This window comes from Salarias fasciatus, chromosome 9 (genome assembly GCF_902148845.1).
Source record: "Salarias fasciatus chromosome 9, fSalaFa1.1, whole genome shotgun sequence".
Lineage (NCBI taxonomy): Eukaryota > Metazoa > Chordata > Actinopteri > Blenniiformes > Blenniidae > Salarias > Salarias fasciatus.
In genome coordinates, this window is record NC_043753.1 from 10,242,743 (window position 1) to 10,357,771 (window position 115,029).

Sequence of the window (115,029 nt, forward strand, 5' to 3'; positions counted from 1 at the left end):
GTTCTTTTAAATTTGTGCTCTTTTTTGTGTCTTTCTATTTTAGTTTTTTTTTCTTTTTAATGGTAGCCTCAGTTAAAAAAAACAAAGAACAGACTCACTGATTTCCCAAAAAGATCAAACAAATAGGACAATATATTTGTAGAACATATATGGGGAGAAAAAAATCTGATTTTTTCCAATCGTACCTGAATACATCATTTGCTTTACCAACTTTGTAAATAGAACTGTTTTATTTATGGATGTAAAAACTTTAATCGGCATTATTTTTGTCAGAGCTTTGTGAAACCTGTAAGTCCAAACAAGATGTGAGACATCACAATAGAGGGTTTTTTTTTTTCTTATTGTATTAAACCAATTTTTGGTTAAATCTGGTCACAATGAATCCAGCTCCTCACATTCACTCCTTATGGAAACAACAGAAATCCTTCTTTCACCTGCAGTTTCACTGGAGACTACAAAAATAGAGGAAGATCTACATTAATAAATCATGTCGATGGAAGTGCTTTTTTAATCAAAATGTTTGCCGGGAAGATTTAAACTAAATGTGAATGTAAATAATGTTCTCAGATGTACATATGTGAAATAAAGACACTGTAATTTCAGTGCTCGGTTTCTGATTACTTCACGTAATGTGTGTGTTTTTATTATATTACAGTTTTTCTCCATTGGTTTGGCTCATTTCTTGAAACCTAAATTACATTTTCAAAACAACATGGACAAATCTCCAAACTACCCTGTAACTGCTCACAACAGAACGGCATTTCTCAATCACGTAATCACATTGGAAACGTCTTAGTACATGTCTCAATGTCTCAGAAAATCTTTGCAAATGATTAAACACAGTAAGGATAGATTTAGCACAATTCCCAAGTGAATAGGTCATGTTGATCTAAATTGATTGATTGATTCTCAGTCTGATGGTTCATGTCGGCATGATTTCATTGTATCAGTCACCACCTGCAAAATCATCTGTTCAGCTGTCAAAATTAGTCAAAAACACACACAACACTATGAATACCAGACACGGATGTGTTTGCATGAAGGTGAGGAGGACAGTCAGGAGGGTGAGGAGGGAGACCAGTGAAGAAGTGAGCTGTGAAACTCCAGCTTCATTTACATTACATTTTGGCTACATACAATTTTCCTTTTTGTTTTTTTGTTTTTCCTTTGTTTTTATTTTACAGTATATCGAACTCCGATGGATGGAAGTTGATTTGTGTGTGAATAAAAATTATAACAGTTTCCTTGGAGGTATGAGAGCAATGTGTGAATCAGAACTTGAAGGTTCTTCTTTCTGTAAAATGCTTTTTGTTTTCATTTTCTTATACACGATATTTTCTGTTAGCTAAAAAACCCAAAGAAGAAAATAAAAACTATCACAGTCACCATTATGAATGAAGGACTGGGCCCAGGTAGAAAGGTAGATGAGGAATATTTCAGTGGTCCTTTGCCCTTAATGACAAAACACCTAAACATTTTGACTGTCAGTGCTCACAAAATGTCAAAAGGACAAAGCATTTGGAGGACAATGACCATTTGTTTGAGAAAGAAATTTAGTTTTTCCACCTGAGTGAACTGTTTTGGAAGAGATCTGATCTTTCACAGGTGAACCATGGTGTTTTGCTTAACCATCCAGGTTGTTTTTGACAAGAGAACTGAGAACATCTGGTCTGTTTTGAGAAATGAGCCAAAATTGTTGGGAAGGATCTTTACATTTTGGAGGCTCTGACTATTTATATGTTAAAGAGATGTAGCTTTGAAACATGTGTGAACAGTTTTGGGAGAGAGATGAGCTTTTGCAAGTGAACTATGGTGTTGAGCTGAACTGTAAGACCATTTTGCCAAATGATCTTCGAGTTTTGAAAATGTAATTTCTGTTTCAAGAAACGAGCCAAACCAAATGAGAAAAACTGTAATGTTCGAAATCTGTTATTTCGGAGAGGTTTGTGGATATAAATGTAAAGATCTTTAAAGTATCATTAAAATCTGTAAAAATATAAAGCTTTTTGAAACAGAATTAAACTCATAATTTCTTTAAAAGGACTGGATAGTGTTTTGACCATGTGCTCTGCCCCCTGCTGGTGAGTTGATGACACTGCAGCCTGGAATCCAACAGCGCCCTCTAGTGGAAGCAAAAGCAGGTAAACAGAAGAACCACAGGAGCCGTCATAAAGTTTTTGATTTTGTTTGTTTTTGTGGAAATATGTTACAGTTATATTACAGGTATTTAAATGCCCAGAAGGAGAACAGAAACGAGTTCGGAGACACCAGAAAACTAAGAACACTAAGAAGAGTGACAGCAACTCAAAACCTGGAGACAGAAGAAAGAGTGTAGAGCCGGGCTGACACGAGGCCCGCATCAGGAGACGTCCAATAAATACTGCAACGAAAAGTTGAAAATAGAAAAAGAAAGACAGACAGAAAAACACGAGGGAAAGAGGTGTGCTCTCCTTTTTCTGAGTCCTTTGTTGTAATTAGCAGCATGTGTAGCCTCCAGAAACCCAACCTGTGGAAAACAGCGTGTGGAGTCTGCCATCAACCAGAGATTTCTACACCAGAGCCGTCGGACCACGTGGACAACAAACCAAAACTCTCTGTGACAAGTATTTAAAGTGCACTAATTAAAAGTGTACTATGAAGGATGTGTGTAATACCACTTCTTTACACTTGGTGGCAGCAGTGAGTCAAAGTTCCTCAGAATTTCAACAATTTAACCTTTTTTATACATTTGTTTTGACTCTCAGGAATCATTTTCTGGCTTTTTATGAAGGTATTTCGGTTATTTTAGACATTTGTTAAGTCATTTCAAATCTTTGTGCTCATTCCACATCTTTTTTTTTTTTTTGGTATTTTAAGATGTTTTTTTTTTTAAGTCTTTTCGCTGTCCTTTGCTGGTAATCTTGCAGATTTTGTCTTTGTGTCTGTATTGAGAATTTTTCCTGTACTTTCAGTCTTACATATTTTTATTGTAGAAAGGTTTCTTTATATTTGTAAGTTTGTAGATGTAGCAATGGGTAATATACTTATTGGTTCAGTACAAAAAAGTAACCAGTTACTTAGTATCAAAACAGTTGACCCAGTGGGTGCAAGCGGTTTACCTGACCCCTCCTACCATGTGGAACCGGCTCCCTGTTCTGCTCTTTTCTCTCATTTCAATGCAATTTCATCCTTTTACTACGTGTCACTGATGATTGCTCCTCCTGTAGCCTATGTACTCTCTGTTTATACATGAAATGTATAAAGATACAAGAACCTGTCTGTCCTGTCTCCTTCTCTTTCTGTCCCCTCACCCCAACCGGAATAGCAGAAAGCCGCCACCTCTGAGCCTGGTTCTGCAAAGGTTTCTTCCTGTTTAAAGGGAGTTTTTCCTTTCCACAGTCGCTTATGCTTGCTCTTGTGGATCTGTTGGGTTTGCTCTGTAGAAGTGTCTAGAAACGACTATGTTGTAATTGGCACTTCATGAATAAAGCTGAATTGAATTGAATTGAATAGTAGAGAAAGGTGAAGTTTTATTTCTGTATCTGGTCATTTTTTAGTAGTCCTGTGTGTATTATGTTGTGTGTTTTCAATGGGAATGGCATGTTTTACAGACATATTATTTCCCTTTATGGTCATTTTGTTTCACATCACTGATTCTGGAGTTATTCAGTCATTTTGCATAATTTATTGTAAAATTACAAGATTTTGTTTATTAGTTTTCTTACATTTTTACAAATCAACATTTTCTGTTTTAATATATTTTCTGAAATCATGTAAAGCGCTTTTTAGTTTGTATGTTAGTTTGACATTTTATGCTTAATTTTAATTTTTTAATGTTTCTTTGACTAATTTTTGGGTGTTTGCTTTTGGTTTTCCATGGTTTCAGTATCTTTCTTTTAATCATCATTTTGTGTATATCTATGCTAGATTTCTGCTTTTATTTTTAGTCATTTTGTGTTAATAAGGTAGATATAAGATGTCAGTCATTTTTGACTAATTATTGTAATTACCATCATCTTTGTAGTTATTCTATACCTCTGATCATTTTCATCGATCTGTTGGTTTTCCCCTCAAAATCCCGATTGTGGTCATGTTAAAGTATTGACATTATATTGTCTGTGTGGATGATATTTGTAACATTTTTACTTGCGTCTTGCATTGTTTTTGTGGGTTTTTTTTTTGTACTTTTACAGTGACCAACTGTCATTGCATGAGCAGCAATACATTTATTAAATCTGAGGCAATTACGCATTTCAGTATCTTTGCATTTTAATATTTTGCATCTTGTTGGACAATTTCGGAAACTTATTAGCTTTCATTTTGCACATTTTCTGGTAGTTTTTGTGGTTATTTTACTTTTAAATAGTATGTTGCTCTTCTGCTGTGTTATGACCATTCGTGTCATTCGGTTGTGACTCACTGCACCACCTTGTGGCAGAGTGTGGTATGACAGGTCAGGCTCAGGCTAACTGTGGTGGATTCTTCTGCAGCGTTGCTTAATTTTAATCCACCATACAGTATATTAATCCCCTTTAGGAGGAATTTCTTTCCCGACTCGACCCATCCGTATGCAGCCACACTGTGTGGCGATCGAGGGGAGCTAGTGGGGGCCGAGGGTCTTGTTCAAGGACCCTCGTTTTTTTTTTTTTTAAGAGGAGATCCAAACACACGGGAAGAACATGCTAACCAATGCTCAACCATGTGATATGCTTACACCGTTTTGATTTAAAACATCCCACTGTGTACCGTTACAGTAACATGAGAAGGCGGCTCAGAGTAAGAACATCAAACAGGAGGGTGTGGCTGGTGGTCCTAAGATTCACATCCTGGTTGAAAAGTGGTGAGATTCGCTTTATTTTTATAGTGAGTCGGGGGCCACAAGCGACCCTCGGCCACAGTCTGAAGATTTGACCATTTTAACCCGTTCCTTTATAAATATATTACAAATTATTACTTAGAAAAACACTGAAATGAAAGAACTTTGTACGCAGCTGTCACAAACTGAACTCACTCCAGACGAACACAGTAATTTGATAGATTTTCTCATGTGTATGTAGCTGTGGTCGAGGCGCTCGGTCCACACCTTCCTGTCTTTCTGTCACCGGTGTGAAAATTCTCTGGTTGAAAGCAGGTTTTCTCCCTTTCTCACCGGCTTCCATTGGTTTTAATGTAACTTATAAAATATATGATAAAACGTCTTCTTAAATGGAAACTGATAAGTCCATGTACAAAAAGGTCTTTTTATTTTTTATATAAATTACACCAGTCTCTGATGATGATGATGATGATGATGTCTTCGTCTCCACGCCTGCTGTTAAGTGTCTCCAAACCAAACCCCTCGCGCTCGTACTCACATGCACACGCGCACGCATACGCTCAACAACGCCGGCCGTCGCTACACAACATGCTCTACACGTTACCCCATAGTAGAGAGGAAATTAAAAAACAAAACATCTCTACCCCGACTGAAATGAAACCTCTGCACGTACAGTAACGCTACATCTCCTCGTTCTTCTTCTTCTTCTTCTCTGTATGCTGGAGCACGGTGCAGTTCCTGGCGCTCTCGCCGCTCACTGTAGCTGCCTTGTTCCGGCTCCGCCGCTGCAGATCCCTGCTGGCTCGGCCCGGCGGACCACGCCCAGTGGGCGGAGCTGAGGGGGCGGGGCTTTGGTGGGGGAATGTGCGTGACGACTCACCAGGAGGAGGAGGAAGAGGAGGAGGGGTTTGTGGGAGACCTCAACAGTCAAACCGCATCTCCAGCGAGTCGTCGAAGCCCCTATTGTCATGCCCCGCCCCCGACAGGAAGGTGGCCGTGACGGGGGCGCCCGTCGCCGTGGTGACGTTGAGGAGGGTGTTGCCGGGCGAGCTGGTGGCCGGCGTGCGGAGGGCCGCCGCGGCGATACTAGTGAGGTTGATGCCCAGGGTGAGCCGCGTCTGCTCCAGAGCTTTCTCCGGCACGGCGAAGGCCTCCAGCTTCTTCTCGCCGTTGGCCATGTAGGAGTTCTGGCAGCCGCGGCAGATACAGTCCAGACAAGCCTGAGCGGGGGAGGGGCGGCAAGACAAACCATCAGAAGGTCTGACGTGAAGCGGACGAATGTCAACCACATTTTAACCCCCTTCATTAAATATCGCAGTAAAACAGCTGAGGTGTTATTATCACACTCGCCAGCAGAGGGAGCTCTGACAGCACTTCACCACTGTTCGGAAGTAACGAAAACTGAAAGTTTCTGATAACAACAGACCTAAACTAGAATCACAAAACCAAGAGGGAGACTTACAGACTGGAAAAAAAAAAAGAAAACTCTTCAATCGACATCACTGAAAAATTTAATTAATAACTGACACGTTTATACTCACAATTTTAAGCATAAAAAAAATAGGGAAAAAAAAATATATAGATATAGATTTTTTTTCTTTCTCTTGTAAAATAAATAGAAAAAAAGACTTGTTCCAATAGCTTCAGATTCATTTTCATTATCTAGGAACAGATCTCAATTATAATATGGTTTCATGGTTCCAATTCTTCTGATTAAAAAGTAGGACAGTGTTTTCAACTCGCTGAACATAAAAGCTAAAACTGGAAAAAATAAGTGTACGTTTAAATCTGTGTAAGGGTCACTGTTTTGAATAAATTATACAAAAATGTAGTTTTTCCATTACATTACACTTCAAAATAATTAGTAGATATGTGGATCTCCATAAATAAGAACATGATTGAGGAGTTAATGTCGCCAATTCTTTTTTTTTTTTTTTTAATTATGAGACTGACATTTAATAGACTTTATTGAATATCATATTGCAGGATATTCTTGTTATTCTTCAAGCTTTTCATGTCACTAGATTCAAGTTCAAGCTTTAAATGCCTGACAGAATCAAAATATGGAATAAATAAGCTGTTTCCCTTTATTTTAACACCATTTATTTTATCGGTGCAGTAAACACTGAGCACTATAGTAATAATTATAACATTAAATAGTATTAAGAAAAAAACTGAATGCACTGAAAAGCTCAGAATATTTAGCAGTCATTACACTAAAATAAAAAAATGACTTTGTAAGAAACTTTTGATCAGGGCAGCCAATAAAAAAACATGCAGAGTCAGCTTTTCTTCAGACATAAAACGCCCAGATGATATTTAAAAAAAAAAAAAAAAAAAAGTTTGGGTATGAAACAGCTTTAAAGTCCTGCGGTTTTGGGTCCTTTAACAGATTTGAGGATGAAACTGATCTTTATCAGATTGAAGAGGTTGTATTATCAGCTACACCATTTTTGGACCACGTTGTTTATTAATTTCCTATCTTTGAATATTGCATCACTGTAGTTGGCACACTTTTGGATTTGGGACACAAATTTTGTTGCTTTATGTTTTCAACATGTCTCAGTGTCGTTAAAACCAACATTGAATGAAATATCCACATCAAATAAACGCCTTTTGTTTCTGGTTTGTTTGCTTTGAAGGCTTTACATTTGTCTAAGAGGTATACGAGTTCCGAGGACTGAGAGCTCCTGACTTTGTCAACATAACATCTACTGCACACACTCTATAATCATGCCATAAATCAAACTAACGAGAGCGTAAATGAAAGGTAAGTGTGTGTGTGTGTGTGTCTGACCTTCCGGTTGGAGTAGCAGGGGCAGCGCTGCCCCCTGCAGGTCAGCACCGACGGGTTCTGCGTGGCCCGGCCACACTTGCAGCCCTTCTTCTCCACGGGCTTCTTGTACAGTTTGGAGGAGTTGGGCCGGTGGCCGTGCGGGTGTGCGGAGACTCGGTCCCGGCCCTGGGCGCCGGGCTTGGGGGCCTTGGTGTACGCCCTCTTGGCGGCCCCGTGCTGCTCCAGAGTCTTTTTCAGTGCCTTGTTGGAGATGATGACTGTCTTGCCCACCTTGGGGGGGCCGCCGTTAGGCACCGGGGCGAGGTGGGGGTGGGGGATGGGGAGGGGCACGGGCACGGGGAACTTGGGCTCCGGCTTGGCGGTGGCACAGGGGGCGGGTATGTGGGGGGAGCTGTTGGCACCGGCGGGGGGCCCTCGCAGGAAGCTGGAGATGGGGAGGGGCTGCACCTTCTCGCTGTCGCTTTCCGAGCGGGAGCGTTTCCGGTGGAACCGCAGCGGGACGCGGGGGACGACCGTGGGGGCCTGCGGCGAGGGCTGGGGCGGGGGCTGCAGCGAGGGCTGGGGGGGCGGCTGAAGGGGGCGGGGGCTGTTCTCCGGGGGCAGGGAGGGGATGAGGCGGGAGGAGTCGGGCCCCGACGGGCAGTGCGGCCCGTTGAGGTCCGGCTGGGGAACGGAGGGGTGGCAGTCCGGCTGGGGGGTGGGCTCGGGCGTCGGGTCTGGGACGGCGTCGGTCTCCAGAGTCCTTAGCACCTCCTCCACGCTTAACAACAAAGGCCCCGTATTGTGTTTCAGCTCGTCGCCAAACGAGGTGATGTCACAAAGTCCCGCCTCCTCCGCGGCCGTCACGCTCACGCACACGGGCACGGCCTCGGAGAAGCCCTCCTGCTTCCGGGCCGCTCCGTCCGTCTCCATGGCGATGGGCTGCAACGCGTCCGAGCCGACCAGGCCGTTGCAGTCGTGCAGTCCGTTGACGCTCACGGGGCTCGGCTCCTCCCCCGCGAGCTCCCGGGTGGGCGGGGCCTCGTCGGGCTGGCTCACCTCGGAGGTGGACGCCGCCTGCGACGGGGCCAGCGAGTCCGAGACGTCCTCCGCCTCCGCCTCGCCCTCCGCCTCCGGCTCGCTCTCCGCCAGCGTGAGACCCTCGTTGAGGATGGCCTGGAGGTCCGGCGAGTCGGTGGCGGCGCTGGCTATGTGGGGGGCGAGCGGCGACTGCGTGATGTAGAGACACAGCTTCTTGTAACAGTTGACGAGCAGCGACAGCTGCTTGTTCTCCTCGAAGCAGGAGTAGTCCTTGCACCAACTACAGGACGGCTTCAGCTGCATCCTCTGGCCTTTACAGCCTCGACAGACGTAGTGCTGACATGAGGAGTTGGTGGGAGCGATGGGGTCCTGCAGCAGGTTACCTGGACGCAGGACGAGACAACAGCAGGACGTCACCAACGGCAACAAGCCCGGCTGTCGGGCTGACGTCACACACATCACAGGAACACGGAGCAGAGCAGCCCCCACTGGTGATTAATGAACAGACGCTCACAGGATCCAGGAAAAGAAACTCAGCTTGTCAGAGATTAGATTAAAAAAAAAAAAAAACACACACACAGGGAAAGTAAACATTGATCCAGCGTGAAGCACCAAGTTATGGTGCAATTTACACACTACTGCTTCTTCCTAAGCCGACATGTAAACCTGAGCGGTGCTTGGCAACCCGCCACATTCAGTGACAGTCGCTCTTTGAGAGGAGCTTCCTTAGCAACGCCGGGCGCTACCGAGCGCAGCTGCAGAAAAAAAAAAAAAAAAAAAAGAGAGAGGAGGAGGATGAAGGTCCATTCATAAGAAACAACCACTGCTACTCACTGTGCGCCGTCTATCCAGTCCTCCCCCGTGACTGGAGAACGTCTATATTTAACACCACGTACGGACAGATTTCATCGATTATTTATGGAGATGGGAGTTATCTTTCAGGACGATAAATCAAACTCGCCCAATCAATCATAAATAATCCATAATGCCTTCCATGTATGGAGAATCCGCAAAAAGCAGAGCAGCCTTTTCGGACCACAGCATGTGATGTGAACATATATCTTACTGTTATTTCTCTGTCCTTGTATATATTTAAGGTCGTGTTACTTCAGCGGAAACAATCTGAGGATCCGGGGAATTCCTTTTCCCAATGTGATTCAGATTTTTTTTTTTATTTCAATTTTAACAATGTGTTTCATTGTTTGGTGGACCACATAGGAGCTTTCGGAGGGCCAGTTTTGGCCCACGGGCCTTATGTTTGACAACCCTGATCTATATACAAAGACTTGACCAGATATTTTCATTTAAAAGCACTTATCTCAGTACAATATTTTTTTTTGCCTTTAAATATTTACATCCATAATCAATATTATCTCAATGTGAAAAACACCAGGAGGTTATGAGCTGATCCACACAATTTCAATGCATGCGCCTTTTAAATTTTGTAGTTTATTGCATTTGTTTAATTATTAGTCATGTGAGTGGCTACTAGTTAATCATTTCATCTGGAGAAATTTTAAAAGAAAACTGTCACACATTTTAAAACTATCAAATCTCAAAATATCTGAATGTTTTATAAAAACAGACATTCATCCATTTCAAAAAGAGCCAACAAACATCACGATTTAAAACTGTAATAATGCTTGAAAATTTTCAGTTAAGATTATTATGAACCTTAAAAATAATGGACAAAACAAACAACAAAAAAATACATTTGGGCCAAATACCTTAAGTAATTGACTTCAACAGATTTCATCCTGAGGTTTTATTTGTATCTTTTTAGTGTCGATGAGCAAAAGAGTGAGAAACACCAGATCAGGTGCTTCACTCAGTGTGTGGGGAGTGTGTGTGTCTCTTCTGGTGAATTACAGTGTGTGTACAGCACACAGAGGGGGGTGTGTCAGGAGGGGAGTAGTTCTGAGCCGAGCTGCGTTCACTGCGCTTCGGAAATTGGAGTCTCGCGTATTTTTAAGCGCAGATGAAACTGGAAAAGGAAAATACTGCCGTACTCATAGAACATAAAACTACTCGACAAAACATTTTTTGGATTAAAAAATAAACACCTGAAGATTAAAACCTCAAGGAGCCAGCTATCAAAATCTGAATATGTTGCGATTCAATCAATCCTTCATGACTAAATACATTCTAATTCCGATTATATCTTTAATTTTTATCTGGATGTTTTTATTTCCTTCCTCCACATGTAACACTTTGAGATTGTTTTCCAAGATGTAAAGTGCTTTATAAATGAAATGTTTTTGTTATTGTTTTCACACCAATAGTTTTGACAAAAAGACATTTCAGGCTACTTTTTTGTTTTCCAACCGCTTGAAGTCTGACAAATCGTCAAACTAATAAAATGTCTTTTTATCTCCAACCTGAGCAGACAACATGAGTAATGTACTGACATATCCTCCGTGTTTTGATTATTATTCATGAAATCACAAGGCGGCCTTGAGTGTTACAAGGTCTAAGAAATACATTAAAGTACTTAGAGCTGCAGTAATGAATCACTCAACAGAAAAAGAATCAACTTGTTGAAAAGTCAACGCATAATTTTAAATAAAAAGGGTTGATTTAAAATCATCATGCGTTTTAACATTTTGTGATCAGGATAAATTATTAGATACATTCTAAGATCTCGGCCTATGGGAATCACCAGTGAACATTTTTAAATTATTTCCCACACTTTGAGTTGTTTATAAGCTGTGTTTCAACATGCGTGACAACATAGTAGTTATCAAATTAAACTTCATCTCTAAAGTTTCTAAATGACTGGAATCATTTTGTCTCCCTTAAAAATAAAACTATTAGAAAACAGCTGACAGCTGCACACCCAATATATTTTCCACGACAATTTTAAAAAAATGACATCAAACAGAGGCGTAAGAGTACCGCTGGGTACGATTGGGATATTTCCCACAGTACCTGAAGGCAGCATTATTTAAAGGCTCGCTCCCGCTGCGAGCACAGCTGACAACCAGGCACGTTACCGAGACCTTCCCCTGAAACACGCTGCTTCCAAACAGACTCCACATCACGCCAAATTAAAATAACAACAAAAAAAAAAAAACAAAAAACAAAAAAAAAAAAAAACAAGCGCACGTACCGCAGACCAGGCAGGACAGGGACTGGCGGAAGAACGGCAGCAGCTTGCAGAGCTCCGCCAGGGCCCGGGGGTCTCGGGGGTCGCACTGCAGCACCGAACGGCTCGCGGACACGTAGAGAGAGGTGGCATTCACCGGGTTCATCTCAGCTGCCTGGCCCGGGGCTCCGGGCCGGTCCGGTCCGTTAGAAGGTGTACTGACACGTCAGGGAAAGAGAGTCACACGGGAACACAAACAAGCCGATCCGTGAGCTGGAGACGCCGCTTTGAACAGGGGAGTCCGGCGGCTTTAAGGAGGGCATAGAGAGGGATGCATACGGCTTCAGTTCCTCGTCGCTAAATCCCACATGTGAAGCAGTCTGTGCACGGAGGGATCCACGTTACACATCCCCGAGTCACATCCAATCCATCCTCCGGTGTGCGGTCCCGGCTGGGGGAGCGGCGGCGGCGGTCAGGGCGCATTCAATGTCCGCTCATCTGCGCCGGTTCGGCTCGTTTACACACCGTGAGCGAGTTCCGATGAGACAAAGCATCCTGCGGGGATCCTCTCCTCCTCCGGCGGCCTCCAGTGAGAGCGAAGTGCAGCGGGGCTAGCTCGCAAGAGCAGCGGCGGCAGCTGCTAAATTCAAATTCAAACCGGGGCTCTGGTGACAAAGTGCTCCTCTACGCGACGGCTTTCCACGGAGATCCATAGTCCACAAGCATGCTCGTCCCGGGGTCCTCACGTCCGTGCGTGGCTGGCAGCGCACAGTGCGTTAAGCATCCCGCACCGGGGCATCCGCGGCTCGCGTTTCTGGCGGCTGTGCAGCCCCAGCAGGCTCGTTATGGCTGTGTTATTGTTCGCAGAGATTCATGGCGGCTCGAAAACAAAACAGGCCGCCCCGGCTTCAAACGCCGCTCCGAGGCGAGAGGAGCCGACAGCCGCACGGGGACGCGAAAGCGCGCCGGCGGAAGCGAGGCAGAGGCGGTCCGAACGAAAATTATTTCGACGCCGCGACGCTTTTGTCGGCGTGAGGAAAAATTAGCCAGCGGAAGCCCCGGGCTCTGGTGACAGTGCTAGCCGCCAGAGCTGCACCGACAAGCCGGCTACAAAAGCAGGCCGCGTCCCTCTTCCCGGGATTAGCGGGGCTCTGTCGTGATCGCTGTTCGCCTCGGAGGGAAAAAGGCAGGAAACGGAGGGTTTAGTGAAAATGGTGTCCTCCCGCTGGTTCGGGTAGACCCCCGGCGCGTCTGCGAGGAGCGAAAGTGAATTATTTCCCTATTTGTGTACGTTGCTATCGTTAGCCTCCGAGCATTCCTCCAACCTGCCGTCGCTTTTTCACACACAAACAAGGGGGCGCTCTCACCGAGGTCTCGCGAGAACTCGTGCGACGCGGTTAATTCAAAATTACGTGGACTGTGGAGAACTGACACGAGACTTCTCCTGAAAGGAGGAGGACGCACGTGCTTTGCTCGGACAAAGACAGTGCAGCAAGACACCTGTGTGTGGATCACGAAGTGCTTTCACTTCGAATCAAGTTCTGATTATTCAATTTTTTTTACTTTAACCTTCTTTTCACAATATACTGGTTTCTAATACACAAGAATGAATATTAAAAGTAATCATTTCTATCTTGTTGATTGATAGATGATGACTGTTAATTGATCCTGCAATTTGAAAAATTAAGGCGATTTTCTTTTTTGTTTGTTTTGTTAATAATAAAGTACATATTATTAATGTATGGAGCAACAGTGTTATTTAATAATAATAATAATATATAATAATAAATAAAACAAACACCAGCAGAATATAAGAGAAGAGAGAGGATTAGTGGAAATTAGATTAAAGAATTATAATAATATAAACATTATGAAAAACAGAAAGTCTCAATATTTACAATCATATGAACACATAAAGAAAAAAGGAAGGATACAAGAGCGCAATACATACAAATAAAGGAAAGAACAAGAGAGAAAATATATAAAATTACATCCTTAACACAGTATTCACAGTGATATGCAAATAAGTTCAACTAATTTTCAGGCATGCCGTCAGACAGCAGTATAATATATATCATTTTTGCTTCATGTGGTGTTTATACAACTATGTTCAAAATGAAAAAAAAAACTCACTGAAAGTGAATAATTTAAAACTGTTATATACTCAGGTGTCATTCAAATAAACGCGACATTCTGGTCATGCACAGTGACCACTGCTATAATTTTCATCCAGATTTTTCCTCATGTCCAACCGGTCTGAAGAGTTCTGCAATCTCCTGTTGCAGAGTGTGATTCTTCTGGATAAGACACGAACGCACGCACAGTATTGGAGTTATGTCATACAAGAAAGAATCTCAAAGTACCTACTGGGTATCGGCTACCAGGGGCACTGTCTGTGACGTCGTAGTTTTCTGTGAGTGTAAAGATCATGTTCATCTGTGAACAGAAAGTGTTGAGATGCATACACAGCATTTCTGCTGTCACTCTGAAGGAGGAAGAATCCTGATGAAGCTCCATGAAAGAAACTGGATGGGTGTTTTCATTAATAATAATCTGCAAATAAAAATGACTTGCTGGACTATCTCCTTGTGTTTTCTTTGTTTACTGTAATAAGCATGACAAAAGGCATTGTCACTGCTAACTAAAACTTAAGTATAAAAGTAATAATTGTTTGTCATTTGTGATGCGTCTCAGGAGTACACATGCATACCACACATGTGAGTAATTCCTCTTTTTAGATTTAAAAGTGTCTCATGCCACTCTGACTGTTCTTCTCAGGCTAAAAATACTGAGTCTGTGATGGTTATTCTTAGTGTGTCTCCAAGCAGGGCTGTGAGTCGGGGTGATTCCCCGCTTTGTGTCTCACACGTGGTGCTAAGAAAGGGTGGAGTTGATCCACATCCTGCTGAATGAAGTTATCACTTGTCTTAATCAGAATATTATAGAATTAGGACATATTTATATATCTATTTTTAATCTTCAGGTAGCATCAAAATTACACTTACTAAGTTGTGATCAGAAGACAAATCAAACATATTTTGCATAAAAATAAAGTGAGTCTGGTTCCAATGTTTCAAGTGAAAAAGCATCATATTTGCATTTTTGTTTCAGAAAAGGTTTGCGTTTATTTGCGTAAGCTCACACTTCCTGACTTCTTTAGGACTGGCTGCATCTTTGAAATCCCCGTCCTGATAATAATATGAATGTAATGCTGTTTCTCTGTCTTCTCTGTAAATACACATTGTTTTCAAGAAGTACCTCATTAACAAAGCTGATCTACATGAGCATTCACTGCTGACAGCTCAGCAGGTGTGTCTCAGAAAGACCACAGTAACACAGCTTTTTGACTATTCAGACACGACACACCGAGTGAGACAGTTAACAATAACTACAAAGTTATTTTTAGTTCTCCTTTCTAGTGAAACCTAGGACAACACAGCTTTTAGCGACTTTAAACATTTTTCAAGAACAAAGTGACAACATGATGTATGGTTGCCACTCTGAAAGTGCACTTCAATTCTCCCTCATTTCCTAAAAAAAAAAAAAAAAATGTCAATTTTTCATAATTTACAAAGAAACTGTAAATTTACAATGAACACCTCGGCACAGCTGCTTGGAAGTTTCGCTTCAAATTTTTTCTTTCTACTTGTGAAATGTTCTTCGTGAGCTGTTGTCATACTCATGCAGAGTTGTGTCGTTCTGTGGAACGTAAATTGAGCTTGAACCTGTCTCTCGGTTCGACATCTCTATTCAAATGTGACGTAAAGAACCAGTTCAGTTTGCATGTGAGCAACAATGTGAGATAGTATTCACTGGAGATGATGAAGCCCGTCTGTCAAAACATCCCTGAACATATATGGACATGATCACCTTCTGACAGAGTGTGTGAGTCTTCTGCATGATTCTTTCCATTCTGGAAACACTGCATGACAAGAAGAAGAAGAGTTCCTCTTTTTTTTTTTTTTTTCATGTGACACTACAGGATAAAAAGCTCGACCCTCTGCGGTTCATTCAGAATTTCAGCCTCGCTGCTTGTGACTGAACACTGAAGCCGTTCGCAGGTGAAACACCAGAAGAAGAAGATGAGGACAACGCTCTCGGTCTCACGCTGGGTGTTCCTGCTCAGCCTGGCTGTTGTGATGCTGCTCTCGGTGTCAGAAGGTAAATCTCAACTCACGACTGTACGCTGTCTTTTCTATTGAAATTTAATCAAAATTCCAAAAGCAACGTCCAGTATTTGCTTGTATAGAGACTGAAAATTGAGAATAATGTGTTACACAACAGAAAAATGCAATTTAATATTATGTAAAAAGTGATATTTTGGCATTTGTAAACAAAAATCTCTTCATAAAATGTCAAATGAAGGTCAAGACAATTTATTTCCTCAAGATCCAAATTTACATGAAGATGTTGCACCACAAGGTGGTGTATTGAGTAATCTCACAAGTAACTGAAATCACAGCAGAGAGATTTTTCAACTAAAACTGTACAATAGTTTACTGTCACCATTCACTTTGTGTTGGAATATTGACACTAAATGGTCAAATCTGCACTGTAAACTAGAGAAACCGTCTCATTTTGTGCTGTATAATGATATATTTGCTTTCCTCTCTCTCCCTGTGTGTGTGTGTGTGTGTGATGGTCTGGCGACGCAGCAGAGTCGTACGTCCCGTACGTAGGTTTACCCTGCTGTCGCGGCGGCAGCGCGAGGAAAGTGGTGCGAATCAAAGAATGCTACGAACAGCAGCCGCGCAGTGGCTGCAACCACCACGCCTTCCTGTGAGTACACGCTACAACTCTGTCTTTCTCTAAACTCTGGTTGATTTTTCTTATATGGTCCACTTTAATTGTAATATATTTTTTGAAACGTATAATATGATATACCACTACTTTTATATTGCCAGTCTATGATCAGAAATACACAGATAAATAATAAATAATAAAACATAATAAATAACCACTGAAGTACGTTTATGCTTCTTTTGCAGTTGTAATTAAATTAATTCACTGAAATAGTTGAGAAATTCTTCATAATTTCTGTAAACGCAAAATAAAAACAGGGTTTATGTTTGTGTGGCCATATTTTTCCAAAAAAGTGGCCTCATGTCGCATCCTTATGATACTGACAGCCGAAGTTCACTCCTGTGACACACAGCAAATTAGCCCCAGTAATATTTAAATGTAAAGAAGCAGAGAATATACAAATCACTTTATACGGCAAACATTAGGATACATGGAAATAAAGAATTTCACGTTTTGTTAAAGAACATTTAACAGCTTAACTTTTTTACAGTTCTGACTTTGCATTTTGTCAAGAAAACTATATCCCAATAATAAGACAGAAAAACTGCTGGGAATCGTAAAAGGGATCAAATGGATGTTGTGTGTATTTACTAAGACACAAGAAAAAGCTGAAAGAGACCATTTATAGTTAATTTTTCCACAAAGGTTCTCCTAAAAATGGAAAATGGGCATTTTTAAAGATGTTTAAAAAAAAAAAACATGTCCAGACAGGACATGAAAAGAGGACATGTCCAGCAAAAGAGGATGTTTGGTTATTCTGCTTGGTGCTGACGAGTCACGCTGCGCAGCCATCTTGACAACAAAACTGTGGATCATTGAAGCTGCCCCTGGTTTGACCTCTGTTTACCAGCCTATGAAACTGAAAAACAAAATGCCCGTTAGCAGAGTGAAAGCAGAACCAAAGGGTTGAAACCAAAGATGAAAGTAATGGTCCTACAATTGATAGCCATTCGAAGTTCTTGCTCAAGGACACTTCGACATATGAACAGATGCGATTGTGAGATGACCGGTTGACCAACTGATGGGCAGCTTAAAACACCTGCTCTATACAACAGAAAGCAATAACAGTGTTCCTGCATCCTTCAAATAGATGCTGAGTGTTTAGTGAAAAGTGTGTTGTGCTTCCAGGGTCACCAGCAGGCGGGGTAAACAGTGGTGCATCGATCCCTCTGCCCAGTGGCTCAAAGACAAAATTGCAAAGGTAAGGCTTTAAAATGTCAGGCAAAGCAGGTTTATGGGAATTTACTCTCAACCATCGAGGTGCTTGCAAATGTTCCAAACAGATTACAGATCCAGATCACTAACAGACCTTCAATTATCAACTGAACTCGGGTATAATTTCACAAATCGTCTACAAATTTGTGTTTAATACCATAAAATCTAGCTAAGATACAGAATATTCTTACTGTTTACTTCCGCTTCAACATCTTTGTGTCTATATTTATCTGGCTCCACCGGTCACACACTGCATGACACATTTACAGCTGACCACAACACAACACACAACATGTGATTTAACATGTGAAGCTCTGATGGACTTTATTAAATATTGAGATTATCCATTTATAACCGCCTTCACTGAAAAAACATTCATTCAGATGATCACATTAATTATCACAGGTGAGCATTATGCTTTGAGTACCGCTTCCTTTGAACATTTGAAGAATTAACATGGTAAAAAGAATAAAAGCAATGGAAAATAACTGAGTCACAGCAGCAGCACTGTTGGTCACTCAGAAACACGTGTTTTTTTTTATTTATTTAAAGCGCTGCATAAATACAAATTATCTCAGGAAATGATGGAGAAAAAGCTGAGCTTTTATCACTGTGGTGACGGAAAGTAAATAAATAAGCACTTTAAGGCTGTGTGAAGAAAATTAATTTTCCAATATCCTGTAACTGTGTGTTTCCTGTTCTGATTTTAAAATGTCTTCTCTCTGTCTTCACAGGGAGACCTGGACTGTCGCCCTGATTTGTCTTTAACAAATCACATCCTCACAGAGGACGGCAGCGTACACAGCCACTGAACAGCTTCCTGCAACACTTCTAATTTATTCTTTTTACAAAAAATACATATATTTAAAATGGGAGATATTTTTTTACTTTTTTTTCTTAGATTATTTTTGTGGCATTAATTTAATTTATTAATTTTTTTTTAACTGCTGATGGAGGAGTTGTCCTTTCTGGACCTGAATTTGAAAATAAATAAAGTTTATTGGATTCAATATTGGATGGAGTCTTATGTATGAATGAATGGACCTGATGAAAGGATGGATGGATGGATGGATGGATGGATGGATGGATGGATATGGATGATGGATGGATGGAGGGAGAGATGGATGGATAGAGGGATGAATATGGATGATGGACGATAGATGGATGGCACTGGATGGATGGATGGATGAGCGAGGAATGGATGGAAGGATAAGGGATGGATGGATGGATGGTGGGATGGATAGATAAGGGATGGATGGATGGATGGATGATGAGGGACTGAGGGATGGGTGAGAGATGGCGATGGATGGATGATGGATGGATAGATGAAGGAATGATGGATGGATGAATTATGGATGGATGGAGGGATGATGGATGATGAGGGATAGAGGGATGGAAGAGGGATGGTGATAGATGGATGGATAGATGGAGGGATGATGATGGATGAATAGATGAGGGAGGGATGGAGGGATGATGGATGAAAAGATGAGGGAGGGATTGAGGAATGATGGAGTGATGGATAGATGAGGGATGGATGGATGGATGAGGGATCTCACTCACTCAAACTTCATATAGCACTTTAAAAACAACTACTGCTGCCACAAAGTGCTGTACAAAGTACAAAGTTCAAGAATAAAACACAGAAAGAACAAAGAAAACAAAAACAAACAACAACAAAACAAAAAAAGACATTTGAAAAAACATCAGAAAAGCAAGGGCAGAGTCTCATGGATGGATGGATGGATGGATGAATGGACGGATGGTCACAAACGCAGAGTTCCAGTTCAGACCAGTAGGTGTGTAGATGCTATTCGGAGGTCGGTGCTAATTACAGAGGGAACCGTTGCTCTTACGACACAGAGAGACCCTGCTGAGTAATACAGCAGCAGAAGCTGACCTTACCTCCTGATCATGTTGTCATGTACACACACAAACACACACACACACACACACACATCCTCCTGATGACAGCGCTGAGCGACTCAGAGGAAGACGATGCCACTGGAAGCTATATATTGTCAGTGTGCTGCGTATCACAAGGCTCTTTCAGGGCTCTTCCTGCTTGTAAACTTGTAAACTTTACCCTTGAAGCTGAAAGTAAAACATCTGATTTTCTCTCGCTGACTTCTGGTCATCTTGCCACTCCAGATTACAACCGTCTGAATCCAGGCTCAACACAATGTTTAATTGTACTGTGTTTTTTGTTTTAATGGGATGGCAAAACCTGATTTACAAAAGCAAACTCCAAAATGATGTGCAAACACTCAATAACAGATGCAAAATATTTCTGACCCGTCGAGCCCGAGGTGACCGAGCCTTTTATGTGGCTCCACTGTTTGTGGAAAAATGTTTTGTATTGAATTATCTTCTTGGAATTTGAGTGAGCTGTGACTAATGGTTCTTGGGGCTGACTGTTGCTTCATAACTACAGAGATCCTAAAGCGAGATATAGATTAGATTACACTCTGAATGGTTAACGGTAATCTCGCTGCTTCCCCTTTCATGGTGACACCGCGGAGCGCTGACACTCACCTCCGTGGCTCAGTCACCGCTACACATCTCGAGACGTTGTGATCGTCTCACGCAGCTTCCAAGATGAGGATGAATCTCGCTGCCAGTCGCTGGATCTTCCTCCTGACTCTGGTTTTTGTGGTGTATTTATCTGCATCAGAAGGTACAGCTCATTTAATCTACTTAGAGCGTTTTCGTGTGCCCAGCAGTGAAAGGGGGAATAATCCCAGCGTCTGCATGTTGTCCAGCCTGTCACCAGGTATCTTCCTGCTGCAGACAGGATCAGCTCCAGAGACCTCGGAGGAGCTCCATCACCATCGACAGCTGCTTCGAACAGAAGGAACAATGTGGCTGCAGAGTGAAGGCCTATCTGTGAGTGCAGCGTGCGTCAAAAAAACACATTAAAATAAGCGTTGTTTGGTTCGCAGGTATTTGACTTCAACCTCACTGATGAACTTGATGAGAAAGCGCCTCTTTGTTTGATTGAATTGTTTTTTTCCCCCTCGATCTAGGGTCAAAACAAATGAGTATGGCGTGATCTGCATCGCTCCGACTCTGAGGTGGCTCCAAAATCTCCTGAAAGAGGTGAAAAGCAGCTCATTCACACAGTTTGGAGAGCAGTTAGGGTGGGGCCGCTTGAGCTCGCTTGTTCTGTGTGTGTGTGTGTGGGTGTGCATGTCTTCCGACTGTTCAAAAATATATTATCACCTAAAGTATTATGATCAATTGGTAGGAGAACAGCAGCAAAGTGAGAGAAATAACACACCAAACAGTCGTGTGTTTCCGTTTGTCTTCGGTCACCCAGCTCCATCACAGTTCAGAGGGGAAAACCGCCGGCACGGTTTATTTGAGTCAGGGTTTCAGACCGTAACGACCTTTTCCCTCCTTGCAGGGGGAAATCAAGTGTCCACCTTTGACCATCTCGAAGAAGTTCAGACTGCGGCTCCTGGTTTAAGACAAAGCTGAATAAAAGAAGAGAATTCTGCTGATAAACCGCTTTTTTATGCTCTGCACTGTATTTGTTCCTCTGCATTGCTTGGTTCCACATCAAAGACTTATTAAACTGAAATGCAGCAGTGGTTCCCAACCTCGGGCCTGGGACCCCCGTAAAACCCAGAATAAACCATACATACAGTGGGCTTGATTTCAAAACATCTTGCATTAAGCATGTTAGATTGTGAAATTGTGTGAATTTCGGAGGTAATTTATTAAAAAAAACACAGCAGGGATCAAAATAGAAATAAAGCTGGACATTATCTGCATAAAATTGAATATTAATTCCTTTATGACTCAGATGCTTGGATTTCTTTTGAGTTTATGGATGGAAAACTGTCTACGATGTGTCCTTCGCTGTTTGCTCATTCAAATAGACTGCACTTCTGATTTTTGCTTTTCTGGCGTTGCAATAAATAAGAAAAGTTGTGAAACTGCAAACTGCCTTTGAGAGTTTTTCTGCTTCTTTGCGAGGAGACACGAAATGTTACAGAGCGTTAGGACGGGAGGCGTACACAGATATTCCTCATATATATCATGTTGCACAGATATAATCAGGAGCTGCGGCAGTGCCGAGTACGACTCCCCCGGAATACAAAGGGAGATCTGTGAGGAGGCAGATCAGCTTCCAGCTCTTCCAGGCTGTTGAGAGTGAGTGTGGCTTCAGTCTGGGACTCTGGGAAGTGTTTATAACCTTTGTTAGGGATGATCCTGCTACACTTTGAAAAGTTTAGTAAACAGGTGGAAATATAATACTTCTAATGCTAAAAACAAAGGATTGTCAAGAATTGATTTTTACTTTCAAGACTTTTTCAAATGCAAAACTAAATCCGTCTGGCCACTATAGGAGCCACGTTGTGCTGTCTTATCTGGGCCGAAGATGTGGAGATCCTGCGGTACGACCTCTGACCTGACAGGCAGTAATCCACCACAGTGAGATCCCGCCTGCCAAACACAAGGAGCTTTTAACTTCATAACCTCAATGACTGCATCAAACACAAAAGACAAAACACAGAAAATTTAAGATTTTTTTTTTTTTTTTAATAAATGTGCAACTACCCTGTAGAACACAGGGATCAAACTCTATTTAAAATGGAACTGAATTGAATTTCATCCGTTTGTTTGTAGAATAAGTGCGCCTCTCTCCATCGCCCCCTAAAACAGAGAACAGCACATTTTCACCGCAGTTACAGACCGTAGTTTTGCTGTAGATAAGTAACAATAAAAATGGAGAACTGGTGCTCTTCACTCATTAGATTTCTGCGGCTATTTCACAATAAAAGTTCTCTGCATCTAGTCCAGCATGTCTTGACAAGTTAGAGATCAGAGAAGGGGGTGGACTGCATTTCGGGGCTTTCAGGAATTTCAAAGATTGGACATTTCTGTTTATTTTACAGTATAAAACATGTAACGTAATATCCTCAGTCATAAACAGCTCCAAACTATAGACTCTTATTTTACAAACAGGCTGCAGGTTTTATTTTCTACACACGATGGAGCCAAAGCCATGATCAACCCTAGACTCTCTGCTGCTTTGTTTCCCTCCTGCTGTGAACCGGCGGTTTCGTTCTGCGGTGAGTTTCACTGTTTCTGAAACCTGAAGCACTACCGATTTTCTTTCCAAACTTAAAAGAGAACAAAGCTTTAGTAATACACCAAACTTTGATTTATAAACCTTGCAGAACTAAATTGTCTCTGAACTCTGAACAAAGCACCACGACTGTCGTGAAACACTCCTATATTGATAAGTTCAATAAATTGAACTTACAGTCATGTGATGATACATATTGGACGACACAGTAAATCAATAGCTCTCTGGCACTCGGATTCACTTTTAAGTAGCCATGATTTAAACTTTCACACATTTCCACACGTTGCTTCACACATCTGAGGTGTATTTTGCAAGAGTTGATTATGTGAGCTGAAAATATGAGCTTGAATTAAACCAAATGCAAATCTCAGAACACCAAATAAAACAGTCTTGAGGAATTTCCCTCCATCTATTTATAACGATTAATGTAAAATATCACTATTCTTACACACAACCAATGTAAATATGTAACAGTGATTCAGCTGGGGATGTTTATGCCTTGAAAGGTCTGAAAGCCAGTGGGAGCTGAACACAGTTTAATTTCTGGCCTTCTAGGTGTGTGTGAGTATCTGTGTTGGCAACAAAACTTACAAAACTGATGCGATTTTACACTTTTAGATTTATTTGTGGGACTGAGTGCACTGTATTACATATGGTGGCATCTATTTGTGAGTTTGTGAGACTGCAAACGAATTACTACACTTTTGTTCCCATTTTCACATGTAGGAGAACGGCCACAAAACACACACACACACACACAAGCACAGAAAGAAAAGCAGAAATGCTCAGATTTGATGGATTTCAATTAAAATCCAACACTTTGTCCTGAAAGTGTAAAATGTAGCATCGCAGACTGCAAGCAAAAAAAAAGTTTCACTTCCTTCTGACAAACTGTAAATTGTACTGATGTAGATGCAAAACTCAGTCTCATGGAGTGATGAGACTTCAGACTGGAAGCCAAAAAAAGTTTCTATACTGAATCCATGAAAAAGCTTTGATCTTTGAGGTCCATGTGTAACATTCTGGAGGATTCTCGGTATTTGCCTGTTTTAAACATGTTAGTAAGTAAGTAAAATTTATATACGAGTATATAGCAACCACAAAGTGCTTTACAGTGGACACAAACCACAAAAACATTGTGAAATCCAACAAGTTAAAGTTAAACGTTCAATGTTTTCCTGTATATAAATGTCTTAAGTTGATTTTTAAAAGAATCAACAGACTCTGTGCAACATAGACAGGATGGAAGGGAATTATAAAGCTGTGGAGCTGCTGTCTGAAAAGCCTCATTCCCTCCTGTTTCAAATGGAGAGTTGGGGCCAAGAGGAGCTTTTGACCTGTTGACCTCAAATTACAGGACAAAGACTGAGGTTTTAGCCCGCGACCCACTTCTGTGGCCTTCTTTCAAAAGGTAAAAGTTATTGTAAAACAGAAAGATTTTGAGCTGCGGACTGAGGACCCACTGCAATTATAACAAGCTCTAACGAGAAAAACAAGAGAAACTTGAGATTCATAGACGACTAAACACAAAACGGTGAATCGATGAAAACAACCCACAGATTTGCCATGATGTTCACCATCAGAGCCAAAAAGAGGCATTGAAACCCACGTCATTTCTGTCGAATGATGGGTAATGGATTAAACTACCGCCTGAAATCAGAATGAAATGAGTACTGAGAAGCAGCTGCTGAGGTTTCATTCTGGGTATTTACTTTTGTCATATCAACTTGGTAAGAAAAAAAAAAGCACGAGACAAGCAGCGGCAAATGTGAGAAGACTGCAGTAAACCTCAGCTCAACCAAAACACATTTCACACATTTCTCAAAACCCAACGTTTAGGGGCGTTGTCAGCAAACGACAGAAATACAGCCTCGCATAGAACTTGAAATATTTGTATTTCTACTAGTTTTATCCTGAAATTTCCTTTGCTCACTGACTTGGCAAAAGTATAGGAAGAGAACTCTACCACATGACGTTTGCTTTTTCTATTAAAATTGAGGATTTAAAGAAAGGATGGACCCTTCTTGGATGAAGAAAATGAGACACTACAGTTCAAAGTAAGAACCTAAGGTCAAGCTCCAGGTTATTTTACACGTGGCTTTGGATAGATTTGATTGAAAATAATGAAGAATTGTGTCAGGTATAGATAAAAATGAAGAGAATCCAATGAAACCATCCTTTGGAATCTGGTCTGACACAGTCTGATTTTGGAGCATGATAAACATGATGTGAAACTGCCAGTTCATCACAGAAGCGCCGTCACGCTGCAGAAACCATCCGTCCCGACCACATCCAGATTCCTCAGTTTCACCTCCAGACAGTATTTCCTCAGTTATGCTGGTTATAGACATGCAGTTCATGACTTTTTAAGAGACTCCCCCCGCCATTATTTCAACACATCCTGTGAATATACGTATGTATCATGAACATGACAGAGCCTGTCAGAGACGAAGCTCATTGTCCTGAAATGAATTACTAAGACACCGGAATGCCGATCTCAACATTATTATCTGTGACACAGTGGCATGATTCGCCGTGGCACATGACCCCGTCATTCTTCTGAAACATTCCTTCCTGACAGTATTACTTCTCCTTTTCACCACCTACAGCGGATACTGAGCAGGGGGAAGGAAGTCTTTGAGCTTTTTAAAGGAAATACAGGCCTTTCTTCTGAGTGGAAACTCTGAGATCACAGGATTTGCTCCACGTTATGATACTTATAGTTCCTCAAATATTCAGATTATGAATACATTATGGCAAATGGATGATCGCAAGGTAAAATGGGAAATAGAGAAAAATGTGATACAGCTACAGAAGTAAAAAAGGTGAAGACATTGTCATGAGGGGTGAAAGTCACTATTTCCAGAAGAAGTACTCTCAGTTCATCCTTATATCAATCACCCAGTGTAGGAGTTTCCTTGGAAATCCAGAAATTGAGAATAGTCTTCCTTGCAATGTATAAAAGTATTGCAATGAATTTAGTATTGTGAGTATTATTTGTATTCGAGTCGAGTATTGTGAGCATTATTTGTATTGACTGGTTTAACTGCGAGAAGATACTGCAAACAATTCCAAATCATATCCAACCACGGAAACGTCATCATTTACTTGACCCCCAAAACGTTTGCATCTGGACAAATTTCCAAAGCATCTGTACAGATGTGCCTACTTGTTGATCACATTTATGACATCTGGATCCCTCCATATGGGGGCCTGCAGTGAAAAGTATTTTTTAAGCTTCAAGAAAGCTTGCGTCTTATTCCATATGTTTAATGTTTTAGCGTGTCATAGCACCAGTAGGCATGGCCTCTGTCTTCAGTAAATTATCTTAAAACCTGATATGTGACCAAATTGTTGTAAACATTCAAGTAGATATGTAATGGTGGGATCTATGTCAGTTAAATATAGTGGGACATCGTCTGCATACAGAGAAATGTTGTGTACTGTGCCTTTAACATTGAATCCCCTCATCAATGGAGTAGATCTAATGAGCTCCGCCAGAGGCCAGAGACCAGTGCAAACAGAACGGGGCTCAATGGGCAACCTTGACGTGCACCGAGCTCCAGTGGAAAAGGATCCGGGCAATAAGAGCAGTTATCACCGCCGCTTTGGGAGAACGATATAACAACTTCACCCAATCAATAAATTCTGTGCTGGAAAGGCCTTTCAGCCCGATCAAATGCTTTGAATAAATCCAGAGATACCACTAGGCACTCTACCTCATTGTCACTGGCCAGCTGTTAAATGTCCAGAAGTCTTCCAACATTGTTAGAGGAACTCCTTCCTTTAATAAAGTCTGTTTGGTCAGGTTTTACCATAAGAGGCATTATTGGTTGAAGTCTCAAAGTCAAAGGTTTTGCCAGAATCTTTGCATCTACATTAACGAGTGACACAGGCCTGTCAGGAGCTGTGTCTTCAGGGTCCTAGTTTTACCTCAGGATCAGACTAATACTGGCAGGTGACATTGTCTCTGGTAGATGGTGGGCAGTGTCAATGCTATAGTTGAATTTTCTAGCTAAACAGGGAGACAGATTGTCCCTGAAAACCTTGAAGCATTCCACCAGCATCCCATCTGGCCCGGGGATTTTCCACTGTGCATTAGAGTTATTGCCTCAAATGCTGCTTTTTATTCAGTGTTGGTAATGGAATTTTTGAAAAGAATTTACTGAGTACATCTTTGGTGCTGTTACTGTTCGGTTTGTATAAAGACTTGTACAATGACGCAAAGACTGAGCTCATGTTTTTCCTGTTGGAGTGTCTCGTCTCTCCTGTGTCTCTGATCGCTGCTATTTTTTTTATAACCGCAACAGCAGTAATGTTTTCTTGAACTGTGACACATTTGAAATGGTGAATCCCCTAACATAGGCCTTTGCAGATTCCCAATGAACTTCAGGACTTGTTTCACTATTGTCGCTCTTATCAAAGAATAGTTTTATCTGTGCCTCCATCTTCTCTTTAAATTCTTTACCATTAAGCCAGTATGATGGAAACCGCCACCTCTGTCTGCCGAATATGGTTTCACTCAAAACCAGCTCTAAATACACTGGAGTATTTTCACTGATGTGGATAGAGCCAACATTACACAAGGTTACTTGTCCTATGATTTGTGGTGGCATAAAAAAAAAAAAAAATCAGTTCGCAAATACAAATCATGAGAATTGTGAGAATAAAATGTGAGATTTAACATTTTAGCCTAACACAAAATCTCTTAGGGTTACTGGTGAATATGTCTTCAATGTTGTCTAACATTTTAAATAATGAAGCATCTGTATTTGCATCTGGCCATAAATATTTACTATATCTAAATAACTCACATGTGTTAAGTACAAATCATTTTTAATGTATTTTAATGCCAATCTTTGTCTCCTGGTTGCTTTTAAGTGACATCTTTAGTTTTTTCTCATAATTGAGATTTGTGTGTTTTGTTGCCCGTCTCCTGTCTTTAGAGTCACAATTCCCCTGAGGGCGGCTGTGCAGCATCTCTCTGCCCTGCTCAGCATTTCTCTTCAGATAAAATCGGTTTTCCAAAAGATCCAATGAGCAAATTTATCTGAATCACCTCAGAGTTAGGGATCATTTTATGCCTGTCCGGATTATTTTAATGTCAGCTTTAACCAGAAGTCATGAGAGGTCTGCCAAACAGGAAGTCATTTCACAACACAGAAGCCTCTTGAAGAGAATCCCTTTACGTTACTTTCGAATTTGACCCGTTTCCTGTTTGAAGTTCGTCATCAGACGATCAAGCATTTATTATAACATCTGCCATTTCACATGAAACCACATGCCATCCAGTTTTTAAAGTTACTGATAAGAAGACATCAATTCTGAGTCTGGCACGTCCGTGAGAATCATGGCGAATCACATTCACACAGATGTTTCTGTAAATCCACTCACCACATCCCCGCGGTGAAGCCCTGCTCAACGTGACACACACATGACACACTGTTCTTTAGAGGAATATATGCTTTTTTTCATTAATCCTCAGAAGCAGCAACTCAATCAGTCTTACAAGAAAATTGCAATTCCTGATGTCGTGTTACACTGTATGACATTACAGTAGATTTCATGATGTTCATTATGGTAAATTCCCTTTTCCTCCACAAAATACTACATTTTGTACACAGCAATATATAACTCATCAACAATATGTTTTCTTCTTTTCACTCCTCTTCGAGCAAAAATTCAAAATTGAATACAGGACCTGCATGTTTTTTATTTTCAGTAGCTCATGTATGTATATTAAACGATCTACTTAGAGGCTGTTCCACTTCAGTTTTAACTTATGTGTTCTCAGATCAATAAATGATCAAATTAATGAGAAATAAGTTCTTTCATGCCGCATGCAAAATATGCATAAATGTGAAATAGCAGATGTTTGTCTCCAGAAACAAGTATTGTGTACACACACACACCCACACACACACACCCACACACACAGTCTGTTCCCTCGAAGTGTTACTAAGGATTAAACACACAACAATTGATGTCAGAGTCAGTCCTCATATGTACTGAATAGATCTGTTATCTTGACCCAGGTCGACTGTTTCTGAGTGGCTGATTTCAGGTTTCTCTTATCAGACCGTGGTCACTTCTTATCAATACATGACTCTGTGGTTGAAATGAAGTCACATCAAAGCTGCACATTCCCCTCAGGCTGCTCATGGCGAACAAGCCACAGATAATATTCTAAGATAAGGTTAAAATAACAGCAGTCATGATTGATCCTGATGAGGACGTTATTTTAAAATATATCGTGAAAAAAGGCAAAACACGATCTTCTATTTGTGTCTCGCTTGAGCAATACATAGTTTTTCTAAGGAAGACACGCTTTCACAAATGAACATTTTCCTTCCAAAACATCTTTTTTTAGAGAGGGGAATTCAAAGAAAAAAAAAAAAATCGAGAAAGTCCATTCAGTTTTTGAAGCCGAGTAAAAAATGTCTGGTATGTTGCAACTCAGAGTGAGGCCTCAGCTTTAAGGAAGGAAGCCTGATTTATTTTTGATCTTCAGTCTCAGTTCATCAATTTACCAAATCACAACTTACAGTCCATTCACTGTTCAGAGCTGCGGTTTCTCAAAATGACATTTTCTGTTGTTATAGAACTCTTGAATAAAGCTCTGTGTAGAAGAGCAGTCATGAAATCTACACTTCATTTTTATTTCAAAGTCTCCTGCCCGCTTTACTGAAATCCTGCTTGATCACGTGATAAATAGCATACTCACACAAATAGACCACCAAACAGGTTGTATTGAAATGAGGATTTAGGAGATTTTAGGCTGTTAATACAAGAACGATCTGCTGGGAAACATATCTCAAACTCCCAAACTCTTCACCCTCTTGTTTCCTATTCAACATTCTTGTTCTTCGAAGGAAGCTGGAGTCAGTCTAAACAGGCCGAGTCACCAATCGGCCTCAAACACACTCAGCTGTGGAAGGAACCCAGAGAACCTGGAGGAAACACGAGCACACACAGGCAGAACATGCAACAAAACAAGAAGAACTCAACCCTGGGAAACTCTCACTCTGAGGTGTAGGCGCTAACCACCGCACCGCCGCGTGTCCTGTTATGTTATATATAACCAAACTGCAACGTGCCAACAATATATCATTTTACTTTGTTTCTCTCAATAGTGCTTCTTTAAACTGTCCTTTATTACACATCAAAAGTGAGTTTTTACAACTCAGGCTAAATTTTCATAATAGAATAAAACATTCTGTTATATGCATAGGGGAAATCTCAAAATGAAATATAAAAAATATATAGGCAGTCTGTCTGGCACTATGTGCATATGGATAAATATGACAGCTACAGGTCGTAATGAATGCATGAATGACAGTTTACAGCTTTTAACAGCAGGATCAGTCAAAGTAACAGAAAATAGGTGAACCGCCTTTCGAAGACACTTCATATTGTCCCAGAAAAGTGACACACTGAAGCGGGGGCCAGTGACTGTGGGAAGCCGCTGTACTGTCAACTTCCCCCAGAGAAGCAGGTCTGGTGTCGACATGTCTCTGCAAGTCCGCGTCTTGCTTCTGCTTTTGCTGTCGTGCTCTGCTTTCCCATCGTCTCTTTTTCCTTTCAAAGCACAGTTCGTCCACAGTCGATCATCTGAACTTGAATCTGATGTATAAGAACTTTACAAACCCCAACCCTGCAAACGTGTTCATTCTCTTCACCCTATTCTGCAGACAACCGCGATGCAACACTTCCCACCTGAAGACCGATGCGCTTCTCAGAAAGCCGCGTGCAGCCAGACCACACATCTTCCACACAGACGGCGAGAAAACACTCTACAGTAGCTTCACAGTAATACCTGGAACTGCAGAGAAATGCAGCTGCAAATTAATCACCAGCTGGCTCACAGTCTGAGCAGGCCCAGCTGTGAACCCTTTCAAATCCCGCTCGGCGCTATCGGGACGGCCGGACACATCTGTGTCGGCTGCGGCAGACGGGGAAATTTTTCCCAGACGCCTCACTTTTAGTTTCATTTTTACTTCTGCCAAACAGCCGCAGGAATCTTTAGTTTTGTTGTTGGATCTTATGAGAAGACCTGTTTTGCTTTTGCACTGATGCAATCCCGAGCAATGTCCTGACGCGACTCTTTCCACTTTGGCTTCGTGAGAGACGTTTCCTCCTTCTGTCACCATCTTTTGTCTCAAGTTTCAGTAAATGCAGATGACTGCATTGTTTATGTGGCTCAAGAGAAGCTTTAAAACCAAGTATTTCCTAGTAATTAGAAAAAGTTTTTGATTTACTCTTCTAATTAATGAAATTATGGGAACTAGTAACTTGTAAAAGTGGCTTGTGAGGTTGCTTTGTTTTCCCCTGTGAGTGTGTTCGGTCTTTGTTATTATAGTGTCACAGTGACACACGAGCCGAAATGTAAAATTTAGTCTCATGAGGTTTCTTTTGGAGGTGCTATGTGCAGTAATTTGGCCTCTGTGTTTAACTGACTGCATGAAGTGTAGAGATTAGCCAGCGATCAGCACAGACTCAAGTGACTGAAAGTGAACTGAACAAGAGTATTGGATGGATTTGTAAAAACAAATTTTGAGGAAATTTCACTGTGTTTTGCACCAGAAGGTTTCATTAAAATTGGCTTTATGCTGAGGTTGTTGTCATTTTCTAAAGTGATGATTTCCATTATGTGTACTCTGCACTACAGAAAAAGAAATATTCGATAGCGAGAGCTCGAACAAGCAATTCAATTCAACTAGACGTAATTTTTAGTTCTTCAATATTCATTGATTGTTCTTTTTCAAAAGTACCACTTCACGTTGGGACTTACACACTCACTGTTCCACATACACAACATATACACACAGCGGAAGAGCCAAGCTGCTTAAGTGACACACTCTTCTCTCTCCAGAAAATCTCTGGGCTTCCTCCAAATAAAAATAACAGCAAAATCAGCTCAGTGTCACACTGTAGACTCTTGATATTTTATAAATAAAAATCAATTTGAATAAATTCCAATCTCTCATCATGAGATTATTATCATATGATTCATCCCTGGACCACGTCTTTCTCACTTTGAACGTCTGTTATCAGATTACTGTAAAGCAGAGTGTGATGTTTCCACTCTTGAACGCTGCTATTTTAATAAACCTTGGCGGGTTCAAATTAACTTGCAGAAGTACGGAGTTTTAAAGCAACGTGCTATAAATTGTTCTTTAAATTCCATTAATAGAAGTATCGGGTCCTTCGAAGTGTATTTACGCACCAAAGTACGTCGGCTATTTATGTGTTCATATGAAAGCTTAAAACTTTTATAACGAATTCAAATGACAGAAATATAACTTTCCAGTTTTTCTGATCTGTTGATTTATATTGTTTTAGGTTGTCTGACCTCAATGGATGTTATTTCTCTTCAGGCATTTTACTTATTCTCACAAGTTTTGATGTTTCTGCTCATCGTCTACTCATGACTGAGAGAAGCGTCTATCTTTTGCAACAAGGCCCTGACCTCTGACCCCCGAAGGGAGTCCCGCTGCCCACTCCACGCAGAGTTAGGAACAAGTCGTGACTGAAGTTTCCAAACGAAGTGGCCGTAACGCCGTTGATGAAAGTGCTTCCTGTCGGTTAAGTCTTCGGTCATTCTGCAGAATTTCCCTCTGACTCAGCGTTTCCTTCGCTAACGTGACGAGAGGGGCGGAGAAACTAACCGAGGGAGATGACTAACCAGAGGTACCACTTCTGCTTTTTGCAGGCGCTTAAGTATCCGATGTGTCTGCATGCTCTGACACTTCACACTCTCTACGCTGAGACGACAGGAGGAAACACAACACACCAGCAGAGATTAAGCTCCTCGCATCCACCAGGTCTCACATCCAACAGTGACTTTCGAGATGGCAAACTGTGGAAGCCTCCTGAAGACCGCGCTGGTCGCCATCGCCCTGGTGGTCGTCGCTGCCTCCGGATCAACAGGTGGGATTTAAATTTCACATCAAAAGCGGTGAAACTGCCAAAAGATGCTTCATCTTCTAACTGTTTCCATTTCTGTTCCTGTTCAGTGGAGAAAGTGGCGCCTTGTTGCACGGCGGTCGACCAAAATGAGATAACCGAGCCGATCGTGAATGTTTGGATCCAGAAGGCGAAAGCTCCCTGTGTCGCCGCCGTCATGTAAGTACGAGCACCACGATACTTCAACCCTGTTTTAAAAGTGTAAACCTGACAACACTTGCAGATATTTCCTGATCTATTGCGAAAAATGCCTTTAAATCGGATATAGTCCTAACTAAAGAGATTTTGAAGCGTAATGTTGGATTTTTTTTCCTTTTTCTTTACAAAAGTGATCACTACTACAGCTTTCTGAATACTGTGGTCTACAATTGGTGCAAATATATTCTAATTAGATCACTTAGATATAAAAATGCAAAATAAAAATACAATAATCAGGCAAACTTGGGCTGAGAGTAACAAGTGTTTTTCTAAATGTGAGGGATGTAACTCACGATGTACCTAAGTATCTAAGAAGTTTGAAGCAAAAAAATTCTCATCATTTCCACAAGCAGCATCTAGAAGTGCTTTTCCACATGTTCCTCAAAAATGTCACTTTGGGGGAAATTAGAAAATTTAAAAACAAACAAAATCTGGTTGAATTCCTTGACCTCCTCAAATGAAAGCCTGTCAAACTTCACAGCCGCTCAAGTTTAATAAGAATGCTCTATTTGTATTTTCTGCAGCTTTCAGACTGAGAAGGACCTCCTCTGCAAGTACGTCAGAGCGGCATGGGTTCCCAAAAAGATTCGGGAGTTCAGGTGAGTTTAACGTCACTCTTCGTTCACTCCCATGCTCCACTCCATCTGTACTCCGGTGCCCGAGAATCTGCGCCTTACTTAATGTCTTCTGTCATTTCTCACCCACAGGGAGGCGAAAGCCCAGTCCAAGCAAAACACCACCCCCTCCCTCCTCTCCTTCATCGTATCCACCACCACCTCCTCCCCTTCATCCACCACCTCCTCCCCTTCATCCTCCTCCTCCTCCTCCCCTTCATCATCATCCTCCTCCCCTTCATCCTCCTCCCCTTCATCCTCCTCTGCCTCCCCTTCATCTACCACCATCCCCTTTTCTTCATCCTCCTCCTCCTCCACCATCTCCCCCTTCCCCTCTTCATCCTTCTCTTCCTCTTCTTCCTCCTTTTCCTCCTCCCCGTCTTCATCCTCCAGCCCTCCTCCCTCCTCCTCCTCCTCCACCTCCGAGGCTGGAGAGAGCTTCTCAGAGAGCAGCAATGTTTCGGCCGAGACCACCGCCTCCTCCGAATGAGAGCATAGACAAAGTTCAGCCAGCTGCATTTGAAAGATTCCTTTAGCTTGAATATTTAGTTTTCTTTATTCCATTGAAAGCCACTTATTTATTAGCAGGATCTTATTGACCTGTGTTGACAAAGAAAGAGAAAATATTTATTATCAAGTCTATTTATCGATGTGTACACATCACCAAAGAGTGCAATGTTTCACTTGAGAGTTCATACTGGTAAATACTGTGAGGGAATATTTTGAGTCTTGTATTTATTTTTATAATATTTCTTTATAGAGTGAATTTGTGCAACTTGTGAAGAATTAAGTCTGAAATAAATTGGATCTAAACATGCCATTTTGTCTGTTTTGTTAATATTTGAAGACCGACTCTGCAAAGCCTCCATATCATATCATTTTTCAGTTTTGAGCAGCTAACTGATTAAAACGAGCCTCCTTGAATGCATCACGCTACTGACGCTGGAAACCATGAAAAGGCTTCGCCCAGTTAAAGATTCACTCTTCAACAGTTAACTTCTGTTGATATGTGGTTGTCTTCACTGTCACAAATATGAGAAATACTGATCAACCATCAGATCAAGCTCATTTCATACCTTTTATTTACATGACATTGTTTCACAGTAAATACTAATACTTCATTTTTTTTGGAGTGATTTCCACTGTAGATGGTTCTTGAGTGTAATCCTTGTATTCCCATCCTGCCTTCACCTTTATCCATAACTCCTGGACTATTAACGATTTCTATGAAATTCCAAAGCTTCCAGAAAGCAGTGAAATATAGTTTTATCAACACATCAATGTATATTCCTCCACCGAAACAAGATTCATCAGCATGTCCGGCTTTCATAACACCAGCTTCTCAGTGTCAAGAAAAACACATGAGTACTGAGGAACTGCCAGGTACTGAAGGATGGAGTTATCTTCTTAAAAAGCACTTCTTTTTTTTACAATTTTAAAAACATGAAATGAAAGTAACTCCAGGTCACAAAAAGAGTTGAAACTGCCGAAATACCTGGACACGTTCAGCAGTGGTCTACAAAAACCTTCAGGCTGCGAGTTGAGTCCCTGCTGCGTGAAGCAATATAAAACAAGAAGATAAATGTCTTTCAGAACTCCACAGATCCTTTCAGAGTCTCGGTAAAAACAGAAGCGTGCGGTCCGGTCAGAGCACGGTGGTCTCGGTCTGCAGGATGGACTGGGCTCTGCAGTTCCTGGGGAGCTGAGAGTTCTCCGCGCCGTTCCGGCTCATGGACATGGCGTGCGGCCTGTAGTCCCGTCCCACGTAACGCTTCAGCGACAAACGCCTCCACATCCTCCTCAGCTCACTCTGAACCTTTTGTCATTGAACGGGACACAAAGCGGAGTTAGGCGTTTAGAAAGAAGAGTCAAACCGGCGCCGGACGAGAAGACTCACCTCGCTGTTGAGGAAACAGTAGAGGATCGCCACGATGAAACCCTGAAAGACACAGGAACACAGCTGTTGACTTTATTTTTCTGGTTTAGCTTTAGAGAAAATGGTTAAACAAACAACACTGATCCCTGGTTTTTATCAGGCTGAGGTTTTTAGCTGTATATTTGACTGCTATGGTAGAGTTACCATGGTAACGCTGCATCTTAAAATACAGTATACATTGGCATGATGCTTCTGCTAATAAGGAACACCTTCAGTCTCTAAATGAAGCTGAGACATCTCTGATTTTTTAATAAAATGTGTAAATAAATATTTTTATCTGTCTGTGCGTGTTCTTACCTGTCCAGGTAGGCGGCATCTCAAAACTACTGAATCAGGTCAACTGAATCCTGGCAAAAGTCTTCATTATTATTCAAAGCAGCTTCACACTTTAGAAACTGCTTTATCTTTACTTCAAAATCAAAAGACGTTTTGCAAATTTGTTGGGTGAAAAGTTGTTAAACGTTTCATAAAGGTTGCCGACCTCTGCTGGAGGTAAAAGTGAGCAAGATCTGATTTACAAGTAACATACCGCAACCAACCACTAGAGGTCAGCAGCAGTCTGACATCTGGCTCTAGTAGGTGGAACAAGGCTCCATTACTCAATATACACCACTCACAAACAGTCAGGACAGCAGGTGGGGATGGGAGACAGACAGGGTGCAGGACGAGACGCAGACAGCAGGTGGCGCTGAAGACACAAACAGGGGAGACAGGGGGGGGGGATTCCTGACAGAGCGCTCTGCTTGGCGGGAAACATTCCTGCTTAATGTGAACAGCCTTCAGCTCAGGTCCTCTGGTCCCTCATCCAGTGTGAAAAGCTCCCTGATCCGAGCAACAATATGACGATCCTAATCGAAGCAGGAAATATCGATCCATTCACGAATGAGGCGCCTGTTGTCAATGTTTCCGTTCAACTCTTGGTTAGAGAACAGGAAGTTGTACTGAGACGTTTAACAGTTGGACATCCAAAAGTTTAGAGAGGGTCACGTTAAGTTCAAATGAGATGTGGTGTATTTATGGCAGAGTAAATGAGGAAGAGGAAGATGTGGCGACCAGAGTCATCTCTGGTGCTTCACTGTAAGATTTACATCTGGCAACATGAGTAAAACTACAAAACGTGTTGCATATCTTAAAAGATCAACATGAAGAAGTGTGTAACCGTTTATAAGAAGTCCAGCATTTGTTTGTAAAGTCTAGTTAAAACTGGATGAAAGCGTGGGCTCCCCTGAAAGTCACACCTGGAAGGATCCGAGGCCGAGGTCGAAGAAGATCTTGATCTTCTTCACGTTTTTATCAGCCGACTCCATCAGGTAGAAGAACACCACGTAGTTCACCCCAAAGAGAGGGATCAGCAGGAGCGTGGACTTCGCCAGGCGCCTGGACCACACACACCGCGTCATTACAGACACACAACATGCGAAAATGTTTGACGTTAATAATTACAAGACGTCTTATTGTGTTGACTATTCCATCTGCTAGATGCTGATAGCTGGTCGGCGTTGGCGGCTGCACCACGGCATCCAATGGCATAACCGCTCAATTCAAAAAGATCAAAATCAATTAAAAGATTCTTATTGTCTGCAGAATGAGGACAGACCAAAATAGACAGTATCTTATTTCATACTGCTGCGTTTAAATGAAACAATCCTCTATTACCTTCCTCACTTTGCATGACATAATCTTTATAAGCTTTTAAAACAGCAAATACAAATTTACAATCTAATTAAGCAGACCGAGACGCAGCGATTAGATCTTCCGTGCGCCGGCCCGAGTTAAAAACACATCCAGCAGTGATTCCTTAATGTAGTCAGGACATAAGATCCGTCTGCAGGCGTGTATTACGACGACGTGTTAAATGTGCAAAAATCGAATCAACAGCAGCCAGCAGGCTAAAACATGATCCCTCATTTCCTCGGCGTACCTGTACTGCGATTGGTCGTTCCCTCCGACGTCAGTGCAGCGCAGCTTCTGGATCAGGATACGAATGATGCTGATGAACAGGACGAAGTTGATCTGGAAAAAGTGAAAAGTGTTTGTTAATGAAAAGTCTTCATCAGAGAAGAAACACGGCAATAAAACAGCTATTAAACAAGATGAAAAAAATACAAAAATAGGACAAATGAATCGACAAAATAAATGTAGGCGTATCTAATAAATGGAAAAAGGCCAAAAGAAGTCAGGCTGAGATGGTTTGAACGTGAGCCGAGGAGACATAACAGATATATTGGAGAAAGGATGTTGAAGACGGAGCGGCCAGGCAGCAGAGGAAGAGGAAGAACTCGGAGAAGATTAATGGAAGCAGAGGAGGAGGAAGATGGAATCAGCCAAAAGAAGAAACGTGCAGTAACCAACTGGCTGACGGCAGAATTCAGTTTAATTCCCTCCAGATGTTATAATTTCACACATTATGCACATTTAACTAAAAAAAAAAAAAAAAAAAAAAAGTGAGAAAAGTTGCCAACAGTCTCCTAAATCCTGCATAGCAACAAGCAAACAGGGAATAAACATGTCGCTGCAGCGGACCGAACACAGCTCCAAGGAAAGTTCACGATAGCAGAAGAGTCTGATTAATAACCTGCTGGCCAACATGTTTTGAAATGCACTTTATCTGAGGCTTATCTTGTCTCGCAGATGTTTCTCAATGACTGAATCACTATTAGGCTCTTTATCAGATGGTAGAAATAGAGGAGATCGGAGTGAGAGGAAGTCATGATAAACAGCTAAAGAGCAGCGATAACACAACATAAGAAAAAAGTTCTGTTATAAATAAAACAACAGCAGTCAGGCATCTGAACTTCTTTACTATGTCGGGGTAATACTTTAGCCATGCCTACTTTAAGTCCTTTTACTTTTATTGCCGTCATTAAAAGTCTGTACTTTCCCATCGTCAACATTCTTTAAACTTTTTCCTTTCTGGTTTTAACTTCTCTGAGGACGATTCGGTTACAGTGAACTTCCTGTTTCAAAAACAAAACGCTTTTAAATGGCGTGCTTGAATGATTACGTTTTGGAAAACCCAAACTAGAACTGCTCGGCCAGCAAAGACCAATAACAATGACCAGTAAACGGACGTTTGTATGGTCGGACGATGAAGTTGGATTACCGTTACAGGTGCGCAGCAGCAGCGTTTCAGAAAAGCTCTATTTTCCCATGTTTCCACGGAGATGGACAAACGCAAAAAACTTGCTTTTTTAACGTCTCCAAGTCGTGTAAGCAGACCAAAGCCAGAAATACAACGAAAGTTTTCAGCTTCAACAATGTTGTTGTGTAAACGGGGCCTCAGTATTGAAAACTACTTTTTGATTGATGTCTTCTGGTGTCCTGATTTATTTCAAGTCTAAATTGAACAAACTGTCCCTCTGGAGGTTGTGTTATACACTTTATACTTCGATGAACTTTCCTAGAACTTTTTTTTTTTTTTTTTTGCATACCTTCGTGTGCGGCGGCTATTTTTCTCTCTTGAATAAAGGAAAGTGTCCTCTCAGCTCGTTCCATTAGCTTTGTGACGCTAATTGTCCTGAGTTTACGGTTTAAACTCTTGAAAACCCGTCGAGTCGAGACCGTCTGACATTACTGTTTATTTCACACGTATAAAAATGTCCGTCATCCACGCCGTTTATCAGAGTCTGACGTCTATGCTTCTGAGAACATAAAGCATTTGCTAAACTACACTTTCTGTGGATTTTAATGTGATCTCATTTCATGAAATGAAGTCACGATGAGTAACAGTCTGTTATTTTTGCTTCAGCCTCCTCCTGAAATAGTTCTGGAGCCTCCCTGCGAGGAGACCTGCCTCCCACTGGTCTGTAATCCTCCGCTGTGAAAGACGAGGCTGGACTAAAACTCACGATGATGGCGGCCATGATGGGCCAGTTGATGAGTCGGTCGGGGACGGGGTTGTCGTTCACCTCCCAACACCTGGACGGGAGGAAAAACGAATGACTGTGTGAACGAGTGAATTGCTGCAAGCTTTGTTCAGAAAAAAAAAAATTGACTGACAGGTGGAGGACTCACCCGGTGTCCTCCATGTGGACCCGACAAATGATCCACGCCACCATGAACACAAACGGGATTCCTGCGAGTCAACGAGAGCGAGAGAGAGAGAAAGAGAGAGAGAGAGAGAGCGAGCGAGGGAGGGGGAGCTGTGTTTAGACTCTCAATCTACCAGATCCTGGAGATCCTCACAAGGTGCCACGCAGGAAACATGAGCCCCGCATCTACATTAACCAGCTGCGGCCGCACGGTGATGCATGGGGGGGGGGGGCTGGTGAGGCGCTGATGGATGGCGGGAGGAGGGGGGGTTGCGTGGCAGCGGGATGAGACAGAGGGAAACACAGAGGCCGGGGCGCTGTTTACTGGACGCCCTCTCCCTGAAGACGGCCGTCCACTTCACCAGCGTGACGCACGGCCCGTCGCCGAGTCTGAGTGTTGGGAGGAGCTGAAGTGCCGCTGAGCAGCGGGGGCTAAACCCGCAACCACTCAGTTTGAAGTGTATTTACTTCCTGAGATGTTTTCAAAAGAGGAAAACCTCTTTTTCATCATTTCTCTCAGAGTTTTATGAACACACATTAACAAGAATTCAAATAAAATGCACGTTTTCACTGACAGCAGAAAGAAACCGGAGAAACCTCCGTCGCCTTACCCCAGCCGATGAGCATGTAGACGGGCAGGCGGACGGCGTAGGTGCGGATGACGAGCAGGAGAAAGTGCAGGTAGAGGCCTTCCACCAGCAGCCAGAAGAAGTTGGCCATGATGAAGTAGTGGAAGAAAACCAGGCTGGCCTTGCAGCCCACCTGCAACCGAAACAGCCAACGCTTTGATCGCGTGTCTGACTTGAACGTCACGGCATCCTCAATCTGACATGTGTGCAGAATAACACACATTTCATGAACACGGTATTTAACATACAGTATTTGGCATGCGTGATCGAGACGGTGTAAAACACTCACACGATTCACTACATCTGAAAGCCCTCCGATATACTGTATGTCTGTTTTTAATGTGTTGAAAAACGAGCTGCAATCGTCCAGGAGTCACCGGGATTATTTAAGGTATGAAAAGCATGCAAGTTAAGTCCTGTCAGATCCGGGAGTGAATCTGTGTGGATGTTGTGAAATGTTGTGTAATAAGCAGATAATGACAAACGAGCACCGAGACGTCTTCTACTATAACTGAACTAATGAAGGCAGAGGTACCAGAACTCAGACTGCAGCTGGACCTCTGGGACAGCGCACCCGCCTCAAATACCTCACATGTTTAAATTCTTACTGAGGAGCCAGAGGGCTTCTGCCAGATTATTTTCACTCATGGCAACAAACATAAAACATCCAGCTGGAGTCATTAAGAGGAAGAAGAAAAAAAAAAAAAACCCTCTGTAGTCACAAACAGAGGGACGAGTCCTGCTGCAGAAGGTGGAGGCTCCTCAGAGACGGAGGAAACAGTGTGAAGCTACTCATTATATGAATATCCAGGGTGCCGTTTGCTGAGGGGGATGTTCTATATACCACTTTCTGCTTAATTACATGAAACGCAAAGAGACGTAACATCTATCTGCTTCATAATAGTAGTGAACGCTGCATCATCAGCAGACCAGATGAAACATGTTAGATAAATATTTTATGATCTCTCTAAGACAAGTCACTTTGGACTCACTCTCGCACCACTTTAGTCTCAAATGGTGGATTCTGGTTGGATGCTGGATGTCCAAGAGTCGATGCAGCTGTAACTGTCTGTCAGCGATTAAAAAATGGATGAGGAGTAACTTCCTGAAGCTAAATGAGGACAAAACTGAATTATCACTTGTCCAAAAGCCTAAAGGCAGAGAACAGACCAGAGATGAGAATTATTAAGATTAAATCAGAGGTCACAAGGTCTGCAGATACAGTAGATTCAGATCTAAACTTTGTTGACATCAACAAGGTGAAAGAATCCCTTTTTTGGTGCAAAAAATCAACTGACAAGATTTAATCCATTGATATTTTTGCACCTTTTAAGTTTTTGTTACATCTGTTGCACGCTGTGAGACGGGATATAAATAGCTACGTTGCTGTAAGACGCTGTGTTTATCTGCTGAATACATGACATTAAACATCCTGACTCTTGTGATGTTTGGTGAGTTCATGGCAGGTGATGAGTGTATCGAGTGTGTTGAGTCAGCACTGAGAAAATCTTCTCAGTACAACTTGGGAGTTTTTGTGTGGGATTTGCATGTTCTCCCTGTGCAAGTGTGTGTATAATCTTTTTTTTTTTACTCCCACTTCAGAAAGCGCCGCTTCAGGAACCTTTGGAAGTTTATGCTACAAAAATTACAAGTCTGGTTCTTGAGGGATTTTCTAGCTATAAATCATTTTTTTTTACATGAAAAGTTTGACTTTCTTATGTCATTTTGAGTGAAGTGGATTTCTACACAGATCCCCAGTGGATCCATCATCAGTGTGTGACCACCGGCGGGTGTGTGTGTGTGTGTGTGTGGGTCACCAGTGACGGCTGCGTGCTGCAGTCGGCGGCCTCGTCGTCGGGGAACAGCAGGGCGTCTTTGATCAGCACGGCGGCGGCGCGCAGCATGAACGAGGCAAACAAGTTGAGATGGATGTAGTTCCTCGTGCAGTGGAGCTTCCTGTGCACACGGACACGGCGACACGCGGGGGCGTGTGTTTACAGGAGGTGTCAGGGCGCGAATCCACTGAGGGATGAGGTATCTAAACACAGCGGCGGCGGCGGCGGCCCGGCCAGCAGCTGGAGCGCGTCCAGGCCGAGCCTCACACACTTCTCTGTAACAAAGCGTTATCACCCCGAGCACCCCAGTGTTTTCACAACTTATAAATAGAACCGAAGACAGAGTTCATGTGTCCAGTTCATGTCCAAATTAATTAATTTGTAGTTAATTGTCCAAATGACTCGCTGCTTCTTACTGGCACTCAATGAAAAGAAACTTCAACAATACATCTGCATCGCGCGTGTGTGTGTGTGTGTGTTTACCTGAACAAACAGAGGATGACGGTGCTGGTGAGCAGAGTGACCAGGGACAGGCTGTGGCCCAGAGTGGCCAGGAACTGCACCACCTTGTAGAAGACCAGCTGGAGACAGGCGGAGAATTATTCATTGTTTATGGAATCGAGAACAATCGGAGCGTTCGTCAAAGTCCGTGATCAAATGAGGTGAAGCACAGCTGCTGCTGCCCTCCTTGAATTATATTCCATAACTGCAGGCTGGGGAAAAAAAACAACATCTCACCGGTCGACGAAAACGCCTTTTAATGGGGATCTTTATGCTTGATTCAATCACCACTGATTGAGTTTGTTGATGCTGCACAAATGCACACATATGCTAATTTATTACAATATCCTGCCACTTCATAATTCCATATTGTCTTGTCACATGAATATTTATTGTTTACACCTTCAAGCCAGCAAAGATGGCGAGGATCCGAGCCAATGAGGAGCCAATCAGAAGCAGCAACTCGTTTCATTAGACAAAAGGTCTGTGTTCCAGGATTCTTGAGTGTTGATGAGGGTTTATTCTATGTACAAAACCACTGAACAGGAGACACGCTTGTTCACTTTCAACTGTAGCGACGTACGAGATCATGCAGACATGCAAAACTCCTTCCTGCTCCATCGACACATGGAGGGTAGCGCTGTGCTGCTGCACCGAGACGTCAGCTGCAGGCCTTTAACCAAGCTGTGAAGCAACGATTCAAATTATCACATTTGTTTGTTTCACAAAATGCGCAAATTATTGAGAACAGATGACTTCAGAGGCAACGATTCACCAACTACTTTACTGGTCTCAAAAACTCTCAAAACAAGGAAAGGTGGTTTGGTATGTATCCAAAAGGAGTAACGATCTAGTCAAACATATGTCTATAATGAAGCTGAACCATTTGAAAACCCCACACAAAGTTCAGAACATGAATAATCATAGAAACGTAGATTCTGGAGCCAGTTCCAGTTAACTCCGGTTGAATTCCTGTTAGGCCTCGGACAGACCATAAAGCTAAACTGAAGTTCGGTCTATAAGAGATCATAAAAACAAAACATAGAAATCTATAAAAGATGATAAAACAATAAAACATTCAAATCAAGAGCAAAGTCTCACGCTGGGTCAAAAGCAGAGGAGCAGCCGGGTTTTAAAGAAGGGCCTTAAGGCAGCCTGTAGCGTGCAGAGCGGAGTTTGTTAGCAGAAAAAAAAAGGATTTGACGCCCTCTGACCTTCCTCTTAGACCTCAAAGCAATGTGATCAGCAATGTAAAGCACTTCAGGGAACGCTAAAAGCAGTTTAAAAGCACTCTTAGCTAATTTGATTTGGCATTTTACATAAAGCGTCAGGAGGGCCGAGCCAACAGAGGCGGGTTCACAGCAGGCGAAGACGCCAAACAACATGACTTTTGTATTCTTTCTATTAAATTTTCAAAGTTTCAAACCATTCAGGCTTTAAAGTCATTGGAATATAAGTGTTGGAGAAGCAGAGGAGGATTCAGAGGAGAGCACAAACAAGGTCACTTTTAGATTTATCAGTAACTCCAGGATATCGTGTTCATCCAGAAATGACTGCAACAGATCATTTACAGCTCTCTCAAAGATTTTATTTCTCCAAGTATGTCCAAAACTGGTCAATAGCTAGTCTCAAATAAGTGACGCCAACTCTAAAATGTGCCAAAAACCAGTCTAAAACTGGTCTTAAATATGACCAAGACCAGCTTAAAGTGTCAAAATCTCTTTTGCCTGTTTATAACTAACGTAAAATATCCCGAAAAAGCAGACCTCAACCTGCCTAAAACATAAAACGGTTCTAATGAGGATGACATGTGACTAAAGACCTTCAACTAGTTCAAACACCGAGCCCAGAAAACACTTCATATCCAGTCCACAACTGCTCTAAAATGGGCTCAAAACTAGTCTAAACCAGTTTACCAAACGGTCGAAGATGATGATGAGTTTAAAAAGTAGAATAAACTGAATTAGTTTGAATGTTATTTCTGTGTGAAGGTTTTCATGTTCATCCTGTGTTTTACTCCAGATGCTCAACACAAAAGATTCCTTCCCTTCCACAAAGCGACCCTGCATCGCTCCGCGTAACGGGACAATAAATAGAGACAGCAGCGTTCTCCAGCGGTTTGTTCCCACAGCGGCGACGATTCTGTGGCCAGATGATGAAGAACAGTCGCCTGCTTCTCTTCTGCAGCGCCGAGAGATTCTTTCACCAGAAGATCGCCGGGTCAAGGTTAGAATGAGGGTCTGGCCCATCTCAAAACTCTGTGTGTGTGTGTGTGTGTGTGCGTGTGTGTGAGAGAGAACATCTGGATTTTGTCTGATTGTGTGTTTGTATGTGTGTGTGCTAAAAATGAGTGGATGTGTTTGTCTCTGTGTGTATATAATGTATAACTGACACTGTGTGTGTGTGTGTGTGCGCGCGTGTGTGTGCGTGCGTGCGTAAGTTTGTGGAAATTTGCGTGCTTCTGTTGGTGTATGTACTGTATGTAAATGTGCGAGTTTTTTTCTGCATGTTATTGTCTTTGTGTGTGTGTGTGTGTGTGTGTGTTTTCCCTTTGTGTGCCTGCTGTCCATCGCTCTCCGGTCATTTATAAACAACATTCCCCACCTCTGACTCTCCATCTGGTCATTAACATACACACACACACACACACACACACACACACACACACACACACACACACACACACACACACACACACACACACACACACACACACACACACACACACACACACGTGTGCGTTTGAACAGACACGTGAACACACATCACACTCCCAATCAGACACACAGACACATGCATGAATGCACCCACATACTGTAAGGAGCCACACACTCTTATATTTGAATCAGAGCCTTTCTCACGTTACAGACACACACACACACACACACACACACCGACGTGAAACTGGCGGAACATCTGTTCACGCAGCTGCTGCTCTTGATTAACAGACGCATGTATTTTACTTAAAGATCTCCATTTTTGGAGGCTTTTCATCACGTCTGCCTGCTAATGTTTCTTTAATCACACTTCTGAAAGTCAGTTTGGACTTTTATTTATTTATAATTCCAGACTTTGTTTTGCTGGATTGGAACCAGCAGTTGTCTCAAGGTTTTAACTGAATCAGTTTTTCAAAAAAGACGTTTCACCAAACTTTCTGCTGGAACGTGCAGCCTTGGAAATAACGGTTGCTGAACCTGGGGAACGGCGCCCGCGTCCGGCGAGGCTGCTGGGCCTAAAGTTCAGCTCTGAGGAAGCGAGCGACGGCGTGTTTGGACGTAAAGAGAGAGAGAGAGAGAGCAGGCTGTCAGCTTCCAGCCAGACGCCGTGAGAGTCGGGCCCAGGAATGAGACGCCGATGCCAGGATTCGTCTTTGTGGGGGAATATTTACAACTGGTGGACGACGTCCCGCAATACCTCATAAAAGTTGGCCATGCCACTTGAACTTCAGATGGAAAATACTGAAAAATAGTTAAATGAAATAACTAATCTCCCTCCGACTAACTGAGCTGAATGGACGAATCGATCATTAGAGCCGCGCAGTGTTTAGACTCAGCTGATGCATCAGAGCAACGCTACACTAACACAGCTGGAGCTGCGATTAATTTGCAGTCGATATCAAATTACGGACGTTTTTTTCATCTTTTCAGCAGCCTGTGCTGCGGCGGGACGCGGCGCCTTCCTGCCGCCACGGCTGCAGGTTCTCACGGACACACAGCTGGGCGGTGATCCTCCGCAGAGCCCCTCAGGTGTGGGATTCCGACAGGGTGACACTCGGCGGAGCTTCGCGCTCGTTTCCTGTTGAAGAGAGACGGGAGGCTTTTTCCGTCTGGAAAACATTCTGCGGAGACCCGACGTCAGCCGCTGGCGCTCGACCCCCGTCGTCCGTCCGCAGACAGTTTTTTTAGACGGGATTCAAACCCGGTTCGTCACATTCAGGGTCAAGGCTTAAACCAATATTAATCCATTATTACAGCTTTGACTTAGATAAATAAGTCCAATAAAAAAGTACAGCTCTTTTGAAAAATGTCCCCAGTGACTGATATTATTAGGCTGTTGACGCTTTTCGCCATTGTGTTTGACACACAGCAGACCAGCGGTTCTCAACCTCTGGGCCAGGCGCCTCCCTTCACAGGAGGTCACTCGGTCATAAATCAACGGTCGGCAGCGCAGATGGACCAAACGTCACAAGACTCTTGTAAAAATTCTTGATAAATGTTGTTTTCGTTCATGTAATTCATTAATTTCAATGCATGCTGGATGATTTTGACCTTTGAACACTGATTCCAAAGATGAAAAGTGAGAAGTCTGAGGTACATTCATATGTTTCTCTTCAAAAAAACAAAACAAAACAAAACTATAACTCAAAGATGTCACAATAAGAGAAAAAAGGTCACCATTTCTGTTCGACATCTGGTAATGTTGAAAAAGAAACACCTCAAAACACTGTTTTGAGCAAAACCCTGATTATATCCCTTATAAAATATGAGTTTGTGGAAAAGGCAGCAGGTGTCTGGGTTGCAACCATGAAAGATTTGCTGCATCATTTCTGGCAGTGTTTAAGAAATTCCGGTGCACAGTTTATATGATAACAGAGATGATATTGTGAAAGAGACCGATTGTGGATTTTTGTCCCTGAATACGTGAGTCAAAGTAGATCATGTTTGGAAATGCTACCATGCTTCAAACTGCCATCTTGTGCATCAAAAATGTAATTTTAGACAAAAAAAGTGCAAAAAGTAGCTAAAATGCAGACTTGAATCCCCATAACAACTCTGGAGACAAAGACTCGGAAATATTCATTTGTCCTTCAGCCATTTTTCTGACAACACTATTGAGCAAAACGGAAATTTCTCTGTTTTTCATCGTCATCGAGTCTTGATATATCAGCAGTAATCTCTCAGTCTCTGTTTCAGCTCCGCTTCAGCCAAACGCCCGATGCAGAGCAGCCACATCCTCCGAGTTATCGTTGCTCTGATCACCCAAAACTAAAGCACAAAGCCATCGTCGAAACAGATTTTGCAAAAGCTGCAGGAGCATCGTGAAAGTGAGATTAAAACACCCACACGTCTCAGTCTGACTACAACAAATACTTCTACAGAAACTGTGTAAAAATGCTCTAAGGGTCAAATGGTTGTGTACAAAATGAAAGAAAAACAGTCCAGAGACAAGAAAAAACAAGATCCTGTAAACAAGGAGATGCAGGAATGTGAGAGGGAAGACAAAAAGAGGATAAAAAAATAAAAAAGATGCATATTTTAGAGGCAGGGGGAAAAAAAGAGTTTCAGAGCGGTTTTCCCTTTTCGTCTTGTTAAAGGAATACTCCGAAGATTTTGGACCCACGCCCTTTCCCGATCACTGACAAATTGAGATAAGCTCATAAATACCTTTTTTGTGTCTGTGTGTCCAGTGGCTTGATCCCAGCTGTTAGCATCGTAGTTAGCTTAGCTCAACTGCTGGAGGTGAGTCTATTGTTTTGACTGCTGTGCGCCGGTATATCCTTCCGCGGAGCACTGGACACGCGCAGGTCTGTGTGTATCAAAACGTTATTTTAAAGCTAGGGTTGGAGATTTGAATGAGATACATTTTTTTAAATACTGGTTAAAATGATCTTTATGACCCGATGGGAAGCAATTCATAGCGTGTTTTTAAAGTAGTTTGGAAAATATCCGCTATCTACAGCAGGAGTAAAGCGGGACAAACAGCAACCAATAGTCTTGAGGGGACACCTTTTTTTTTAAACCAATCAAATCCCTTCACCGTTCGACCTGCCCCCTGCGCGTACATGTACGCGTGCACTGACCCTGAATGTTTGGGGATTCACTCACCGTTCAGTGCGCCATACCTTGGCGTTGTGCAAATAAAAAAAAACGAAGAAACGAAGCGCTGAGGACAGGTTACGCCAGGAACGCACTGGACGCGGGAGTGCCGCGCGCACCGCATGCGCCGCGAACGTCTCTGCGTCTCCGCTCCCAACGGGAGCTCCTCCAATGGGGTGGGAGCTGGGTGGAGCTAGCTAGGCGGAGCCTTGGGGAGATGCTAGATGCTAACGCTAGTTTCCCAAGATCGCCAACCCTAGCTTTGATGGATTGAAAAGAAAACACGCCTTTTAAAATGTTTTATAACCATTCGGACTTACTTCACGTGCTAATACGCTGTCCCCTGGAAGGAGTATTTTGTCCACTTTCGTCAGTCCGGCTCTGACTCCTATTCACCTCCAGCAATTGAGCTAAGCTAACTACGATGCTAACAGCTGGGATCCAGCCACTGGATGCACAGACACAAAAAAGGTATTTATGAGCTTATCTTACTTTGTCAATGATAGGGAAAGGGCGCAGGTCCAAAATTTTCGGAGAATTAGTTTATGGTCCCTTAAAATGCAATGCAAGCTAATTCAGGAGCGTGAAATAATTCAGCATGAGCCGATAAAGGGAACAGACAGGTGAAGATCCAAGTGTTGACCCAAGTCATAAACAGTTACAGTGTTTGGAAACCTATCTTATGTCACATAAGATGGAAAAAAATCATTAAAATACTCATACATTTCTCAGAACCACAACCTAATGAAGGCGCTTCCCCGGCCACTAGGAGGCAGTGTTACAACCTACCAGCAGAAATTTCTTCCAGAAAAGAATTCTGCAAACCTGCTGGTGACAATTGCAAAAACATAGCTATAAATGAACAACACTGCTGTGAATACAAAACATAACGAGATCCTTCTGCATCCCTGTAAAGTTCTCCGATTTCACTCCAGTATTTCATATTTACAGGACGAAGGATGAGTGTGTGGCACAGTTTACCAGGCAGCATGTCCACAATAATGTTTCCGGATATCCCCCTAACCCTGGATGTTAGTCGCTCATTTAGAGCTCGCTGCCAAACAAAGGATCCAGGAATGCAGCCGCCATCAGAAGCAATAACGGGGAAGACTCCGGGAGGCCTGGAGGCGGCTCAGAGCTTCAAACATGTGCAGGAGGCGCAGGGAGCAGCGGAGTCGACCACCTGCAACATTCACCGGGTCAAACGCTCAAACCCACAGCTGGAGCAGGAGATCCGGGAAGTTTTACCTTCTTCTAGTGAAGAGTTACGAGACCGTAAACTGAACTCCTCCGGTTTAAGCCCGTGTCTCGCCAGCGCAGACAAACTGAATACTCCTCCTGAACGCTCATTTCAGGAAGTGTTTGTTACAGTCTGACCTGAAATAATCACTGAAGGCAGTTTACTTCACTAGACACTCATCTGAGGTTTCTCTTTCGCACGCGGTCAATCGTCAATCGCCTCGTCTGCTGAAATCTGCTGAACATGAAGCTTTTCGTCCTGCACTGCACGCAGGAAGGAAACCGTTGTGATAATAAAACCGCAGTACAGAAGATTTATAAAGTGAAATGACTTCAAATTACAGGAATCTAAAGGGTCACGCAGAGTTGACTAAACTAAAAAAAATAACTTTTCAAGTGAAGTTTGTCTTCACTTAAATAAGATGATGACAAAAACGATTTGGTGAATTTTAATGAAATGTTATGATTCACAGACGTATCTCACTCACACACACACACACACCTCTGAGGGCTCGTCGGTGTCGTAGGACGAGCAGACCACGGTGATGTCGGGGTAAACGCTGGACCAGCCTTTCTCTGTACAGTTCCGGTTCAGGTTACCTGGAACACACAAAGGAGGAAACACCTCAGCCCAGGTCACAGGTCAAACTCCTCCTGACTTCTATGTGAGGGTATGTTTGTTTGTTTTGTTTTAGCAGTTAGCATATATTTATTGAGTCATTGCAGGTTTATCCCAGGAGACGAACAGCTGTGGATGGTTCACAGCTGTTCTACAGATATGAGGAGTGGAAGTTATGATCAGAGTACCTGCGCTCTTTCAACTGTACAGTATCTTGTATATATAGAGATATAAAGTGTTCGTAGATCTTTTATCAAGTTTAAAGAGCAATAAGAGTTAGGTGGCTTTAAAAAACATCCTTCCTGGTTTCCTTCTTGCTGGTTTTAATGAGTTTGGACATCTTTGGATCCTGTTTGTGCTACTGTTTTCCTTCAGTTATTTTATTCTGATTCAACCTTTATTTTACCAGGTAAGTTAATTGAAAACTGATTCTCATTTATAATATCAACCTACAGTTTAGTTGTGAAGCTTTCGTGTACTTTTCAAATGCAATTTATCATACATTTGTTGATTTTATATTTGTACATTTGCAACTTCTGTACTCTGGATCAGCCTCACTGGTTAGATTTCCCTGTAGATTTTAGATATATAATCATGATTCTTACCTCCAATTTTAGATTTTTGTCTTGGTCTTATCAGAACTTCTTTCTCTGACCACGTTTTCTTTTTAACTCAAATACAAGCGGTTTAGTTTTGATCTTGTAAACTGATCTACATCCGCCTTTTTATTCCTTCCTGACAGTTTTGTCAGGGGCGGACAAACTCTTACAGAAATCCAGTCAGAAATAAATCCAATGTTGAGTTTTTTCAAGCAACAAATGATTGTGTGTCGTTGTCAGTTTCATTTCTTATAAATAGCAACGAAACAAAGGAGCAGAGAGGAGGGCAGACATGAAAGCAGGAGTGAAAGTGAGAGCGATGGAAGGAGGAAGCAGCAGCAGGACGGACGAAGCGAGGACGCCAAGAAGGAGATGTTTGGGAAGTCAGCTGTGGAACGAGCAGCCGGGAGGAAGGAAGGCGGCCGGCTGACGTCAGACAGAAGAGGCGCTTTAATCTGGGCTGATGAAATTACATCCTCCAGATAGAAAGCACATAAAAATAAAACCATCCCATCCCGCCGTCCCTGACAGGATTCAGAGTAATAACGCTGAGGCCGGGCTGCGGATCGCTTTGTAGTCATCTAGTTCACGTGTCGTGAGAAGAGGGTGAGGAGGTGATGGAGGTGAAGCTTCAGGAGGAAGAGGAGCGGAGCGTCTGAGGGGCGGAGCTCACCCTTCTTGCCAAACAGGAGCAGGAAGGAGGAGGGGCAGGGGAGGGTCAGCACCTCGCCGACCACCGCACTGCGCCAGCACGAAACATTGTCCCACTCCCCGAGGCATCCTGAGGACACACACACACACACACACACACACACACACACACACACACACACACACACACACACACACACACACACACACACACACACACACACACACACACACACACACACACACACACACACACACACACACACACACACACACACACACACACACACACACACACACACACAGCAGAACAGAACTTCCTGTTTCACCGACGCACTGATCTTGTGATGGTTTAACACTCGAACATCATAAATCAGGCAAACATGAAAGGCTCTGGCGGCTCCTTCACCTGTCTGTTATGATTCTATCCCAAACATGACCCAGAAAATCACACTTCACATCATAAAAGAGCCGTAAAGAGCAAATTTTACAAGATAAAATGCGTTAAAAGGAGGAAAATCAACAAATGAGTGAATCTCAAATATCTAAAGTTGGGCAGTTCTGATTTATTCACGAATCATGAACTAAATATATTTAACAATTTGCTGATTTTCTGGCCTGTTAATCAAAATGCAAAATAACTGGCTGTGTGTGTGAGTGTGTGCTGTTTGCACAGTACATGCACATGTGCTTGACAGTAAATGTGTAGATATATACACACACCTGCATAACTTCACAGGAGAGTACTTGTGTATAATCATTTCCAAGTTGCTGTCACACGAGTAAAGGAAAAGTGTGCGTTAGTGTGTGTGTGTGTGTGTGTGTGTACCTGCAGCCGGGCCAGCCTGGGTGTGCTGCTGCAGCTCTCTCTGACACTCTCTGTGGGCTCTCTGCATCTCCCAGTGCAGCTGGCAGTGAGAAAACCCTCCATGGACCTGTCGGCACGGCGCGTATCGGCGTTACTATCTCCCGGCAGCGACGGGAGAACAATCCCTCCTGCTGCGGTCAAAAGTTCACCTCGCAGGTTGCCGCACACGCCGGCGTTTGATAAACGTGCCTCAGCTCCTCTGGACTAAAGTTCAGGTTTCTACAGTTGGCTCTTTGAGGAATGTTCCCTGGAAGGGAAACTCAGACCTCCAGAGTGTCTTCTGTGAGCGCTGTTGGTAGTAAATAAATACAAGTAATGTGTGTGTGTTTACGTCCAGATAAGCCTCGGTGTTTCAGACCCGTCAGCGTGTTTCTACCTCACACCAAACCCTCAGCTTTATCTGCTGCTCTCTGAAACCTCACGACGGTTCCCTGCCAGGAATGGGAGACGCCGATCAAAGCGCCCGTCCAGTCAGAGGAGAGGAAGACGAAAACACTTCACGCACGGCACGCGCACAAACGGAAGGGTCGACACGACACGCAGCCGAGGAGCGCCGTCTGCACAGACCTGCTTCCGCTTCCGATTAATCATAAATCTACAGTCTCTCTATAATGATACACCTGCTGAGGGACGTTCCAGACATCCTCAGTGTGCTGTATAGAAAATGAGTGAGAATGGAAAAATTCAGAAAGTGTTATCATCTAAAGCTTCCATGGAAAAATAAAAATTCATTCTTTGAAAATATTCATTAACTTGCTTTTATTTTTAATCGTTCAGTATTTGAATATTAATAATTTTTACCTTTTCCCTTTATATTTCTTTTCAATGTTTCCAATTTGTTTATACTTTATTTTGAATGTATCTTCTATTGTCACATATTTTTCAGTAAAGCTTTACAGTCTATAAAGTTATTTCTCTCATTTTCTATCATAATATTTCATTGTGGACTCTATTTTTTGGTGTTTGTATTTTCTATGTGTTGAATAATGACCAGAAACAAACCAATCATTCATCATCAGAACTGTAATTGTCTAAAAATATGACACTGGAGTTGCACCTCTGCAGCAGGCTTCTCTTGAGGAAACCCTTGAAATGCACCCGAGCTTGTTAAAAAGCTTTTATCTGCAGTGTTCTCAAACCAGAAACAATTGAATTAGTCGTCATGTTTCTGCACAAATTTATAGAAAAAGCAGAAATCATCGACTGTTTAAGTACTGTGCGCACACATGCACACACGTGCGCGCTCGTGTAGTTTCACGTCTGATGCACAGCAGAAATGTTTTTCTTTCCATGGTTGTGAAAGTCAAACGTGGTGAAAGTAATCTTTCACATGAGCAATGTGGTGACGACACCAGCCTGGCATCTGAACTCTGGAGTGGGTTTTTTGTTTTTTCACACAACAAACACCTTTAAATATGTCTCAGTCTTATAAGAAATTTACTTTTTATTGTCGAGAACACCCGATTGGAGAATCACATTTACCATATATGCCACATAATAAACGAGCATCTTTCACAGCTGAATAACTTTTTTTATTTTCAGTAACTAAATCAGACATGAACAACGGCGACCCTCATAGAGCATCCGGTGTTATTAAGTGGATCCTGCAGAACAATTTTTTAGACAATGAACACATTATTAAGAAGAAGTTTTGCTTGGACATCGACTGTAATGACTCTGTTCACCAATAAAGGCTGCTCTCAGAAAAAACACGAGACCTGCAGAAGCTCGCCAGAACGCTACAGCCGCCTTTTATTACACGAACGACACGACGCAAGAACAAAATCTCAACAAAACAGTTCTTAGATGTGAAGATCACGCTGACTCCAGACTGAGTCCAGTCTTTCTGCGCACTGAACGCATTCCAGCACAAACTGGTCCTCTTCGAGCGCTTCCACGACTTCCCACTGAACACTGTGTTAGTTGCTGATCCTCTCAACAGTTACAATTTCACTAGACTCCTGTTTCTCCTCCTGGCAGCCTGTTTCCATTAGAGCATCTTCCTCCCACCAGCTGATGGAACTTCAGCTGTCAGTAACTGTTTAAGTAACTCCAGTAGTTATTAAAGAAGAAGAACGTTGAGAGAGTTTCATATAACTGGTTGTAAAACAGCATGACATTTTCATTGAAGATGTAAAAACTCATTTTACTACCTGTATTATCTCTCTTTAATGTTTGCTCTTGTGTAAAGCTGTTTAATTCATTTTTGTTGTACTCCAAAAAGGGATTTCACCACTGAATAAATCTTAAATGAGTCATGTTTTCAGTACTTGAGAGGATGTTTCGACCACTGAACTCCATCTAAAAAGGAGGATTTTGGGTAAAATATCCACAGGAGTGCTTTGAGGATGCAGTCACATCACACCCACACACCATGGCAGGACTTCAAGAACCAGGAGTTTATATATAGATCCGGGAAATGTGTAAATTTAGAGCTGAACTTAAAACATTGATGAGGGGCTGCAGCCTGGATAATCCATAATTCAGTTAAACAAAGAAAAGCTTCAGCAGTTCGGTCAGTCGGTAGTCACTGGTCACAGTCTGAGTGATTTACAGCTCTGAGAAAGTCTAAATGGTGTCAAATAAACAAAAGGTGGGAAGATTTACGCACGCAGAAAACTCCAACGAGGGTTAAAATAATAAGAAAGAGACGCGAAAGTTTATTTTAAAGAGCCACAGACAGGAAATGACGATAAATCAAAGTGGACATGGTCATAGAGAGAATACTTTTGTATTATTATGACTGTCTAATCCCATGAAAAGGACGTAAAACAGAGAAGAAACATGTAAAGTGTCACTGAGCAGCAGTAAAACTAATGTAAAGACGTTTAAACGTGTATAAAATAAAACATTAAAGAGTCATAGCGGTATTCAGAAACATAAACAATATTAAAATTATTAATATGAAGGCTGACTGACCGTGTGGATGAGCGTGAAGCCGAGCAGGAGCCGCGCGAGCCGGAGCGTGCAGCGGGACATGGTCGCATGTCCCCCGGCGGAGGGTCGAGCCCACCCGGCAGCGCCTCACCTGGGCGTCATCCTCAGCAGGTGACACGTGCGGGACAAGGCGCACGCAGGAACCGCACGCGCTCAAGTCTGGGATCCCGGCGGCGGCGCGTAAAAAAAAATGAGGCGTTCAAGTCCTGCTTTGCGCACCGGCTTGACGAGAGAGGAAATCGTCCAGGTGTCGAAGGAGCATGAAGGAGTTTTAAGTTCCAGTTGAACCCGAGTCCAGGAGGAGGAACGAGGCGCGTGCCCGTGACACGTGCCCCGTCAGTGCACCTTGGGCCCACGCGCGCTCCCGCAGCGTTGGCCCACAACAAGCGCTGTGATTAAACAACAGCGACCTCACGTGGACATTAAACGTTATAATCAGATGAAACTTTAGAGATTCCTGCAGCAATGTGAAGAACTGCATGAAATGTTTGACCTTTAATTGTTTTTCTATTGTATCAAATGCATATCTCATGCAACAAAATGCAAACTAATTAAAAATCATATAATTACATTTTATGGAATATTGTTTAACATTCTGTCTCTCGCAGTTGAAGTGTACCTCCAATAAAAATGACAGATCTCACCAGAATAAACCTCTAAATTTAAACTTTCAAGTTTTTCTTTGTTGTGGTGCAGAGGACACATGAAGAAAATGTATATATTATCAATATATTTAGTTATAATAATGTTTAATTTAATACAGGATGACTCTACGGGGCTCATTGATTTAATTTTGCCAAATTAACATGTTCAGAAACAGTCTGCGTCTCCACACACACACACACACACACACACACACACAGAAACAATCCAAATAACCAGTCTGAGTTTTAGCCAATCAAAGCACTTTATTGCACTGTATAGTGTGACGGTGAGCCAATAGCAGGCTCTTATAAAAGTGTCATTTAATCTTTTTTTCATGTGTACAAAACAAGTCACACACACCTGTACCGTACAAAATCAACACTATTTACATACAATGTACACTCACACACACACACACACACACACGCACACGCACACCATGCAGCCTCTCTCCCATCCAACACACAGACCAATCCTTCAAGATTTCTGATGGGACTTCCTTCCTTGTCGACCTCCACCTCACACACACACTCACCCACACACACACACACACACTCAGGGACTGACACATGACCTCTATGCTGCTACCAACGGACCCAAACAAGCGCTAAGCAACTTCCGATATGCATAAAGTATTTTTTTTTTCCTTGTAAAAATGAGGAAACGTAAAGAGAAATGAGATGCTGACACACACACACACACACACACAATCTGTAAACAAACCGTCTCTTTTTTAGGAGTTTCTTTGAATAAGACGTTTTTTTCTCTGCGGCCCGGCTCAACTCGGAGCGGCTCCCACGTTTCACAGTGAGCCTCGAGTCCCGGGATAAAACTTTTCATATACTTTCTTTATTCTCTGCCTTAAAATCTGATATATGTTTGAGTCAGTGCACATGAGCTGGTAGCTGTTGTACCAAAACCCGCAAGATGTTCTTTACTGCAGAGTCAAGAGGAAAACAAAGACATGTTTCTGGGGATGGACTCCATTTTTTTTTTTTGTCATTTAAAAGGTATACTGAAGCAAACATGTCCATATATGGCCGTCTCTATCAGGCTGGTGTCAAATTACGAGCCTAGCCATCTATTTACATTAATTTAATGAGTTCATGATGACAATAAGCTTTCAGTCGTGTGCTCACAGCAGGATCAGATTGTAACCGGCACAATGATGAGGCTGGTGTCAAATTACAAACGTTGACGTAACTGTAATGACAGCAGAGGTTAGCTTGATCACCGTCAGTTAGCCGTGAGAGCTAAATATCGACTGGCTTGTAGATTTCTTTATCGGGACGTCTGCATCGACTCAGAATCATGAAGCTGGCGTCAAATTACAACACTCAAAGCTGTATCCTAAATTTGTTAGCTTACTAGATTCAAAAGTCCCTGGAAACGCTGTGGAATGAAGCCACGAGGCTGGTGTCAAATTACAAGCAGCAAAAATTTTCACAAACATTCAGTTTTATTTTACTTTCAAATCTACCTGGATGTTCATCATTTTTAAAAAAAGTTTAGATAAATCTTATGGGTTTGCTAACAAGTTTTCTTTTTAATAATAAACTACGAGACTGGCACTTAAATAATAATAAAAAAATGAGACGAATAACGGAGTTCTTCAGGTTTGGATGGTTCAGCGTCTGCAGTGAAGAGCATCCCTGTGGGGCTTATTGCTACAATAGGAGCTTCTCTGTATGTAAACTTCATGTGGAGTTTCCCTTTCCTCCCGACGGCCTCCGGTCGTCGCTGCAGTTAGGTTCAGGTTTACCGGGCCGGGCCGCCTGCAGCGGCGCCGCGTGGCACAGTGCTCCCCAGTCTCCTCCGGCTCGTGGAAACCCGATTCGACCCGAGGTGGGGGGTAGAGTCCGACGCCGAGTCGCAACAAACGCCACGAGTTAAAGAGATTTTCGTTGTGCAGCGTCTTTGTTTTCAACAAAGGACAAATTCAAGTAAGAGTACCGGAACTGCAGCGACGTGCGGACGCCGCGGCGTCTCCCTCGTAAATATATTTCTGTTTTATTCACACAGTGCACTTCGCTGGGCGAGAAGCTTCAGGGACTCAGTCTCACCACTTCAACCACAAACACGCCACAGCAAAACAAACCAAACCGCGGCGAATTCGTCTCTCGGCTGTGCTTTAAATCAAGGGTGTCAAACGCATGGCCCGCGGGCCAAAAACAACCCGCAGGAGGGTCAACACCGGCCCTCAGGATATGTAAAGATAGCAGTGCTAATGGAAGGGCATTAGCATTAAAGCCACTTCATGAGTTTGTGAAAACACACTGAAGGCGTCTTTAAAAGTTACAGGTTGTTCAAAAAATCTGTAAAAAGTGCATCAAAGAGCTGATGTTCAGAGGTCGTTCTGCTGTTCTCTTCCCAGTTTGACACCGATGATTTAAATGAACCTGAAAATGGTGAATTAAAGCCACTTTAAATTACAGATCATTCAGATTTTAACATCTGTCAAAGAACTTTAAACATACGAGATCGTCACAGATCATTTTTAAATTCTATTTCTGTGCTGATAAAAGTGGATTTTTTTTTGGAATTTGCCTTCGAAACAGCAACTTTATAATGTCACAACGATGAGGCTGGTGTCAAATTACAAGGAGGAAAATACAAGTTAAGGCGATGCAGCATTTCAAGAGTAAAGATAAACAATCGAGAAAAGAGGAGATTCTTTGTACGTCAAGTTTTTGTCAAAAGTCTAAATATTTTCCACACATTTTGACTTTGTCTTTTGAGATTGGCTGCTTTCTGGAATATTTCAACTTCACACTCAACATTTCCATGATAATCTTTACATTTGACTTGATTTGCACATTTTCCTTGTATTTTCTCACTAATTGTGGCTCTAATACACCAACATCTTAAATGTCTCTATTATTTTTCTTTCCAAACAAACAAACAAAAAAGAAGCATCAGTGTCTTTTTTTCTTACTTTGGATCCTGAAATGACACAAACTTTTGATCTTTCTCTGATATTTTCAGTTTAAAGAGTTTGAACTCTCCAGAATAATACAAAACTGCTTCTTCTTTGATCGTCTCGGGATAAAATCTGCTGGAAAATCTTCCTCCGATTCACACTGCGTCTACATAAAACGTCCCTGTCGCACTTTAACAGACTGATGGACACACACGCACACACACGCACACACACGCACGCACGCACACACACAGGGTGCGGGTGGAGAGAGCTGCATATAGGGGCTACTACACCTCATTGTGTTTTAGTTACCTCTCCATATAGATTATTATGTCTATGTACAGTATTTATATTTTTACAAGAATCTGGCTGCCCCTGTTCGCATTGAAAGAAAATCACAAATGTGGCTTTTTTTTCTTTTCTTTTTTTTTTTTTGATTCGACCAGTAAAACATGATGACAGATACAGTCTCTAGTTTTCGTTTGGTATTTTTTTTGTCGCGGTTTTTTAGTTTTTTTTTGTTTTTTTGCCTCTCTCTCTCTCCCCCTCTCTCTCTCTCTTTGTTTACCTGCTGAAGCGTCTGAACGACGACACGCCGCCTCGTACACAGTGTTTCCCCCGAAAAAGGCTCTCCCAGTTAGCGGTCACGAGGTGGAGCGAAAGGATCAGGACGCCGCTGCCGCCGGGCGAGCGGCGTCACGCACTCCGATCAGCCAATCGGCCGGCACGACAACGACTTCAAAGAAAACGGACGAGTTAAGACCACACACCGTACGCAGGTTCAAAAATACAGTACATCTGGATTCTGGGGGGGAGGGCGGGGAGGGAAAGGATTAACGACGGCGATATGCACAGCATACAAACGCATGCTCGCTCCCACACACACACACACACATACACATCCGCACACACACACACACACACACACACACACACACACACACACAGGCAGGCTACATGTTGTAGGCCACGTAGATGGGGTCGAGCTGGTCTTGTAGGAAGCCGTCGCGGAGGTGCATGCGCTGCTTCTCGCCGCGGGAGTTGATGGGGATGACGCCGATGTCCGTCACCACGACCACGCCCACGATCAGGTAGTGCTCCTCCAGCACCGCCTTGGTCACCATGGGAACCAGGTCCAGGGCCTCCTGCTCCGAGCCCTCCAGCTCCACCACCACCACCAGCAGGTTGGTCCAGGGGAAGACCGCGCTGGGGGGAGACGTGAAGTCAGTCAAACAAGACAACGGATTTGAAAGAGGAGAGTTTCTGCTGGACGGGGGAACGCACCACTCCATGATGCTCTTGTGCGCGCGGATGACGGAGGTCTCGATGTCGATGGGGTGGTACCTCATCCCCCGCAGCTCCATGGCCTCCTCCAGAGCGCCCACCACGAACAGAGCGTCGTGCCTCTCTGTGGCGGGCGGCACACTCACTGTCAGAACCACCGCGAGCTCCCCGCCCCCGCCCCTCCACCCCCATCGCCGTCCTCTTACCTCCGTTGGCGTCGGTGAGCTCGGTGCGGCGGAGGAAGCCCAGGTACCCGGTCCGGGCCCAGACGGTCTGCGTGTCCCCGAAGCTGAGCCGGGAGTTGAAGTGGTCCGACTGCAGGACCTCCTCGCCGTACCCGCTGTAGTAGCCGCTGCCGTTATGAGCGCTGTGCACCCAGATCTGCAGGAGGAGGAGGAGGAGGAGGAGGAGGAGGAGCATCCAGACAGTCAAGGTAAAGTGGGGAACGATCCTGTAACGTCTTCAACCAAAAAAATGTAAAATAACCAGCAGATAACCATCAGGGTTGTAATACCACTATGTACCAGTAGATGGTGCAGTGAGTCACTTTACATGTCTGTCTGCTCTCAGTCCAGAAACAACAGAAGAAGTGGGTTGAATGAACCTGCTGACTCACTGCTGCCACCCAGTGCACAGAAGAGGTATTACTAACATCTTCAATACTCTCATAGAAATGTTCAAATGATTTTTAAGTCCTGGGAAACAAATTAAAAGTAAGAAAATGAAAAAGAGGAGAAACAGAGCGTGCGCTGACCTCTCCCAGATGTGAGTCTCCGAGCGGACCTTTTGTCTCAGGATTGGCGATGATGATTCGAACTCCAGGCAGGATCTAGAAACAAAAATGGTAACTGCATTAGAAATGAGGGGCTTTATGATAGAAATGGCCAAATGTGAATATAAATCATTTAATTTGTGATGTAACGGTTGTAAAGTACTTTGGACTTTCACTGTTTTTCTTTTCACATGGTAGTTAAATGTTTGAAACAGCTGTATGTTGTACAGTAACACTGCAGATTTGATGCTTTTTTTTAGCCCCCAATCAATGAAACAGTATTTCTGCCCCGCAGCGTGACAAATACAAACACAAGCCGTCCTGTCCAGTGAGCGGTAGAAAGAACTGACCGGGAAACAAGAGTTGTCTTGTCTCTGACTCGTCCTCCCACATGCAGTGAGTCAGCGGCAGCAGAGTTTCTGGTCTGAAACGTGATGTTTTCTCTTTGTGTGTTGGTGTAGGAGAAGGAGATGACGAACGAACAACTCATCGAGCGCCAAGAAAAGATCCCTCAGTTCCACCTTCCACTTGTTTATTATTATTTACTTAATCAAAATCTTCATCTTATTTACATTCGTGTGATAATAAAACCAGTTTTACATCTTTATTATTCTGATTTAAACATACATTCAAAAATCCACTTCTGTGCAGACGGTTTCTTGCTTTTGTTGAGTTTGTCTTAAAAAGGCTTTAAAATCTAAATCTAATCTGGTGAAGCTCTCCTCGAACTGAAGCGGAGTCAGATAAAAACTGCAGAATGAAAAGCTGCACAGAGATCTCCAGACTGTGGATCACTCGGACTCGATAGTTATCGCTGCGTCTCTCACCGCTCCACACAGACGGGGGAGATAATCCCCCCGTGAGTCTGTTTCACTGTCAAACGCGTCTCTTTTCCAGGTTTCTCTCTCAGAACGTGGGACGATGTCTGGGCCGCTGCTCGTTGTGTTTATTTGTCTTTTCCATTGATTCACTGATTCTGCGCTGTAGTGTGTGTATCTTAACACAGACTGTGTATTCTAACGAGGGGTGTGAGCACGTCTCACCTTGCCGGACTCCATTAAGGGCAGACTGTGAGGAGAGCCTCTCTCTACTAACCGAACCCTGCAAGACAAACAAGACACGGTATGAATTCTCCCAAACTGAATTTAATTGCACTGTGATCAGCTGGCTTTTGATTGATTTTACAGAGTTCATGTGAGAAGTACGCAAACATGCAGACCAAAAGATGAAGACATACTCATGGACGACATGGTGTAAAATGTACTTGAGGAAAATTACACAGAAAATATGACAAGAATGTTGAATATGAAGAAGTAAAATTAAATTCCGATCCAGTGCGGTGGTACCTGTCGTGTCGCAGCGCTCTCATGTCCACGTACACAGTGGTCGGATCCGGTCCTGACGTGCCCTGCAGCCAATCACAGAGCAGAGAAACTCACATGGTGAACAGATCTGCAGTACGCCTAGTGGAAACACAACCTGAAAAGTTACATTCGAAAATAAGACTCATCTGATGAAAATGAAAACGAAAAAACACATCTGGATTGCACTTCTGTTGTACAAACAGTGACATCGAATGGTCACAGACGGCATTGCATCACTACGTCTGGATGGCGGCGAGTCCTGGGTGTGCTTTACCTGCAGGCAGATGGCCAGGTTGACCCTGCAGCCGAAGGCGGTGCTGACGGAGCGCGGGTGGAGGCCCAGGTCTTTGAAGAGCTTGGAGAAGGAGTGTGTGAGGGACATCCGGGGCCTCTCCTCCGCCACCACCACACAGGCTCGCACCCGGGACAGATCCAGACCCCGAGCCTGGAGCCACAGACAGGATGGAGAGGTACTTCAACCAGATAGATAGATTTTAAAGCCACGAACCGACTCACATAAGCAAACAGTCACTGCAAGTCTGGGGAGTTGCTTCATAAAAATAAAGAGTGTTAAAGTCTTTTTCTGTAGCTGTAAACAAACTAACAGGAGAGTTTCGTGAGGAAAAAAGCCACTCAAGCAAATCTCCTTTCACTCTGCATTCGACCTTCCGTCTCCATGGAGACGTAAAGACAGATAATCACTAAAATTAACTCGGCAGTTTCCACCGGCGACCAATCGGAGCGGGTGTGAGCAGGCGGCAGCACTCAGACGTGTCCTCCAGTTTATTACAGCCGAGCCGGAGGACGGACGACGAGTGAAGCCGGTAGAGAAACAGACTCAGACTCCGGCTCAGAGGGTGAGGACGCTGTTGTTTTCAGATTCAGGACCGATAAGGAACGCGCAGCGAGGAAAGCTCCCTGGTATTTATTTTTGTTTTGCTGCAAGAGGCAATAAACTGAGCTTTCTGAACTGAACTTTAAACCTGTTTAAAAACAAGTCTGAATGGAGGCTACAACTGGGTAAAATCAGTGTGTGTGTGTGTGTGTGTGTGTGTGTGTGTGTGTGTGTGTGTGTGTGTGTGTGTGTGTGTGTGTGTGTGTGAGTGGGTGTGTGACCTTGAGCGCCTCGGTCTGCAGGCCCAGGCCTTTGGTGCACAGCTCCATGACGCTGTAGGAGCAGAAGGTGTCTCGCACCCTCAGCTGGCTGACGGCCAGCAGCCACAGTGCCGGGTTCGACTCCAGCTCCACCGGGGGGATCAGGATGGACTGGTGGCCCGAGTACACGCTGCGCCGCCGCGACGCACGCAGACAGGAGGAAAACAAGAAGAAGTCATCATTAATCTCTGTGATCGTGTTTTTTTAAGAATATCTGTGAGTGGCACCGACCTGCAGAGACACCAGAGGACGAAGCCGAGGCCGCAGTACGGATCCAGACAGATGGCCACTTCTCTGGACGGGTAGAGCTCGCACTGCAGCTTCACGGACCGGCAGAACGCCCCCACTGCATTGTGGGACATCTGGCGAAAGTGAGGAGGGGAGGAGAGCGGGAGAAGCACAGGAAACGGGGTGGTTTGCTTTTTATCTAACGCACACAGGCGATATTTTTCAGCGTATTCCAGTGAAAACTGGTGATTAATGTCGGCGGAGGGCGCAGCGAGTCCCGGGGCTGACCTGAACGCCGGCCAGCATGCCGGTGGTGGACACGCTGAAGTCCAGATAAGCCAGGCCGTCGGGGTTGGTGGGCTTATAGAGAGCCGGAGGCTTCTTCTTTGGCAGGTCGTCTGGAACACAAACACACACGTCTTCTTTATTACACTCCGGGGGGAGGCACCGCTGGGTCGACCTCCAGCTCTAACTGTCCTTCCTCTATCCTGCTTCATCCAACTTAAGACTCCGGCAAACTCCGGCTCCGTCGGTCCTGGAGGTTTTATTTGGTGACGGCTTGTTTACACGCCTCCGTTTAATTCTGCTGGAGTAGAGTGGAGCGTGAAGGAAGGAATGGCGGCGCTCCAGAGGAGACCGTACCGGTGTCCAGGACAGGAGGCCAGTTCCTGATGTCCACGGTGGCCATGGCCTCCTTGGAGCGCAGCAGCTTACAGATGACGGCCGTGGTCATCACGCAGGCCGAGTGGCTGACCTGCAGGCGAACACGGAGGACGACGGTCAGGTCTGAGTTCCTGCTGTCTGTTTCTACAGCTCTGATACCTGCGAGAAGCTGTGCACAGCTGATTCTGATGCACTTCCTGTCAAGTTTTGTTCAAGACTTTCCGGGGGCCTCATGTTTGAAACCCCTTGCTTATATTTGTATTTGAGTTGCAGCTTTTGCTAAAGGTTCCTGACCTCGACGATCATCTTGACGGTGGGCAGCGTGGTGGAGATGTTCTGCGGGTGAGGCGGCCGCACCGTGATGGGCACGCAGCCGGCGTACAGGCACCCGTAGAACGCCGCGATCAGGTCGATTCCTGCACGGCAAACACACGCCGACAGTTGAGCTAACGCCTCTGACCGTCGTGAGACTCCCAGATTTTTAGCCCTGCAGTGAGTCTGACCTGGCGGGTAGACCAGAGCCACGTGGTCGCCCTCCTGCAGGCCGCCTCGCTCCATCAGCAGCGCCGCCACTCGCTCCGCCCTCTTATGCAGCTGCAGGCAGGTGAGGGAGTTGGACACCGCTCCCTGCAGGAGATAGAAGGTATCACATGTAAAAACCAAGTGGAAAAAATTGACTGGTTTATAGGTGATGTGGGCAAAAATGGAAGCAAAGCCTGAGAAATTAATATTTTTTTTTGTTTTTTTTTGTAGAAATGTAAAGAAAAAGAACATAATGGGAAAAAGTATTATTGCGACTATATTTACATTACACTACAGCAGTGTGTGTGTGTGTGTGTGTTTTGTTACCCGGGAGCTGAGCAGGGTGTACAGGACGTGGTCTGGGGTGGTCTGAGCTCGCCACTGCAAAACTTCAGACAGGAATAGGAACTGCAAAACGACACAAAACACACATTTATTGCATTTTAACAACAATTTTTTTGGTCACACATCTTCTGATCATGTCTGGTAACTTCCATATCTCTTCCAGCTCACAATAACACAGTAATGACGATCACAAAATATATGAATAATACGTCAATCTGTACATTGCACTTCTGGGCTGGATGCAGCTTTTCATTTCTCCTTACTTTTACGTGTTAACACAATAAATTTCAATCCTAATCCTATTTTATGAATAAACAGTTACACTGTCATGTGTGTTATAATGGAAGCTAAACACTGCTGTGTTTTGGCCGCCTGCTATCTTTCCAAATGATGTAAATATTGGAAAATATGAAAATCAAGCCAGCGTAAAAGAGTAAAAGTGACAAATGAATCAGTCAGTTTTAATGTTTGAATAATCAAAATGACTGTTGTTTGTGAATTCTTTGCTCCGTAGTAATAAACAGCATGTAGTATGTGATAAAATACTAATTAGGACATTCTACAGTGAGAAACATGTGCTGTTTATAAGAGTTTAAAGCAAGAAATTGTAAAATAATGTGTGACTTTAGGCAGTAAAATAACCTCCAACTCGACCGGAAGGCAGAATCTTCAGTGGTTCCTCATAAAGAGATAAAGATCAGTTTGTCTGTTCTGCGATACTTTCTGAGTCGGTTTCACTGTGAAATGAAACGCCTGGCTTTACACGTCCTGCTATTCAATCACTCTAACGTCAGCACTTAATCTAAAAGTGCAGCAGAGACAGAAGACATAAAACCCTCATACGTCCTGAACGGGAGCCAGACTGCGGCGCACGTATGAAAACGTCTGCAGCTTCTCTCCGTGCTAACTCACCGCTCGCCGCTGCTGATGGTGCACGATTGTTTTTTTTTTTTTTTCCCTTCTCCTTTTTTACTGCAGAGAGCATTAAAGCAGCGCAATCGATGGAACAGACGGTGAAACTTCAGAGCAGGTGAACAGAAAGCGGCTGAATCTTATTAAACTGCACGTTTTACCAGAAGCTTTTTCACAGAAACTTCTGGTTCCTCACGACTTCAGCCGTGATTTAATTTCCACGCCGCGAAGGCTAATCAATACGTTTCTCAGAAACAAACTTTTCCATCAGCTGATTAGAAAACGGGTTTCGTCATCAATGTGTTGCCACGCCAGATGAAAATGATGAGAGAGTCGAAATGTGAAAAAAGAGATGAGATTAAAAGGAGAACTGAGCAAAACGAAGGTGAAAATGATCAGATTAAGATCTGAATTGTTGAGAAGTTGCACTCATGTTTTGATAATAAAGTCAAAATGGTGATATTTTAGTTTGAAATGTTGAAATTTTAAGGTCAAATGTTAAGCATGTAAGTTTTAATGTTGACTACAACTGTTGAAGTGTTTGAAATTAGTGAACAATTGTTGAGAAAGAAGCAAAATATTGAAATTAAAGGTAAAAAATGAGCAAGATAAAGGTCAAAATGCTGTGAATGAAATGAAAATAAAGTTGAAATATTGACAATAAGAATTAAAATATTGAATCTTACAGTCAATACATCTGTTTACAGTAAATGTTTGAATTACTGACAATTACTGTCAATGTCAAACTACCAACAGCAAAGACTGAAAATAGTTAAAATGAGGAGAATGGAAAGATCTGATTATCCAAATCGGTAAGGGTTGAGATTTAAAACCAAAAGATCAAGAGTAAAATTCAAAATGTTCACACTGTAACTTGAAATGCTGAGAGTGAAGTTGGAAATTTTGATGATAAAGGATAAAGGTGTGAATTCTGCTGAGAATAACAACTGAAACTTCAAGAAATGTGGCAAATTATTGAGAAAAAAAACATTTTTAAGGATAAATGTGGAAATTAAAAACAAGAATACAGGATAAAAAGCTGAGAGGGAAACGAGTGCAGCGATTTATTTGTTTTTTTCTGACCTGATCGTTGTCGTCGGTCTGTCCCAGGTCTCTGCCGCTGGCCTGAGCGATCCTCTTCCCTGACACCAGATTCCCCACCATCACAGAGGCGGGTCCGATCTCTGCGGCGCAGAGCAGCCCATCAGCACACACACACGTCACACACACACACACACAGTGACACACAGAGACACACACACACCTGGCTGTTTCTGCCTGGGCTTGGGCAGGTTGGTGACGCAGGTGTGGGGGCACATCAGCACGTTGCAGGGGTGCAGCCCCCCCTCCAGGTACAGCTGCTTGATCTCTGACAGGTGGATGCCCCCCAGGGGGGTCTTGGGGAGGGTGTTGGCCGGGACCAGGGCCAGGCAGAAGACCCCCACCCCGTGGATGCTGTCGATGGCCTGCGAGAGGAGACAGAGGGGGGGCGGTGAGAGGAGTCGCTTCCTCTCCGTCTGGAGCTCAACAGGAGGGAGAGTGAACATGACGTCTTCTTTGTTGGATTCTGGAGCGGCGGCGGGTTATAAACAAGTTACAAGTCGGCGTTACCATGGAAACCTGCTGCAGAGTCTGCAGAGCACAAAACATGACGCAACACGTCGGGACGAGGAGGCAACTTACAATACAGGAGGAGGAGGAGGAGGAGGAGGAGGAGGGGGTGGGAGGAGGAAGAGGAGGGGGAGGAGGAGGAGGAGGAGGAGGGGGAGGAGGAGGAGGGGGAGGAGGGGGGAGGAGGGGAGGAGGAGGGGGGAGGAGTACCTGCAGCACACGGCTCATCCACTGGAAGCTGTCCTCCTCGGTGGAGTCCGGTCTCTGCTCGGCCACCACCACGATCCTCTCGTCCCTCAGCACGGTCACTGAGAACACGGCTATCCTGCAGGAGGAGGAGGAGGAGGAGGAGGAGGAGGAGGAAGAGCAGGACACGACGTTCAGAGCTGCGCCTCCTCATGGGGCCCATCAGCCATAACATAATGACCAGCTGAAGTGAGCGACACTGAGTCTCACTCTATCCTGCAGCAGGAAGCAAGTGAACATTCTGTCCTCAGAGTTGATGAAGGTGATTAAATACAACTGTGAAAATCTGAGCCAGTTTGACAACGACTGGGTCCGAGCATCTCCTAACCCGCTGTCACGGAACGCAGCCGGTCTGCAGAGGTCAGGATCTGTCGTTTAACACACCAGGGAATGATGGGAGTCTCAGTGGAGCTCCGGCAGATTACCAGGAAGGGTCAGGAGTTTAAGAAGGATTTAAACATTTGAACTTAAAGAGATTATAAGACAGGATAGCTCTGACATCAAATAATAGAAATGTAAAGACTCCGAGCATGTGGTGTCAGCACCTCAGCTCCAGCAGAGATAAAAGATTCAAACTGGGGTGGAAATCATCACAATCAGCATCGAATGCAGGGGGAAAAAAAACAAACACTTTGGAGTAAAACTGTCTACTTTTAGGGCAAAACAGGAGTCACTTTCAGGGCAAATCGCGCCACATGACAGTCGAACAGCAGCAGAAGCTTCAGGAAGCGGCGAACCTGCAGCCTGCACGCTTCACGTCGCGCCATTTTTCTTCTTCCCACAGCTGCCTGCTCCTTAAAGTGGACCTTAAATAGCTCCAGAGAAAAACCGTCACCGGAGCCTGTCGGGTAAAAAGATGAATCTGCTCCTCGGCGGCCGTGGACACAATTAAACTTCGCTGCGCTACTGTTTCTGGATTCATCCACTGTTGCTCTACTTTATTAGATTTATTATGTTCTGCGGAGGCGCTCGTTTATCAGCGGGGCAGCGGACGTGCCAGGGCGGGACGTGTGGCTGATTTTCAACCGCTGTCTGGGAATGATGCGAGAAACGATTCATTTGACTCTCGGCGTGGCCTCCCAGCTCCCCTGGGTGGGCTCGTCCGCCCGGGACGTTCATATCGCCGCCGGCCTCGTTTTTCCCTGCGCTCACGCCGCCGGCACGGCGCCCACTCACCTGCCCCGGTACACGAACTTCATGGGCTCCACCGCCAGCGCCGTGGCCACGATGTCGTCGGCGTTGTGCCTCCGCCCGCTCACCATGATGAGGCCGTCCATTTTGCCGGTGATGAAGACGAGGCCGCCGGGCCCGATGAAGCCCAGCAGGCCGGTCCGCACGAAGGCGTACTCGCTGATCAGGCCGCCGCCGGCGCTCACCGGGTAAACCTGCGGCGGCGAGGGGACACAGGCCGGGGCGGCACGTCAGCCAAATGCCACAGAACCTTCAGGTCTGGACTCTGATCTGCAGAATGTCACGGCTGCAGGGTTTAATCACGCAGATATGGCGTTAAAGGGGAACACGCGGCGCCCCCCCACCGGCATTTTAATTAAGAGTTAGGAAACAGTTGCACCACTTCAAACGACAGATCAGATAACTGCGATTACTTTTCACACAAATCTAAAAATGAAGGTTAGGAAAAAAAAGTGTCTGAGGCAGATTAGATATCATATTCAAACCTGATTTTATTCTTTCAACTATTGAAAGGTCATTTTTCTCTTTAAAAAAAATGTCAATTTAACATAACTGAGCGACTGAGTCAAGTAAAAAACATTGAAGAGACCAATCAAAAGTTTCCAGTGAGTCACTGGAAAGAAGGGACTGATTAAAACCAGCTATTTCTTTTTAAATTCAGAGCTACTAAACATATAAAGTAACTAGTTACTCTTCTTCTGCTTTATTGTACAGATGTTGATTTACCGATTAAGTTCCCATAATCCATTTATTTGTTTCTGCTTCCTGTCTGCTCTTGATTTCATACATTATACACGATCCTGACGGGTCCTATCACGGGTTTTTTAACCGTTTCCTGATTTATCTGGCTTTATCGTCACTTCCTCATCCTATAACGTCCCGTCTTTTCTTAATTTATCTCGTAACTTGTCTCACCTGATCTTACTTTGTCTCACCCTGCTGTCCGTTTCCTGACCTGAACTGTCGTCTTTTCGTTGCTCTTGTCTCGTCTTACTTTAGCGTGACCTGCCTTCTCCTGTTTTTTCTGACCTGACATTCTCCTTTTCTAACTTGTCTGTGGAGGCGGGACTCTAGTGGGAAAAAAACTATTTCCAATTTAAAACCGGTTCCCATTGTTGCGATCTATTCTGAGAGCGCGTCTCTGATGTTTATATCGATCCCTGGAGTGACTGCTCGAGCTCATTCAGACTGTTGCACAATATGAAATCACAAGCTAAAGCTCAAATTGAAGCATCATGGAGTAAGAATGATCAAAGACATGGCTGCATTTAGAAGAGAAACACGTTGATTTTACAGTTTCTAATCAATGTAAAGTCATTATTCTGGTACAGAACTTTACACAGACAATAAACTTGAGCATCTGTGCACTGAATCAAAACAAAGTTACCGCTAACTCAAAGACATGATCCCTCGTTGAATTACCTCCAACACAACTCACTGAAGGTTATTGTTGATTAATTTTTGCTTAAGAAAACACAGCTGCTGAATGTAAATGAAGTTTTCCTCTCGTCTCGTTCATTTTAATTGGAAGGTTGACCATCAGGTGATCGACGGCTGATTGAAATCCCTTATGCACAGCGGCTTTCTGTTGCTGAGAGTCTACTTTAACTTCTGTGTTTCAATCATACTGTCATTAAAAAGTCCTAATACAAAGGAACAAAGACATATTAATGTTTGAGTTTTTTAAACCTTGGATATTGTTTCACTATTTCCCTGTCTGGACTTGTGTTTTCTGATGTGAATATATTAGTGTGTATTAACAGTTTTGTGTATTTGTGTATTTCTCACCTCGAAGGTGTTCTTGGTCATCCCCGTCAGGCCGTAGTAGGACGTGCCGGTGGCGATGGAGCACACGCACAGTTCCCCGATCTCGTCCGTCTGACAGAGCTGAGGGACGCCCTCCGGCTTCACCACACACACCAGGCCTGAGCGGAGCACACACAGTCACACTCTGAGCATAAAGTCGGTTGTTTTAACCCAAATGCAATACATCTAAGCAAAAACAGCATCTCTGAAGGCTTCAGCACACTCCTAAATATTACAAAACTGTGAACAAAGTGAGGTTTCATCATGGATTGATGCAGGAATCAGCAGTAGTAGGGGTTTTAAACACTGTTTCGCTGTGACTCAGCAGACGAACGTCACCTTTTAACTCCTCGATTTCGAGTCTCACCTTGAAGCTTTGGAATAAAAACCTCTGGTAGATACTAAAGACAACTCCCCAGGTGCAAATGCACCTGGATGAAACTGACAGATTCATTACTTTGCCCTGTAATTGGGTTTTTCTTTGCAGTGCTGGGAGCAGCGGGGTGCAGTTCCCGCTGCGAACACTAGGTGGTGTGAGTTGGCAGCAGCAGGAGATGGGGGATGTTTGATTAACTGCTGCAGCTCCTGCTGACTCCTCACTGCCTTCTTCATGGATTAAAAGGAAAAAAAAAAACACATCTCAATCTCACCAGGCAGGAGGACGATGGATCAAACAGATTTTTAACAGATCAGCTGCATATTTCTGTATGTTTTGTAGATTTAAATGCTTAATGGAGAACTGTAAAATACAACATTTCTATTTATGTGACAAATACTTCAATTTATAAGCATAATACTAATTTCAGTAAAGAGAAATATCCCAAGTATTAAGCATCAACATTGAATTTAGAGTGACTTTTAAAGATTATTTGTGTAATACATCACTTCAACATAGGAGATTGTGTCTAACTGACAACAGGTCGGCTTGTTAAAAAAACAGTCAAACAATGAATATGATCAAACACAGTGGTGAACTCGAGTCACAAAGAAGTGCAAAATAGAAATACAAATGTAGATTATTCAATATACTGGAGGACTTTATGTTAACAATATGTAACATGTAATGTGATTTACTACCTTTAAAAACATTTACACTGTTTATCTCCCCCCATGACTTCATTAAAATACGTTTTCTGTGTCTGAATCTCTATGTTGCTAAACAGGAGTTGAGTGAAAGAGTCACTGTGAACAGCTAGTGCTAACACTAATGCTAACCAGGACAGAAGGAGAGGCAGAGCTGGAACTGTTTCAACGGAGACGCTCAGTGTAATAAATCCACGGTGAGCGCGGTTTGTGAGAACGCTGATGAACAGCGAGGCGAGCGACGCTGCGGATCCAGCCGTTCGCTCACAGTGTGCTCGTCACCCTGTCGCGGCGCCACGCTGTTTTCACACCGCCGCTCGGAACATCATCACACAAATATGGTCTGCAGCTGCTTCACTTTCAATACACACTCCCTAACGCATCCGGCGGACAATCGGGAGGGATTTGAAGGCTCGGAGATGGAAAATGAGACGTGCACAGGATCTTTCTAGAGAGAACCTGTCCAGCCCGTCACTCATTCTGAAGGCTTCTGCTTTTGGATGTCGGATATCGATGAAAAAAAACACTGACAGTTTCAGAGGAAACGTAGGCTGCGGTTGCCGTGTTTCCGCTCAGACGCACCTCCGGGGGTGACGGTGCCCACGTCCTGCACGGTGAGCACCGACAGCCGCTCCTCCGTGTCCACTCGCACCACGCCGTACGTCAGGCCCTGCATGGACAGGACGCCTCGGCCCGGCGGCTGGCTGCTGTCCTCCACCGGCCTGCACGCGCACGCACACCGGAAAGCACAATTAAATTTGCAACCTGAGTCTTAAACTTTGTCTGTGTGTGTGTGTGTGTGTGTGGGTGTGTGTGTGTTCACCTCCTGATGGCCACCGTCAGCGCCTCGGGGGAGCTGGCGCAGGGGCAGATGACCTCGGCTCGCAGCCCTTTGGTCTGAAAGACGTTGAGGAAGGCGTCGCAGGAGGAGATGGACCCTGGAGATCAGCGGCGTTTAATGAACAATCGAAAGGAAAAACTCAAGAGAACCACATCTCCACTGACTGCAGCGACACATCTCAGAAGTTCCCTCTCATAAAAGAACCAGCAAAACATCCGTTCTAACATGATCGACTTGATTTGCAGAGAAGCGGTTAACTCCTTCACGCGTCTGTCCACAGAGGCAGGAGTGACCCAGCCGGGCGTCCAATCAGCGCCGCTGGACGTTCGAAAAGTGTAAAAAGGGAGCGAATATCTTTAATATTAGTAATTGCTTTTTCTCCTGCAGCCACTGGATTAGCAGAGACAATAACAGTGAGACACAGAACTGCAGCAGGGAGAGCTAATTAGGTTTCTGTTTGCTAAATTAAATTAATCTTAAATCCATACTTGGATGCTGAAAGCCCTCAGCAGAAGTCGTGCAGCCTGAAAAATGAAAGTCTGAAGGGAAACAGGAGGCATTTAGATTTGGTTTCTTCAAAAGAAACTTGGTGCTGTTGAGATCATTTCAACTAAAAGCTTTAACTGAAGTCACTTTTTTAACTTAAGAAATTGTTGGTATTTGAAGGTTATAATGTTTTCATTTTTTCAGGCGTCTGACCTAATTTAAGAGCACATCACTGTTATAAAACACTTCTAATCGGATTTGTTTGGATTTGACTCTTTGAACTGCTCTTTGAGCTGCAGTGAAGATCTACAAAGCCGAAATGATTGAACTTGTGACAAATTCATTTTGTGATGATCATGAGGCAGATTTTTTTTTTTTTGAGCGGTTTGGTGCCGAAAACAAAAACTTGTTGTGTCTGTTTTGGAACAAACAACAAGCAGCATGAAGCAAATGAGCCACAACATGTAAAGCATCCGTCTGGAAATGAACTCTTCCTGTCGTATTTTACTCTCATTTCCACTTCAGTTCGACCAAAAAAAAAAAAAAAAACACCCTTTATTGGACTAAATGCTCATCGTCCGACGCGTCTCGCTCTATTCCTGTGAAGTGACCCACTTTCCTGAGATCCCTGGAGAATTCATCTGTTTCCCAACTCGCCTCGTCTCAAACGCCCTGTTAAACCCTGCATCCAACCCCCCCCTTGGCTACACCCCCCTCAGGCCGAGGGGAGGGGTCGTGACCTTACAGGGGTTCGATCCGTCGGCCACCAGCAGCATGCGCAGCGAGCTCAGGTTGATGTCCTTCTGGTCTTTGTGGGCCACCAGAGCCCAGTGCATGTCTCTGGACTTCACACAGGCCACCTTAGCTGCACACACACACACACACACACAAACACACACGCACACAGAGGAAGTGTGTATTTAATCGGTTCTGACGGGCGGGTGTGAGCGGACAGGTGGGTGCAGCGTGAGTCTGACCTTTGTACTGGCAGACTTTCTGGATCCACGACAGAGGGTTGACCTTCATCAGCGAGTAGGGCACGCTGATCACGTGCATCATGTTCATCACACTCTGCGCACGCACACACACACGCACACACACACACACACACACGAGAGGAGGAAATGTGTCATTCAAGTGTTTCAGGGAGCAACATGATTATTTTCATTTCTTTTGTCATATTTTCGTTACTGTCTTCACAATGAAACATCATATCAAGAGGTATGATCTTATATGAAAAACTGCTGCATTTCAAATTAATTGGCCATTTACAATGCTACAGTTGCTTTTTTTCGAACCCAACACTTCCCACAATCCTTTGCTAAAACTGCAATGTACTGCATGTCCTACACAACAGCTGTTTCCTACTGCGTCAGTCCTGAAGTTTTCCCAAAATCCCAAGAAAGCACCGCTATTCTCACTTGTATATAACCTTATCAAGACGTTTTAGGCTGTAGCAAATTCTCCCATGATCCTTTGATGTACATTAATATATAGTAATATATATAAGTATAGTCATGCTCTGCATTGTATTAGCTTAGTAATTTCCCATAATACTTTAATATTCATGAATAATATAAAGCATGCATCAATAAAAACATCCCAGAATCCTTTGCAGATGTGTCGTATACACTAGATGGCAGCCGTTGAAACATTCGACAGTCTCTCTGTCGTTTATATTTTAAAATATTCTTTGCACTGTATAACTATTCTCCACTGTAATACTCTGTAATTTTCCTGTTTGTATTTGCCAACAAAATCCCACAGAAAACACTGATTTACTTTATATATGGAAAATCAGAATTTGACTGGAAAAGAACAGAAGTCCTCCCATGATCCTTTGCTACTGATATTGATACATAATGTATAAATCTACAGCATGGTTCAGTGCCGCAGTAAAAAACTTGATCTAATTCTTTGCTCCTGTGTTAGATCAGCTGTTTTACTGCAGGATTCAGCAATGCTCCCATAATCCTTTGCTTTTTAAATCTAATATATTGTAAATTTCATGCAGAGCTGTTGTCTCCCACAGTGTTTCTAAACCTTCCTATAATTCTTTGCTGCATGAAATAAAATACTGAATATATTCAGAAGCAATGATGAGAACAAATAAAGGTCAAGGTGTTTGACCTCTGACCTCCGACACTCACCGTCAGGATGCCGTGCCACAGCCCCACGTCCTTCTTAAAGTCCAGCACGTTCACAATGGTCTCGGCTGCGGACGGAGAGGAAAGAAATCACTCCGAGACAGAGTTACGAGAGCGCGTGCACGTGTGTGTGTGTGTGTGCGCGCGCTGCACCTACCCTCGGTGTAGCTGCAGGACTGGGTGAGCGCCTGGCAGTGTGTGAGCAGAGCGATCCTGGTCACTGTGACTCCCAGCACGCTGCCGTCCTTACAGGTTTTATACTGAGAGGAAAACAGCAGATGGGAGGTTGAAACAGAGGAGAGGCGGACTTCAAACCAGACGATCGCTCTTTTTTTTTTCTCTACCTGCCAGTCAAAAGGAAACGCTTATTTTCAGCACTGAGGTCCGCCGTCGAGTCTCTCTTGCTAAATCTGACACTTTATCGAACATTATTGCCATTTTTGATGATAAATTAGGGGATTTTACAACGCGGCGAAAACTGACACGTTTTCACTCAATATAGAAAAAAGCATCAATCACAAAAACAGCAACAACGTCAAATAACTTGTTAGAACGATTGTTACTGCAGATGGACTGATCAAATGTTTTGATTGGACTTTTTCACAAGAAGAATTTAAATTCTCCAGAATTTAGTCCTTTAGTTATGTGATTTTGTTTAGACTGGTGAATAAAGTCATGCAATAATAACACATAAATACAAAGAAACAAAATGTGTCCTTAAAACCTAATTAAAAAAGAGAAAAAGAAGATGCAGTCTAAAATCCTGCCGCTCCTCATGAATTCACAAAATCACATCTATACTGAGCGTTCCCCTTCAGGATTCATGTATTCATGTTGCTACTAATACACCTCGTCTAATTTGTTAGTTCATCTACGTCAAGCTTACTTAGAGGTTTGTTTCTTAATTCAATAAACACTTTACAACATTTTTGGCTCAAAGAAAATCAAAAGACTGGAATCAGATTTATAACCCAGCGTTGTGCCGGTAGTGAGTTTTTAAATTAGATAACTCTTTGAATCTTTGTGGATTTTTGTCTCTCTAGGTCACGTTACAGCCTTTGAATTTAAACAAGTGGAAATTTTAATCACTCGAATTTGACAAAAAGGTCGATTTTGAAATTTTTGAAATTTGAAAATTTGAGTTATAACTGCTTTAAAAATCTGTGTGTGTGTGTGCGTGTTGCTCACCTCGATGTACGCCGTGTCGTTGTTGGCGTCTTTGATGTGGGGGAACCAGTCTCTGGGAGGCTTGGAGAGGTGTTTGGACTCGGTGACAAACCACAGCAGCTTGGGCCAACCTGCAGAGAGACGAGGCGGAGGAGACGTGACGGCGCTCAGACCTGCAGATATTCTACACTTCACAACCAAACACTGCGAGGAAACCACAGTTACACTCAATCGGTCCTGATTCCTCGAATCCAAAACGGAAAATGTTCACCTGCATCAGAGCTTAAACACTTCAAATTCAAAAATTATTTCACATTCACAGACAGAAGTGAGAGAATTCCTTTATTTCAGCGAAAATAGAAATAGGCAGGAAGCTGCTAAATGAATCCATATTTATGTATTTGAAGATATTTGCCCAAACAACATGTTAAAGTACAGGATTTCTTTGAAATGGTTGTGAAGGTTGATAGAAACAAAGCTGCTAATTATGTGTGTATGGACTGCTGTTTTAGTTAATCAGGCTTTAAACAGGATTTTTAAAACTTGTTGCTCTCACTTGATCTTTCCAAAACAGCGGTCCATAAACTTTCAACTCTGAGCTCATGCAATATTTTATGTACTTTTAAATCAAAAAATACCTTAAACGTAAACATTTGTGCAAAAAATTCAATACTTTAAGTTTAAAAGAAAAATAATTTAGTAAGATAATAGATTTCAAAGCAGACATTGAATAATTTTAAAAGTTTCTTCACATTTCAGACACCAAAACAACCAAAGCTGCATATTTCTTTAGCATTTCTGCTGCAAAGAAAGTCTGGGCGCCGTCATTTTGAATAAAAACCGTCCTCTGTCTGCTGGCAGCCCTTCCCCCCACATCAGCCCATGACGGATGACGCTCCCGCTCACCTTTGAACTGCGGGATCTCTCCTGTTGCGCTCTTGGGAAGACCCTTGTGGCAGGCATCGCTGGTCAGCGCCACGGTAACGCCGCAGCTGCCCAGCAGAAAGCCGATCTGCTGGCTGCCGGCGTCCTGGAGAAAGAGAGATTTTTGGCAGGGAGAATTTAAATGCACGTCTGAGCTGCTCGCGGATCTGGTGACGCTCGCTGGCGGCGGCTGCTGCACACAGCTCAAACTCAAATTTTATGGAAAATCCTGCAGCAGGGATGCAGAGCAGGAGGAGGAGGAGGAGGAGGAGGAGGAGGAGGAGGAGGGGGGGAAGGGGGTTCAAGGCAGGCGACCGGCGTGCGGCGAAAGGCACTTTCTGCTGCAGAGAGCGATCGCGGTGTGACCGTGCCGGGAAAGCAGCTGCGTCTGCACGAGGGTCCACAGAGAGGCCGCTCCAACAACAACAACAACACGGATTACCGCTGCAGCGCCAACCTCCAAACCTTCGGAGACTCGCAGGACTCCCGTGTTTTCATGCTTCCCTACAAATCCTTTGTGACGTCACGAGAGCTTCAGAGCAGCAGCGTCGCTCGCATTCAAACCCGGTTCATCTCTTGTCAGGACAGATCGGCCAAAGAACACATAAAATATATATGTACATAAAATCTCAAGGTGCAATCTGAAACCCTCGCTGCCTGTTTTTAGATTTACAGTTTTTCCCCTCGCAGTTGGAGGGATCTAATCATGCGGCAATCACCCGTTCATTTCCAGATCTCGGCTCTTATTTGAGTCAGTGCAATAAAGAGAAAACGCTTTCCAAAGTGCAGTTTTGAGGTTAAACTGGTGGCTCCAAATGTCCCAGATGTGTTAAAAATACACGGATGAAAAGCAATTTTCAAGGAAAATGAAAGAAAAATCGCCGCTGCGCTTGCGGGAGGCGTGGAGCGGGTACCTTGCGGCTGAGCGGCACCTCGATGGGGACGGGCACCACCTCGGCCAGCAGACAGCCGTAGAAGGCCACCATGAAGGCCACCGGGTCATTGTTAGGGAACACCAGCGCCACCTGAAGAGCAGAGACAGAAGATCCGACATTCAAAAATCCACACTAAGTTGTTGGTTTTTTTTTTTATTTAATATATTTCTTTTGTTTGTTTAGCCGAGTGATCTGGAATGAGTCAGCAGAAAGGCGCTGACTCACCAGCCGGAGAAAAGAAAACACTGGTTTCAGATTGTGATTTGAGGTGCTGCGGCATTTATTTACTGCAGCTGAAGCACTTTACATCTCTGTACTGCTGATGCAACCACATGCTGGCTGTCCAGACGAGACGCGCGACTCTTCACATCTCCAGAACGCCTGCTAACACTGAGCCTTTTGACTGAATATTACAGCCTGAATCAGTTTGAACATTGTCCTGTCTTGGCATTTTTCTCTACTATTAACCAAAAAGCAAAACAGTAACTTAATATTTCTTAGTTTAGCAGAGAAGTTAGTGTAATGACACTAAAGTTTAATAGATAAATATAAAAGAATATATGTTGTGTCATTAAAATCCTGCAAACACTGGTCAAAAATACATTAAACTTCAACGATTTAAATAAATAATCAAAATAAACTGTCCTGTTTCAAAGAGTAAATTCACTTCATTATAGTTTCTGTATATTTTTGGACATTTCTGTGGTGCAACATGACTTTCAAGTTAAGTACGATATGAAGCGAGCCTTGAGTGGTAGCTTCAGTCAGTTATTAGACTCAATACACCATCTGGTGGTGCAAACTGGTACTGCAACACTGGACACTGGATAGCATCATCGGTTCTTTCAAAATTAATAGATTTCTTCACATTCTGCTGAATATTTGGTGCAAAACAGTTGTGAGAATTTTGTCAAATATGCTAATTTTATATCACAAAGTTTATTCATGTGACTCAAATTCTGACTTACACGAAAATCGACACAAACATGTAGTTTTTACATCTGATAAATGAAAGCCGTGCATTGCTGAATCATCACAGACCGCAAGCCCACACAAACAAAGCAGCCGGAGTGAAAGGAGCTAAAATAAAGACGGTGAAAAGATGCGGCGCGATGCGTGTGGGAGGGTGACTCACCCGATCGCCCGGTCGCACCATGGGCTCCTGCTTGCTGCCCAGTTTGTGGAGGATGTTGTAGGCAAGCTTGATGCTGCGAGACCACAGCTTCCCTGCAGGGAGCGGGACACAGGATACCAGGGTGTATGTGTGAGAGAGAGAGGCTGAGCTAACACTGAGGGCAAAACCGAGTGTGTGTGTGTGTGTGTGTGTTCTTGGGATTTCTATTTCAAGGACATGAAGTCGATAAAAGGGAAAAGAAAAACTGTCTAAAGTGGTGACATTTAAGGGTTTTTCAGCCGTCAGGAGAGGCAGCGATCGACGTCTGGAGAGTAGATGGATTATACTTAAAAGCAAGCGCCGTCTAATGCACAGTTGGTGGACAGGTGCAGGGGAGAGCGGAGGAATAAAACCAAGGAGCGGGGATTAGATTCCTGCACTCAGGGCTCATTGAAAACACGCAGGCTTCTGGCGTCTCCGCCGTCATTCAGAACCGCTGAGGAAAACCTGCCGTCTGCAACAAACTGCTGACAGCACATCGGATGGTTTACATATTTACACAGCACGTTAATGCTTCATCTGATGAAAGATCACCCAGAATCCTTTGCAGGGCTCACTCAGGGAAACATGTGGACGTTTTAACCCAAACTTTTGTTTTTCTATGTCTTCTTTTGTAACGTTATAATCTGAATCAAATCTGGGTTTACAGGATGTACAGATCCTGGTTTCAGGAGTCGGGGGCGTAACTGTACGTAGAACAGGTGGGATCGGTGCGTTTCGGTACCGTATGTGAGCACGTAGAGGGGCTTCCCCGCTGTGTCCAGGCTGGTGAGGCAGGGCGCTTTGGGGGAGATGGTTCCCCAGCGCTGGAGCGCCGCCTCCAGCGACGGTGGCCAGTTGGTGACCACGCCCAGCGCCTCCCCCCGCACCGGCATCATCTCCGCCCCCTCCGGCCGCGGCTGGTTGGGATCCGGCTGCTGGACTGGATTAACGAACCGACGCATTAACATCGGCGGAAAAGAAAAGGTTCGGCTCTTTGCGATCGATCGAGAGGCGGGCCTCTCACCCTCGAGGAGCTCGTCGAAGTCGTCCACGAAGAACTCTCGTAGCGGGGGTCTGCGCGGCTGCTTCAGCGTGTTCACCAGCTGCTGGATCTTCGCCGACACGCGGCTGCTGACGGGGACGCCTGAGAGAAGACAACCCAACAGCCGGTCAGAGCTTCAGCAGTTACAGATGGACTTCACTTCAGAAACAGATTTCCTTTCTCTACGCTGAGGATTGATTTTCAATAATTCACATAAATAGTTAAAAATAAAGACTTTTTGTCCTCGGTTCTTTTTTTCCTCATAGTGGCCTGAATAATTCAACCTACTCCATTTTATAAATGGTGCAGAAACGGTGTTATTTTGGAGAATATGTCTCATTTCTCGGTCTCTAACAGTGTGAAATATTCAGAAAAAGCTGCTCAGTCAGCGAACTTTGAGCCATAAAAAGAGGATTCGGTGCATCCGGGGGACTGACATCAACACAACACGGTGTAATTGGCCGGCTCTCCGAGGCGCTGGTCCAATTTCAGCTCACTTTCTGATTAAAGAGTTGCTATTTTCACTCCGTCTGTCTCTGGCGGCGGCGGCGGCGGCGGCCCGGCTCTTACCGTCGCCCGTCTCCATGCGCTCCGCGTTGCCGTACTTCTGAGTGTTCCTGGCGATGGTGCCCATGTTGGCCATGTGGTGGCGCTCCGTGTGCGAGTGGGACGAGTCCGACGAGTATCCCGTCACGTCCGGAGGCGCCGAGTGGTTCTCTGAGGAGGAGGAGGAGAGTCAGGGGTCAGGGGTCACAGTGAAGGTCAAACAGTTTTTGCTTTTTTTTTTTTAATATAACATGAAATCTGCTTTTTCAAGGATCATTTCTGGACTTGGACCCACCGTCTGACTCCAGCGGAGGAGGCCACAGCATGTCGGAGCCGAACTCGCAGGACCGCCGCAGAGATCCGCCGTTCTCCGCCACGCTCAGAGCTCCCTTCCTCTTCAGAGAGAGGTGTCCGATACCTGGAGGCACCGGGAGACGGCGATGAGACGCGGCAGGATGAACGCAGCGAGTAATCATGACTGTCAATGTCTGAATTATGAAAGAAAATAAATAAATACTGAAAACAACATAATGAACAGGAGAGAATCAGTATTGACAACACCTCAGTTCTTCTCTGTGTGGGATGAATCCTCATGTTCATGACTCATTTCTCCATTATACCCTAAAATCAGACTTAATAACACTTCTGGTATGACTGCGATCATTGTAGTTTGCTACAGAGAGCCTCTGGAACCATTTGTTCTTGAAATTTTAACATGAATTATATTCTGTTGATATTTCATAAACAGAACCTTTTCTTTTGGACGGACCTTAAACCGCTGCTTAGCTGGATATTTTATATATTATTATAATGTTGAATAAATCATAATTACTATGAATGAGTGAAATTCTGACTTAATCAACTCTTTGTTTGATTTCCAAGATTACATTCAATCTTAGAAACATACTTTTTCTTTAAAAATAAGCTTTACAGTGGCTGGTATTTATTATATTTTTAAGAAAGAAAACAAGAAAAGTATCTAATAAAATAATAAATCTGTCACACTACAGGAGAATAATACAATAGTTTGAGCAAAAATGATGCTTATATATTTAAAAATAAATATGTCGGGTGTAGATATTCTTTATTTATCTTAAAAATTAAGAACAAATTACTGTTGAAACTTTTCTGCAAGTCTGTAACTGTAATAATCTTCTTTCTAACCCGAATGCAGTTTCTTTACATATAAATTCTCACCAAAGAGATGAAGATTTTTTAAAAATATCCATTTTATATTGGGGAAAAAAGAAACTGAGAACTAAAATTGAAAAATTTCATTCAAACATTTAGTTTTGAATCAAATATCAGACTTAAAAGAGGACGAACTTCAATGTGTTTTCAAACTTTGCCACTAAACTGCGGCTCCAGTGAGAATAAAGATGTGTTTTTTTCCTTTAGAATCCCTCAGGTGATCGGCGGATCGATCCACTCCGCCCTCCGCCGACTCACCGTGGTGCGACTGCGACAGGTGGTGCGACTGGCCCAGGTGTGTGTGTGCCAGGTGTGTGTGCGCCAGGTGCGAGAGGTGCGTGTGCGCCAGGGAGTCGGCCAGCCGCCCGGCGTTCCCGCTGCCGCCGCTCTGCGTGGACGAGGACGAGGAGGAGGTGGAGCCCAGGTGGGCGGGGCCTAGCTGCGAGGGGCGGCTCATCCAGTGCTCCATGCCCGACATGTCGTCGCCCGGCCCCGCCTCCTCCTCCGAGCCCGACGAGGAGTCTGAGCACAGGGGGGACAGGCCTGGTGAGAGTCAGTGGCCGCCGTTATTTGTCAACGCCGAGCAAAAGAGGACAACACAGTTTGTTTGCAGAGAGAAGAACATTGTTCTCAAGCTTAATATGAAAAATAATGAACACAAATTAGCAGGAGAAACACTGGAGGAGATTGTGTTAATGAGTGTGTGCTTCCAAACAACAGTGCTCTTTCTCTCGTCCCTAATTTACATTCCTATCACTTGCGCCGTTTCCAACAGCAGCCTTTCTGAAGAGGAGCAGTTTGCCGCCTCAACCCTTCTTTTTTAAATCTTTTTTTAGGACAAAAAAAATTGAAATAACATTTGTCTAATTTTGTGAATTTGTGGCGTTTTAATCTCTTGTGATGGAGCTTCTCTTGTTTATAAATATTGAGCCTTTTCAATTCTCAGCACATAATCAGAGGAGCTTAAGTAGGGTTACGCAACATTTCAGGTAAAAGTGCGTAATTTTTTTGCGTTTTAATTTCGGAAAAGTTTCGCATTCACACGGGACTAAAGGCAGCGAGTAGCTCTGGCTCTGCTTGAGGGAAAAAAAACAGACTCTTCCCAGTTTGATCGGCGCCTCGGGGATGAAGTGGGAATCCGACTGTGAGGCAGACCGTCACACACTTCACTGTTGGACCTCATTAAGGCTGGTGTGGCTGAACGTGAAGAGATTTCTGCCTCCTGTTCCCAAATCCTTCCTCTGAGAGCTCGTGTGGGTGTTTCCATTCAGGAAGGTTGCAACAGGCGTATGTATCTCACTTTGTTACTTGTACAATGACAGTTTTCCGCTCAACCCTCCATTTAATGAGAGCTTCCTAATGATATATCAATACGTTATTACATTAAAACAAAGACAGATACTTAGATTTCTAGTTATCTATATATTATAATCTTATTATTTACTGGCCTGCATGCGGCCCCTGAAGCAAAATGAGTTTGACACCGATGCTTTAAGACTTTCATAACATCAATTTAGACACCAGAGAGGACGGAGCTTGAGCAAAACAAGTCACGAGTTACGCCCGAATCTCTAATGAAAAACAAGAAAAGCATAACCATAAGTACATACGTGTTTCTATACGCACACACACACACACACACACAGCTCTGTAACTCATTTTGCTTTGACAACAGGCTCATGTTAGTGCTCATGCACGATCCCTCCTCAGAGGTTCAATACGAGCCAGGCTCCACATCTGATTATGACAAACAGATGTGAGGTTTTCACTTCAATTGAAGTCTGTAACACAATATTTCAAAGAGAGCCCCCAAGAGCGTGACTCAGCCTTTTTCTCTGCGCTGAAGTTTCACGACCTTTGAGAGGCACGAGGCAACAAGCAAGCCGGAGCTCCGCAGACCCAAATGTCAATAATTAGTCAGCTCACGTAGTAACAGAAACAAGAAGCAATTTGGTTAGAGCTGGCTTCGGGCTGCACTTTGCAGAAGAGACTGAATTTAGCCCCTTTGAAAGAGTTAATCATGTGAAACAGGGAGGGTCGGGGCATGGCGTGGCCAACGCGGGCGCGGAGGGAAAGCTTCCATTTCAGGAGCGACGCCGGCGTCAGAAGGACTCGGTGAGACGGCAGGTTTTTCTCAAAGGTCAAAAGGCAAATTACAGGCGAGAAAACTTATTACATTTCCTTTCATTAAAATTCAATCAGCATCCAAAATTATGCCATCAACTCTGATTATGTTCAATCTGACAGGCTGAGATTTGAGCTAAAGGTCAAGGCTGCGTTCCCGTTTCAGCCACGCTGCTGTGATTTCTTTTTCAGACTGCATTAAAAAATAATGCAGAAAACCTGCGCAGATCCAGTGTTTCTGAGCTGTGTGTGACTGATTTTCCCTGTAAGTCAGTCAGTGGGTTTGCAGGCCTCAGAAATGTGCAAAATGTGCAGTTTTTTTTTTTTTTTTTGGTGAGATGAGCAGTTTTCTGTCAGACAGACTTGGCACGGCCATATAATCCTGTCTGGGCACAGGCGGACTCCCCTAAGGTCACATTTTAGGCTTAGTGCTACCCGGCTCAGATGCGATAACCACCGAGTGTGTGTGTGTGTGTGTGTGTGTGTGTGTGTGTGTGTGTGTGTGTGTTTTTCCCATCTGAAGCACTTTTTAGCTGCAGTTACAGCAAAGTTATTGGAAACTGTCTTTTTTGAAGGCTAATCTCCGGAGTGTGAGTGAAACGCGGAGCGTGAAGGTGTGTGTGTCGTCACCTGGAGGCGTGTACGCGTCCATGGAGGTCTGCACCACCAGGGAGCGTCTTTTGGAGGGCATGGGCACCGCCACCTTCCGCTCAACATGCCGCGCCAACACGGCCTGCACCGCCTCGGTGTGGACGTCTGAGGACCGCAGGGACGGAGGCGAGAGACAAAGGACAAAACAGAGAGAGTTAGAGAAAGTGTTGCAGAGTTTCCATTTCCAGAGTTTCTGTGTTTCACCTTTAAAGCTGGAGATTTATCTCCCTGAACCCAAAACTGTCAACTTTCTTTCACTAAAGTTTCGTGATGGAACTGAGTTGGTTACAGATTGAATAACTGATTACTGTTTCCTCTGTGTGTGTGTGTGTGTGTGTGTGTGTGTGTGTGTGCGTGCGGTCACCTGATCGGTAGCGCTCGTCTCTGGTGCCGGACGTCCTCCGCCGGTGGAAACGGGCCGCGGAGGGCGGGCCGAGCGGGGCCCTGTGGGACATCGGCCCCTCCATACCTAAAGAGGCCAACAGACAAGCAGGCGGACGCACACACACACGCACACATATATACACAAACACACACACACACACATACACACAAACATATGCACGGATGCGTTTGACAGAAGCCGTAGATGTAGCGCCAGGAGAAGGGAACACAAACATGGAGATGATTGGATTCGGCAGAAAAATCAGATTTTTCTGGTTTAATAACACAAAATAACAGGAAAGTAAGAGAAAATAAAATCATAAAAAATGTGGAAACTGTATCTCCTCTATCCGACAGAGCATCTCTCAGCATCCTGTGACCCATTACTGCTAAAGCCTGTGATAAACGATGAGGATAAACCGGATTGTGTGATGGATGTTTGCAGCAAGGAGGCCTGTCGGGCCGTGTGAGTGTGTGCGTATATGTGTGTATGTGTGTGCGTGTGTGTATAGGCAGTGGCTGTAACGCGCTCAGATACAGAGGAGCAGGCCCAAGCTGAGCTCTGGGGAGCCCTAACCTACATTCGCTAATGGCGGCGGTGGCGGCTGAGCGCCGAATCGATGGCGTGGAGCACAGTATCGCTGCCGCCGTATCGGCTACGACGCCCGGTCGATGCTCCGGAAGTGCTGCGGGAGTAACTGAGCTGACTCGGGGTGTGTGGACGGGGGGTCAGAGGCTGCTAAATTACCTCCAGCATGTGGCACATATGCCCTGATCAGCTTGGACCTCTTCTTCTCATAACCCTTCTGAGTGATGTCCCCTGTGAACAAATAGAGATAGATAAGAGAGTGAGAGAGCCAGTGACGGCCGTCTGGGCGGATCTATTCTATTTGCTTAATTTATTCATAAATCTCATTTACGAGAAAAGTTTGTTTTTTTTTTTTCCTCTCTCTCTCTTTAAGATAGATCGCGGCCTTGTGTCGCCCAGCCTCTTCATGTCTCTCCCAGTCTTTTAATATCCGCGTCGGAGTGTTAATTAAAGATAAGAATGTAAAACATAAATAAAACAACACAAAATGAATAATGGGATGAATAATGGAGGAAAAAGAGAGTGAAAACGAGGAGAAAATGTGGGACGACGCCGGAGCCGAGACAGATGTTTCCTACGAGCGCTTCAAGGTCGGACTGTCGGTGCGTTGACTGCTGTTCGCCGCCGCCGCGTTAGTTGTGTTTTCAACTGTTTGCACGAGACGTCAGAGCGGACCCGGGCGCCGGTCGGCCACATGCAGCCCTCCGGTCACCTCTGACCGGCGAGAGGGCAACGGGATTCCAGGAAAGAAAAGATACTGTGAGTGGTGGGATCCTGTTTGAGGGTGTACTTTCACAAAAAACAAAAAACAAAAAAAAAAAAAAAAAACTCAACAACATACCACTTACTAAAAAAAGCTCATTATTTGTAGAACAGGATGTAACTGATGATTCGGCTCTAAACAGCAGTCGTAGTTCATCACGCGGCTCCTTTAATTTCCCACCTCTTCTTTACAGATGACACCATTTTCTACAAAAACCCAACATCTTCCAGATCATTATTTTTTAACAGTGACAGAAAGAAAGCAGCTCTTTAAATCACGGTTGAACCAGCGAGCAAAAGCAACCAACAAGCTCCCGAACCACCTGAAGCAGCTTTTGCAAAGTAGCAGTGAAGTTTTAAAAACAAATGGCAGCACAGATATCCCACTTCTAACAACATAAAACCTTGATTCGAACACAGGGACTGAAACAACAGCAGACAGAGATCAGCGTGGAGAAGCTGACTTCCGCCTCCAGCCACGCCATCCATCAGTCACAGCACGCTGTGGTCCGAGCGCCGGGCCTGATGGGAGCTCAGACGTCCTCTTCTCGCCCCAATTAAATGCTGCTAAGCTGACTCAAACCAGTTCGCTAATCATCGGTTGCTGTTCGGTTGCCAAAGAGACGTTTCACTCACCGCCACAGAGAGGAGCCTCAAACTCCTGTTCTGCTTAAAACCAACGAAAATACGGGAAAAAATGAAACAGATATTCATTTACCTCCGAGCAATGCTGCTTTCAAGTTACCATAATTTCTGGACTGCATCTTTTGTTATGTTTGATTACACATGCAAGTTATTATAAGATATGAGACCACTAGATGTGGAAACTCTTCATTATGACTCAATTTAAGTGACAATACAAGTTAAACGTCTCCAAAAAGATGAATCTACACAGAAGAATTCAAACAAACTACATAATCCAGAGTTGAAAGAGAATATGGAACATTAAAAAGAGTCACTCAGGATCCTGACCAAAAGGAGGCGGGGCTTTCATGACTATTAGTTGCTATTCAACAAGCTAAAAAGCAGCTCGGATTTCCAAACTCCAATGCAACAAGAGAGCAGCGGCGCCTCACGTCTCAAAAAGCAATGAGTGGTTTCCTCAGGCCCTGTTTACGTGACAACATTTCAAGAGAAAATGCTTTGTTTTTGCATTTTTGTCTCAGTAAAGTTTCCAGTTTTCACTGCAGCATGTGGAAAACGATTTCCGTTGACAAAGAAACATCAGAAACCACGAAAGCAATTTAGTTAGCATGCAAAAGTGTGAGTTGGGACTGTTACCAGTTTTTGTAATTAAGCACATGCACACGGAGAACAATAAACTATTTACATAAACAACAGTGAGCAGCACACGACCTTCATATGAGCAGTATTACAGACGACTGGGAGTCACGCCCCTCCGGAGGCGGCCATTCCATCAACCGAGCACGTGCAGAACTACTCACTCCAGCCATGCGCATGCACAGCAGCAGAAAAGCTACATTTTACAAGTTTCAAGAGTTGGAGTCAGAATGTCTGGGATATGATCACTTGACTGTAAACACACCCCCAAATCGCTATGAAACTTTTGCATTTTCACTTGACGTCATGAAACCAGACGTCCACGATCTTACGTCTCTGGAATGCTTCACTTGATCCATAAGACGCTTTACTTTCAAATGACGGAGGTGCCAAGTGTTCCAACGCCCAAACGAAGATACAGACGGTTTCCCAGGTAACGAGGGCAGCAGGACCGCTGCTGCAGATAAACTCACAAGCAGTAAAAACAACATGAAAACAGTGTTTGCAGCCATTTTGAAAAGGGACCTTGGATACAGATGGAGAGTCTCCTCCTTTCATCTCCGGCGCCGCCTTTCAAAGGGGTTGAAGAGTCAAGAGCGCAAACCACAGTTTCAACACATCCCCACATCTGTGCCGCAGAAAAAAATAAATCTCGAAAAAATGCCTCACACGCCCGCAGATTGACTGAAACAGCTGCGCACGGTGAAGTTTAGCTAACGGGGAACGTGTGCGGCCCGGCTAATTGTGCTGATTCGCTGTGGGCGGCGGAGATCGGCGTCCTCCACAAGCAGGAGGCGACACTTGGAGAAAACTGTGTTTTTAGAGAATGAGATATGTCACAACTGGTTTTTATGCTTCGATGCAGAGCCGTTACTGTGCCCTCCAGTCACGCTCGCCAAAAACAACACACACACACACACGCGCGCGCAAAAGCAATCTGTGCGCAGACAGCTGAGTTCATGTTTTGGCAAACGGAGGGGCGGCAAGTCCTCGCTCAGGTGTAATAATGTCGCTTCTTTCAGATGAGAGAGCAGCTTCAGATGAAGCAGGAGAGAATCAACAGATAATGAGACGGAATATGGAGGCTGCGGTCCGTCTGCAGGTCGACGCTGCCTCGTGGATGTAAAGCTACAGTGTGAGGAAGGATAAATCCACGCAGTGTGTTTCTCGTTGTCAAAACAGTGTAAAAAAGAAAGACAGAAACCAGCTGCGGTCTCATGTCTGACTCCTCTGTGGCTCACTGGTGACATGATCTGTCATTACGTCTGACACGCTGCACTTTATTTTGACTCGATCCACATGAAGCCAACCTGCCTGCAGCGGCGGATTAATACGTCGCTGAAAGTAGTCCAGAAAATGTTACGTCTTTCCCCTGCTGGAGTCTAAGCAGAAAAAAAAAAAAAAAAAAAAACTGGACAATGTATGGATTATTTTAAAAAAAACATTGGATTACATTAAGAGTTGAAATAAATGGAAACACAACTCCACTTTTCTTTCATTTTTAAGACTTTTTCATGAATGCATGATGCAGAGAAACTTGACATATTGCAGCATAGTCAGTCGTTTGTGTGTTTAATGTGTTGCAATTAAAGCCATAATTCAAAATCTAAAAGCAGACTATCATCCATGTGTTGTTACTCTGGATCTGCTCCTCAGTTCCTTCATTTGATGATCATGTTTGTCCTGACATACATGCACGGGATTGCCATCGGATCATTGATGGTGGGGGCATCCACTGCCTCGCCTCCTCAGTATCTGGCCTTTTCGATTGATCTACGGCGTCAGGGTTAGGGTTCCACTTCTGGGGCGGAGTTTTGAAGCCTTGTGTAGAACATCTCACTCTGTTCACGCTATTAAAAGCCGGTCTGAAGATCTGCGGCAGGCCCGGACGCCATCGTCTGTGTGACGGCAGCCGGATTCCGGCGTGTGGGCCGCATAAACTGCCTTTGTGCGAGCAGACGTGTTTTCGAGCGACGCCTTTTCTTCTCTGATCGACCGCCGCGTATCAACATTCCTGCTCTTCTTCTCCTCTCTGTATCTCTCTCACACACACACACACACACACACACACACACACACACACACACACACACACACACACACACACGCACTTGAGCGTGCGGTCCGTTGGGAGACGCCATCTTCCACTCGCAGCGCAGCAGAGCAGGGAGGGAGTTGCCTAGCAACGGCTCTCTCTTGAAGAAGGCCTGAGACGGCCATCTTGGATTTGAGGCATCAGATGTGAGAAGTGGGCTAATGATACCTGCCAGCGCGAGAGTGTGTGTGCGTGTGCGTGTGTGTGTGTGTGTGTGCGTGTGTGTGTTGTGAGCTTATATTGGCAGCCTAATTACTTTCTCCCTTCCTTTCGCTCCCGCTCTTCCCTCCTTCCTTTTCCTCCCTGTTCCTCTTGCTCCTCCTCGTCCCTCTTCCTCTCTCCCACCCTCCTCCTCCACCTCCTCCTCCTCCTCTTCCTCCTCCTGGTTCAATACGGCACAGAGCTGATTGAGAGTCACAAGCAGCACGTCAGAACTGTTTTCATGATACTTCTGCACATGAAGCGGCTCATCTTTACACCGACGCTTGCCTCTCAGCGACAGTTTGCAACATCAGATTTCTTTCAACCGCAAAACGTCCGACTGCTGAAAATATGAATTAAATTCGTTTCAAACAAATACTGAAAAAAAAAACAAAAGTATACTTCAAAAAAATTCACTCAGGAATTGATTAAAAAAAAATCAAATAATGAAGCATCAATGAATTACACTATATTCCTGGATTTGAAAAAATAGGTAGGTCAAAAAAAAGTAGGTCAACTTGCATGCCAATGTTAAACAATAAACAATGGTCAGACAACTTTATTATAACCGTAAAATTTAATCCATGACACTTTTTTCACAGTTTTTCTTAAGAATTCATGTTTACTTTGTGCGGCTGGTGGTAATAAAAGTGTCTGCTTTGCAGTTTGCTCGTGACTTTAACCTAGAATTTTATTTGTGGTGAAACTTTATTAAGAAAAAATATATGATATATATATCTTCTAGTATAATAAATAACACGATTAAATCAAAATAAAACCATGATCAAAATGAATCACTATTTTAGTTAAATCAAGCTTTAAAAAAAAATCCTTCAACTGTTATTTAACAGCGCTAGCGTCCAAAACCCCAAAATGATCCTAAATAAACAAAAGAAAGAAAACTAAATATTTTAGGACGTCAGAGAATTATTTCTTTCCACAAATATTCGTTAAAACCATGAAAAATGAGCAGCATGTCCGGGCGTGGATGTGGTCTGAACAGTTTGTTCCAGCTTGTTTGAGGAGAAGAAGAAGAATCATGTGACATTAAAAATCAGTGAAAATCTCCCGGCTGCTGTCATTAATCCATCCCATGAGTCATCTGGAGCTTTTCCATCAACATTTCTCACCAGCAGATTTTGGCCTCAACCTGCACTTTTGTCACTTCGGCAGCAGTTAGTCATTTCCTACATTTCCCAGAAAGCCCTGCGGCTCTGACTCAGACCTCGATCTGTCTCATTGTGCTGCTTTCAGAAAAAGATTCTGGAGGAGCCACTCGTCGTCTCTAAGGCAAGATGAAACATCAGATCCATCAAACTTTGAAACTTTTTTTGTGACGTCTGCTGAGAATTGTCTGGCCATTTCGTGACGCTCCACCGTGACCCCCCCCCCCCCACCCTTCCATAACATCATGAGACTCTTTAAGTGAAGCCAGCCTCGTCCACCAGTCCACAGATGTGAGTGGGTGGCGTGTTTAAGTTACAAAAACATCACAGAAATGGAGCGCCCTGCATCGTATTCAGAATCGGTGTTAAACAGAAGCCTGAGCACTGTGCACACAAAGAAAAAAAAAAAAGCCTGCGATGGCATTAAAGTTCCATCTTTCTAAACGAAGGTGGTGAAGTAAGTATCTAGATGATATGGCTCGGCGTGCTGCCCACTGACAGCTGCCGTCCAGATGCACCCGGCAGCACATCTGTCCGCCGGACCCTCGTCCTCAGCGTGCGGCGCTCAGATCGTCTGCCCTTCCTTGCTGCGCTGCTCTCTTTCTTATCACATCATCATAAACAGCCAGTCCACCCACAAAGCCACCATGGTAACCAAATCTACCTCCAGCAGGCACACACACACACACACACACACACACGCACACACACACATACACGGAGGGGCTGAAGCATGCGTCATGCTTTGGGGACCTTGGGCTGTCACACTCACATGCAGGGACCCGTGTGGGCGGCCGAGCGTCCTCTGGACCCACAACTCGTGTGTCCACAGCGGGGCCGGAGGGGCCGCATGGACACATGAACACACACACACACACACACACACACACACATGCACAGGTGCAGAGTCTGTGCTGAATAAGCGCGGACATTTATATGGGATATGCACATATATATGCAAATATATGTAAAGTGTATTATATGCGTTCAGATACTGCACATATGCACCATGCGAGCATGCATATGTGGCAGCGCTCGTGCCCACAGTCACTCCTGCAGTTACTGTATAATCTGCACACGTGCATGCGTGCAGAGAAGCCTACATTTGCATGTACACTAGCGTGCATGCATATGTAGAGTGTCCGCACACGCTTGGATTCGCAGCCAAATGTCAAGTTCACAGTGGTGTGGAGAACTGATATCCGGGGCGTCTTGTGGGATCAGTGGGTCAGGATGCCACTCATCAAAATACAGTAAAGCAGGAACAAAATGTCCATTTCAGTTTCGAGCTGAAAAAAATCACATCTGTTCACCGGAGAAACGCTGCAAACTCCAGAAAGCTGAGAAAAAACTAGAAATATGCAACACTTGTGTTTAAAAAAAAAATTTAAAAAAATGTGACTTTAAATGAATGATCAAACCTGATAGACTGTTAATTCTCACTAACAGCTCAGCACATGCAGCGTTTCTGTCAACATTCAGCTCGGAAGCTACTTTAAAAATATGTAAAATACTCCTGTTTATTTGCCAAAAACTAAATTAGCCTCTTGAGGGTTTCGTAACTGGCAATAAAATCAATGGATGTGTTTATATCACCTGCAGAAAAACAAGGAAACTACTGAGAATTTTACAGGTATTTTTTTTACAGTGTGGATCATTTCGACAGCTGCTGCACACATTTCTGTTAATCCGACCTGGATAAACAGTGAAAATGGTTCAAAAACACAAACGTTTCAGGGGGTATTTTTTTTCTTTTGTGGCACTAAAGCGAGCGAATGCACGTCGTCAATAAGTGGCCTTAAGTGTTCATCAATTAGGAGGATTAGACTCAATTTTCAGTCTGATCCACTGAGTGTTTCCAGCAGCACTGACACCTCTCTCCTCCTCTCCGCCGCTCTTCACTCGCAGATAATTAAAAGGTTAAACTGTCAGCACGCGGGCGCACGGGGAAAAAAAAAGGCAGAATAATTTCACTGTGCTCTGCTCAAAAGACCTGGAGGAAATCAGCTGCATCCTCATCTGTGATGGTGACACTTTTGGAGAGGCGTTCACGGACCACTGGGAATTTTCAAAAATATTTGAGAGGCGTTTACAAACCGGTCTAAATACCAGTTACCTGTGATTTGTAGAAATGTCAGTACTAGATAATGATTATCTGTAATTATGGCCATTTCTAGACACGACGAGAAACGCCAGGTACCGGAGATTTGAAGAATTTTGGAGAGGTGCTTCAGGACCGCTCTCAAACTCGATTTCAATTATTTTAGGGTTTCAGTGATAATATTTTTTAGACAGACGTTCAAGAACAGGAGGTCATCAGTTGCTTGAAGATTCAGAGACTATAAAATGATTTAAATTCCACGTAAAAAGGAACAAAATAGGCCCACTGGTTAAATATCTGTCAATTTATGACTTGGGCCGCTAAAGGAGTAAATCAGTTCTGTCAAATATTTCAGCAAAAATGACTCACCATTTTTCAAAAACCCTGATCCGAAATGCTCCTTTGAATCAAGACATCCATCATTCATCTGCTTTCTGTGTTGTTTTGTCCACACGGAGTGCAGAAAACACCTCGGGCGACGACTCTTATTAACCCAACTGTTCAGATTTGCTGCGTTCAACTCAAGATTAAACACTATTTCCAGGGATCATATATGCTTCAGTTTTTGAAGTTTTCTGTTCAGAAATCTTAAAAAAAAACTGTTTTAGAAAAAATACATAAAAGCAGAGACATTTTTAGCGATGACAAGTGTTTTCTGAGGCACATTTAAAATGAATGAAAACACTGCGCTCCTACACATGAGGCGTTCAGGTACACCCTGGTTTTTTAAGAACTCAGAGGCCCATACATGATACCGGTGTGAAAAAACTCAGAAATCTGTGACGTAACAGTGCAGAAGCTGATTACTTTTACACAAACAGCTGAAATGACGACGATGAGTCAACTCATTTATTGTATTCACTCAATCTGTTGAACTTTTTCCTACTTGAGTCGAATTCATCTTTAAAAATCACAGAATCGAGCGACGCCTCCTTCACTTCACGCCTCCATGCAAGTCGACATGAACGTCTTTTGATATCTGGACTCTTCATCAGCGGATCAAGACGCAGAGTTTCGGTGGATCTGCTTTTTTGATCCGAGGCGTCCGCGGTCGTCATCGGCGAGCAGTCACATTACACAACACGCCCACAGCGCCGGCCCACAGTCTATCTGCGCTCGCCGCGAGGCCCGGCCTGGCATGTGATGGAGACACACGTCATTTCCAACAGGCTGCGACAGCAAATGAGTGACAGCCGCTCTGTTCTGGTAACACACCGACGCACCGCTCGCCGAGCTGTCACCGGCTCGGTGTGCATCAAACAGGAAGCGCGCGCTGCTTTTCTTCAAGTCGCATTTAGCTAAAAAGACAAAAACAGGAAGTCAAAGCCTTGGATTGAATTTGTTGCTGAGAATAACTATATTTAAGCTTAAGTGTTACTACTTGATAAATCGTCTGCGAACTTTGACCTCTTTTATTTTTTAGTATGAAAGCTGAAGGGTTGCATCACCCCACTGGCAAACACCACCATGAGGCAAGAAAATGACCATGAACTGGGGATTAAATGAGCATTATGCAGTCATGGAGTCAAAATAATTAGTGCTAGTTTTAATGACACATTTTCAAACGTTTACAGGAGTCAGGACAGCGATCTGTCAGTTTCACTTCGTCACAAAGACAAACGAGAGTCGGGATGATTATCTGCCAGTGTTGATAAACAGGCAAATGCGTACAAGAGTCAAGACACGTTTCTGTTAGACTGAAGACAGACAGAACTCAACGGTGGGGCTGAAAGTCAATCAGGGTCAAGATGGTTAATTGGTAAAGTCAAGCAGTCAGAACCAGACGGTTTCGGCTGTTGCAAGCGAGCACCACACGATGGTTCACTGTGCGCTAGATTGGCTGCAGTTGTTGAGAATCGACCCAACAAGCAGGTGTAAAACATTCACCCAGTAATCCGGTCTCACCGCCAAACGAAACGCAAAGAGCCAAACCAGTGAAAGCCTCACTCAGGAAGGACTCCATACTACAATAACTAACCGCTGCCACTGAGCACAAAGGGAATCTCACGGCTTCAAAACGGCCACTTGACGACATCAAGTGAAAACCTGAGTTCTAAAAAACCCTGCTGTTCTTTCACAGTTTTTCAAGCTGAACGTTCATTAATTTCCACTGGAAAATCTTCACCGGCTATAGTAAAGCTGCACGCCACAGCCACTCCATACATCCACTCATTAAGCCTCATCAACATGGAGTAAATAAACATTGATTATGCATGATCGTCCCTCGTAGTAGCTGTGATTTATTTATTAATTTATTTTTATTTTTTTGCAGTGTGAGGCACTGCAGACACAAAAAAGCAGAGAGGCGAGGCTGACCTGAAATGCACTGCTTCAGGCCATAAACACACACTGCTATTGTTGTTTTATGTATGCACGGAGCGAGTCTGGGGCTGCAGCACTAATGAGGAAAATCCAGAAAGTCAGATTTTTCATGCTCGTATATTAAAGTAAAAAAATAATGCCGAGAAGTGTGGATTGATATTGTTCTATTTCTGAAAACATAATTCTGGTGTTGAAATCATTCCTGTTGAGCAAGTTTCAATCCAACACGAGGAAAGGTTAAAAAAAAAAAGTCAGTTTATAATTTTTCTGTTTTCATTTCAGAAACGTTTTGCACTTGCGTGGAAATGACAGAAACGCTGATAACGATGTAGTTAGCATGCCAGGCCACGAGCTGGCGCTGAAGGAATAAAACCACACACACGTTAAGAATGGGGAAAAACGGGGACATTCGTATGGACAGACGACCAAGTTGGAATTTTATTACAACTCTTTACTCTGAAACTCCCAAGTCCCAGGAGAATACGGACTGGAAGTCATGTAACCACGGAGGCCGCCATTGTTGTTGTTGCCCATCTACTTTTGCATGTGCAGAGCCGTGGAGCACAGGCACAGGAGCAGCACTTCCCTTCATTTCCATAGAGATTTAGAGCATTTAAAAAGAAAAAAACTGAAGCTTCCAAAACAAAAAGCATCTTTTTGCAGTATTCTTGCTGCAATGATGATATTTACGGCTAGATAACATTCTCAGAAGGTCTTTAAAAAAAAACCTCACAATGACCTAAAGCTTCACAAGTATTTTCTCATGGTTCCTTCAAGGTCTGCAGGACGTCTCAGTCCTTCTCTCTGTGGCTTTTCGCTCCTCGTTTGACTGCCTCGCTTTCAGATTTACTCCGACTAGTACAGCTCAGCCCGTCCTGTCTGCAAGTGGCTCTGCGTGAAAAAGCCCCGGTTAAAGGCCGGAGCGGCGGCGCATTAGTGCCTCGAGGTCGCGGCAGCGCGGCCGAGATGATGCGATTCAGCGGCAGAGAGGCTTATCTGCCAGAGCTCAGCTGATTGCCGAGTTTATCTAATAAACAGGTGGAGCGCCGGATCGTCTTCTCAAAGACAACAAATAAAAGTTTCATCCTGCAGCTCTACCCATCAAATCTGACAGGAAATTGTAGCCCGGGGCTCGTCACTGCGCTCCTTAATAACAGTGACGGCTCCATGTCCTCAGACCGGGCTCGTTTGGAAGCAGAGGACTTTGTGGGTTGAAAACTTCGTTAATCCTTCAGAGCGCTCGTTTCATTTCTCTGCCAGCAGCTCATCTGGATGAAGAAGAAGAAGCTCTCCCTTTTTGCACAACTGAAGCAGGTTTGAGCTTCTTGAATAGGGCGACTTTACTATTTTCAAGATAATATGATTTCCACCTTGTAATTTTGCACAAATTCACTTAACAAGAACTTCTGCTGTTGGCGTTCCAACAATGTTCTATTTTAATGAAGGCTCAGCTGTAGGGTTTTGTGTGGGCATGTGTGTGTTTAATGCTTTAAGATTTCATTTTTCTAAATTATTTTAGAACAAACAGTCCCAACCAGGGCAGAAAAGGGGAAAGTCACTGGGAACTTCTCAGTTAGAAGTGTATTAAAAAATGTTGGGACTGTTTTTCTGCACCAGAACAGGTAAAGCCCTGCAAAAATGACAGAATATGAAATGCTTAACAGATTTGACCAGAGAGAGCGAACTGGTTCAAATCAGATTCAACCAGATGCAGGTAAAACCAAAATAAAGATAAGATGAATATCTGCCAGAGGATTCATTCAGCCAGAGTTGAGGGCCATAAAAGTGTCAAAATACTCCCTCGTCACACTTTATCAGGTACAGGTAAGAAACAACGTAAGACAAGATGGTTATCTACCAGGAGAAGGGTGAAGCAAGCATGAGTCACGTTGTTTTTAATGTGGAACTTTCTGAAAATTAGACAGTGAAACAGTTGGATGATACACGCTCACGTTGATTCACGTACATCGAAGGCAGTGATTCGGCTTTCATTTCCATCATGTAATCTATGCACAGCAAACTTCACGTTGTGTCCAAAATGATTACATCCGTGTCATACAGAGTAGTGAGCTGTGAGCTTGGAAGATCGTTGAAATTGCACAGTTTGCAGCCACTAAAACACTAAATTGAGATTGCCTCTGATTGTACATACTGCGGCTTTAAGGCCGAGCGGGAAGCAGCATGTATGTTGAACTTTGTGAGTGTAGATGTGTACATGTGGTGAAGTTTTGCATCAAAAGAAACACATAAATTAAAAATTGTTTGCATTTCCATAAAATTATAAATGGAAAACAATAATAACAGATTCAACTGATTATCTAAATTAACTTAATAATAGAAACATCTAGTTTTGAGCCTGTTAAAGTTTCCACCCATCTGATGCTGTGATCTGCTTCACACCGCCTTCCTCTTTCGTAATGACCACACACACACGGACTCCAGACGCTCTCTCACAGGTGAGACACGTCCATCAGGACTCCTGTCAGGCTTCATCCAGCTGCGATTCACAGATAACCCTGCCAGCCCCACACACACACACACACACACACACACACACACACACCTCCACGTCTGCGGCCCGGCTGTCATGCTGTCCGTCACATCTCGCCCCTCTTCCTCCCACCGCCTCCATCATTAATAACATCTGCCAGCAGCAGGTTCTGCTCTGATAAACACTCTCGGCTGGATTAGGAGCTCCAGTCGGCCTGCAGCTGCCACAGTTTTACCTCAGTGTGAGCGTGTGTTTCTGTGTGTGTGTGTGTGTTTCTGTGTGTGTGTGTCACTGCAGTGGGATGAAACAGGCTTTTATGAATGACGAGGCTTGATGAGAGAAACACAAGCCAGTTTAGAGGTCTCTGCAGCTTCCTGATGGCCGGCGCTGCTTGAATGTGACCCTTTTTTCTGCTAAATTATTCAGCGTTCGCAAACCAGAATTTATTTACACCCCCCCCCCCGACGAAACGTCCCGGAGAGGCCGTGACATGCAGCAGCACCATCACTGCAGGTGCATCCTCCAGCCGCACAGCATCTCGCTGCTGCTGCTGCTGATGCTGCTGCTGCTGCACAGGCTCAGGCGCCGATGACTGCAGTCAGTCGCTCCAATCTGAGCATCCGCGGGCACGTCTCCGGCAACAGGGTGGCTCGCATCCAGCACCTGATCCTCACAACGCCGGCCTCCCCCAAGCCGGTATGAATTAAATATGCCGTCGTCTCCATTATATAAGGCGGGAGATGCCGTGTGAGACGGGCCAGGAAGCCTGGGTGGGTTTGCTGTGATTGAATGGCCCACTGATAGACAGAGAGGGAGTGTTTGTTGTATCTGTGTGAAAGGGGGGGTAGGAGGGAAAGGGGGGGGGGGTGAAAAATACTCCCAAGCATCCTCCTCATCCACCTCCTCCTCCTCAGCTGCTCTGCAGGCCTGAAAACAGTGTGTGTGTGTGTGTGTGTGTGTGTGTGTGTGTGTGTGTGTGTGTGTGTGTGTGTGTGTGAGAGAGAGAGAGAGAGAGAGCGAGAGAGAGAGAGAGAGAGAGGCAGGAAATGTGGGCATCAAAGCCCCCCAACTGCCCCTCATGTGCAGCTGTCACGCAGCGTTGCATCGCAATGCTATTATTAAACCAAACACGCAAAAACATGCAATCACGCACATTCACGCGCGCGCGCGCACACACACACACACACACACACACACACACACACACACACACACACATGCACACACAGGTAGGCTCGGCTGGTTGCGTTTTTTAACATCTCAAGGTCAAACGGCGGCTCGCGGTTCGGACCCGGATCGCGCGTCCGGTCCGTTTGTTTATTGTAACGGGGACGCAGCGGCGGGCGGAGACAAAGAGCCGCGGCGGCGGCGGCCGCGTCCCGCAGCGGCTTCCCGCTCTGCCCCATCCTCTGTCAGCTACACTCAGCTGCCCAGGCCGGCTGACAAACATCTGGATGGGAGGAGCGGGAGGGGAGCAGGAGGAGGAGGAGGAGGAGGAGGAGGAGGAGGGGGCCGCAGGAATGAAAGGTTAGATTCCGTTAGTAGGAGCCTCCCGGTGTGGATGGTGATGGTGATGAGATAACGTGATAACGAGGGGAAAGAGGAGGAAGAGGAGAAGGAGGAGGAGGAGGAGGAGAGCAGGCTTCTCCTCTTGTTTTTCATGAATCCTTACCCTCTGACAGCTCCAGCTCCAGCTCCGCCAGCCGGGCTCGGATCTCCAGCGGGATCGGCGACGCCTCTCGGTCCGCCATTCGGCCGGCTCGCCCCGCAGAAAACACCTCCCTCCCCGGTTCGACCGCTGCTGCCTCCCGCTGCGACCACCGCCGCCGTCGCCGCCGCCTCCTCCTCCTCCCTCCTCCGCCTCCTCCTCCTCCGAAAGGGAGAGCTTCTCCTCGGCGGCCCCTCCTCGGCGGAGGCGCGGAAAGACTGCGAGGCGTCGAGGGGGAGAACAAAGAGGAGAAATCTGGCTGTGGCTCTTCTTAACGGGGGCCCGCCATGGCGCCCGCCGCTCCTCGGTTCGGTGAAGACCCCGGTGGCTCGCTCCGCTCTCGACGCTGCCGTTGCGGTGGTTGTGGTGGCGGTAGTGGCGGTGATGATGATGATGGTGATGATGAGGAGCTGTTTGCAGCTTCTTGCCACTGGTGTCACGTGACGCTACGGAGGAAGGAGGGAGGAGGAGGAGGAAGAGGAGAGGCAGTACCAGCCATCACCTGGAGGGGGCGCAGCGAGCAACCACACCTATTAACAAAACCTGAATGGAGCGTGTGGAGAGGAAGTTATTGAAATAAAATAAATATAAAAATTAGCTACATTGAAATATTTTATTATTTTTTCAGTTTTGTTTGATTATTTTATTTCATCAATTTATTATTAATTTATTATATTTCACGTAAGTAGGAGACTGCAGTACCAGTCATCACCAAGAGGGGGTGCAATGAGCGACCCACATACGGCATAAATTGACGACTTGAACTTGAACATTCACAGGAAAAGGCCATTAAAATAAATAAAAACATATCTGCCTTGATAAAAGCTTTTTACAAATATTTTTTGTGTAATTCATTTTTTTTTCAAAGATGCTTTGACTTGTTTACTTCAGGTGAAAACAGGGAGGAGATAGTACCAGTTCCTATATATAGGGGACATTAAAGCTGGTTGGTGCCATTTTCAGAAACAATATTTATATTAAAAACCTTATTTTCAAAACGTTTTTAGAAACAAATGTTTAATTTCATTCTCGTTCGAAGGTAGTTCACTCTTTCATTGTAGGAGGGTGAGGCAGTAACAATCATCACCAAAAGGGGGTGCAGCCAATAACAACCACACCTTAAATTCCGTGTGTGTGTGTGTGTGTGTGTGTGTGTGTGTGTGTGTGTGTGTGTGTGTGTGTGTGTGTGTGTGTGTGTGTGTGTGTGTGTGTGTGTGTTTGATTTTCAAGGCTTCCATTTTCATTCGCTCTGGGAACTTGTAAACTTACCATTTGGCAGAGTAATCGTTCCCAATTGGGAAAGTATACAAGACAAGAGAAACAACAGGAAACATCATTACATTTTTCTTCATATAAATTTTCATGTCTTAAGAATACAGCTTCACATTTCTGTGAAAAATGTAAAAACAATGTTTACAGTGATTTAAAAATATGATTATGATTTTAAGAAGCTACAAGCAAACGAGCTTTTTATATTTTTAAACCTGATTTATTCTGTTGAGTGAGGCCACATGATGTATCTGAACAGACATTTTGAGCTGATCAGCATTTATCCTTTTATAGATTTTTTGTTACAAATCATCTTCCTCCTCAGGACATCAGTGTTCATTATGCTTCATTCATTTCTTTATGCATGGAAACTCTGTCCCAACAGAATTATGTGATTAATAATGAAGGTCAAGCAGTCTTTAATTAAGCACAGTATGATTGAACAGGCCTAATAGGACGATGACACATAACTGAGCATCTATTTGTCCATCTCACACAGAGGATTTCATTAGTATTCTTCATCTCATTCATTAAGCCTGAAGGAATCAAATCATCCTCAATGTAAACAAATGAGGTGGAGTTAAGAGTGGGCCTCATCTACCACCTGCTGGTGAGGAGGAGGAACTACAACACGGACTGCTTTACATGGCAGAACACTCAGTGACTTTTTAATTTATTCATTTATAACAGACACACACACACAACCATGAACATACAGACTGATACTTCAACTTCAAAGGCACGTCTTTATTATTTGTTCAAAATTATGTACATCTGTACAAAGATACATGTGCCACAAACACGCCTGCTTCACATTAAAAACGGTGGAAGCCAAACTAAAGAACACAGAAAAAAAGAAAGACTGGCCTCTGCGCAAACACAGCTCCGAACCGGTGTGCTCGTTTATGGACTCTCCACAACTTCACACACACTTGAGACTAAGGCTTTTACACACTAAAGAACTCCTGTTTTAACAATAGTAAAAGTACAACATAAAATACTCATGAAAAAAAAAAATCATGCAGAAAAGAATGACTTGAAATGAATAGCTTTGAAAGCAATTTGATTCCCGGAGGGGTGAGATCCTATCAATAGTTTGATCTCTCTCGACTCACACCCACCCACACACACACGCACACACACACACACACACACTGGACCTCGGTTCATCAAAGGCCTCTGACATCTGAATGATGCTCTTATTTAAAGAGAAAGCATCACATGTCTACAGAAAGACACAAGAACGACAGAGATTGTGTGCGTTGGGGGTGGGGTGTGTGGAGGTGCTACAGTCATGTCAGAACATCGTGTACAGACAGAAAACATTCAACATACACTAAACTGAGAAATAAAAGGCCAGTGTCATTAAATGAGGGGGAAACTGGCTGTTTACGAACAAATCAGAACAGTCAAAGAAATGAACTGAAGTAAATCACTAGAGCTGAGGAGTCGTTTCTACATCCTGAGAGGTTTAAAGGCCCTGAAAGCAGAGCGCAGTCACAGCTTTCGTAACAGATTACTTTTTTACATCCACAGTGTTGTGGATTTACAAACTGTATAAATGCGCTTTATATAGCGAACCTCACGCTGTTCCTAACCGTAAAGCCTGCCGTCTGCATCTGCTTTCAGTGGAATACAACAAGTACGATTTCAGGTCATCAGACACTCGGCGGAGTTTCTGTCTGAGCGGATCAGATCACCGTGGTGGCAGAGGGGGTGTGGCCCGGATAAGAGGGGGCGTGCTCTTTCTCGGAGGGGGAGTGGTCGGCAGGCACCTCCGAGTCACTGGGCGAGGCTCCCTGGCAGATCTGGGCGTAGCTCATCTTCTTGGGCTGCGGACCAATCAGAGCACAGGACAGAGTCAGGTAAGTTAACTTTGAACTTGTTCATTCTCCTGCAGCAGGACAATCAGGATAAGAACCAGGGTCAGGTTTAGAGATCGCTGCATGGCCGCCATGCATACAGAAAACTGTTGGTGTTGTTGTTTGTGTGAGACTGGTTGGACCTGACTCATGTTTCTGGTTTTCACATGACCCTTCACACACTGTCATTTCAGCTGTGTTCTCCAGATTCAACTTTTACTCTCCATGTTTGTCTTCACTTTCCACATTTTGACTCCATGCGTTCTAGAGATGTGGGTTAGTGGTCCTGACCAACGCTGGAGAAAGAAAAATATGTTCTCAGACTGTAGGATCACAGTGTCTCTGGGTAAACAACGTCAGAATGGCTACAAAGCACTGACAGCAAACATAGTTAACACACAATTTAAAAATCCTTGTACATGAATGAAACACTAACCGATTAATATCTCTTATGAGCGAGGCGTTGATTCCTAGTAGTTTAAGAAAAATGACAAGTGTGACAGATGGACCTACAGAGAAGAGCTTAATCACCAGTGTTTAGATTATTAGATGACTGTCTGCAAAACTGAACCAGAGTATCAAACTACATCTCCACACCATCTTCAGTGTTTTCAATTTATTTAAACATAATATTCCAGGTTGTTCAAAATGATTTTGCTTTAAATAGACTTCAAATGTTTTCTTTTTCTTCCCCCAGTTACTCCATTTGAGAGAGTAAAGAACTATTTTATTGTCTGAAAACATATTTGAAACACCAATGAATAAAGAACTGTGAATGCCAGCTGGAGGATCAGAATAAACTTGCTAAAACAGTCTTACAGTGAGGGCTTCCTGCGCGTGCTCGGCTGCTTTGGCCTCTCCGGTATTCTCTGCGCCCTCCGTCACATTCCTGCAGAAACAAACACAACTATCTCAACACACACAGCTGCCGCTGCGGCCACACATGAGATGTTCCAGGAGTCAAGTGAGCCGGAGTGAAGTCAGTGGAGAGGCACGTGCAGCGGCTGCAGATTATGAATCATGGGAGGAGTGGCAGTGAGCAGTAAAGAAAGCTTGAGGAATGTAAAAATGGAGTATTAAGTGGAACGGCCACATCACTGCAGCGTCATCCGGCTGTTGCCTCAGAGATACTCACTGCTGGGAGAGCGGCTGCGGCTCGGCCGGCTGAGAAGGCAGGCTCTTGCTTTTTAGGGGAACCTGTCAGGATTAGAGACGGTTAAACCGTTAGTGTGTGTGTTCACGGTGTGAGTTACAGTCTGAGGACACTTAGTGAGCGTTCTCAGCATCAGGTGAACACTGACAGAGACACTTGTTACCTTGGTGCTATCGGGAGCCGCAGGAGCTGAAGCGATTGTCTTTGGTTTTCCAGGGGCGAGAGGAGGGAAGCTGGTGACGCTGAACTCCAGAGGAGGGGACGGCTGGCGCGGTGACTGACTGGGTGGATTCTGCACAAACACAAACACACACAGTTTGATTCATGGCTTAATTCTATCACCACTTGCACAAGAAGCCTTAAGGATTCTCCTTTACACATTACATACAGACGTACAGGTACAGCAGCCAAAAGATTACAGTAAAGTAAAACACACACAGGGCACACAATCTGAACCAGTAGGTTGATGCTCATCAGAAACATACCTGACTCTTCTGTCTTCCAGAGAACCTCAAATTCTTCCTCCTATTGAAGATTCCTCTCCTTCGGAGCAGAAGCAGACAGAGAAGCATTGAGAAGGTGAGATTTTGCCTCTGAAACACAGTATCACTCAGCCTGTCTGTCTGTATCATATATCTAGAATCCCCTTGTTTGCAAAGCTGTAGGTTCTGTCTCTCAAAGCACAATCACTGATATTACCTGTGAAATCCTGTGAAAACTCTGTTATATTTGTCCAAATTGTTTGTTTCAAATCACTGTCAATCGAATCTGGACGCCACCCCGACTGGAGTTCAGTTCATTTATGAGACAGAAGCTGAGCAGATACACCACTGGATTGAGTGACAGTGGAAATTCAGTAGCGTTTGGGGGAAAGCTGCTCTTTACTTTTGAAACATAATCAGATAAACCGTTTGGACCGTTTGATTCATTTCCTCAGGAGCTCTGAGGTATAAACAAACACATATGGAGCAGTGAGATGCAGCTCCAGCTGGAATCAGTCTGTCAAATGTAGACGAATCATTTCCTTAAATATCCATCAAATGATGAACAGTTCCCTCATTTCACAATGAGGAAGTATTGGTTTGGGGTTTGCACGCTGTAGTTTCTTTCTGGTTTCATCCTCCAGTGCTGAATGTTTTTGAAGATAATGTGAGTGTGTGTCTGTCTCTCTGTGTTTGTCCTGTGATGGACTGACAACCTGTCCAGATGTAACATGGATTTAGGGGCTATATCAGAAAAAAACAAAGAAATTGAAATGTAACCCTCGCAGAGCCCCCCCCCCCACGGTTTAATATGGGCCAGTCTGTATCAGCTCCTCTCCCATTGGTTCACCGTTTGTCCACTAAACTGTTGAGGGCTCACCCAGTAGAGATGCGCGGATTGCGGTTGCGCCCGCGGATAACCGCGGATCGGGTGGATGACGTGTCGAAAAATTAAGATTTTAATGACATTCGGGTGGGCTGCGGTTGAAGCACTCAAATAAAAAAAGTAACATTTTAATAGCCAAAACACTATTCTGCGGATGGCGGGCGGGTTCGGTTTTGAAAATTGATAAAAAATCTTTCGTGCGGGCGGATAGCGGGCGGATGGAGATTTTAAGAAGCGGTTGTGGATGGAAAAATGAGCCATCCGCGCATCTCTATCACCCAGTTATTTCTCATCTTCAACGTGTTTAGAAGAAGGTCTCAGAGCTGATGGGAGTTCGAGGTCATGAAACAGCTAAATATTATGAGATCTTGATGGAGTATAAATGAGATAGCACTGTTGATAGCACTGCACTCATCTCTTAGATTGGCCTGGGAGAGAGATCTGGGGACTTCCTTTGATGAACAGAACTGAGTGAATATATGTGGCAACTCTCAAATGATGTCGACAGACCTGAGGGTGAGACTTATTCAATTTAAAATACATCAATTCAGCAAGTCATTAAAAAAGAAGTGTTTTTTCAACTGAATTTCTCCCATATGGGAGAAATTAAAAAAAAAAAGAAAAAAACACTCCTTTTTTCTACAAGTCACCAGGAGGCACAGTGTTTTGGTTTTGTTTCAAGGCTCTCTGATAGTACTGATGGACTCTGGTACAGAATGTGTGACAGCTGTGTTGTTACCTTCCTGTGCCAGATGAGGGAGTTGTTAGCTGCCTGTTGGCCTCTGCGCAGCCATCCTGGGATTGGTGGTAACCGTTACCCCGAAACCGCGCTCTTCCAGACTTGTTCAGGGAGGCGGGGCGCTCCGTTGACACTTGCTCTGATGACTGGGAGTCACTGGGTTGGGACTGCCAGTGGTCAGAGCTGGACGATCTTGAGTCTTTCCTGGAGGAAGTGAACCGACAAACATGAGTTACATGAACACAACACTGGATCAGGACACATGACACAGCAACGGGAAGTTACCTCTGCCTGTGCTGATTGTCTGGCTGAAAGTTGGGAGCTCCCGTGAATCCCTTCTTGACTGCAGGCATCAGTGCTGGAGGCTGCTGGGAAACAAACAGCAGCAGCTTAATGACCTGAAAACACACAGCTGCTGCTCACACGTTCAAAAAAACAGGAAGAAATCAACAGGAAGCGAGAGAAATCCTTAATTCTGCTGAATGCTGCCCTGTCAGAATGAAACACAGAGAAAAAAATCATATGTCTTTTAATCCAATTATAGAAAGAGACATTTGAAAAAATTCAGATTAATGGACAACTTTAATTCAAATTTAAAAAAAAACTGGTAGCATCCCAGTAATGTGCAGATGGATCAGCTGGTCTCTGCATGATGTCAGTTCAGTGGTTTGTTTGCAACACAGCTGACTCACTCACAGTAGTGACAGTGCTTCTATTACAAAACTGTATGATAATGATGCTTTAACAACATCATCACTCTTGAGGAGTGACAGTTCGGCTCACTCTGTTCCTCGTGCTGATTAAACACTTCCACAGTCAGGATTGATGGGTTGTCGGGTGAATATAAACATCACTCGGGTCTCACCGTGGATCGTTTCTCATAGCTGGTGGTCTCTGAGGTCCACGTCTCATTGGGGAAACTGTACAGCTGCTGGGAGGTCAGGTGGGTGGTGCAGGGCTGCTCGCAGCTGGGTGTGCTCAGGAAGTAGGCCCCATACTGGTTGCTGCAGTGGTCCACCTGCGCTGGTCTGTAGTCGTTCTTCGGAGCGTAGGAGGCGGCCGCCATAATGTTCCCCTTTATCCTTGCCATGATGGGTTTATCCTTAAACACTCGCACCTCTTCTCTCAGGTACCTGAAGGCCTGGACACACACACACACACACACACACACACACACACACACACACACACACACACACACACACAAAGATATACACAAGGTCAAGAGCCTACATTCAAACTGTGGCGAGCACACATTTCATAATAAAAGCCACTCCAAATGTCTGAACTGGGAAAACATTGGATTTATTATTAATTTGAAATTATTAATAGTTATATTAACAGTGTCAGAGTTTCTCACTGAAGGGTCAGTGGATGATCTTACCTGCTGTGCATCGTCTTCTGATTCGAATGAGATGAACCAGTTATCGTTGCTCACAAACTCACAGCTCACGAGCTTTGGCAGGTTCTCCCTTTCGAAGAGAGCTTCCACCTCCTTCACAAAAAACAAGACAAAAAAACCCCTCAGTGAAACATACAGTACTCACATTAGGATACTCCGGGGAATCTGTGTCATTTGGTGGAGAAAGTCAAAAGCTTTGGTTTCGTTCTTCGTCATGTTGCACTTTTGAAAGAGGGCCAAGCTGTGATAAGATCATGCAGTGACACCAGCAGCTCGTTTGAGGGCATTTTGCCTCCAACAAAAACTTACTTGAAATTGAAAAAGCATAATGAAGAAGGGAATATCACAAACTGATTAGCCAGGGCCAAAAACTATAATCTATCCAGATCAGCGACAAGTCATGTGACCATGTGCCATGAAGGCACTCTTACAGAAATCACTTTCACCGTTTATCTTCATAAACACTTCTTGAAATTCTACTCTTGCCTCTTGAGTGGTGGTGCTGGGAACCTCGCGCAGGATCACGATGCAGCGGCTCTGTCTGGGACGGACTTTCTGTCCACAGGGGGCCATCTGGATGGAGGGCATGGCTGCAGGTCAGAGAGAGAGAAGAACGTATCAGGACAAAAGTAAAATACTTTCATCGCATTCAAGTCACAAACACACTCACGCACCTTTCAGAGTGCTGGAGATGAGAGTCAGGTCTGTGGTGAGGCTCTTGATCATGTCTAAGCTGGCCAGGGTGGAGATGGGGATGTACTGGTTGTTGTCCATCTGGGACTGCAGGTACAGGTCGCTGCTCAGGTGTTCCCTGAGGAGAGGTGGAGGTGGAGAGGCGACCACAGATCAAACATCTTGAGTTAAACTCCAGCATGAAAGAAACTGTTGATATTTATACATGTTCTGCTTTTGAGTTTGTGATCTGACGGCTGGTCGAGTCTCTCATAGCTCCCTTCACTGGATGGAGACCTGGTGACAGTCAATGAGTGTGTACGGTCATTACCTGGTCAGGCAGGACTCCAGGACTGTGTACAGCTGTTGTTGGATTTGATCTGTCACCACAGAGAGAAAACAACCCTTTTAACTGCAGTTGATATGACCCTCAAAAGAATTAATAACAAATCAGATTCATACCTGTGTCAGGGGCATCACCACAGTCTCCATTAGGCAGAAGCCCTTCAGTGGTTTCTGTCTGGTACTCTGATGTACTGGGTTCTAGGGGACCCACGTTGTCCAGTTGGAACTCAGGTGCGTATTCTGACAAATCAAACAGATGTTAGTAAGTTGGCGTTGTGCAATAAGCGGGTGTGTGTGTTCAGTGACGGGGCCTGCAGCGTACCTTCCTCGGTGCTCAGCTGCAGCCATGGTTGGAGCTGTTGGAGCGGCGGGTAGGAGGGGTCCGGGATGTTAAACTCGGGGACGGTCCATGCCTCAGCATTAGGGTTAAGGCTAGTGGTCGTGGGGGGTTCCTGAAAGCAAACCACACAACAATCCTAAATTCTTTAAAGGAGAGGAACAGAGGAAACTGGGAAAAATGTAGTTATTATGGTTATATTAGAGTCAAATTTTGATTTTGGAAGGGCTCATTATTCCTGCATAAAGGCTGTTTAACCAGTCCTCCAAAAAACAACACACCATAAATTGGCATACAATCACTCCACTGGAACAAAGCACTACCATACTGATACTAAGCTTTTGGATACTGACCTGCACTTAACTAACAACACTGAAGCTAATATGGAGTTGTTTACCTGGAGAAACTCTAATCTAAGCTGGTCTGAGGAGATAACATATCTCATCAAGACATCCCAAAATCTGATATTATGGTGTAAAATTTTGATTAATGGTTTCAAAAGACTCTGAAGGTAGGCAATGTATTTGAGGAGAATGTTAAATAACTTCACTTTTTTTTTTAATTAAATGGCAAAATATTCCCTGTATTTTCTTAGTCAAGCCACCATGAGCTGAAAGGCTTGTGAAAATAGAAAACAAAGTAATGAACTCCATAAACACTCTGACTTTGATCAATACTCTTTGAGTGACATAATATTAGAGACTGCATTCATAGCTGTTTTGTGCAAAAAAAAACAAAAAACCATTGAGATCATTTTTAATGCAATCTCTTATATAATTTTTCTTAAGGAGAAATTTCTTTTTGGTTTTTGAAATGTTCAATCTCAGGTCCCTCCACCTTGCATAAACAGATTCAGAAACATCTTTCCTTCATTCTTGGACTCAGATCCATCCTCCCACCTGTTGAGTGCAGTCTGTGTGCCAGTCCCACACGCAGGATCCCTGAGGCATCACCGTGCTGTACGGGTACGCTCCCAGCAGAGCCATGGAGGGCTGCAGCTCTGACACGGCGGCTGGGATGTTCTCCGCGTCGCTCTCCTCTTTGCCGCCGTCCCTCCCTGACTCGGCCGTCCCCTGAGCCCAGCCCTCGCAGCTCTCCTCCAGACCCAGCTTGATCCACTGGTGGGGGTAGAGTCGGCACGCGGTGGAGTCCGCGTCCTCTCCCAGCAGCTCCGACACCATCTCCCTCATCCCTCCCTCTTTCTCACTGTCTCCCTCCTCTGCAGCAGCCGGCAGCGCGCCGTCCAGAAAGTGGATCTCGTAGGATGGGGTGGAGGCGTAAACATCGATCTGATCGGGGTCCACTGATACCAGGGTGGGACCATCTTGGCAGTCCAGAACTGAGAAGTCATAAGGGATTGTAAAAGAGTTTTTGACATCAACACTTTGGGACGGCGTCTCAGTTCCTACAATATATGAAGACGCTGACTGAAGCTGGCTGTCCGATGCAGGGTTCTCCAATAGTGATGTGTGCTGCTTTGTCTCATTAGTTTCTTCAAAGTTCCTCTCATTGAAAACACTTTCAGGTTGAAGAGAAGTGTCTGGTGTGGCAGGGGGAGATATTCCTGGAGGTTCAAGGTCATCCTGAACTGGAATCAAAACGAGCTGACCTGTAGCGGTCTTCTCTTCTGCTTCTTCGGGTGTAACACAGAACACTTTCTGCGGTGGATTTGTCTCATCGGGAGTTTCAGACTCAGATATTCCTTCAGAGAGCGAAGAGAAGGATGAGGAGGAGGGGGGAGTAATGGAGACTGTGAGAGGAAGCACACTGTGAGCAGGAGGAGGATGCACGAGAGGCGACTGGCTTGATTCCTGGATGAAGCTCTCAGGTTGCTCCGAGCTCTCGGGTGTGACTCTTGGATTTACAAACACATGGTCGTCGCAGGGCTCAGGCAGCACGTCACGTGATTCATCAGCTGATTCTCGGTAAGAAACATCTTGACATGTTTCGGGTGGGAAAAGTGGAGCATCTTCCTTTACAGCAGGCTGACACTGATGGTTCATTTCAGCTGGTGGCTTTTCAACAAGCTGACTGTCGCCCTCACTCATGAGGACTTCCTGAGGATGCTCAGCTGATTCAGTGTCCACATCAGAACTGTGGATCAGTTTGTCAGAAACAAACTGTGACTGATGGAATGGCTGCTCCTGATTAGTGGGTTTCGTGGAGTTAAATTCAAATATTGAACCATCCAAATCCACACTGATCTCCTGTGGGTGAAACATGGCTTTGGTTGAATATGAGAGAGGTGTTGACTGTTTGTGCCAGGAGTGAGCGATGAGCTCAGCAGAGAGCGAGGACACAGTGGAGAAGGTGGAGATAGAGGACACCTGGTTGAGGATGGTTTCTGCTGCGCCGCTGTGGCTGCTGCAGACGCTCACAGGGTTGGCATCACTCTGTTCTCCAGGCAGAGCCAGAGCATCGTCCTCCCTGTGGGGCTGTGACAAACCCGAGGCACTCAGCTCAGCGGCTTCAGGAAGTGATTCTGATCTTGACACGTCCTGATCTGCTCTCGTGTCGGACTGATGCAGTTGACTGAAGTCGGAATTCACATTGTGATCTTTCTCCTGGAGGTCGACAGCTCCTCCTTCCTCAACTTTGTTAGCATCCCTGCAGTCCTCCAAATACACAATACCTTCCTTTGTGCACAACCCGCTCTCAGTTGCATTACTTACACAAACATTGCACTGATCTGCAGATACTTTCTCACCTGATGCCTTCACTGCGTCGCCCTCTGAACACTCACTCTGCTCCTCCACACTTTGTTCACTGTGTGATATCACTGAGAATACAACATCAGGACCGCAACCACATCTGTCTTCAAATTCCTGGATTTCAACTACTTCAGTCTGAGAGTCATCTCCAGCTGACTCTTGGGGCTCTCCACAGGACAGGGAATCAGACCTGGGTTCCAGGGGTGGGGTGTGTGCGGCAGGCGGTGGTGAGGTGGTTTGCTCTGCTGGAAGTAAATTCTCGGTGGATTCCTGTGAATATTCGGCTGCGGGACGCTGCATTGAAGCTGCTTGCTCGACCTGTGACCCACTGGTCACGTGAGACTCCAGGAACTGTGTGTAGTCGCAGAATGTCTCCGTCTCCGCATGCGATTGGCTGGAGGCCGGCGGCTCGGCGGTGCGACACGCAGCAGCTGTTTCTGCTTCGGCTCCTTGCACCTGCTGTGCGGCTCCAGCTGTTTCAGACTGAGCGTGCTCGTGGTCGTGTTCAAGGTCATCTGCGTCGATCGGGCAAATGCTGTAGAATTCTTGGGTCCTTGTTCCTGAAACTTGACAGAGCGTTGTCGTGACGACACAAGCCTCCTCGCCATCCTCCTCCTTGTACTGCGCGCTGGTCGAATCCTGCTTTGTGACGCTGACCGGGTCACATGACGGCTCGCTCGTTTTGACTTTGGGGGAAGACTGTAGCCTGGCAGGAGCCAACCAACTTTCCTCCGGCGTGAGGCTCTTCTGCTCCTCTGCAGGTTGATTAAACCACAAAGCCCTGAGTGCGGCGTTATCTATAATCTTCTGTTTGACCGCATTCTGAGTGGACACCTCCATGTAGGGAAGCGACCCGCAGCTGGGGCCGGCAGTGCCCGTCACACCTGCCACTGTGTCTGGGTTTGTCTGTGTGTTTGTGATAATAATATCCTCGTTCTTCCGGTCGGTGCTCGCTGCCTGGAGAGCCTGCGTGCTGCTGTCCACGCCGGCCATGGCCACCCCTGTCCGTACTTTGTTATCCAGTTCTGGGCAGCTGTGCTCAGTTGGTGGAGGTTTCTTTGGGGCCGGTACGTCCAGGACACACTTGTCCTCCTCCTCCTCCTCCTCCTCGAGGCACACATGTTGAGCCACAGCTGCGGCGTGCTGCCTGACCCGCTCTGTCACATCATTCAGCCCATCGTGGTGCGGAGGCTCTAACAGACCGCTCCTCTCGGTCTGCAGGCCGGGGTTGGGCTCCTTACTAAAGCAGCACCCCATCTTCTCAAGCCTGGAGAGGGAATAAAACAAGAGACTGCTATGGCCACGCGCAGCAAGAGCCTACACAACACAAGACAGAATCATGAGCAGCTCCTCACGCTGCCTCAGCCACATGCAGAAAGAGGAACGACACTCTGCTGCCCCCAGCTTGGTCCCCCTCCTCCACCTTCCCTCCCCGACAGCCCCCCTGCCCCGAAATAGCAAATGTGAAGGAGCTCACATGTTCCTGCCACTCAGCAGTGGGCTGCTCCCTGCTTCATGTGTGTGGATGCATGTGGGAGCCCTAGTTAGGCTACAGTTTGAGAGGGGTCGTCACATGGCCGGGTGGCGTCCAATCAGAGAGCGGGGCCGTGACAGCGTCCACCCCTCCCACCATTCACTGCTCCTCTCCCTCTCACTTACCTCAGGCTTGCCCACACACTGCTTGAGTTCCCCCTCCAAACCTCCGCCATGCGTCTCCTTTCAAGGCACTGTCACTCCGCGGTAGGTGTATGAACGGTGTAGAAGCGTGTGTGCAGTACCTGGCTGGAGCAGTCGTACGGCGGAACGGTCTCTCCAAGTGTTAGCTGCACCTGTAGGTCCGCTGGGTAAAGTGGATCCTGCTCTGACGTCATGTGATTCGGCTGGACGGGTCAAGTGCTGCTGCTGTCGACGGTCACCGAGGAGACCGGAGGAGGCAGTGGGCACAGAGAAGGAAATGAGTCACAACAGCAGCTGGCATGATGGAAACAACCCCGTCAGTCCGTGTGGACGACAAGTGCAAAGTGCTGCAGAGCAAACAAGTCATAATGTGTTTATAGCACACACAGATGTTCACTGAGGTCCATCTTGTTGCATCAGTTACAATCAAAACTCACAAAACATGAAAATACCCCTCCATGTGGTTGGTTAAGCAAATCAAACAAAATATTTTTAATGTATTTATTATCTCTTTTGTGTTTTCATAACTTAATTTTTTTCCATCAGTTTTTTTTAATTGTATCTGACAAAGTTGTACACTAGAACCACAGATATCATAATATAAAACTAATAAAAGAGATTTTCCAAGACTGTATTCATTTATTAATTTATTAAGGTCACATTGCATCTCTTTCTGTTACAGTTGCGTGTTCTTGTCCTCACATTTTTATCTATTTACAGTCACTTTATAGTTTTTTGTGGTCCTTGTGGTCACTTTTCATGTCTTTTTAGTGATTTTGATCACAATTGTAGTAACTTTAGTTATCCCTGTGGTCCTCTCAGTGTTCTGTGATCATTTCAAAGCCATTTTTGGTTTTAATTATGCATCTCTTTGGGTAAAATTCTGTCTTCCTCTTTTGTCAATTTACAGTCGTTCTGCAGTATCTGTGGTCATTTAATGGTCACATTCAGTGAGTTGCACATCTTTTGTGGTCACTTCTTATCTCTTTCTGCTATTGATTTTGTCAATTTACTATCATTTTGCAGTTTTTCTTTGGTAGCTTTGAAGCTGATGTATTAGCTAATGCACTCTGTAAATTGTAATGAAACAGTTATAGCCGTTTATTTGTTCATTAAACATACAGTGACAATAAATACTTCTACAAAAAAGTAATTTACACATTTATTTGACTGTTTTTGGACAGAACA

At 44.2% G+C, this 115,029-nt stretch overlaps 4 protein-coding genes across 7 annotated transcripts; 1 reads left to right on the forward strand and 3 right to left on the reverse strand.

Moving 5' to 3' along the window:
* Nucleotides 1-4,067: 4,067 nt before the first annotated feature.
* Nucleotides 4,068-13,032, reverse strand: msl2b (MSL complex subunit 2b). Of its 2 annotated transcripts, XM_030099799.1 has the most exons (4): nucleotides 12,037-13,032; nucleotides 11,722-11,915; nucleotides 7,593-8,995; nucleotides 4,068-6,015 (listed from the first exon to the last, which is right to left on the reverse strand). In XM_030099799.1, exons 2-4 carry the CDS (start codon nucleotides 11,861-11,863, stop codon nucleotides 5,716-5,718), a joined length of 1,845 nt encoding a protein of 614 aa, XP_029955659.1. In that variant the 5' UTR covers nucleotides 11,864-11,915; nucleotides 12,037-13,032; the 3' UTR covers nucleotides 4,068-5,715. The 2 variants fall into 2 exon arrangements, with proteins under 2 accessions (XP_029955659.1, XP_029955658.1); XM_030099798.1 differs by having other exon boundaries at nucleotides 11,722-13,032.
* An 18,321-nt stretch (nucleotides 13,033-31,353) lies between these two features.
* LOC115394478 (uncharacterized protein DDB_G0271670-like) lies at nucleotides 31,354-34,400 on the forward strand. The gene is made up of 4 exons (XM_030099795.1): nucleotides 31,354-32,740; nucleotides 32,827-32,935; nucleotides 33,499-33,573; nucleotides 33,682-34,400. Exons 1-4 carry the CDS (start codon nucleotides 32,662-32,664, stop codon nucleotides 34,076-34,078), a joined length of 660 nt encoding a protein of 219 aa, XP_029955655.1. The 5' UTR covers nucleotides 31,354-32,661; the 3' UTR covers nucleotides 34,079-34,400.
* A 331-nt stretch (nucleotides 34,401-34,731) lies between these two features.
* LOC115394042 (vasoactive intestinal polypeptide receptor 2-like) lies at nucleotides 34,732-55,416 on the reverse strand. The gene is made up of 13 exons (XM_030099166.1): nucleotides 55,232-55,416; nucleotides 52,274-52,379; nucleotides 51,467-51,574; nucleotides 50,078-50,175; nucleotides 42,503-42,600; nucleotides 42,002-42,140; nucleotides 40,167-40,317; nucleotides 39,539-39,599; nucleotides 39,373-39,442; nucleotides 37,446-37,537; nucleotides 36,763-36,901; nucleotides 35,486-35,527; nucleotides 34,732-35,404 (listed from the first exon to the last, which is right to left on the reverse strand). Exons 1-13 carry the CDS (start codon nucleotides 55,289-55,291, stop codon nucleotides 35,234-35,236), a joined length of 1,335 nt encoding a protein of 444 aa, XP_029955026.1. The 5' UTR covers nucleotides 55,292-55,416; the 3' UTR covers nucleotides 34,732-35,233.
* A 1,125-nt stretch (nucleotides 55,417-56,541) lies between these two features.
* On the reverse strand, nucleotides 56,542-100,814 carry LOC115394040 (disco-interacting protein 2 homolog C-like). Of its 3 annotated transcripts, none has more exons than XM_030099164.1 (38): nucleotides 100,271-100,814; nucleotides 86,339-86,410; nucleotides 85,571-85,675; nucleotides 85,186-85,311; nucleotides 82,690-82,953; nucleotides 81,536-81,658; nucleotides 81,265-81,411; nucleotides 80,677-80,796; nucleotides 80,395-80,592; nucleotides 79,632-79,723; nucleotides 78,476-78,586; nucleotides 77,544-77,667; nucleotides 76,659-76,768; nucleotides 75,628-75,730; nucleotides 75,474-75,538; nucleotides 74,301-74,394; nucleotides 74,069-74,188; nucleotides 72,820-72,934; nucleotides 72,579-72,718; nucleotides 70,896-71,032; nucleotides 69,093-69,301; nucleotides 67,881-67,995; nucleotides 67,324-67,525; nucleotides 67,143-67,243; nucleotides 65,130-65,210; nucleotides 64,784-64,907; nucleotides 64,575-64,696; nucleotides 64,260-64,371; nucleotides 63,906-64,015; nucleotides 63,621-63,751; nucleotides 63,351-63,519; nucleotides 62,509-62,679; nucleotides 62,217-62,278; nucleotides 61,914-61,971; nucleotides 60,853-60,927; nucleotides 60,305-60,479; nucleotides 60,099-60,222; nucleotides 56,542-60,020 (listed from the first exon to the last, which is right to left on the reverse strand). In XM_030099164.1, exons 1-38 carry the CDS (start codon nucleotides 100,347-100,349, stop codon nucleotides 59,768-59,770), a joined length of 4,839 nt encoding a protein of 1,612 aa, XP_029955024.1. In that variant the 5' UTR covers nucleotides 100,350-100,814; the 3' UTR covers nucleotides 56,542-59,767. The 3 variants fall into 3 exon arrangements, with proteins under 3 accessions (XP_029955024.1, XP_029955023.1, XP_029955025.1); XM_030099163.1 differs by having other exon boundaries at nucleotides 82,690-82,974; XM_030099165.1 differs by lacking the exon at nucleotides 86,339-86,410 and having other exon boundaries at nucleotides 59,768-60,020; nucleotides 82,690-82,974.
* Between the last annotated feature and the right edge of the window lie 14,215 nt (nucleotides 100,815-115,029).

What these genes read in the sequence shown, in the direction of transcription:
- msl2b (XM_030099799.1), bottom strand. Translation starts at nt 11,863, where the DNA reads ATGAACCCGGTGAATGCCACCTCTCTCTACGTGTCCGCGAGCCGTTCG. An exon ending in CCTGTCCTGCCTGGTCTGCG is followed by an intron (nt 8,996 to 11,721) that starts GTACGTGCGCTT and finishes TCCTGCGTCCAG; the next exon opens with GTAACCTGCTGCAGGACCCC. An exon ending in CCTGCTACTCCAACCGGAAG is followed by an intron (nt 6,016 to 7,592) that starts GTCAGACACACA and finishes TCCCCCGCTCAG; the next exon opens with GCTTGTCTGGACTGTATCTG.
- LOC115394478 (XM_030099795.1), top strand. Translation starts at nt 32,662, where the DNA reads ATGGCAAACTGTGGAAGCCTCCTGAAGACCGCGCTGGTCGCCATCGCC. An exon ending in CGCTGCCTCCGGATCAACAG is followed by an intron (nt 32,741 to 32,826) that starts GTGGGATTTAAA and finishes GTTCCTGTTCAG; the next exon opens with TGGAGAAAGTGGCGCCTTGT. An exon ending in CCCTGTGTCGCCGCCGTCAT is followed by an intron (nt 32,936 to 33,498) that starts GTAAGTACGAGC and finishes TATTTTCTGCAG; the next exon opens with CTTTCAGACTGAGAAGGACC.
- LOC115394042 (XM_030099166.1), bottom strand. Translation starts at nt 55,291, where the DNA reads ATGTCCCGCTGCACGCTCCGGCTCGCGCGGCTCCTGCTCGGCTTCACG. An exon ending in CCAGGCTGGCCCGGCTGCAG is followed by an intron (nt 51,575 to 52,273) that starts GTACACACACAC and finishes GTGTGTCCTCAG; the next exon opens with GATGCCTCGGGGAGTGGGAC. An exon ending in CTACATGCTCATCGGCTGGG is followed by an intron (nt 39,600 to 40,166) that starts GTAAGGCGACGG and finishes GTTGACTCGCAG; the next exon opens with GAATCCCGTTTGTGTTCATG.
- LOC115394040 (XM_030099163.1), bottom strand. Translation starts at nt 100,349, where the DNA reads ATGGCGGACCGAGAGGCGTCGCCGATCCCGCTGGAGATCCGAGCCCGG. An exon ending in TCCTCCGCTGGAGTCAGACG is followed by an intron (nt 81,412 to 81,535) that starts GTGGGTCCAAGT and finishes CCTCCTCCTCAG; the next exon opens with AGAACCACTCGGCGCCTCCG. An exon ending in AGAGCGCTGCGACACGACAG is followed by an intron (nt 61,972 to 62,216) that starts GTACCACCGCAC and finishes TTTGTCTTGCAG; the next exon opens with GGTTCGGTTAGTAGAGAGAG.